We start from the raw sequence: 144,179 nt of genomic DNA on the forward strand, positions 1-144,179 counted from the left end.
AATTTTTGGTAATTTAATTGAGATCCTGAATAAATAGATTAGTTTAGGTAACACTGTCATTTTTATTATATTGGCTCTGCCCACCCATGAACAATTAATATTTCTCCAATTATTTTAATCTGACTTTATTTGTATAAAAAGTGTTTTATAATTGTGCTCATGTAGTTCCTGGGTTTGTCTGGGCAGGTGTACTCCCAGGTATTTTATGTTGTCTGTGTTTATTTTATTTTTTTTTTGTTTGTTTCTTTGTTTGTTTTTTGGTGAGGCAATTGGGGTTAAGTGACTTGCCCAGGGTCACACAGCTAGTAAGTGTTAAATGTCTGAGGCCAGATTTGAACTCAGGTACTCCCGAATCCAGGACAAGTGCTTTATCTACTGCACCACCTAACTGCCCCATAACTTTAAATAACTGTATTATTCTTTTTCTTTAATTGCTTTACTTTATAATGAGACTTCTCACAAACTGAGAGTAATCTTTAAATATATCTAATGTAAAAACAAATCATCACTTAATGTCTCTGAACCTCAGGTCTTCATCTATAAAACAAAGGAGCTAGATTAAAAGATCTCTAAGGTTCCTTTTCATCTCAAATTCATTGCAGCTTTGAGGAAATATCTCAATGAGAAAATTCTCACATTTCAAACTGTCCCAAATCATTTTAAGTTGCCTCTTTAAATTTATAAAAATCAGAATATTAAAACCAGAATGATCCTTACAATTCAACTAATCCAAATCTTTTATTTTACAGCAGGAAACAGGCAAAGACAAAGGGAAGTCACTTGCAAAGTCACACAGTAAAAGACAAACTGTAATCCAAGTCTGCTAGCTCTAAATTTAACGTTCTTTCCCCTACGCTACACAGCCTTAGCACTATAAAGTGCACATATGTGTAGAAAGTTCAGAGGGAGACACAGGGCTGTGATGTACTGCTGTGAAAAGTCAATCTATAAATTGAGTATTGATTTCGTGCAGACTATGTACTGGGCACTGATCTAGTTGCTGTAGACAAAAAGATCTCCACCCCACCAAAGAAAGAAAAAAAGGAAGGAAGGAAGGAAGGAAGGAAGGAAGGAAGGAAGGAAGGAAGGAAGGAAGGAAGGAAGGAAGGAAGGAAGGAAGGAAGGAAGGAAGGAAGGAAGGAAGGAAGGAAGGAAGAGAGAGAGAGAAAGAGAGAAAGAGAGAAAGAAAGAGAGAAAGAAAGAGAGAAAGAAAGAAAGAAAGAAAGAAAGAAAGAAAGAAAGAAAGAAAGAAAGAAAGAAAGAAAGGAGTCCCTGACCTCTTTCTATTGGGAGAAAGAACATCTGCATATAAATTATATACAAAATATATACACACTGTCAATCAGAATTTAAAAGAAGACCTCCAATATAGCAAAAATTATGAAGGACAAGGTTTTACAAGGTAAGTTCTTTTGCATAACAACCAAAAGTCCTAAGAGAAAACTGGTGAATATAAGGAGAAAGGAGCTGAGTATTTACAAAATAGCCAGAAGCTGGGGGGAGGAGGGGGGGACTCGCCTCAGGCAATTCATGGGTCTGGGAATGGAAACAATGTCAACTTCAGTCAGCTCATAGTCCATAAGGTCTAGAGCCACTAGCTCATGATCAGCTGCCTTCAATAACACACAGCCATAAATACAAGATATTTTGGGTAAGGGGAGATACTAGAAGCTTGAGGGATTTGGAAAGGCCTCGAATAGAAGCTCACACAATGAGGTGAGTATTCAAGAAAATTTCCAAGTCCGACTGTGGAACAGAAACAACAAAGTCTCTAAATCATAGAAAATAGGTTTATTGAGAGTGGGCCTATCTCACAATAAAGCTGGTCATTCAGGGGTTGGACCTGAAAGACACTGAGTTATAGAATCAATGAGTTTTTATACCCCTCCAGAGCTTGAATGCTTCTGTACCATACTAATTAGAAGTATCTAAAATTAAAGCATCTTCTTAGGAAATATCAAAACTGCCTACGTGACAAATGTCAGCATTTTCCAATTCCCTTATCAGTCTTCTTGTGGCAACAGGGTCATAATTCTGCTGCATGATCCCTTCTAATCAAGCATATCACTAGTGAGCTGCATGACCTCCTTAAGTCAAGCATAATACTCATGGTTTCTAAAATATATTATTGGGGGCAGGTAGGTGGCACTGTGGATAAAGCACTGGCCCTGAATTCAGGAGGACCTGAGTTCAAATCCAGCCTCAGACACTTGACACTTACTAGCTGTGTGACCCTGGGCAAGTCACTTAACCCTCAATGCTCTGCCAAAAATTTTTTTTTAATTAAAATATATTATTGCTGACTACTGTATCTTCTGATACTACTTAATGCTTGACATTGGGAAGTATCATCTGACATTATTAAGTAGTAAGAAAGGAGACTTAATCTACTAATACAATTAAAATAAGATATCTAAATATAATAAATCACAAATTTTTGTTAATATGCTGACTATTATCATAATTAAATCACTTATAACTATATTAAATCTCTTATAACTAAGGGGTAGGGAAAATCTCACTCACATTATCCCTCCTTTGATCCAAAGACAAATACTAAAATTTGTCTCTTGGATCATTAACAATCTAGAGATAGATACAATTCAATGCATAGAGGGAAGTCTTCTATGGCCTGCGCAAAATTCCAGAGGGAGCACTCCCCTATTGAGATGCAAACTTTACAAACAAAATAATATGAATAGATACAACTTATAGAAATACAGTTAATAAGATGCAACAAAATTCAAACTTAATAACTATTACTCATCAAAATAATCTAGATTATTACACAAGTATAGAATTAGAAACATAGCAAAGATAAGTAATATTTCCATAAAATGATGGTTAATAACATTTTATACATGGTGGGCCATAATCAACATAAGCTTGATAATACTTTACTATAGAAAGTCTCAACTATAGGTTAACCTGGACACCTTCCTTAAACCTGCAAGAGCAAAAATTAAATAGCCATGGGGCAGCTAGGTGGCGCAGTGGATAAAGCACTGGCCCTGGATTCAGGAGGACCTCAGTTCAAATCCGGCCTCAGACATTTTACACTTACTAGCTGTGTGAACCTGGGCAAGTCACTTAACCCTCATGGCCCCACCAAAAAAAAAAAAAAATTAAATAGCCTAGAGGTTCCCATAATATTTAACAAATGTGGTACAATCATTGCTAGTAACTCACAAGCTCTTGTCACAAATCAAACACAACGAAAAAATACAGCAGTAGTAATGATGTAGCAATAATGTTCAAATATTCAGTTCAGTTCAGTCTTTCATTGAAGGATGTAGTAAGCTCTAATGATGACTCAGAAGCAGAGGTGTCAGATACTGGGGTTCTTGCTAATCCAAGCATAAGTATCAGCTACTGGTCCTAGATTGATGGGTGTGTTGTCATCACCAGAAGAAAGAATAAAGTCCATACAGTATAGATGAGATGAAATTCACCAGGAGTAAAATATTTGTAGATGTCAAAAAAAAATCTTCCTGTTGTACCATCTTGGAATAATTCATTTCTGTGGAAATACACTCAGAAATCAAGGTAACATTTATAAAATCAGAGATAGAACAATTCGCCAGTACTTTAACAAGACTAAAAACTCCTAAAATAATTAAGAACCATTTAAAAAATGAATTGCAATAAGCCTCCACTGATGAATCATGAGACTATTCATGATAACTACAAAGAGGGGTCCAACCAAGAAATAGTACCCTCTTGTAAATGAGTATGTTCTGTGCTATGTGCTATTCAATAATTTTTTTATAACATTAATAAAATCACCTAAACAATTTACATAAGAATGGCAGGATTGATGACAGCACAAGCTCCAGTATAAAGAAAACAAAATCATATAAAAGTTGTTATTTTAACTCCAGTTATATAATGGATTCAATTGACTTATTGAGATGATTTAAAGTTTATCCTATGCAAATAATAACATTAACAAGAATAGATGTTTCTTTTAAGGCATAATAGATCCAAAGTTACATTAACAGATCTTTCTTTAACAAGTGTATTCTTTAACTAACAACAAATTCATATCCTGATTTCATCACTCTTTGAATCATTTTCCTAATTATCTTCATACCATTATGAAAAAGGAAAACACTAACATAGCTAATAATAGATGTCAATCTTCATATAGCATCTGACAAGACCATTGGAAGTTACCACAAAAGATTAGGGAGATAAACTATACAGTAGGGAAGGTATTCTTTCCCAATATCCAGGACAATTCCTGACAAGAGTTATACAGTTAGCCAAGTGCATTGAGTCAGGCTCAGAGTTAGCTAGGTGGGATCTGTTCCATGTGTCACATTTGGGGAAATCAAGTCAGAAGAATCCTACCTCAGCTCTTGCTAAGAGTCATTCCTCCAACCTTTCCCTTGACAGTTCCACCTCCTGCAATCCATAGATGTACAACCCATTAGGGTTGCTGGCACCATGACTCATTGGCTCAACAGGATTCCTTGATGATCATACCTGGATTCAGACTCAGAGTAATAAAATCAACAATCCCAAAAGTTCTTAAATAATAACTTCCAATAATCCAAGTCTCATATGGATTGAAATATTGAGGATAATAATGATAATCAAAGAACGTAAATTTGTTTTGTTGACTCGGGATATAATATAGAATAATTCAATATGATTACAATTGCAAACAAATTACATAATATATTCATTATTATATAATTTTCATCCATCAATAATTGATCAATTAAAACAGTAGCTTGAAGTGCAAAAATCTAAAATCAATTACTAACCATATAAACCTTTCAATATATCTCTAAAATCACTAAGTTGTAACATTTAAAAGTCTTCTAGAATCACAATAAATTTCTTGTTTCTGTTTAATATAACAAAATTCTCTTTTTACATAAGGGATGAGTTCAACAAAATCAATGAATACCATATGAAAAATTTTCTTTTTCTTTTTTTTTTTTTGTGAGGCAATTGGGGTTAAGCGACTTGCCCAGGGTCACACAGCTAGTAAGTGTTCAGTGTCTGAGGCTGCATTTGAACTCAGGTCCTCCTGAATCCAAGGCCAGTGCTTTATCCACTGTGCCACCTAGCTGCCCCAAGATATTTTCTAATTAATTTTTGGAATTGAGACAATTCTTCTCCAGGAAGTGTAGCAATGAAAAATTTCCAAACAGCACAAAATTAAAATGAACTAAGACCAATCCATAAATAACACATAGATAAAATTATAACCTTCTATATTTAAAAATCTCAGGATTCAAAGTTAAATTCTCAAAATTATGTCTTACAAAAAATTAAGAACCAAACAATTTTTACAGAATATTCCCCTTAAATTTAAACCTAAATTTCTGAAATTTTACAATTTTCATACAAAATTGAAATCTTGAAGTATACCAATCATTCTTATTTCAAAAAAAATTTTTTTTTAATTTTCAAAAATTCAGTTTATACCAATACCAATTATAAATTTATACCAATACAAATCTATTATGCCTCCTTATAGGGCAGTGATTCCTGGAGGGAAACCCTTTTACTAAACCAATACAACAAAAACTAACACCATACTCTCTAAGACATAAGCAGAATAGGGCACTGCCTCAGAAGGACAAGTAAATCTCAAATGATAAATTCATGAAAATTGCTAAAAGCACAACTAAGAAAATTTGCAAAAAGTACAACTGGAAATATCTTCCAGGAGATAGAGGAATAGTCTACATTGATAAACTCTCTCAAAAGTATTTACTTTTCTGACTGACTCTTCTAATAAAAGAAAAGAGGAAGTTCTCTATATTTGAAACTCAGCTATTACTGTGGGAGCATTGCATCATCAAATTTTCAAACTTAAGAACTGTAGTCTTGAGACATCATGAGGATGACAAGGAAAATAACTTTCAAAGAATGAAATACATAATCTCATTTTGCTAGTAACACACACACACACACACAAAACCAGGTCACATTACACCCAATATTAGGAGGAGAAGCAGGTATAGCAGCTACTATAGATGGCATTCCATAACACAGAATTCTAAATATTTGTGCCATAAATTTAGACTAAAATATAAGAAACTCCATAACTCATCACAGAATCAATAGTAGTTAGAATATCTAGCCTTTGGTAAAATTATAAAACCAATTTACAATTACTCAAATAAAAAAATATGTTAGAGAGTAAACACCATATATCACCTTCCTTTTATTGAAAACTAAATCTTCAAAACCACTTATTGTAATATATGAAGTCAATTATTGCCAAGTATTGTATCTGTGATTGCCTATGCACCATAATGATCTCTTTTTTTTTTTTTTTTTGAGAGGCAATTAGGGGTTAAGTGACTTGCCCAGGGTCACACAGCTAGTAAGTGTTAAGTGTCTGAGGCTGGCTTTGAACTCGGGTCCTCCCGACTCCAGGGCCGGTGCTTTATCCACTGCGCCACCTAGCTGCCCCCCATAATGATCTCTTAAATGAACCACCAGGGAGACCTGGTTTCCTCCACTTACCCAAACTCATGATATCTGTTTAGCATTATACCTAGTATCCAGGTTTCCATTTCCTTCTCTATATAACTAAGGTCTGGCCATTAATATTTAGAAAACAGGACCTTTACTGACTGCTGTTTTTGAAGCTACATCAGTTTATGAGCTGAACGAACAATGGATTATAGCTCAAGTCCTAGGTAGTTGGATAACTTCAAGCAAGTCTCTGATCAAGTCAGAATGGGCTATCTCTTTCACTGATGAAGTCAAAAATCCTAGCTAAGGGACAGGCTTTTCGTTCAGCTGCCTGTGTACTCAAAGTTAGTGGAAGTGAAGCTGACCATAACACATTATAGTCAGTAGGCACAGAAGTAAATCTTAAGAAGGCAAGCAGGGCAGCTAGGTGGCACAGTGGATAGAGCACCAGCCCTGGATTCAGGAGGACCTGAGTTCAAATCCAGCCTCAGACACTTAATACTTACTAGCTGTGTGACCCTGGACAAGTCACTTAACCCCAATTGCCTCAGCAAAAAAAAAAAAAAAAAAAAAAAGAAGGCAAGCAGCAAGGAGTTTCACAATACCTTAGATCTTATGTCCTCACTGAAATAGTTCTTGGACTAAATGACAGCTATTCTGGTTTCAAGTTTCTAGGTTAGGAGTCAAGTGGAAGCTTTTAAAATGATAACCAAGTAAATGCAAACAGATACTGTGATTCAGGGCTTATAAATCTAATCCTGAAAAAACAGGTGGCATCACAAAAAATAAGTCACAATAGTGGCTGTGTTAGGTATCACAAAAATAAAGAACAATTACATAAACATTCTAAAATTCTCAATGAAACAATAGATGGACTTACTGTCAGAATAAGACTTTTGCTTAGAAGAATTGGAATGTTAGCCTCTGATCTGCATAGAATAATAATCAAGGTACAGATGGTGGTGTTCCCTCCTTTGATAATGACATATAAATGCACGATGCAATTTTTAAAATCTTGATCAAACTTTTTAACAATTACCAGATAAATACCAGTTTTCAAATTTGAATACAATTTCCAATTCACTCAACAATTTTCTACCCCAAAATTGGAAATTTAAGGTCTCTGTTAAAAGAAATAAATGCAGTAAACAATCAAGTTAACAAATCATCAAACATATTAACATTAACAGACTTGTTCAGACCTGTTCAGGCATGTCTGGACTTGTCTTGCTCTAATCCTTGCTCTTTCATTTGTTTCTTTCTTTCTTGATCTCTTTTCTTCTTAAAACAGTCTTTAGCTAAATGTCCTACTTTTCTACAATAAAAGCAGTAAATTTTCTCCTGTTCTTTTTCCCTGTAGGCACCTGTTGGATGGTGGTAAGAACAGCTTTAGGTTGCTGACTAGAAAATAGGTTTATTGAGAAGGCCTCAAAATAAAGCCAGTCATTCAGGGGTTGGACCTGAAAGACACTGAGTTTAGAATCAATGAGTTTTTATACCCCTCCAGAGCTTGAATGCTTCTGTACCATACTAATTAGAAGTATCTAAAATTAAAGCATCTTCTTAGGAAATATCAAAACTGCCTACATGACAAATGTCAGCATTTTCCAATACTCATACCATCCTTCTTGTGGCAACAGGGTCATAATTCTGCTGCAAGACCCCTTCTAATCAAGCATATCACTAGTGAGCTGCATGACACCCTTGAGTCAAGCATAACACTTGTGGTTTCTAAAATATATTATTGTTGACTATTGTACCTTCTGATATTACTTAATGCTTGACATTGGGAAGTGTCATCTGACATTATTAAGTAGTAAGAAGAGAGACTTAATCTACTAATACAATTAAAATAAGATATCTAAATATAATAAATCACAAATTTTTAGTTAATATGCTGGTTATTACAACTATATTATTATAAGTATATTAAATCTCTTATAACTAAGGGGTGAGGAAAATCTCACTCACACTAGGGATTCTGAGGCATTGGTGAGTAGGGCATAGTGTCCAGACATTTCAAAAGCACAGAGATGGGAGATAAACTGTCTTTTGAGAGAAAAAGTTAGAAGGGCAATTTGGTTGGAACACAGAGTGCATAAAGGGGAATAATATATAATAAGTCCAGGAAGGTAGGTTGAATCAATGTTGTGAAGGGTCTTCATGTGCAAAACAGAGTTTTTATTCAACACTATGTGAGATTTAAAATTGGATATTAGATCATAAATCTCCCCTCTTTAACCTTTCCCTTAATTTATCTCCCAGACTAGTAAATGGAAGAAGCTTCTGGTTTTCTAGTTAGAGCTTTTACTGTGTGGTAGTTACCAGGTGATGTTGATTAGAGGGATAGGAAAGTAGAAATACAAAACAAATAGTCTTAAGTCTAAGCTTAGTCTATATTCCATATAAAACTCACCAAAAGCCCAAGGCCACCTTTGGGGAGAGAGAGAGACCAAGTCAAGTGCGTGCTGCTAACGGCGAGCCAGGTGGCGTCCAACTCCAGTCCGTGTCTGAGCATGGATTGAAGAGTATAGAGATAATACAGAGAAACAAAGTAATAACCAGGGGAGTGACCATATGAGTAGAGGGAAGGGTATAGATTTAAGAGATGGAAGTATTTAGACTCTGGTGTTCAAAAGGTACACCTGAGGGAATCTGAGATTTTTGCTGATGCCATTAGGTCACATTCACATTATTGCTGTGTGTTCTCCCCAATAAGTCAGAGTTAAACTTAATGTTTCCTTTATATCACTGATACTCTCCAGTGACTAGTGCCCCATTGTCATTTAACCAATTAAACAAATATTCCAGTTTATAGAGGTATATTTAGAAGTACAAACATTTCCTTCCAACACTTGGAAACAAACTCTTTCCAATACCTACTTGGACCCTGGGGAAAATGAGCTCAACCTTAAAGCTGTGGGAATTAAATTGTCCAACCTACAATAAAAGAGACTGAGGCAGACCTCTGAGCTAATGGCACTTTATTAAAGTGTTCATAGTCCCCTCCAATGAAGTGGACCTCAGATTTTCCTCATGATCTAAGATGTTCCCTTCTTCCAGGACCTTATCTTTTTAAAGTTTGATACCAGATCTCTTACCTGGACATTCTAAAGCAGTTTTACAAAGTACAGAACTCCATAAGTGTTATGCGAAGCAGGAAATAGTTCTGCTGACTAGATGGTCATGAGATAGTCGATGGTCATGCGACAGTCACTTACTCATGCTGGACAAGAGAGTGGTCTGGAGGTACAAAAATAAGAGGACTTTCCATGAAATTAAGTCACCTCTGCTATACTGGGCTTGGTCACCATGACAAGAAAAAATAAGGGTGGAAGGCAGTTAGCTTCCTATGATTAAGCAAGTAAACTTACAACCTGCAGCTCACAGCTCTGGGGCCCAAATATCCAGAACTAATAATCACTACCCCTATGGAACCATATCAAATTAATACTGATTGGAATGGAGTAGGGATCCAAATGTATTATTTCTCACAAAACAGTTTGTACAAAGCATTTGCCTAATCAAAATCCCTTCTGAAACAGTATAGCTGTCACTCCTCATTGGCTGCCTTTGAAGCACTGCTGAGCTCAGCCAAAAAGGGATTGTGCTTCTTCTCACTGGGTTTGGCTGTCTATAACATCTGGCATGGGACTCTAGCCTTCAGACTTCTGGTGGTTTACTTCCCCAACTTGTCAAAACTCACAAGTTTTTAAACTAGGTCAATACTTCTACAGTTAAAAAAGGGAAAAAACCAAATGAATAGTGTCCAACAACAAAGGCCCATATTCAAGGGCCCAGGTAGTCAGGGTCTGAGGGCTCTCTAAACCCAAAGTATCAGAGCATCCTCCTCCTCAAACCAGCCACACAGTTGTTCCAGTGAGTCTTTTGTCTGCTTTTCAGACTTGCATGAAATAATGAAGAACAAAATGAGCAGAACCAAGAGAATGAAAATGTTGTATATAGTAACAGTAATATTGTTTTAATAACAACTTTTATAGTACAAGTCATTTTAACTATTATAAATACCCAACTTTACTCAAAGGACCTAAGAAGAAAGATGCTATCTGCATCCAGAGAAAGAACTGGTAAATATAAGTATGTATAAAATGATTTTACACGTATGTGTAGATATGTGTGTGTATATATATATATATGTGTGCATATACACACACACACACACACACACATAAATATAGTCAGAGAGAGACAGAGAGAGATTGAGAGAGAGAGACAGCATGAATTTTACTGCAAACAGTCAATACAACAAAATGGTGTTTAATCTGGGCAAGTGAATTACAGCTTGGGGTGCCACACAAAAAGTGCTAGGGTATCCAAGGATGGGGCTGGGAACAGGATTTATATATAGCACTGAGGCCTAGAGAAAGACTAGGCTGTAGGTGGGAGGGGTTAGGTATCTCACAGTTTCACCTGGTAAGTTGTTTAACAAGCAAAAGTCCCAAAAGAAAGGTTGGGATCTCTACAGGAGAGAGTTTGGGAGATCTACAAAATAATAAGAGGCTGGAACTGAAAAAGTCTGGTCAGCCCCAAGCAATTCATTGGTCTGGGAATGAAGTCTGTCTGTCTGTCTCTCTTTTTTTTTCTTTCCCTCTCCCTACACACACACACACACACACACACACACACACACACACACACGTCTAATAGTAGCCATGGCAGGGGAAAGGAACAAAAGAAAAAAACACATCTTTTCTATACTTCCCTTTCTCTTTAATTACATGTGTGGGGCACCCAGGTGGTGTAGTGGATACAGCACTGGCCCTGGAATGAGGAAGACCTGAGTTCAAATATGTGAGAGAAAATCAATCCTTTTCTCAATAATTCTTGGGAACTCAGCAGCGATGTGACAAAGGCTCTTTTATTTCCTTCTCGTGAAGAGGCACCCTAGTGTTCAGCTAATGGGTGCAAAGAAAGGTGACTCACAGGCCCTGTTTTCTACCTTAGTCCCTAATGCAAATGGCCCCTCCCTTTTTCACCATTGGTCTGATTACTCAAGGGTTACAATCTACATGCAAAAACTAGCTAATCAGAACGCAGTATTCCCATCCCTCTTCCTTATATGGGCATAACTCAGGAGTGGACCTTATTCTTCCTTATATGGATACAACTCCAGAGCAGATCTTATTGAGACCTGGGCTCCTTGAACCATGTGATCTTGCTAACCTGAAGGGGAGGAGAGGATCTGAGACCTTTGTCCTCCAAACAAGTCAGGAGAAGTATGATTGACTGTTATATCCTCATTGAGAGGAGACAACTACCCATTTTCTCACAATCCCTCCTCTTTATTTTTGACTATTGGGCTCCTCTCATTCCATTTATTGAATATCTCCTCTGCCTCTTAGTCTAAATCTGTAAATATTAACATTTGAGTGTTTGCCTTTACTTTCCCAAATGGAGTAACCTGTGTGAGAGAAGTCTCTATTAGCCTCTGTTTTAACCCTTTGAGGAAGGGAAGATACAGTATAAAACTCCTGCCACTATAATGAGAGTGGTGAGTATTGAGGCAGTGAAATCTTTCCATTTCCCAAACCAGGATTCCATCCATCCCATCCAGGTGGTGTCAACCCCTAAATTTTCTGCTAATTCTTTAGCCAGCATACTTAAGCCTTTCAAGGCTCTAGTTATTGAACCATTAGGGGCAGTATTATTTGGGATAAAGGTGCAGCATGGCACACACTCCCCCTTTTTCTGCTAACATCATATCAAGGGCTATTCTGTTTTCCCAAGCCATTTTGCTAGTTGTAGCCAGTTGTTCAGAAATACCCTGTACCGCATCCCTAATGTAATTGATGAACCTCTGCTGGTTCCAATCTACATTTTTAGTTATGGTTACCCACCGTAGGAGAGATTCTGGCACACCCTGTGGGATTCCTATGCTATCTAGGCAGATTGGAACATCAGATGACCCTTTTTGCCCCTCTAGGGTGCATTTCTTTCTTGATTTAGACTTGGATTCAGAGAAATGCTCAGATGCCATGGTAAAGGGGGTAGCCAGCCACACCAACCTACAAGTTCCAGCCCAGTTAGGGGGTAAGGTTGGTCTTTGTGAGAAATGGGTAATTGTCTCCTCTCAATGTGGATATAACAGTCAGTCATACTCCCCTGACCTGCTTGTAGGACAAAGGTCTCAGATCCCCTCCTCCCCCTCAGGTTAGCAAGGTCACATGGTTCAAGGAGCCCTGGTCTCAATTAGGTCCTCTCCAGAGTTGTATCCATATAAGGAAGAGGGGTGGGAATACTGCGTTCTGTGTAGATTGTAACCCCGACCAGTGATGAAAAAGGGGAAGGTCCATTCTCGTTAGGGACTAGGGTATAAAACAGGGCCTGCAAGCCCCCTTTCTGGGCACCCACTAGCTGCACACTAGGGTGCCTCCTTCTCACGAGAAGAAAATAAAGCCTTGTCACCTCACTGCTGAGTTCCTGAGAATTATTGAGAATAGGATGGATTTTTCCCTCACAGTCTTCCACCAAAACACCACCATAGGTCAGCCTGGGGGAGGATCAGGGATGAAAAATCTACCAAGTTGTTCTCGGTTACTTCCCATATTTGGACACAACTCATATTACCCAAGACCAGAAAACCTTCTCTCACCCATCTGGAGAGACAGGCGGGATGGTTTCCTGGGACTCCAACAAAGGTGGGTATGATCTTTTCTGCTGTCCTTTTTATTACAAGGAAGAGTAGCTCCAAATCACTGCAACTTTCATCCTTTGCCAACCTGTTCTGGTATAATTGAAGGAGACACAGGAACCCCTCCGATCTAAAATCTGGACTTAGAGTATGGGCAGCTGGTTTTCCCAAAACACTGACCCATTCCACCCGAGCATTTGAATCTCCGAACCCAGTCTCTGTCTCCACTGTCTGTCTCACATCCTTAACTCAGGAGTTTCAGGGTTTCCTAATTCCCCTTCTACCCAGAGAGGTTATTTCCAGAGTCTTAAAAGGATAGGGGGATGTAGGATCCATGGGGTTTTCAAAGGATATTCCTATTCTTCCTACAGGGTCAGTTCCTCCTTCTGATGCCCATATATCAAATCCATATGTTACAAAGGTCATTCTATTTGGGTTGCATTGTTCTTTTTTATACTCATCTCCCTGGATACTTCCCTTTGTTAAGGGTTAAAATTCTAGCTAAACTGTCTAAAATATCTAATGAGTGGTCGCCAATAAATTATAAGCTTTAGCAAGAGTTAGACTTTTAAGCATTTATTAAGGAGAATAAGAATTTGGTAAAGAGAGAGAAAAAGGCCTAGATTCCTATCTATTAAAGGGAGAGCACATTTCTAGCTCCCTTCTCCGCCAGAGTCCAGAGGAAAGAGTGCGAGACTGAGCGCCAGTCTCTTCCTTCCTCCTCCCACTAGCCCGCGTCACTTCCTGACTCCTGGTCTTGCCCTCAAAGACCTTCCCTTCATGGGCAGAACTCTTCTACAGTAAGTATCCAGCAGGTGGCGTCATTCCAATCGTTACAGTCCCCCCTGTTGTTCCTCAAGAAACAAAATGTTTCCTTGACGGAACAGTAAAAAGAATATAATAACTATTGCTAACTAATAATATGTGAACAACAATATAGAAAAGGAAGAGAGGAAAGTTTTGTCCAGAGGGGCGATTTTTTTTTGTCCTCATGAACCGACGCTTTGACATTAGTCCTGCAAAGGGAGGGCCTCTGCAGAGAATACATGTTACAGATGGTGTATATTATAACAGAAAGAGAAAAAAAAACAACAAATCAAAACTGTTCATTTAAAGTCTCTGAAAGTCTTTTCTCAGATGTCCTCTAGGTGTAGTCATGGAATGGAAGTCTTTTCAGGGGTTGATGTGTGGATGCTGGTAATCAGCCAGGAAAATTTCCTACAAAATTGAGCTTAACACAACTTTAAAATAGCTTTGTCAATAATCAAATCAAACAATGAAAGTTCTCAAAAACATGTCTAAGGGAATTCAGAATCTTAGTTGTTACACATGAAACATATAATAAAACAAAAATTAAAACATTCTTTAAAATTATAATCTTACTATAGTCCCCCCTTATGGAGGGTAATTGAGAAGACAATTGCTGCGATATTAATTTTTAAAAATAATTTTTATCTTTGTTTCATCACTTTTTGCATCATCTGCCTAATTATCCTCATGCCATTATGAGAAATTAAAAAATCTAATATAATTGGTAACAGGTGTCAAGGCCAAATTCAACACTGTATTTATCATGACACCTGAGATAATTATGGGGGTTACCATAAAAGAACAGAGAAATGATGGGATATGAGCATTCCCACACTTGAGCAATATGTACTGCCCATACAGTATGCCAGGCTTAAAATAGGTGGATGGAATATATGTCCATGCCACCGAACATATTGGAAGAAACTGAGTCAGACTTAATCAGATGCATGGGACTGAGATGTCCATGGCATCAGGCATATAGGAGGGAGCATGGAAGCCAGGTGTAGAAGTGAGATGGGTGGGATGAATACTTCCAGCCATCTGTACAATATTGTGGGGAAAAATAAAATAAAATATTAAACCAAGAGAATCCAACCTCAACATTTGTCAAAAGCCGTTCCCTCGGCCATACCTTGACTTCATGCATGTCTCCCCTCATGTGACAGTTCAGTGTCTGCTCTTGCATGTATTCCTCTTGTGATTGGATGGCACCTTGGCCAACTGGCATCTGATAACTCAGAATAAAGGTAATTAGTGTCTTAAATGATAAGTTCCCATAATCCAAGTCTCATATGGATTTAAAAATTGAGGATAATAAATGATTGCAAAAAATGTGAATACATCTTGACTCAGAACACAATATATAATTATGCAACAATTTCAAATAATACCCCTTTTTTGTACTTAGTATACAATTACCTTTGTGAAAAATCAGAACATATTTAAATACAAGTTAAAGCACAACAGAATCTCAAAGAAAACTTTTTTTTTGAAAAAAGAAAACTTTTACAAATGTTCCCCTCTTTTTTTTTTTTTTTGGGAATATGCTTATCAAAAATAATACTTCTAGAATCAATTTACACTTGCCATGGCAACCAATTTGCCAGGGAAATGCTTTAAAGAGTTTGATCAAATAATCAGTTGAGAAAAAATAACAAAAACAAACAACTCAGAACATGGGAGCACAATACTCCTAGAATTAACATTGTATTATGAAATCAAAACCATGTTTCAAAATTAGATAGATGAATGAATAGAAGAAAATACACGTGGAATAATAAAAGACAATGAAATTCAAACTAGGGAAATCTAAATGAATATGAACTTAATATTAATAAGAGTATTACAAAATATAAACTTGATCGCATGACTATAAAAAGCTTTTACAAATATTCTCCTTGTTTTAGAAACTAAGTATAAGACACAATCTCAAAAGCATTAAAATCTCTATGAAAATAAACCTATACCATTAATTCCAAAATGTATATGTAATAGCATAGAAATCCTATGTAACCTCTGAACTGACATTAATAATCTGAGTGAATTCAGAACACTCTTGATTCCGATATCTAAAATCCCCAATACTCATATCAATACCTTGCTGCTTACTTCTACATTTCTGTAAAATATATACCCTTCCATGGCAAAAGCAGAGTCTTGAACTATGTTGATGATTGTCATTCTTATTCAGCTTAAGTTTTTCTTCTTTAACCCCTCTATATTGTCTGTTGGGCTTTTCACCATACAAATGCTTTATAAGATTACTAATTAAAGACAAAAGCAGGTTAGCAAAATTATGAACAAAAGGAGTATATCTGGAATTTAAAGGGCTTTCTAAGGTTGTCTCAGAAGCACAGCCAGGCTGGGGAAGGGCTGAGCCTGAAGCTGCAAATGTAGTTAGAGAAAGTTGAGCATGCGCATCAGATCTCTGGACTTCCCAGGCAGGGGAAGCTATGGGCTTGGCCATAGGAGGAGTAGAGGGTGGGGTCTGGAGAGGAGGGGAGGGACCAGAGCAATTTGAATCAGACTTGATTTTGAACTCAGGCCTGGATTCCTCTTCCCCCACTTTGCCTCCAGGTGCTAGGGGATTAAAAGCTTCTAGAGGGTGGGTCATTGCCTCCAGGCATGCAAAATTAGAGCAACAATTAGTGTTGGAACTGGGAAAAGCAGCAGGAATCTCTTCAGGTTTCTCTGAAAAAGCATGGTTGGGAGAGGGAGAGATATTTCCTTGTGTGAGTAAGTTGCTGGCTCTTTTAACAAAAATAAAAAGAAAAATAGAAAATCCACAAAAACAAAGCATTAACATGATCTTATCTCCCATTTGTCTGGTTAAACAGACCAAAATCAAAAATAGGATAATTAGGGAGTTTAAAAGGTCCATTCGAAAAAATTCAAAGGAAAAACACAGCCAGTACACCAGTACTTAGCAGTTAAAGGGAGAGGGAGGGGAAATTTCTTACCCAACCAGCAGATCAGAAGAAGACTGAGGGTTAGCTTTCCTCTTCGTGGTCAGCCATCTGTTAAGGGTTAAAATTCTAGCTAAACTGTCTAAAATATCTAATGAGTGGTCGCCAATAAATTATAAGCTTTAGCAAGAGTTAGACTTTTAAGCATTTATTAAGGAGAATAAGAATTTGGTAAAGAGAGAGAAAAAGGCCTAGATTCCTATCTATTAAAGGGAGAGCACATTTCTAGCTCCCTTCTCCGCCAGAGTCCAGAGGAAAGAGTGCGAGACTGAGCGCCAGTCTCTTCCTTCCTCCTCCCACTAGCCCGCGTCACTTCCTGACTCCTGGTCTTGCCCTCAAAGACCTTCCCTTCATGGGCAGAACTCTTCTACAGTAAGTATCCAGCAGGTGGCGTCATTCCAATCGTTACACCTTAGTATTATAATTTGGTTCTGGGCACATATATCTCTCATAATCCTTAATCCTCTGCTGTACCCCAAGATCATGGTTACACCGGGTAACCTTACAAGTGATATGGGGAAACCGATAGGAGAAAGCATGTGGGTCCTTAGGATTCCTCTGTAAAGAATTACACTCTCGCACAAGACCTAATCAGGAATAAGAGAACAGGTTTATTGGGGTACAAGAGAAACCAGCCGGGAGGAAGGTTTTGCCAGAACAAAATGCTTTCCCCCCCAACTGACTTGTGGGGTGCCATTTTATAGGGTTTAGATGGGGGTGGGTAAGAGTCTCTTATTGGGTGAGGGGCTGGTGGTCTTCCCGCGTTGCACTGTGGTAGGAAGAATCCCTCGTGAGAGATCTGGTGGTGGGTGTCAACTTTGTCCTGATGGGTCTAAGCAGTCTGCTGATGGGCGGTTCCAGGTGGTCTTCTCCTGGATTACCTCATCCAGATGCTTAGGAGGACTGGAATGTGGGGTGATGGTCCTGGAGCATGCTCAGTTCAATCTGTGCCACTTATCTCCATTAGGTGGGTGTGTGTGTCCTTGATTGTGTTCAAGGAGAGGCCTACTTGATTTCAAGGGAAAACCCCTGAGGTTTCAAGGAAAAGGTTCCTTGAACCCCCCAGAGAATTGTTGGGGTGACCAGGGCCCATAATCCTCCCATGACATTCCCCCCTTCTTATATCTAGGGAAAAAGGGCGGTGGTCTCATCTTCTGTAACTGCTTCCTGCTGGTTATGGATGTAGAGATGTCCCTGAATCATTGGGGGTACAGCAGAAGTCATTATGGGCCTGGTCCAGGGAGCGAAGAGGCATGTAGGCCGGGGTAGTGGCTGCCATAAGGTTGAAAGCCTTGAGTCTTCTTGAGACAAATTTAACAAAAAGGTTAAAGAGACAAGGGCCAAAGATTAGAAGAACGACAACTAATATCACTATCGGAATGAAGGGAGTGAACCAAGAAAGGAACCAAGAACTCCAGGAACCTGCGTGAAGAGAGAAAAGCTGCTCACGTGTGTCCCTCATCCAGTGAGAGACATCATGGAGATGTTGTACTCAGGTCTCGACTTTCCTTGAATTGTTAATATACACACAACAAGATGTATTCTGAACCATACACACACCACCTTCAGCCGCTAGGAGATAGTCTAGGGCTATTCTGTTATCTAACACTACATTGGCTAGAGTATCAAGGGACTCTTGTAAATCCTCTAGCCCAGCTGCTGTTTCATTCAAGAGTCTTTCTATGGCCAGAGTAAGATTGGTTAGTATGGCATCCTGCTCAATATAACCTATGAAAGGGATAGTGAGAGCGGCTGCCTTCTTAACCCATCAGAGAAAATTATCCCAGGAACGCCGCTTGACCCTTGAGGGGTTGTGGAAAACCTTTACCTGGGGATCCAAAAATCCCATTGTGCATTGTCCATATTGTTTATAGGGACTGAGACATGAGGTTGTCAAGACTTTCTGGGGGTGCTCTTCAGGAGTTAAGCCTGTAACAAAAATTGGCAGATTCTGGTGTCCACAGACAAAGACATACCCCTGAGGGGCACATAAGGACCCCTGGGTGTTCCTGAGCATTGTCTCAATCTCCTTGCCCCATTTTGAGGTTGGATTGCATGAGGGTATAATGCCAGGCCAAGTCTGGCTGTTCTTAAGGGTCTTTAACATACCCCAAGAAGCTGGAGGCCGTAAGGGCTGCTGGAGGGTGGAGTAATCTTTAAAACTGTCACCTGGAGTCAGGACAGTGTAATCAGGTTGCCAGTATGTATACCTGGACAAGTAAAATAAACCCTTTTTATCATTCAAGGGGATTGGTGATCCTGTACAGTTTACACACAGGGCATGTGTGAGGTTGAATGGAAAGGAGGTACCTTTCCAATTCTCAAGGCAAGTAAGCTTGTGAGGTCCATTGATCACTTTCCCTTCCTTAATCATCATTGTCCCTGTGTACTGTTTCTTGGGATAAGTGATATTGAAAAAAGGCTTACCAGCAGTAAAGCATTGAATGCCCCTAAAGGTCTCCCACAATGGTATTGCAAATATAGGGAGAGTTGTATAGCGAGGGGACATAAAGGGAAGAGGCATAGGAGTAGAAAAATTTACACCATGTACTATAGGTAGGGATCCATCACTATCCTGGGGATGTCTCTTACACACCCAGCAATCTGATGGTCCAGCCCTGGCGACTGCATCACCTAGTTGGACGATTGCATTATCCTGCCAGGTGCCAGGGCTTATGACTGAGGAGGGGAAGGAGGGCAAGGAAGCAAAGAGCACAAGTAAGAGGAGTAACATAATAAAGTGATAGTGAGGGGAAGGTACACCGATGATGGTACCAGACCAGTCGCAGGCTGTCTCAGGATCAGCTCTTTCTTTTAAATAGATACTGGCAGATTGACTTCACTGCCCACATGCCGGAGATATAGAGTTCTCCTGGTCTTTGTTGATACATTCACTGGTTGGGTGGAGGCTTTCCCTAGCAGATCAGAGAAAGCCTCTGAGGTAGCCAAAGCCCTCTTAAATGAGATTATTCCCCGATTTGGTCTACCCAAATCTCTCCAGAGTGATAATGGCACTGCCTTTACCTCTCGAGTTACTCAACTCATAACAAAGGCATTAGGCATTACCTACCACTTTCACTCTGCCTGGCATCCCCAATCCTCAGGGAAGGTAGAACGCATGAACCAAACTCTAAAAACAACCCTTACTAAGATCTGTACAGAGGCAAAAATAGATTGGGTCCAGGCACTCCCCATTGCTCTGACTAGAGTACGGATGGCCCCTAGGGCTAAGCTGGGTCTGAGCCCTTTTGAACTCATGTATGGTAGACCATTCCTTGTAATGGATCCCCTCCTCGACCCAGACACTCATGCTATTACCAGTTTTTCCAGACAGCTAGGGTCTGTGCATCAGGCCATACGGGAATACGCAGACCAAATACTGCCTAAACCTTCACCTCAGGATGACTCGGGCATCCAATACCCTGCCCAGCCAGGAGACTTAGTCTTCCTTAAAGTCTGGGACACAGGCAGGGCCTCAGACCAGCTAAACCCTCGTTGGGAGGGGCCTCATCGGGTAATCTTGTCTACCCCTACAGCAGTAAAACTGGAGGGGCAGCACTCCTGGACTCATCTTTCTCGGATTAAACCTTTCGTCCCTATAGCACCTGATACAGAAGACACAGCTGTCCCGGTCGTAGAACCAAGATGGAACTATGATAACAGGGAAGACAGAGCTGGTAGAAATCACATGGTTACCTGCCTAGTTGAGGGAATGAGAAGGGGGGTTAAGAAACAGGTCAATTATGGAAAGGTGAGGGAGATAACACAGGGGTCTGATAAAAATCCTGCTGTCTTCATGAGCCACTTAGCAGACTCTCTGAAGAAATATACCAACCTAAACCCCCAGAGATGTAGGAATAACTGTCCTCAATATTCATTTTATCAGCCAGTCTGCTCCTGACATTAGGAGAGAACTCCAGAAGTTAGACTGGGGTCCCCAGATCCCATCCTCACAACTCCTTGATATTGCTTTTAAGATTTTTAATAACAGGGACCTTGCCGTAGCCAAAGAGAGAGAAAAGATGGCTCGTGCCCGCTCCATAAACCAAGATTCTATAATAGCAGCAGCCATCACCACATCTGCTACCAGCAGAACTCCGGCTGGCTGAGATTCTGACAGCTGCAGTAAACCGGGACACAGAAGTGGGGGACCCCGCACGAAGGTGAGGCCTGCCCTCCTACCTCTTTGTCCCCAGGGCAGCACCTGAGAGATCAGCTTAGCAAAAATCCAGGGCTCTGCAGCTTGCTCTCCTGACCAGCATCGTGTCAGGCCTATGGCCAAGCTGGACATAGGAGGCAAGCCTAGGAATGGTTTTGGGGCGACCTCTGTCTTACTCTCTGGTTCAGGTCCTAGCATGCAATCAAGGCACAAAGTGGGGATGGGATAAAAGGACCCTTAATGTAGACAGACACTGCCTATCACAGAATTAGGCTTGAACTCCCTCTGGTAAAGCAGGCCGCACCCTGTCCTGCAAAAAGGTCCCACCAGACTCCTGATCTGATAAAGTCCCTTTTCGGTTTTTTTTGCTCTGGTCAGTTTTAATTTTTTTTGTTTAAGTCTGTTCCATCTAGGCTCAAGGATTCATGACACTGTGCCTACGTGTTGCCTCTGGACTCTCTGGGCCCCTCACAACTCCGAGCATTCCAGGCCTTCTCCACTTCTCTCCCCTCCCCCTCCCCCTCCCTTGCGCCGTGATTTCTTCGACCCCCGGTCAGCATGAAGCAGTTTCAGAAGAATCTTCGTCCCCTTTCCTTATATATAGAGAAGTGGGGAATGTCATGGGGCGCAGAGCACCCCAGAATTTCTCTGGGGCACACCGAGGAATCTTCTCCTTGAGAAACCAAACTAGAGGACAGATAACGCCTAGAGAGATAAACTGAACCAAATCAGACTGAGCTAGCTTGGGATTCCTACCCTTCATTCTGGTCTCCCTTACCCTGGGGAGATAAGTTTGGGTGTGGCTTCGGCCTTTATGTTCTGAAGAGGGATCCGTAGCCACCCCTCACTCAATTCCTTTAGTCACTACCAGTGGGGGATGGTCCTCCACTGCTCACCCAATTACCCCAACTACCACCAATGGGGGATGGTCCTCCCTCACTAAAGGAACTTTCCACAGGAAGATGGTCCACCCCCATCAGTCCTCTATAAAAGTACCTTCTGGTCTCCTGTTCGAGGAGATTTGGTACCTCTGAGCCATGTGCTTTATGCCAAATCTCCCCATGAAAAGTCCAAGGATTTCTTTCATGGTTTCCCTCCCCCCACCCTTCCCTTCCCTTGCTCCTAAATAAACTATCACCTTATTCCAACTAAGTTTTGTGTGCAAGAGGGTGTAATTCTTTAAAGAGGAATTCCCCAACCCCAACCGGTACCCCATTTTCCCACCATATCACAAGGATCAGATTCTACTGTTTGGACTGACACACTCCTTTTTGTAGTGATGCGGTGTACTGGAATGGATTCAAGAGCATAACAGTACCCATTTACCACTCTGGTCCCAATGGTTAGTATAAAAAGGAGTGCATGTGCCTTCCAGCAGGCCAGGGATGAGTCCTCATTCCTATTTTCCCCCATAATACCCATCTTCTTTGCTCCTCCACTACTCATTTGCCTGGGCAGCTCTCACTACCCCAAAATGTTATACCTTACAAAATATGAACTCTGACACTTACTAGTGTTGGGACCCTCGCAAGTCACTAACTAGCTTTGTGACATTGGGCAAGTCATTTAACCCCAATTGCCTGAAAAATCCAAGACCATCTCCAGTTATCCTGATGTATATCTTGCCACTGCATCTAGATAACTCTGGAGGACCGAATGAGGCTGGTGACTTGCACAGCTCTCCCTCACTTAAATCCAGTTCAGTGCAAGTCATGACATCACCCCCATGTCATGCTCCTCTTCAAGAATGAAGGAAAGCAACAACAATTTACACACGTGATATAGATGCAAATCACTATCATGACTATTGCAGTAGCCTTCTAGTTTGCCTCCCTGTCTCAAATCTATCACCATTCCTGTCAATCCCATACTCAGTTACTAGTTATTTTCCCAAAGCACAGGTTTGACCACATTACCTCCATCCTTCTTACCCCCTCCATTCAATAAATTACAGTGGCTCCCTGTTACCTCCGGAATCAAATATTAACCCTTCTATTGGGCTTCACAACCTAGTGCATTCCTACCTTTCCAGTCTTATTACACCTTTTTTCCCTTCCACATACTTAATAAACCAATTGCACTGACCTACTTGCTATTTCTCACACATAACCTTCCATTTCCTTTCTATGCCTTTTCACTGGCTGCCTCTCGGTCCTTGGAAGGCTCTCCCTCCTCACTACTTATTATTTTTTTTTAAGTGAGGCAATTGGGGTTAAGTGACTTGTCCAGGGTCACACAGCTAGTAAGTGTTAAGTGTCTGAGGCCGGATTTGAACTCAGGTACTCCTGACTCCAGGGCCGGTGCTCTATCCACTGTGCCACCTAGCTGTCCCCTCCTCACTACTTCTTAGCTTCCTTCACAACTCAGCTTAAATTCCATCTTCAAGAACTGATAAATAGAAATATGCATAGAGTAGTTTTACATATACATACCCCTTGGTGTCTAATGGCAGCCATCTCCAGGGCAGGGGAGGGGGGAGGGAAGAAAAAAAAGGAAAAAGAAAAAAGAAATTTATATAATAACATATACACACATCTATTTTTGTCTGATGATAGCCATCTCCAGGGCAGGAGGAGGAAGGGAGGGAAGGAAGAAAAAAAGGGAAAAAGAAAAAAAGAAATTTCATGATAACTCTTATGTATTTAAAAAGAACAGCAAGCTATACATAATAGATTTGCAGTTTTACCTGCAATAGACAGATGTTAATAACCACAAATTTACTGAGAACTGACTGAACCCCACCTACTCCCTATTCCCAGACCAATGAAATGACTGGGACCAACCAATCTTTGTCAATTCCATTCTTATGGATCTCTCCCAAACAAACATCCCCTCCCAGATTCCCCACCTTTCTCCTGGGACTTTAGGTTATTATGTAAAAGGGTCCATTCACATTAAGTAGTTTCTATTTAGAGTTAAGTAGCTTCTATACTTAACTCAAGGGCAGTCTCATAGTTCCCTTTGTTCAGTTACCCCATATAAACCCTGTCCTCAGTTCCCATCTTTGAGGAATACCTAGCATTCTTGCTTTACGGTACTCAGAGCTATAACTCCTCTGCCCAGATTAAAGACCTTATTTCTTCTATATTGATTGTTTCATTAATTTCCAGGTTAACAATGTGCAATAATCTTTTTTATTACACTATGTTACAGAAATGCTTGTTAAAATTAAAAATAAATTAATTCTAAAAAATCCATCTTCTATGGTGTCTTTCTTGGTCACCCCCTACCAATTCCAAGTGATTTTCTTCCGAGATTATTTTTTATTTTGTTTTTTTTTTGGTGAGGCAATTGGGGTTAAGCGACTTGCCCAGAGTCACACAGCTAGTAAGTGTTTAAGTGTGTCTGAGGCCGGATTTGAACTCAGGTCCTCCTGAATCCAGGGCCAGTGCCATCTAGCTGCCCCAAGATTATTTTCCATATATATGTATATACATACATATTATTATATACTTACCTATATGTTCTCTTTCCCATTAGAATGTGAGCTCCTTAAGGTCAAGAAAGGTGTTTTTGCTTTTCTTTGACACAGTGCTTAGCAAAGTGCCTTGCAAATAGTCAAAACTTAATAAATATTTGTTGTGACTGACTAGCTGAGAAAGGATTAGTCATCACAGCATTTCCACCTGATGTAGTACAGAGTTTCAGGTTGTCTGAAGATTTTATCTCAAAACAGGAAGCAGGAGGAAGCAGAAAAATCAGGTTGTCAGAGGAAGCTGGAAGAGCTAGCTGTTGAAGACAGCCTCATTAATCATAGCTCTCTCAGTGAATGACTTTTTAGATGGTGAAAACCTGGAGCCAGTTTCCATAGTGGACCTTGTTTCAGATGACCCTGAAAAATAGATCTGATGACCAGCTGGAATGTAAAAAATGTGTTTCAGAGAGCAAAGCCTTGTGGGGAGCTGGCCTGGGCAATGGCAGTGTGATGTCTTTTTTAGAAGATACTCACTGGAAGATCTGAAGAGTCAGAGGTGTGAGTTGCCCCTCCAATACATGTCATCCCATCTTATGTGCTCTCTATGTGCATATCCTGGTAAATGCAGGTAACTTAGACACGTTTGCAAGTGTGGATGCATCATCCCCACATCTAATTCCTATGGATGTCCCCTCGTCACACTGTGTATGTATTCGTGGAAGCTCAATTTTTATAGGAAGAATGTTGTATTATTACTTTATTTAATTAAAATGCCTCTCCTACAAACTATGTGTTGTAATGGGCCTGCCAAAAGTAAAATAAATGGGTTTGTTTGTTTGTTTGTTTTGGGGGGGAGGGGATTGTCAGCTATGCTTTGTAAAAAATTCTCACCTTAGCCAACCTCAAATATCTAGAACTTGGGATGGCTAACTGGGGACTTGGAGTAAGAAAGACCCTGTGGGCTACATATGGATCATAAACTTAGAGCTGGAAGGGACCTTAGTACATATATTTCATATAATCTCTACATTAAAAGCACAGTAGGAAACTATTTCAGAGAAATTGGGACTTGGTAAGGTTATGGCAGTAAATTGCTGAGCCAACATTTGAACCCATGTCTTCTGTACTCCAAGTCCTTTCAGTGGCACTCTACACCCTGCTCCTAAGGAGTTTACTACTTACTATTTTAACTTCATTATAACAGAAAACAGGTAGCCTTCTGGTGAGCTAGACTTAAGGGAAACCGTGGAAGAGGCCCATCCCAAATTAATCAGGGGCAAATCCAGCAGTTTGGGAAATTAAAAATAACCAGTTATCCAACACTTTTTAACCATTCTTGTTTTGTCTTTTGTTTTGTGGGGCAATGAGGGTTAAGTGACTTGCCCAGGGTCACACAGCTAGTAAGTGTCAAGTGTCTGAGGCCGGATTTGAACTCAGGTTCGCCTGAATCCAAGGCCAGTGCTTTATCCACTGTGCCACCTAGCTGCCTCCTTTAACCATTCTTAAAGTGCTTATACAGTACTTATTACATAAGAAGAATTCTGTAGTTATTTTAAGAGAAAACCGCCTAACCTAGCCTCCCCTCCCCCAACTGCGTCCTCTTTTAATATTCAAATTTTATATATACACACACACACACACACACAACCTGTTTTGTTTAACATACTTAGATCAGGTCTTGGTTGTCAACTCTGTTTGAGCTTAAGAATATTTTTTCTCTTTCCATTCCCTACTCTGGCTGAAATTTAAGGCGATTTCTTTCTTCTTCCCAGGGGAAACAAGGAGAGTGGTGCTCTCCTTTTAATTACACTTTGTCCACTATTTTAGGCCAGGGGCGTCATGTAAAATGAAATGTCAATTGGTTTATGGGCAATTGCAGTCAGAAAAATGCATCCTCTCTCCAGGGGGTGGCTTCCAGACTTTACTTTGGGACTGTAGCTCTCCCAGCCAAAGGGGTGGGGTGGTCTTGAGCGTGCCATACCTTTTTCTAAAAATTGTAATTGTTGTTTGGCCTATTTAAAAAAATAAGACTACTAAGTATGGGCGGTGGCTAGAGCGGATGAGATTCCAATTTTCCGGCAAACCACCCTGTGGCTATTGATGCCTTTTCTCCCTCGCCCCGGGCGTGCACGTGTAGCTTTCCTCGCTCCACCCTAGCCTCCAAACCCCAAGAGGGCGGTTTCGGGGCGTAGCCTTGGGGTCTTAGCAGAAGCGTGAGAAAGGTCTCCGAGCCCCGTCGGACCTTGAACCTCGGGAATAGGAGCGGAGTTGAAACCTACCCTGGCAGCCGGAGCGGAAGTGACGCCAGCTTCACCTGCTCGCCCTGGTGCGGGCTGGGAGAGGGAGAGGGCAGAAGCTCGGAGGTGTTTGCGAGCCGGGCTGGGAGGGAGACCCGCCGGGAGAGCCGCGGAGAAGAGCAGAAGCTATCTGTGTCGGGAGCTGGAGCGCAGACCCAGGGGAATCCCCTCGCCATGAAGCTTCTGTTGTGCGTCGCGCTCCTGTGCTGGACCGCGGGTGAGTAGAGGATGGAACCCCACGGAATTCCTGCGGGTCCGGGAATTACCCCGCCTGTGCTCACCCTGGGTACAATGGGGCGGAGAGACAAAGGAGCAGGACTCTGTACCCGGGGGAGGGGGAGCAGTGAAATGAAGCGGGTCGGAAAGGGTTTTCCGATTTGGGGTTAGGGATAGGTGCAGTGGATAGTTTACGTCCTGATTGGAAAGATCAGAGGGAGGTGACCCTGCTGGACCTCGAGGCTTGTTGGCTTGGGGGAGGGTATCCTGGTGGGAGAGATAAGAGGCCCCGAGGGAGCCATGAAACAAAGAAATTTTCGAAATCCAACTCTTGGTCCCTTAGGAGTGAGTTGAGGACTGAACTCCTACAGCAGTAGAGCTGAAATTGTGTTGTCCTTTTGAAAGCCTTTGGTGTGATCACCCTCACTTTCAGGGCTGGTTCCCAAAATGGGTGGTGTGCGTGATTGATGTGTTTGGCGGGGGTCGGGAAACTGAGAGGAGGGGAGAACAACCTAGCTGGGAAGCCCCTTGTTCGGAAGGGACCTTTCAGACACTGGCCAACTATTATTTGCTTTCTCTTCCGTGAATCCTTGGCTACTTTGCTCGTACCTTTTTTTTTTTTTCTTTAGTGGTATCGATGCGTTTCCACTGGTTTTCTGTTTCTCTGGCCCACTTTTGTTGGTCATTTTATCGTTTCCGTTCTGGGTCACCTGTATTTTAAGCCCTAGAAGGTAAAAAAAAAAAATTGCAAATATCACTCTTGCTATTTTAAAAAGGGCTCTGTGACTTGGTGGCACCTGTGATCCACCAGTTCTTTAGAGAAAGCTACTGAGTATTAACAGGAGTTATATAGCTTATGAATCATCTAAGCAGGAACTATGTCTTCTAAAATACTGAGAAGTATTAATAATGGCTCAATTCTGAAGAAATCAAACGGAGGTTTCTGCAAATAATTGATTTCTATAGGGTAAAAATGGTATCAATGTATTAGAGAAGATTGAATTGTTTTATTTCTTAATTTAATTTAGTAGAGTTCTTTTGGATAAAATGCTGTGTGGGGTTTTAGAATTCTCCTTAAAGCACTTTATGCGGAATTTTCTTTGCCTAGGGAAGCATAATATCTACATGTATAGAGTGTATATACATGCATCTACATATATATGTAGAGAGAGAGAGAATAGAAGTAGTCCTAGCATTTGTTTTTCATTCCTGTGGAAGCAATGTTGTTTTGGTGCCAACTCTTTTGAAAGTAAAATGGTTCGTTTATTTTGTCGGACTTCCATAATTCAGAACTTTGGTTTGTGTTTTGCACACCACCTGGAAGGATAAATCTGTAGAATTGGGATGGCACTTTTCCGTTTCCTGTTTAAATGTGAAATCCATTGTTGGTGTCATGGCTGTGAATATTACTCATGGCATGAAAATTCTATTTTGAAAGTAATCACTGTCTTGAAACTTTACCACTATCTCTATTTTTTTGTTACCTAAAGTTGACTTAAATTGTTCGGTAAAAACTAGGGCTTACTTACCATGGACAGTTAGGCTAGTCATTTTTAAATAAATATATTATTCATTTTCAATATCTTTTTGGAGAGTCTTTGTTTAGGTGAAAGCACTTATATTTGAAGTATTGAAATGGAGAAATGGACAGATCATCTATATGATCTATATGATCTGTCCTATGAAATGATTTAATTAGGCTTAGCCAGTTTTCTTGTAGATATATTTTTTCTAGCATTCAGCATTTTGCTAGTCCTATTTTGTATTTGTACATTAAAATTCACGTTCTTTTCCTTGGAATTGGAAACCTCAAAGTCTTTACACAGCAATGTAAAATTATCATTGTTTCAGGAAGGGCCGGACCTTGAAGATCACCTAACTTAACCCCCTCATTTTACAGATGAGGAAACCTGTTCTCACTTGTCCAATGGTTACAAAGGCAGTAAGTGTAAGAGGGGGTAATTTAAACCCAGGTCTTCTTCTCTCTCTTTTTTTTTTTTGGCAGGGCAATTGGGGTTAAGTGACTTGCCCAGGGTCACACAGTTAGTAAGTGTCAAGGGTCTGAGACCAGATTTGAACTCAGGTCCTCCTGAATCCAGGGCCAGTGCTTTATCCACTGTACCACCTAGCTGCCCCAAACCCAGGTCTTCTAACATTAAAATCTGAAGTCTTATCTATTGTACCAACCCTGCCCTTTTTCAGATTTCCTGGTGCCAATTTTAGAAATCCTCTGGTAAGATCATGTATATTCAGTGTTCACACTATTTTGTTTGCCAAGGTAAAACTATTACCACTAGAAAGTAGTTGAAAGATTAAACTTATGAATAAAAGGCTTGTTGCCACATCTCCTTCATGCAGCATTTCTAAGTACTCTTTTCTTTTCTTTTCCCGTGGATTCTATGACATGGTATCCTTTTAGTTCTCTTACCTTTCTAATCATAGAAAAGACATTTTGGTACTGTTGAAAGAGCACTGGCTTTGTTGTCAGCTTTGTTGGCAACTAGGTGGCACAGTAGATAGAATACAGAGCCTGAAGTCAGGAAGACATTCAAATTTAGCCTCAGACACTTAACTAGCTATGTGACCCATGTGACTCTGGAGAAGTCACTTAACCTGTTTGCCTCATTTTCCTCCACTGTAAAATGGGAGGATAAACAATAGCACCTACCTTCTAGCACTGAGAATAAAATAGCACCTGGCACATAGTAGGTGCTATGTAAATGCTCATTCTCTTCCCCACCACCTTCAGAAGACCTGGGTTCATAGTTCATATTCTACCTGTTACTTATCTGTCTGAGATTGCAGTTTTCTCATCTAAAAAATAAAAGAGTTGGACCAAATTACATTTGTCTGAGTTCCCTTTCTGCTCTAAATTTTATTTCTAAGTTGTTCTTCCTCTATAGGTCTACCAAGACCATCTTAATTACACATATTCTCTTCAAATGTCCGCTTTTATGGATTTACTCCACTTTTTAAAATCCAATTTTGTGGATTTTTAAAATCCACTTTTATGGCTTTAATGATCATCTCTGAATGATTTTCATATCCATCTAGCCAATAGCTTTCCCTGAGATTTAGTCCTACATTTCCACTTGCCTGCTGGATAGCTCAAGGGAATCGCACAAACATTTATTAAGGATCTAATGTGTACACATCACTATACTTAGTCTCTGGAAGAGATGTAAGATTACATAAGTCTCCCTTTCATGGACTTCAGCATCTTTTGATAGGATTTGACATAACACAAATAATTAATACAAAATAGTCATTTTAAGGAATGGATGAATGCTTTTGCCAAGTACTGTGCTAAGTGCTAGAGATGCAACTAGAAAAGCAATGGCCATTTCTATAGTCCAGGAGCTTAAATTTTAATGAAGGAGATAACACACTGAGAAGTGGTAACCAGATAGTAAATATTTTAGGCTTTGTGAACAAAAAGACAAAAGCAAGGATGTTATATAGGTACTTACATCACAAAAGGAAACTTTTATTGATGAAATTCAAAATATTACAATAATAATTGAGTACAGTTTATTTTTATGGTATGGGTCTACTAATGAGAAGAATGGAATTCTTTTAGGGAGGGTTTTATTTGATTGGGTTCAGAGTTACTGTTACCTATCATCAAAATCAATTAAAAATAATCAATCTTTTATTAAGCACCCACTGTGTATCTGTCACTGTGCTAAATACTAGAGTTACCAAAAAAGGCAAAAGACAGTCTGGTCTTAAAGAGGTTACAGTCTAATGGGGGAGACAACATGCAAGTACATGTAAAGCAAGTTAAATCCAGGATAAATAGGAGTAATATACAGGAAAGGTACTAGAATTAAAAGGGGTTGGAAATGGCTTCCTGTAAAAAATGGGATTTCGGAAGTCAGAAAAGCTAGTAGTAGGTGGGGATGAAGTAGAGAATTCCAGATTTGGGAGACAGCCAGAGAAAATGCTAGGAGCCAAGAGATAGAGAATCTTGTTTATAGACCAGCAAGGATGCCAGTATCATTGGAGTAAAGAGTATGTGGTGTGGGAGAAAGCTGTAAGAAGACTGGAAAAAAGGTAGGAGGAGGCTAGGTTATAAAGGCTTTCAATGCCAAGCAGCATTTTGTATTTGATTCTAGAGGCAATAGGGAGCCACTGGAGTTTATTGAGTAGGAAGGTGACATGCACTTTAGGAAAATCCCTTTGATCTCTGAATGGAGGATGACTTTGGAGGCAAAAAAGACTTAAAACAAATTGATGAGGGCCTACAGTAGAGAGGTGGTAGTGTCAGAAGAGAGAAGAAGCAGGGGGAGGGGGGAGGCAGTTTGAAGAGATGTTACAAAATGAAATCTGCAGGTCTTGACAAAAGATTGGACCATGGCGTGAGACATAGTGAGTAATCAAAGATGACACCTAGGTTGCAAGTTGAGGGACTGGGAGGATGGTGTTGCCCTCTAGAGTAATAGGAGGGGTGGGGGGTGGGGGGTGGGGTAATGAATTCGGTTTTGGACATACTGAGTTTAAGATGTCTTCTGGACATCCAGTTCCAGATGCCTGAAGGGCAGTTGGAAATGAGAGGTTAGGGAAGGATAGGTAGATTTGAAAATTATCGGCATACACAAAGATGGTAACTAAATCCCATGGGATCTGATGAGATGCCCAGGTGAAGTGGTATAGACAAAACAGAAGAGGGTCCACATACAAACTACAGCATGATTGTAATGGAAACAGCACTTTCCAAACCTTTAAAGTACTATAGAATGTGAGTCAGTTGTTACCACTGAATTATGGAGGATCAGAGGAAAGTTTCATGGAATAATATTTGAATAGCATTTTAAAATCTGAAGAGGAAGTCAGCAGAATAGGGGACATTCCAGGTGTAGGAAATGACATATAAAAAAGCATGTTTGCTTGGAGCTTAGACTAAAAAAAAGAGCAATAATAAGGTAGCACTAAGAGTAGAATGGTAGCAAATCATCGAGGGCAGAGATGCCTGCTGCAGACCAACTTTAAATTTCAATTTAAAATTTAAAATTTAAGTGGAAAATATTTAACAAAAGTAAAAAGAAAATCGAACATAATGTGAGTGAGATTTTCCCCACCCCTTAGTTATGAGATTTAATATAGTTATAAGTGATTTAATTATGATAATAATCAGCATATTAACTGAAAAAAATAGTGATTTATTATATTTAGATATCTTATTCTAATTGTATTTGTAGATTAAGTCTCTCTTCTTACTTAATAATGTCAGATGATACTTTCCAGTGTCAAGCATTAAGTAATATCAGAAGATACAGTAGTCAGCAATACTATATTTTAGAAACCACAAATGTTGTGCTTGACTCAAGGGAGTCAAGCAGCTCACTAGTGATATACTTGACTACTAGAAGGGGTCATGCAGCAAAATTATGACCCTGTTGCCACAAGAAGAATGATAAAGGAATTGGAAAATGCTGACATTTGTCACGTAGGCAGTTTCTCTATTTCCTAAGAAGATGCTTTAATTTTGGATACTTTTAATTAGTATTGTACAGAAGCATTCAAGCTCTGGAGGGGTATAAAAACGCGTTGATTTTGTAACTCAGGGTCTTTTAGGTTGTGAGATTTAAAATTGGATATTAGATCATAAATCTCCCCTACTTAACCTTTCCCTTAATTTATCTCCCAAACTAGTAAATGGAAGCAGCTTTTGGTTTTCTAGATAGACCTTTTTATTTATAGTTATGATAGTCACAAGGTGATGTTGATTAGAAGGATAGGAAAGTAGAAACACAATACAAATAGTCTTAAGTCTAAGCTTAGTCTATATTCCTTATAAAAACTCACCAAACCGAAAAAGGCCACCTTTGGAGAGAGAGTCTGTGCCGAGCCGTCAGGAGTCCCGCCAAGCAGGCAAAAAGCCTCCTCTCGTTCTCTCCACCCCGGAAGTCAAAAAACCCGGCAGGCAGTCTGACATGCGCAGCAGGCAGCCTGTACCCGGCAGGCAGTCTGACATGCGCAGCAGGCGGACTGTTCATCTCCTCCCCAAAAGGGTGGTCCTTGAAAAACTGGCGTCTTTCAGTTATCCTAACCGACTGTTAAAAACTTTCATATTTTACCACAAGGTCCAACCCGTGAATGACCGACTTTATTGTGAGAATAGGCCCTTTCTCAATAAACCTAATTTCTATGGCTTGGAGACTTTGTTGTATCTGTTCCTCAGTCAGACTTAGAAATTTTCCTGACAGTGTGATGTTAATATGTGGTTTTCTAAGTCAAGGTGCAGCTGGTAGGGATCCTTTATAAAAAAAAGTCCAGGACTAGGATAAGAAATTTGAATTATGATTGTGTAGGGTTTAGTTTAATTCAACAAATATTAACCTACTATATTTTTGGCATTGTGCTAGGATATATTAAAATGGCATGGCCTATTCCAGCTAGGAGTTTACATTCTATTAGAGAATACATCATGTACACAAATAAGTAAATAAAAGATAATAAGTCTTTTGTTTTGTTTTGTTTTGTTTTAAGTGAGGCAATTGGGGTTAAGTGACTTGCCCAGGGTCACACGGCTAGTAAATGTCAAGTGTCTGAGGCCGGATTTGAACTCAGGTACTCCTGACTTCAGGGCCGGTGCTCTTACCACTGCGCCACCTAGCTGCCCCGATAATAAGTCTTTTGTGCAGAAAGAGGTGGGGTGTGGAGAGAAAGAAAAAAAAACAAAAAACCAAGAGAGAACATTAACAACTAAAAAGAATTAATGGAAGTATAGCTTCTTATCTCAGCCTTGAAGCAGTAAGGTAACGATTCAGAGTATAGTCTTTTAACTCAGTAGAGTTAAAAGACTATACTCCATGGACAACTTCAATCAGTACAAGACTAGCTTTGTGTATAAATCTAGAAGAAATGACAAGAAAGAAAGGAGGTAAAAATCATAAGATTTGGCAAGCCTAGGAAGGTAATGATGGTGAGTAGGTCACTAAAGTCATGGAGAAAGGTAGGAAAGGGTGTTGTAGGAAGATGTTAGCTTGTTAAGATCCCAGATCCTCTGCAGACATTCCACTGGGGCTTAGCAACATACTATTCTGTTAGTTGATAGAATCACCTCTAGTCAGAGCAGCCAACCCAAGAATCCACACAAGGACCCCAGAAATCCTGAAGAGATCCTGGGAAAGAAAAGCTATTGGATACAGCGCAAAGGATTAGAGTTCAGTCAGCATTGCCTGGTGCCTTTGAGACACTTCTAGCACCCGTTGCCTCAGCTCTGCAATGTGCAAGACCAGGCAAGCCTGACCCTTATGGAATACTTGTTGGACTTTTGAGGTTTTCACCATAATCCTTGGTGGCACTCCTTGTCCAACCTGAGCCTTTCCCAACCCCATAGCTGGCTGCCTGAGAACTTTCCCATCTAATCTAACGCTGGGATTAATTAAAAGGCATTGGAGTTTACTAGATAGTTTACGATTTATGACACTGGGTGAGGAAATTATTTTCTGAGACAAAATAAGTATCCATTATTCATTGATTCAATAACAATCCCAAAGCAGTAATCCATAGGCAATAATAGGTACTTAAGCCAATGACAATACTTAAGAACCAATAATAAATAATAAAAGTTAGTGTACTCATTCCCATGAGCAAGTAAGTGATTAGTTGTGATCTTAGGTTACTAGAAATGTATATTTTTAAAAAATATCAGAGTGACTAAGGGAGACATAATATTTTATTTCCAACCACTACATACTTCTTGTCTCATTTTCATTTTATCAGATTATTTGACTTTGTAAGGGGCTAAAATTCTAGCTAGTCTATCTAAAATATCTAATGGGTGGTCACCAATAAATTGTAAGCTTTAGTAAGAGTTAGTCTTTTAAGCATTTATTAAGGAGAATAAGAATTTGGGAAAGAGAAAGGCCTAGATTCATCTATCTATTAAAGGGAGAGTGTATTTCTAGCTCCCTTCTCCACCTGAGTCCTGAGGAAAGAGAGCGAGAGAGCCAGCCTCATCCCCTCTTCTTCCCAAAAGCAATCGTCACTTCCTGACGCCAAAGAAAAGCTGCATGGCCTTGCCCTCAGAGGCCTTCTCCTCATGGTGGAGCTTTCCTACAGTAAGTCTCCAGCAGGTGGCGTCATTCCAATCGTTACAACTTTGATATGTATATAATATAAATGACAGTGAATGATAATATAACATATAATAAATAGTAATTTACTGTCAGATTATAAGGCATGTGGCAAGTAGTATAGCTATTTCATTTATCATAGAAATATTGTGTTCCAAAAAGAATCAAATTAGAATAATATTGAAGTAATATAAAATCTGTAATAATATGCTTGATTTTAAATTCATATCAAAGTCAAAGTTTTATCATGTCAGGGTTTTAAATTATATTGTCTCATTGTTTAACAAAAAGAACGGAATTTTCAAATATTAGACCACTCTAAGATTGACGTACTCTGACTAAATGCTTTCTAATTTCAAAATTATACTTACTGTTATTCACAGGATTTAAAATCTTTCTTTTTTGCAGGGCAATGAGGGTTAAGTGACTTGCCCAGGGTCACACAGCTACTTAAGTGTCAAGTGTCTGAGGCTGGATTTGAACTCAAGTCCTCCTGAATCCAAGGCCAGTGCTTTATCCACTGCGCCACCTAGCTGCTTCCCTCTTTAAAATCTTTCTATGGCACAATGTAGTTTTACATTCTTACAAGAAAACTTCCAAACATTTGAAACACTGTATCTACATTGCTAAGACACAAAATGTAATGATTGCCACCCCACCAACGATAAATATTCCTTAGTCAAACTAGAAGAAGGTTAAAGACAAGAAGACAAGCAAAAAATAATTGCGTCAGCCAAATGAGGGGAAGAAGACATAGAGAGCTATAATTTGATTATAGTAAACACTTACACAAAGTAAACTAATAAAATGGTATTATACTTTCTATCTTAAGAAGTCTTTTAACAGTGAAACTGACTCCTTAGTTCTACTCTAAACAAAAATACTTACCATATCCTGGGGCAACGTAGGGAATAAATAAATGTTTATCACTTAGAAAGTAATTAGAGAAACTACTGATAAAATGTAACTGTAATAGTAAATGTCAGAAAAGAGTATCAAAATATTGAATGCTTATATTTAACCTTCCTTCTCATCCATCCTGCCCATCCATTCCTTCTCACCCATCCTGTTAAAAATCAAAATTAATTTCTCTCTATGATAAACTATGAAATATTTTGCACATTTGTAAACCTTGGTCCAATTGTTTAATCTGCTTGGACTGTTTCCTCCTCGTGGAATAGGTCTAATTGTTCTTTGCTGAATTCAGTAATATTTCAGAAAAGTAGGAGAACGTAGATTTTTCCTACCCTTCTTGAATTTGACTAGTTTCTTAATCTTCTGTATAGCCAGATTCAAAATGAAAAGAAATTAACAGCTCCTTGGAATTGGGTTTAAAAACCTAAATATTTGGGAAATGAAGAGTATCATCTTGCAGAAAAAAAATTTACTCTAAAATTGATTTGTTGTTGATCACTCATTCAGTCTTGTCAACTCTTTGGGACTTCATGGATCATACTGTTCATGGGGTTTTCTTGGCAAGGATACTGGAATGGTTTGCCATTTCCTTCTCCAGGGAATGAAGACAAGAGAGGTTAAGGGACTTGTGCAGGGTCACATATTAGTAAGTGTATGAACCAGATTTTTAGCTCAGATCTTTCTGACTCTAGGCCCAACAGTCCATCCACTGAGACACCTAGCTGCCTCCTCTAAAATTTTTTATTGTTAAGTTAATTAGTGTGTATAAGTCATAGAATAAAGAGTGGGCACATAAAGCACACTTTTAAGTCATTTTCGATTCCAGTACAAATGCTCCAAGATTGATGAAGGAAACTTTTTTCATTCAGATTGATCAGGCCCAGATGATAAAGGTTTTCTTCCCAGGTGGGACTTCAATTAAGGGCTAATTTCAAACTGAAAAAAACAAAAATACTTTTTTTTTTGTTTTTTTAAATTTTTGCAGGGCAATGAGGGTTAAGTGACTTGCCCAGGGTCACACAGCTAGTTAAGTATCATGTGTCTGAGGCTGGATTTGAACTCTGGTACTCCTGAATCCAAGGCCAGTGCTTTATCCACTACGCCACCTAGCTGCCCCCAAAAATACTTTTTTAAAAAATTGTTTTGCTTTGGTTCTTTATTGTGCAGTCTCTAACAACAAATCCAGCCTGCTAATTAGTATTTTCTTTATTTTTTTCCTGATATAGGTTATATATGTACAATAGCATTTCTGCATTAGTCTTGTTGGGATACATGTGAAATCAGAACAAAAGGGAAAAACATCAAAAACCAAAAAAAGTAGAAAAAGTATGGTTCAATCTGCATCCAGATTCCACAGTTCTTTTTTGTGGATGTAGAGAGCATTTTCCATCATGAGTCCTAACAAAAATACTTTTACTAGGTTCACCCATAAGTACTCACATTGATCATAAACATCCAGATTCAAATCTACATAGCTTTTTTCTTAGTTCTTATAGTGAAATCTTAATAATGACTGGAGTTCCCTTACTTAACCTGTGTAATCTAATTCACTGATGCAGGAAATGCTAGGAAAAGCTATCAGTTTATCGACATATCTCTTTGGGTGAGGGTGGAGGGACTGACAAATACACATTCCTCTCTCCACCCCTTCTGAGCTCCTATCTAGTGAGCTGGAGTCAAAGAAAAATCCTGACACATCCGAAAGCCAGAGATACACAAAGGACAGAATGGAGTATGGATAAACAATGAACCAAATCTCACTTGAAAGTCTGCAACCACTTTATTATAGATCTGATTCTTGCTGGCTCAGAATGAACAGAACATGATTCCAACCAGACTCAGAACAGATATAGAATAATGTACATAAAGGTCTTTTTTGTTGTCCCTTTTGGAGATTCCTTTAAGGCCCAATTAAAATCTAATCTTCTACTGGAAGCTTTACCTAATCCCTCTTAATTCCTATTTATCCTGTATGTAGCTTGTTTGAACATATTTGTTGCTGCCTCCATTAGATCGTGATCTCAAGAGGAGGGGCTATCTTTTTCTATTATTTGTAGCCTCAGCCCATAACACAATGGCATATGTTGTTCAGTCATTTTTTCAATTATGTCCAATCCTTTGTGACCCCATTTGGGGTTTTCTTGGCAAAGACTGAAGTGGTTTGCTGTTTCCTTCTCCAGGTCACCTTCCTGATGAGGAAACTGAGGCAAATGGGGTTAAATGACTTACCTAGGGTCACACAGCTAGTAAGTGTCTGGAGCCATATTTGAACTCAGGAAGATGAGTCTTCTTGACTCTATTCCTGGCACTCTGTATGCCACTTCATTCCCCCTTCGTTACAATATGTTCCACAGTTTAGCCATTCTTTAGTAGGTGGATAACTACTTTTTTCTAGTGCTTTACTACATTTTTATATATATGGAAAGAGAGAGAGAGAGAGAGAATGAGAATGAATATTGCTATCTGGAATCTCCTGGTTATTGGGCTGATTATTTTGATTTGCATAATTCCAAATTGCTTTCCTGAATGGCTGTGCCATTTCACCTGCCCAACAACAATGCTTTAGTTTTCCTCTCTACAGCCTCTCCAACATTAACCATTCCCATCTTTTGTCACTTTTGGCCATATTTCTGGTTTGATTTGTAGTGCTCTTATTAGTGATATGTGCTATTCTTTCATATGGGTTTTGATAGTTTATAATTCTTTCAGGAACTGCTTGCTCATCCTTTGTTTTTGTTTTTGTTTTTTTAGTGAGGCAATTGGGGTTAAGTGACTTGCCCAGGGTCACACAGCTAGTAAGTGTTAAGTGTCTGAGGCTGGATTTGAACTCAGGTACTCCTGACTCCAGGGCCGGTGCTCTATCCACTGCGCCATCTAGCTGCCCCCCTTACTCATCCTTTGACCACTTTATGTAGGAAAATGGATTTGAGTCTTTCATATTTCTATTAGCTGTCTGTAAATATTTGATACAAAGATGTTCTCTGTTAATTTCTATCCTATACCTAGATGCATTAAGTTTTTTGCAAAAGCTTTCATTTTCATGTATTCAAAATTGACTACTATTTGTTTGGTTAAGAATTCCTCTTCTACTCATAGCTATAAATGTATAAGCGTCAATATTCAGCTGGATTCAAAGAATTTTTAATTTATTATGGAATATGATTTTCCTAAGCCTTATTTCTGCCACATTGTTTTCCTTTTCCCCCCAGCAGTTTTAATAAATATGGAGTTCTTTCCTAAATTATTTATTTCAGGTTTATCATTTACTGAGTTATTGAGTTTCAATATTTCATTATTTTTCCTAGTCCAATCTGTTTTACTGTGCTATTTTTCTGTGGTTTTTTTAACCAATACAGTACTTGTGATGATTGCTACTCTGTAATATGATTTGAGTCCTTGAAGTATTCTATTCCTCCTTCATTCATAACTTTTTTTTCTTTATTTCCCTTGGTATTCTAGATCTTTTGTTTCCCTAAATGAATTTTTATATTTATTTGGCTCTAGAAAGTATTCCTTTTAGGACTTTGATTAGTATGCCATTAAATCTATAAAATAATTTTAACAGTATTTTCATTTTTATTATATTAGTAGATAGCTATGAGTACCAAATAGTTCTTCATCTATTTAAATTCTTTATTTTTTAAGGAACATTTGTAATTGAATTTCCACAAATATTGCTTGTATTAGATTGATCCTAAATATCTTAAGTATTTTGATGTTATTTTTAATGGGATTCCCCTTTCTGTTGTCTCTTGGATTTTATTATAAAGAAATGTTCCAGAGATTCCTGATTAGAGCTAGGGTTCTTACTGGATAGAAGTTATTACTAAAAAGAAGCATTCTTGAAGACTCAAAGGCTTATGACTACAAAAGAGATACCTGCATCATTTGTCTGGACTGTCTCACAGGACTAGTGACTATTGATTGTAGACACTGTAGTGGTTTGTTTGGGGTTTTTTTTTTTGCCAGTCTTGTCTCAGCTTCAAATAGGTTTCCAGGCTTTTCTCCTGCCTTTAGTGCAGGTTCATCTCCCAGTCAAGAGCTTTTAAACCCATTTCAAGGGAAAGGGGGAAAAAAAAACTTCAAAGAAAAAAGAGACTGGCTATTACTGTCAAGCAACATCAGCACAACCGTTTGCAGAGTCCTGAGGAACTCAGCAAATATGACAAACACCAGCAGGCTCAAAAAGCTGTTCTGAATATCCTCCTTGGTATATCATGAGCATGAGGCTCTCCCATAGATGCGGCTTCTGAGGACTATAGGAAAAAGATTCAGGAGAATCTGAAATTTAAAAGCTGTTCAGAAACTAATGCTTGAAGAAACATGGGCTGTGTTGTGGGAAGAACAAGTGAAGAGATGTTTGAGGAAAATTTTCAGGAAATGAATTCTGGAGTGATCGAGAAAGGAACCAACAACACAGTCTTGGATAATGAAAAAAATCCAAAACATTCAGAAAAAGAAGAGCAGACTCGGACTGTCACCTCACTGGAAAGACCTAAAGGAAATGATCCCAATGTTGGAAGAAAAGTCTCAGATGCCAGATGTTTAACTATTTACTGCAGGACTTAGGAGGCACACTAAACAAGAATGAGTCTCTGCTACTGCAAACACCAGAACCTTTCATCTCAAACTCAAGCGATGCTTGTTGTATTAATTTAAGCAAATTGATAAGGAAATCTCAAGATCTTGACAGCTAGAGCAACACTATGTATATGAATTATTTTTGTGCATCTCTTCTCAGGTCAGACAAAGATGTTTACACTTCCAGTGGTATCTACTACATGAGTGGGAGAAAATTATCTCATATCTGTGGACATGGATGACATTTCTGAGTTTCCTTATTTTTTTTTTTGTGGGGCATTGAGGGTTAAGTGACTTGACCAGGGTCATGCAGTTAGTACATGTCAAGTGTCTGAGGCCAGATTTGAACTCAGGTCCTTCTGAATCCAAGGTCGATGCTTTATCCACTGCACCACCTAGCTGCCCCCATGGATGACATTTCTGAAGAGGAACAAGTATAATCCATCTTTGCCTGTTAATCTCATCTCCCTCCTCACTAACAGTAGGAAGGCGTGAGGTACTGATGCCTGGGAAACCCAATTCAATCCATTGATCCTGTCCAATCAACATTTATTAATCATTGACTATGTGCCAGGCACTGTAATAAGCACTGAGGATACAACTGATAAAAAGGAAAACAGTCCCTGTCCTCAAGGAGTTTACAGTATAATGAGAGACAGTAAAAGGAGGCAGGAAAGCTTGGGGGAGAGGCACCATGGACTACCTGTGGTGGAGGTATCTTGATCCAGGCAGAGCAGCAGACACAAAGTCGAGTGGGCAGACCAAGTGGTAATGTTTCAGGATAATTCTGGAACTGTATCCTATTTTATGATCTTCAGAGGAGTCCAGTTGGAGAGGATTTGAAATTGTTTTGACCCATGTTAATTTTAACATAGGCAAATGTTAATTTTATTTTTTGTAATTAAAAATGGGGAGGGGGCAGCTAGGTGGCACAGTGGATAAAGCACCGACCCTGGATTCAGGAGGACCTGAGTTCAAATCCAACCTCAGACACTTGACACTTAATAGCTGTGTGACCTTGGGCAAGTCACTTAACCCTCATTGCCCTGCAAAAAAAATAATAATAATAATTATTATTATTATTATTATTGCAGTGGGATCTTGCCTTTTACTACTTACCTTGGTCAGCAGTGTCTATAACAATGTAATCCACTGTAGAAAATAACCTATAAAAAACTTGCCTTTTCCACCTTTTATATTTCTATCAAGAATTCTATCAATAGAAAAAGTATTAGAGTCAAGAAAGATTTGTTGGAAAATCTAGCCTCTCAGGTACCCACTATTGCCATAGACAATGGCAACTCTTTTTTTGTTTGTTTGTTTTGTTTGTTTTGTTTTTGAGGGGGCAACGGGGTTAAGTGACTTGTCCAGGGTCACACAAGTGACTCTCAAAGTGTCAAGTGTCTGATGTTGGATTTGAACTCAGGTCCTCCTGAATCCAGGGCCAGTGCTTTATCCACTGCCACCTAGCTGCCCCCATAGACAATAAGTATTTGGACTGGAGTGAATTTTAAAAAAAGATACGCTCTTGATTTTTATGGGTTTATTTTGTAACCTGCAACTTTGCCAGACCTATTATCTCAATTACTGTCTTTGGAGATTTTCTAAGAAAGCTATCATCAGATGTCATCATCAAATAAGGACAGTTTTGTCTCCTTTGCTTATCTTTTATTCCTTCAATTTCTTTCTCTTTGCTATTTCAAGATATTTCAAATCTAACAGGGAGGGTGGACATCTTGTTTTATGCTTCTACTTATTTTGCAAAGATTCTAGGGTATTCCCATTGAATTGGATTCTTTTTTTAAATACTTTTTAGGATAAAAAAAATCTCTGCCTATATGTTGTAAGGATTTGGGGCATAAACAAGTGATGTACTTTATCAGACTCTACATCTGTTGAGAAAATCATGTGGGTTGAGATTTTTTTTCCTTTTAATATTATTACTTGCTATTTTTCTAATTTTGATCTATCCTTTCAACCCTGTACTGATATTGAATTGTAAAGTTTTGAAATACTACATTCCAACAAAGAGAAAGTTAGCAACCTCCCTTAGATGATGATTTATGTTGCCAAGGGATAACATCCTAGGTACATGAGGTCCAGGGTAAGGCTCCTAGTTATTGCCCTGCTATTGGGTGAAGGGGGGGAGATCCTCCATTAAGGCATGAAGTTTCTGGTCTATCCCTTTCATTTTACATTCCCTAAATCAGAAAATTGAGATGTAGGTGAGGATGCTGGATTCTGTAGTCTGACTTGTAGGTGGAACACTGGTATAGGGTGGCAGTGAATGATGGAAGTAGTAAAATTAAAGATATGCTCACAAAATAAAGGAAACAGTGTCCTGGGGTCCTGGAAGGAGTTAGGTTCCCAACACAAAGTGGGGTGAGTTTTAATGGTATTATTATCTGGGTCAAATAGGCATTGGGAGCAGGGAGCTGTGAGTTTGGACTTCGGGTGTGGGTCAGGGTTTGGTATTGGTTCTGGTTTGCGCTAGGGGGAACACCTGGGTTATTGGCAGCTGGTTTATATTTAGACTCCCTGCTCGTGGGTGTGTCTTGCTTTTTTTTTTTTTTTTGACAAGGTAACTCCAGTATCTACTTTGCTATTAGTAATTATATATATATATTTGTCTTAAGGAGTTTGATAAAATGCTTTCTCAATTTTTGAAAATAATTTGTGTAGCACATGGTTGTTATTCTTTAAATGTTTATCAATTTTGTTATTCGGTTTTGCTTTTCAGTTCTGTATGGTTTTTGGTTTCTAATTTGTATCTATTTCTTGATTCTCAAGATTTCCTTTTATACTTATTTTGATTTGCTTATTTGCTTCGTTTCTAACTTTGTAAAATGTGTATTTAGTTCACTCATTCTCTTTTTGATTTTGCTAATGTGTGTTTTTAGTGATGTAATTTTTTTTTAAAGATTGCTTTAGCTATATCCCCTCTTTGGGTGCTGATTGCCAGAGGAAGTCTTATTTTCCTGAGTGAGGATGTTGAGTCAGGATCAAGGATATGATCAATCAGTCAATCTGTAAAAATTTATTTAGCAGAAACTCTGTGCCAGTGCTTAGTATTGGGGAAACAATTACAAATGAAAACAGACAGTCCTTGGCCTCGCTTTAATGGAGGAAGGATAATGCACAAAAAGAAGCTGAAAAAAACAGTATAGAGGAGGAAGATACCTCATGGGGGAGAATGTTGGTGAATTCTGGAGAAGGCCAAAAGCAGCTTGTGGGAAATGAGGAGAAAAACCATGCTGAGCCCCCTCTATAAATAAAGATCCAGGGGGCTGTGGCCCTCTATGTCATAGAGTCTGTAAGGGGCTAAAATTCTAGCTGGTCTGTCTAAAATATCTAATGAGTGGTCGCCAATAAATTATAAGCTTTAGCGGGGCAGCTAGGTGGCGCAGTGGATAGAGCACTGGCCCTGGAGTCAGGAGTACCTGAGTTCGAATCCGGCCTCAGACACTTAATATTTAACTAGTTGTGTGACCCTGGGCAAGTCACTTAACCCCAATTGCCTCACTAAAAAAAAAAAAATATATATATATATATATATATATATATATATATATATATATATATAAGCTTTAGCAAGAGTTAGACTTTTAAGCATTTATTAAGGAGAATAAGAATTTAGTGGAGAGAGAAAGGCCTAGATTCATCTATCTGTCAAAGGGAGAGTGCATTTTAGCTCCACTCTCCACCAGAGTCCTCATGAAAGAGAGTGAGAGCGCCAGCCTCGCCCCTTCTTCCTCCTACACACAAACATCACTTCCTGCCGCCAAAGAAAAGGCACATGTCTTGCCCTCAGGCGCCTTCTCCTCATGGCGGAGCTTTCCTACAGTAAGTGTCCAGCAGGTGGCGTCATTCCAATTGTTACAAGTCCAATCAGAAGGGCAGAGGGTACTGATTAGCAGGAAGATTCAATCTTGCAGCATGATTAGATTTACCCATGAGGATTACCTGGGGAAGGAAAGCATGATGGAGAGTTTCAGAGAAATCCAAAATCAGTGTAGCTGGGAAATGGGAGTAAGTGGGCCTTACTCTTCCAAATGGGTTGAGACTTGCTCTTTTCTTTTCCTTTGTTTCAACATTTATTAAGTGCTTCCTATATACTAGGATGTGTTCTAAGGACCAGGGATACAAAAAGAAACAAAAGACACTTGGCCTCCAGGAACTCCCAATCTAATTAGGGAGACAACAAACAAATAATGTTCAAACAAGCTATATTAAGGATTTCTTGACATCTGCTCCCCCCAGCTGCAAGTGCCTTTCCCCTAAAAATTACCTTGTGTTTATTGTGTGTGTACATACATACGTACATATATTCACATACATGTTGTTTTGCCCAATAAAATGGGAAGCCCTCAGGGGCAGGGACTCTCACATAGTAATAAATGGTTGACCAGTTGGATCATTCATTGAAGGTACTGAAGATAGATGTTTAGTCTGGTGGAGGTCCATGAGGGATAGGATACGGCTATCATGTGAAAGAGAGCTTAGCCTTACTCTGTTTGGATCAATACAGCAGAATGAGGGAGCAATAAGTGAAAGTTACAAAGTAGCAAATTTAGGCTTGTTGTCAGGAAACAATTTTCTAGTGGATTCCCCTTCCAACAAAAGGTAGATGTCTACTTTTCAGGTATGTTATAGTCAGGCTTCCTTTTTGTGCATGGATTGGATTAAATAGCTGCTTAGGTCCTTTTCAATTAAAAAATTCTGTGATTACCATTGGGCCAAATCTAATAAGAATAAGTTAAATAGGGATAATTGTAGCCTTATACTTGGGATTGAAAAAGCACCACAAATACTAAATGGGGAATGAGGGAAGAGAGAGGTAGATAGGATTTATTTTGAAAAAGATCTCTTGGGAGTGTTGGACTTCAAGCTTGGTATGAGTCAACAATTTGATATGAGATGACTGGGGAGATGGTAGTCAAACTTTGTTCCTTCTACCCTGGTACATTCTACATCTGGAGTATTATGTTTAGTTTTGGGTGTCATATTAAGGAGCAACATTGAAAACTCCCACATCATCCAGAGGAGGGCTGCCAGAATGATGAAAAACCTTGAGATTGTGCTATATATGAGTCATCCGAAAGAATTGGTTATGTTTAGTCTGGTGAAGGGAAGATAAAATTGGGGGCTAGAGGTTGAAGAATTGAGCTAACGTGACTTTGGTTTTTGAATGGTTATCATGTGGAAAAGTGACTATTCTCACTTCTTAATGGGTACAGTTTACAAAGAGGCATATTTTTAAGTCTTATGTAAGGTAAAGCTTACTAATTAGAGCCATCTCCTCTCCCCCCCCCTCCCCAAATGAAAACATGACCAGAAAATCACTTGGTATGTTGTTGAAGAGATTTTCAGTCAGGTATCAGCTAGACAAGATAGCCCCTTGGGTCCGTTCCAGTACTGAAATTGTGTGATTCTGGCATCTCACCCCCAGAGTTTTACATCACATTCAGATGCAGTCCCTATCTAGCTATAATTCTACCTAAGAACATAATGCAAAGATCTTTCAACAATTTATCAATATCCCAACACATTTTCATTCAAGACCTAGCCAAAATATACTTTTATCCTAGGCCTCCTCTGTGACAATAAGACAAACACCAGCAGTTTGATAATTGTCTGTTTTTTTAAAAAGAAAAGTGAGTGTGTTGTGTTGTGTTGTACATGATGTTTTTACATCATAGCTATTTCTGGTTCTTTCTGTTTCTGTCTACATGTTTCTCTCGCTCTGCGTATGTCTCTGTCTCTCCCTTTTGTCTGTTTTTCCCCTTCTTCTTCTTGGAGTATTCCATTTATAGGTTCATTTTTTCCTTTATATTTAAGAGAAATTGATGTGTAAGGTATCTCAAAGACAGATAGATACCAAAGGTGTTGAAAAAAATGTGACTGAGGTAAAAAATCAACAACTATACATTGGGAAATAGGCAGTCACCTTTTTTGCATCGACTTTGAGATATGTATATATGTAAGAGCCTGTTGTGTTTATTGTTTCTTGGCTGTGAAAGAGCATTTGATTCACATCTTTTCTAAGAACATGTGCATCAAAATCATTCAAAATCTCTTGAAAAATATAACAATAACCCCATTCAGTGACCCCCTTGTCACAAAAAAGTAGAACATATCTACATGCATTTGGATTGAAAATTTACAGGGGCAGCTAGATGGCGCAGTGGATAGAGAACCGGCCCTGGAGTCAGGAGTACCTGAGTTCAAATCCGGCCTCAGACACTTAACACTTACTAGCTGTGTGACCCTGGGCAAGTCACTTAACCCCAGTTGCCTCACTAAAAAAAAAAAAAAATCTACAGTATTTGTTAATATCAGCATTTTGCTAGTGTTGTTATATGGCAGCAGTCTCCAAAAACTTAAAAGTGACTCACATAGATGGTAATGGAGAGGTACATAATTGATACAAACAGGTTGCAAAATATAACCAATGGAGAACTTCAAAGAGCAGGAATAAAAGTGGTCATCAAGGAAATACATGATAAGAAAAGAAAGCAATTTGTTCAAGTGGCAAATGTGAAAGAGGAGAAAATACTGAATTTTTAAATGTGGAAACAACAAGCATTTTATGGACAAAGTATGAAGACATCAACGTAAATAAATAGCAGGACTTACTCCAAGCTTCTGACTTTATTTACATAATTTCTTTTTTAATTTTATATTCTTTAAATTCAGAATTAATGCTCCCTGTAAAAATGAACATTTTCATATTCAATGTATATAATTCCTGTTCTTTTCCTTTTAAAAAATTTAATTTTTTTCACTTAATAGTATTTTTTTCCAATTACATTTAAAGATAGTTTTCAACATTGATTTTTGTAAGAATTTTGAGTTCCAAATTTTTCTCCATTTTTCCCTTTGCTCTCCAAGGCAGCAAACAACCTGATATGGGTTATACAATACAGTCACAACATATTCCTTTCAAAGCTGTCTTGCTTTTCTGTTTTCTTCCTGAACTTCCCTTTGTTTTCTTTCATACATGTCATAAAATACTTCAGTTATCTTTTTTGGGGGGGAAGGGGGGCAAGACTATCACCATCATCTCTCCTTTTCCAAAAGAAAAAAAAGAAAAATCATATTTGTAACAAATGAAGATAATCAAGAAAAACATTCCTAGATTTTTCATGCTTTCAAATCTTGTCTTTTACATCATAGCCCTCTGAAATCAGAGTTCTTAAAATATTTCAAAGTTATTTTTCTTCACAGTATTGTTACTTTACAAATGGTTCTCCTTGTTCTGCTTTTTCACTCTACATCAGTTCATATAAGTCCAGGTTTCTTGAAACTGCCCCTTTATTTTTTAAGGTATAACAATATATCTATATGTCGTAATTTGTTCAGGCCCTGAACAACAAAATAGCTGTTAAAAATATTTTTGTACCTATAGGATATTTCTCCTTTTTTCTTTAATCTTGAGGCTAATAATGCTAATTCATTATTTTTGAACTGAAGCTGAAGTGACTGATTAAAATGCTGAACACTTCCAAGCTAATGTCATATTGTTTATTCTTTTTTTTTTTTGCTTGTTTTGAAAGATGGCAAATATACCTTGAAGGTATTATTTTATTCATTGTAAGACATGCAAAATTAAAGTGGTAATAATGACTAAAATTACTTATAATAAAAATAGCTCCTAGACTAAAATGTTAAAAAAAATTTATATAATTGTCTATTTTGTCTCTTGAGCAGAATATTAGCTCCAGGAATATACAGAACAAGTCAGTATCCTAGCAACATGTTATTCTGTATCCTGGCAACACATGGTGACCTTGTTCTACAAGGACATTGTCAAATACAGATGTATACAAAATCACATATAAACTCTATTGGAAGATAAATAAGAGATTATCCTCACCCTCTAATACTTCCAAGTCTCTAGGTTCTTAAATAAGAGGACCTATTTTTTATTTGTTTTCAATAAATGGAGGAAGAAGCTAGATTACACAGTATTTGTATAACATGAATTAGAAAAAAATCTTTTACTAAGGTGTGAGGAAATAATGGGCACTTAATATGTGCCCAGCACTGAACAGGTTTGCTAAACAGATTTAATCACACCCTAAATGTCCTCACTTCAACACTCAATTATCTTGACAGACTTTTCTCTTCCCAGACTGATCTCTATCTAAGCATTCATATTACCACATTGTTTACCACAAAGTGAGCAATGCTTTTGGTTTTCACTTAGCATTAATCAATCCTTAATGCTGCTACCTCTAGTTGGTATCATAGTGCCCACAGTAGGAAACAGTCTCAAAAATAAGAAAGAAATGATTATTACCAGTTAAGGCTATGCCATGTGTATGGAAAATAAATTTACTTTGGAGATGGCATTTATTTGTGTGATGAGAAATTATTTCAGGGTTTCATCAGTTTCCTTTTCTCCCAAGTCCATATCTGTATACCATCTCCCCACCCCATGCCCTCCACACCCTTTCTTCAGAAAACTATTTCAAATACTTGTGAGCCACAACCCTATACACCCCATAGCTCAGACTCCTGTCTTGTTTAGTCATCCAAAAGGACCCTTAGTTCAAAGAAAAAACATGTAATGAAATACCACAGTAATAAAAATAATAACAGACCAGCCACCATAAGCCTGGAGTTCATTTTCCCATAAATACCCCTTTAGAGGGAAGAATGAATATGGAGAGAAATCACATGGGGAGGGGAGGATAATTCTATACTGCTGTGTGTCACTTCTTCACTTCAGTTGTTCTTTTTCTAAATAGTATTTTGTTTTTTTCCAATTACATGTGAAGATAGTTTTCAACATTTTTTTGTTTGTTTTTTGTTTGTTTGTTGGCGGGGGGGGGGGGGGGGGGGGGGAGTGAGGCAATTGGGGTTAAGTGACTTGCCCAGGGTCACGCAGCTAGTATGTGTCAAGTGTCTGAGGCCGGATTTGAACTCAGTTCCAAATTTTTCTCCCTCCTGAAGCCAGGAAGCAATCTGATATAGGTTATACATTTTAATCATGTTAAACATATTTCCACATAAGTCATGTTGTGAGACAAGAATCAGAACAAAAGGGAAAAAACACATGAAAGAAAAGTGAATCAAGTATGCTTTGATCTGCATTCAAACACCATAATTCTTTTTCTGGCTGTAGAGAGCATATTCTATCTTGAGTCTTTTGGAATTCTCGGATCATTATATTACTGAGAAGAGCTAAGTCTGTCACAGTTGATCATCACACAGTGTTGCTATTAATGTATACAATGTTCTCCTGGTTCTGCTCACTTCGTTCAGCATCAGTTCATGCCAGTCTTTCCAGGTTTTTCTGAAATCTGCCTGCTCATCATTTCTTTTTTGTTTTGTTTTGTTTGGATTTTTTTTGGTGAGGCAATTGGGGTTAAGTGACTTGCCCAGGGTCACACAGCTAGTATGTGTCAAGTGTCTGAGGCCGGATTTGAACTCAGGTGCTCCTGAATTCAGGGCTGGTGCTCTATTCACTGCGCCACCTAGCTGCCCCTGCTCATCATTTCTTATAGCACAATATTATATTCATCTACTACAACTTGTTCAACCATTCCTCAATTAATGGGCGTCCCCTCAATTTCCAATTCTTTGCCACCACAAAAAGAGCAGCTACAAATATTTTTGAACATGTGGGGCCTTTTCCCTTTTTTATAGTCTCTTTGGGATACATACCTACTGCTGGATCAAAGGGTGTGCAGTTTTCTAGCCTTTTGGTCATAGTTCTAGATTGCTCTCCAGAATGGTTGGATCAGTTTACAACTCCACCAACAATGTATCAGTGTTCCAATTTTCCCACATCTTCTCCAACATTTATCATTTTCCTTTTTTGTCATGTTAGCCAATCTGATAGGTGTGAGGTAGTACCTCAGAGTTGTTTTATTATGTATTTTTTTTTATCAATAGTGATTGAGAACATTTTTTCATATGGCTGTAGATAGCTTTAATTTCTTCATCTGAAAACTGTCTATTCATATCCTTTGACCATTTCTCAATTGGGGAAATTACTTTTCTTATAAATTTAATTCTGTTCTCTATATAATTTAGAACTTAGGCCTTTCTCAGAAACACTATCTATAAAAATTGTTTCCCAGCTTTCTACTCCAGATGTTCTTCAGCTATCCTGCTCTCTTCAGTACCGCTTTTTACTCTCTCTGGGGATGCTATGGTTTAGTTTTTCCCTTGAATGGTGGCAACACAGTTACCGATCAGTTGTTCTTTAAATTCCTCCACTATTCACTGGAGGGGGGGTTGGCATATAACTAGACCTGAGATCAGGCAGCCAGGTGGCACAGTGGATAAAGCACTGGCTCTGGAGTCCGGAGGACCTGAGCTCAAATGTCACCTCAGACACTTACTAGCTGTGTGATCCTGGGCAAGTCATTTAACCCCAATTGCTTTAAACATCCAGGACCATCTCCAGTCTTCCTGATATATATCTTGCCACTGGACCCAAATGGCTCTGGTGGAGAGAGTGAGGTTGGTGACCTTGCACAGTCCTCCTTCACTTAAATCCAATTCAGTGCAAATCATGACATCACCCCAGTGTCATGGTCTTCTTCAAGAACTAAGGCCAAACAACAAGACTTAGAAGTGTCTTTTATTTTCATTGGATTTGTGGGTGAGAGGGTGTAATTCTCCCAGCTTTTACATTACAACAACCTTCAGGATGGAATGAGTTTGAGTACTTATCAGTCTTTTGATATCTTTTTTTTTTTTTTGCGGGGCAGTGAGGGTTAAGTGACTTGCCCAAGGTCACACAGCTAGTAAGTGCCAGGTATCTGAGGCTGGATTTGAACTCACGTCCTTCTGAATCCAGGTCCAGTGCTTTATTCACTGCACCACCTAGTGCCCCAGACTTAGAAGTATCAAGAAAGAAAAAAGCTTCAGAAAATATCTTGGAACCATGGAACTTGGAACATAATGATTACTAGTTCCTGATGCTGAATGGCAAGATAATAGAAGGGAAAAAGTATTCCTCAGTGAAGGCACAAGACTTATTAGATATTTTACATTCACTTAAAAGCCTAAACTTGTCTATTTTCACCTTACAAAATAAGCATTGAACAGTCTTTAGACCTGAGAAAGACAGAGTGTCATAGAATTAATATTTACAGTATAGCACTTTGCCTGTTTTTCTTAACTTGCTATATATATATCTTATTAAAGATGCCTGAATTCTAGAAAATAAGCATTTGGAAAAACCACTTCCTGGCTCCTGTACTTGCTAAGTTTCTCACCTGGGCAATGAGGTTAGGCTTGCCCCTAATTAACAACAGCAGGACAGGTGAGGCAATTAAGGGATGTGCTGACACATCGTCAGCCTTGAACCTTATAATCACCTGTAGCAAACCTCACTGTTACTAAACCTGAACTCATTCCTAGTGGCTAGTATATTACCATCCTCTTCTACACTCCTCATCTCCATGATACTGAACCCCTGACTGCTCCAAATCATCCCCTTCCCCAGCCTCAGCTGTACATTCCCTCGGTCTCATTCTCATCCCCATCCCCTCAACCCTGCTTCTTTGTATCGCACTCCAGATCTGCTTCCCCTTTCCACTGTGCATTCTGGAGTACCTGCTCCACAATTAACAAACTTTTAAAATGAGACAAATATCACCTGTGAATTTTCAAAGGGAAAACAATGATGGAAAATTGGGGAACATATCTTTTTCATCAGTATCTGTATTTATACACAGATAATATTCTTATGAATACTTTAAAAATATTTGGGCACATTTTTCCTTTATGAATTATAAAGTCAGAAAAATATTGCTTAGTAATATTTTCTTTTCTTTCTTTTTTTTTTTGGTTGGGCAATGAAGGTTAAGTGACTTGCCCAGGGTCACACAGGTCAAGTGTCTGAGGCCACATTTGAACTCAGGTCCTCCTGAATCCAGGGCCAGTGCTTTATCCACTGTACCACCTAGCTGCCCCAATATTTTCTTCAAATATAACATATACTTAAAAATTACAAAGCCTTTGTGAAGAAGATTCTCTGTCAAGCTTAAGGTTGATATAGAGGTTGTGATGAACAGAATGCTATGGGGAAAACCTGGAGAGACCTACATGAGCTGAAGCAGACTGAAATGTACTGTATACAAAATAACAGCAATAGTGGGGGATGATCTGCTGGGAAGCATGTGGTTATTTTCAGCAAGGCAATGATTCAGTGTAACCCTGAGGGACTTATGAAGATCGCAGCCCATCTGCAGAGAAAGAACTTATAGTATCTGAAAACAGATGGAAACACATGTTAAAATTTTTTTTCATTTCCTCTTTGACAATTCCTTAATCTGAAGTTCTGGGTTTTTTGACTGTTTTCTCTCACAACTAGCTAATATGGGAATGTTTCCATGACTACTCATGTATAACTTATTTTGAATTGATTGAGTTCTTGTGGGTGGGGGGGAGTGGAAATGGAGGGGAGAAGAGAAGTTGGAACACAAAGTTTTTAAAAAATTGATGTTAAAATTTTGTTTTTATATATAATTTGGAAAATAAAATTCTATTCAGATTTTTTAAAAAAAATTACAAAGCCTTGGGCTGAAAAGGATGTCAAAATTAGTTTAAAATCAGTCCATTAATAAACATTGTGTCCACTGTGTGCATGACATTTATAGACTCTATGAAACTGTTCTTAGGACCAAATTGCTGTAACATTATGTGATTTAATGTGATATGACTTTTTTCATAGAATTATTGTCATCCCCCTTGGGGGATAGCAGTCCCAGAAACTTTAAAGTTGATTATATAGAATAGACATGTGTGGGCCATAAAGATTATCTTTCAGTACTATTTTAGCAAAATTCCATCCTGACAGTTTAAGATGTTTTTTAGTTCCTATTAAAGATTGAATACTTCTCCATAAGGTACTAAGTAAGTTAACAAAGTATACAATTAATAGATGCTTAATCTGTACTCAAAATTATTTTTTTAGACAAGGCCAGAAGTGTGACTATAACCACTACTGAAGAGAAGTTTGAAAAAGCCAAGGGGGAAACAGTTCATTTGCCTTGCAAATTTACAATTGCCAAAGAAGATGAAGAACCACTACACATTGAATGGATTAAATCACCAGCTGATAACCAGAAGGTTGACCAAGAGGTAAGTATTCATAAATATGCATTCAACAGAAATCTTTCTGAACATCTACTGTGTATATGTAGCATGCCATCATTTGGGAGGGTTGGGGAGTGGTCTGGACCTGTCCATGATTTAATCATAGTAATAAACTCTTAGCATGGAAAATCCTTCCATTGATAAAGTTTGTCAGCTCATCTATAATTTAGATTTAGACAGTTGCCTGAGGCACTGAGAGATGAAGTGATTCCAAGACTAACCCTCTATCCACTGGGCCACTGTTGCTGTCAATAAAAACTTAGAAATGGCTTACATGTCCAGTGGCTTATTAAATTGTGGTGTGTTCATATAATCACAAATTTTGAGTTGGAAGAGACCAACCACCTCATTTTACAAATGAGGAAATTGAAGCCCAGTGAGATGTGCCCAAAGTCATACACACAGGAATATCATTATCAGGATAATCCCACATCTACCAACTCCTGCTGTTCTTTATGATATCCCATAATTATTCCTCATAATACTACTACAACACTTCATTGCAGGGTGAAGGTGACTCTTGAAGGCTATGTTAAAAGGAGTGTGAATTTTAGCAGCTTCTATCATCTTAGAAGTGTTTCTAAGGATAGTGCCAATGATTGAGTCTGCTATCTAAGGAGCAACCTAGCTAACTACAGAGGGGCTTATCAAGAATAGATGATTGGGGGCAGCTAGGTGGCGCAGTGGATAGAGCACCGGCCCTGGAGTCAGGAGGACCTGAGTTCAAATCTGACCTCAGACACTTAACACTTACTAGCTGTGTGACCCTGGGCAAGTCACTTAACCCCAATTGCCTCACTAAAAAAAAAAAAAAAGAATAGATGATAATATCATTAGCCAGGGCAGCCTAGGACACAGAAAAAATAGAAAATTTATTTTAATCCTTCACCAATGATGATGGCAGAAGGTCAGAAAGAGATCAGTTTTATAAATCTTAGCAACTAAATATGAGATCTTTATCCAAAGATCTTAGACTTAAGATAGCACTGGAAGATTTGACCCACATGAGTAAGTCAGTCAGTAAGCATTTATTAAGCTTACTATTTTCCCAGGACATGCTGTTGATATTCCAAAAGACAATAGGATATATGTAGCAAATTTAAAAATAGGAAGGTAACGTGGGAACCTGTTTTGGAGGAGGGAGACAACAACAATAAAATAAGTAACATGCCAGGTAGTGTATACTAAGTGCTTCACAATTACGATCTCATTTAATCCTCACAACAACCCTGGGAAGTAGGTACTATTAATATCTCCTTTACAAATCAAGAAACTGAGACAAATAGAAATGAAGCCACTTGCCTGGGGTCACCTATTTGAACTCAGATCTTCTTGCCTCCTGGTCCAATGCCATATCCATATCCATATATCCAATGCTATATATATAGCCTCTAGAGATATTCTTGTTAACCCTCTAGTGACATTCCTGTAAAACAAAATATGGGGAGAATACAGGTAGTGAAATGATTTACTAAATTACACAGCCAACTCCCAGTTTGGTGTTTTTCAAGTTGCTTTGCTTTCTATATTTTAGAGCCCTTGAAAAAACCATGTTTGCTTAGTATAGTACTCACAAGGAACAAAGGAAGATGGCTACTAGCAGGGACAGTCTGACAATGTGGCCTACATGTCGTCTGAGTAGCCCTTTGGGAGAGGTATTAGCCACATTCCAACTGAAAGCCCAGAGATTCTCAGGGCTTGACCTTATATATCATTTGAGACAAAGCTAGTATGATTGTAATGGGAAACTACCCTATTATCCATGCAACAAGTAAACTAACAACATGTTCTAAATAACCCAGTAAAGAGGGGAGGGATGAGGTGCAGAGAAAAAAAGAATGAATTAGGGAAGTAGAAAATTTAAGCCTAGCAGTACCATTCCAGCAAAAGGATGAAATATGGGGATCTGGGGCCATACTAGTCAAACCAATTTTTACCAGCTAATGCTTAGAATTTGTCTAACATGAAGTTATGGTCCTTATGTTTGTATGTCACCTATCATATCAAAAGTCTAAATAAGAATAAAGAAAGTAGTGGGACCATACCATTCCACTCAGGAACAAAGAGCACCATGATTCCAGTCTATTTACTGACTCTTCCCTGAGGTTTGTCTATGTTGGATATTGTGGTGTTTAAATCGCTGAATGTACAGAAGAGAGAATTCAAACAAAATACTGATGTTCAGTTTTGGTTGTGCAATTTGAAATTACTCAAATTTAAAATAAATTATTGGACTGGGGGGGAAAAAAAGAATGAAGAAATTAGAAAAAACTTGATCGTTGATTTACTTTTGTACCCTTCCTGTGTGGCCATGAAACTGGAATGACTTTTTTTCATTATTACATTTTTTGGGAGGTGGCCTGAATTATTTTAATTTAGGTATTGATGAAGTGGTTACAATTAAATTGAATTCACTTGAATAGCCTAAAATTGCACTAAGACTTTTGAACATTCTGTGCTTCTTTGAGGTAATACAAATTGAAACTGCTCTCTACTAAATGGTCTTAGTTGCCAGATCCAATTACCTTTTCTCAATCTTCATTCTTCTTGGCCTCTCTGCAGCCTTTGACACTGTTGATCACTCTCTTCTCCTTACTAGTCTCTTTTCTCTAGGTTTTCAGGACACTACTCTCTCTTGGTTTCTCTCCTGCCTATCTGGCCACTCCTCCTTTGCTGATTCTTCCTCCAGATCATGCCCTCTAACTGTAGGTGTCCCTCAGGGTTCTATCCTGTGTCTTCTCTATACTAATAACTTTACTTGCTAATCTGATCAACTTTTATTGATTTAATTACCATCTAATTGCTAATGATTCTCTATCTGTCTTTCTTGCCCCCAATCTCTCTGCTCACCTCCAATCTCCAACTGCCTTTTATATATCTTAAACTGGATGACCAGTAGACCTGTAAAACTCAATATGTCCATCTCATTATCTTTCCCCCAAACCCTTCCACCATCCTACTTTCCCTGTTACTTTAGAGGGCATCACCACCTTCCTATCCCTCAGATTGCAAACTAGGAGTCATCTTTGACTATGCTATATCTCATACCTTGTGCCCAATCTGTTTTCAAGGCCTGTAGATTTCACCTTTGTAACATCTCTTTATTATGCCTCCCTCTTTCCTTGGACACCACCACTACTCTAGTGCAGGCCCTCACCATCTTGAGTCTGGATTACTACAAATAGTCTGCTGGTTGTGCTTTACTACCTCAAATCTCTTCCCAATCCATTCTCCATTTAGCCACTAAAATGATTTTCCTAAAACACAAGTCTGATCATGTTACCAATTATTCAATAAGTTGCAGTTGGCTTCCTATTGCTTCCATAAAGTCCTTCGTTACCCAGCCACCTCCTAGCTTTCCAGTTTTCTTATACCTTACTCCCCATTACTCTTCAATCCAGTGACAACTGGCTTCCTTGCTTTTCTAAGAACAAGGCATTCAACCTCTTGGCTCTGAGCATTATCTCTGCCCTGTCTTTGAGCCTTCTCCTTCCTCCATTCCAACTGCTAACATCCCAGGCTTCCTTTTAAGTCCCAAGTAAAATCCCACCTGCTATAGGAAGCCTTCCTCAACTCCTCTTAATTCCAGTACCTTACCGCTATTAATTATTTCCTATTTATCCTGTATATAGCTTGCTTTGTAGATATTTATTTGCATGCTTTCTCTCTCACTAGATTTTAAGCTCCTTGAGAGCAAGAACTGTCTTGCCTCTTTTTGTATCCCCAGTGTTTAAGCACAGTGCCTAGCACTGTTTATTGAATTAAATTGACTACAAACCCTGAAAGGGATGGTGGGGCTCTTGCTTATTTGTTGAAGAAAAAGTTGCTTTCCCCCCAAGTCCCATTTGAATTATCATGGAAAGAGCGCATTGGATTTGTAAATTCATTTGAATCTTTGCCCTCTTCCTTCCTAGTTGAGTGACTTTAGGTAAGTCACTTTACCAGCCTAGCCCTCAGTTCCCTGATTTTTAAAATAAAATTTAAATAGTTGAACTCTAATGTTTCTTCTAACTAAATCTACCTTCCTATGTATTTATAAATTTTTAATCCTATACTTTTTATTGATCTTAATTCATTTTTAAAATTTGATATCTCCATTTTAGCATATTCCAGAAAAGGTAAGAGTAGTTTTTCCATGTTACTGCAGTTTTTGGCTGTTGGTTTTTTTTAATTGGGATATGTACTTCTTTACTGTAAAACTGGTATATTGGCCAACTTAGTAAAACAGTTATTTTCCCCTTTCATTTTAGATAATTTTATATTTTGGAGGCAATATTTATGATAGATACGCTGAAGATCTGAAAGGACGAGTTTATTTTACAAGCAGTGATCCCACATTAGGTGATGCATCAATAAATATGACAAATTTACAATTATCAGATATGGGCACATATCAGTGCAAAGTGAAGAAACTTCCAGGTATTGCAAACAAAAAGATTCAGCTTTCCGTGCTTGGTAAGTTTTTTTGGGTGGTTTTTGTGTTTTTTGTTTTTGTTTTTGTGAGGCAGTTGGGGTTAAGTGACTTGCCCAGGGTCACACATCTAGTAAGTGTTGTGTCTGAGGCTGGATTTGAACTCAGGTCCTCCCAAATACAGGGCCGGTGCTCTACCCACCGTGCCACCTAGCTGCTCTGATAAGTTTTTTTTAGATCTGCTGAAGTAGTGATAGATATTGTCATAGGATCTTAGACAAAATCTTTCTAGTTTTATTAATTAACTATTTTAAAGCTTCTGTGCTTTTTGTGTAAGTGTCCTACTTCCGTAATGCTTAAAGTAAAATGATTTAAAACATAAGCCCCCCCCTTTTTTTTTTTAAAGGGTGGGGGGGTAGAGTAAAGACATCCAATTTATGGAGTGTATGAGTTATCTTAAAAGTCAGTGACTTTTGCTTTGTATAAAGCACCTCCATGATTTCTACCTGTTTTGACAAGGAATAAGATGGTGCTCATTTCACATGCCAGCAAGCTAGACTTAAGTAATATGAGAATTACCAGAAGAGCAGGCTGGGTTTTTTGAAGAGACAGGAACGAAAAACCAAATTGCCAATTATAGCTGCACTGTGGAGAAAACCAAGATGTTCTGGGAAAAAAATCTACTTCTACTTCATTGGCTATACCACAGCCTTTGACTGTGTGGAACACAACAAAATGTAGTAAGTTCTCAAAGAGATGGAGTACCAGATCATCTTATTTGTCTCCTGAGGAACCTGTTTGCAGGTCAAGAAGGAACAGAACTACACATGGAATAGCTGATTGATTTAAGATTGGGAAATGTGCGAATACATCATGTGAAATTGTCAAATTAGACAAATCAGAAGCCAGAATTAAGGTGGCCAGGGAAAAATACCAAGAATCTCTGATATGCAGACAATACCATTCTGACAGAAAGTGAAGAATGAAGAAACCTCTTGATGAGGGTAAAACAGGAGAGCCATTTGAAGCTGGCTTGAAGCTTAATATCAAAAAACTTAAGATCTTGGCAACTGGTTCTATCAGTCATGGCAAAAAGGAGAGGAAATGGAAGCAGTGTCAGAATTTATATTCTCAAAGATGACTGCAGCCATGAAATTAAAAAATCCTTGCTCCGTAGAAGGAAAGCTATGGCAAATCTGGATGACATAAAAGAAAACAGATATCACCTTGCTAACAAAAGTCCCTATAGTCAAAGCTATGATTTTTCCATTAGCAATGTATGGCTGTAAGACTTGGGCAAGAAAACTAAGCACTGCAGAATTGCTGCTTTCAAGTTTTACTGCTGGAGAAGTCCCTTGGACAGCAAGGATATCAAATCAATCAATATTTAAAGAAATCAATTCAGGCTAGTCACTAAAAGGTCTAATACCAAAGTGGAAGCTTAAATACAATGGCTGTATAATGAGAAGACAAGACAAGAGTCACTGGAAAAGAGCCTTGATAGGTTGGGAAAGAGTGAATGCAAAAGGAAAAGGGTATGGCAGAGGATGAGATGGATAGAGAGTGTCATGGAAACAATGAACATGAACCTGGACAGACTTCAGAGATAGTGTAGGAAAGAGTCTGGGGTCATGGGAAAGTTGACTACAACTGAACCACAACAAAGATGAGCTTCCACAGTGAAGACTGGAAAGACTCCTCAGAGGCAATATGGCAAAGGGCAGTGACCAATAGGAAAGCTAGGAAACTGGTTCTAGTCCAATCTCTCCCACTAACTAACTTTGAGACCTTAGGGAAAACTCTCTATTTTGTATGGGCCTCAATTTCCTAGAAGATACAGGGCTATTATTGTAGATAATCTCTTAATTGTGAAGCACTTAGTAAAGTGCCTGGCATGCATTAATTTAAGATACAAAATTAGAAATGAACTACTATTTTATCACTCCGTGGTTGATGTGTCCTAACCTGAAAATGTAGAAGCTCTCTGCTTTTTCTACTAAGCTTTCAGGTATAAGATTTTACATTAATTTACCCTTATTCTTTTATGTATCTAGAAACTGATTTATCATTTAGTTAGAAAGATTAGCTCCCAGAAAAGCCTACAATAGGATTTGAGGTATCTTGGATATTCTCTTCTAAAAAGAAGTCAACATAAGTACTTTTTAAGCACTATGTTGTGGGCACTAGGAATACAAATACAAGCAAATACACAACTCCTGTGCTTGAGGACCTTATATTCTACTTGAGCAAGATCATACATAAAAGAAATGAAGAGCTAAAGAGATGGAAGGCACCTGGGGAGCATGGCCGTGAAGTCCAAAAAGTCAGAAACAAAGCCAGAAGGGTGAAGAATGGCTGACCTGGACATTCCTCAAAATGGGTTTCCAGGAAGAGCTCACAAATTAGAGAAGAGGACTGCAGCAGTGAGGGATGTTCCCAGGTTAAGAAGCTGATAGAGGTATTATGGCATTATTATGGTGAGAAAGAAGCAGAACTGGGGGAGGTGTGTTCACACCATGTCACCCACAGTGCTATTTTTCTTGATTACCATTTTAAGATAACTGTGAAGAAGTAAGAGGGACAAAAAATAAGTAAGAGACAGGGCAAGTCAACTTTATGGACTGTTTTTTTTTTTAGCATTATGATGGATATGCCAGGACACCTAAATTTCTCCTCTAATCAGTGAAATGGATATTGAATTTTAGAGTAATAAAATATGAAAGAAAATACCGTATGCTTTGTGGGGCATGGTGGGGGGTAAGAACAGTTCTCAAGTCAATTTGGGGAGCTAAAAGGGTTATTGTGTTTGTCTTCTGTTTGCCTACGACACCATCATGGAGCTTTGGGATAAAATTTATAGGACACCGAAGTCTTAAATGACACTGGTCCAAAATATTTCCTACTCTGTCCTTTCACTGAATAGCAGAAATGGAATTAAGCTAAGAAAAACATTTTAGATTAAGTAATAAACAGCTGTGTAGATGTAGATAATGTCTTGAAAATTTTAATTTATTTCTTACTTTTAAAATATGTTATAAAATATATATGGCATACTGAAAATACTCTTTTGGGTGAGAGTATTAAATAAAACAAATTAATTAAATAATTCAATCTTTTTCAGTTAAGCCTTCAGGGACAAGATGTTACATTGATGGATCATCAGAGATTGGCAGTGACTTTAAACTAAAATGTGAATCGGAAGAAGGTTCACTTCCTCTATACTATGAATGGCAAAGATTGCCCAGCACAGAAAAGTTTCCTTTCATGCCATTATCAGGTATTGCTAATGTTATAATTTATGCATCTATATTTTAGGGTATAGACTGTGTCTATTTTAACATTTGCTTGGCTAAAAAAAATTTTGCCTTTCTAGGATGCTGATATATGACCGCATTTATGAAATGAGAAATTGGTTCAGAAAAATTAATGATTAACAGTTAAATAACATATCATTTATTAACATAAGTGGTTTTTAAAAAAATTTTGAGTTCCAAATTCTATTCCTCTCCCCTCCCTGATATGGTAAGCAATTTCATATACATTGTACATGTGCAATCATGTAAAACATTTCCACATAAGTCATTTTGTACAAGAAGACCAGTAGAAAGAAAATGAAAAATAGTATGCTTCAGTCTGTATTCAGACAACAGTTCTTTCTCTGGAGACAGATTGCTTTTTTCATCATGAGTCCTTTGGGATTGTCTTAAAACAGATGTGTATTTATAATGAATTGAACTTGAATTTCCTGATTTTTTAAGTGGGAACAAGGACAAAATAAGAATATACCATCAACATTACAAATTTGTTTTAAGGGAAACATTATAAAAATCCCACTGTAAATACATTATGCTTACATACTATTATTAAAATAGTATGAAAATTGATAGAATACAAGGTTTAAGCCTTCAAAAGAGATGATAATCTTGGATTTATTATTTTTACAAATTACTCACATTTGGTCATAAAAAAAGAGAGAGTCCCTGAATTCCAATCTTTAAACGTGATAACCTCAAAAAAAAAAAAAGCCACTCCACCCATATTCAACCAAATTGACATTCTCTCTCTACTGTGGTTATTCTTAAGGACTTTTCTTCCATTCCCTTCTTTTTTACTTCTGTCACTGCTTGAGATATGCTATCCCACTTACCCCCAACCTCAGTACACTCTACTCCTTATTTTTTACCCTGTTATTTATTGATTTTCAAGGCTGAGGTCTGTAGTAGCAGGAACTACATGAGAGTAAGAGGATGGCTTCCACTTTCTTTGGTTTCCACAGTAATATCTATAGTCCCTGTCCTATCTCACCCTGTGCCCATTCCCCCAATCTTTAAGGGACTGGTTGTTTAAATATTTATTGATGAGTAGAAGGGAGAGAAATGGGAGGAAAATGTGTACCTCATAACCCATTAATAATAATAATAATTAGAAACTTTCAAAAGGATTGGCTTCATTCACAGGCAAGATCTTGGGAAAGAAAAGCTGTTCTTTTTTTTAAAATGTTACCGAGGAGGCAGCTAGGTGGCACAATGGATAAAGCACCAGCCCTTAATTTAGGAGGACCTGAGTTCAAACCCAGCCTCAGACACTTGACTGTGTGACCCTGGGCAAGTCACTTAACCCTCATTGCCCTGAAAAAAATAATGTTATCGATATCTTTTCTTTTTATATCACCTTTTATTTTCTTTATATCCTTCAATAATCTCTTACTCAGAGAGCCATTACTTATAACAAAGTGAAAAAGAAAGACACTGAGAGGGAAGGAATCAACCAAGTCTATGAGTATAACCTGTGCAAAGTAGACCCATAATCCCTCATCAGTGCAAAGAAAAAAAGATACATTCCCTCAACATCAAGTCAAGCCTGGCTTTTACTACAGTGTTAAATTTCTTTGCTTCCTTCCTTCCTTCCCATTTGCTTGACTTAAAGCCATTGTGTATATTATTTTTCTGGTCCTGCTGACTTCACTTTGCATCTTCCTTTAAATCCCCCATGTTTCTCTTAATTCCATAGTCATCATTTCTTTTCTTCTTTTTCTTTTTTCTTTTTTTTGCTGGGCAAAAAGGGTTAAGTGACTTGCCCAGTGTCACACAGCTAGTAAGTGTCAAGTGTCTGAGGCCAGATTTGAACTCAGGTCTTCCTGAATCCAGGGCCGGTGCTTTATCCACTGCACCACCCAGCTGCTCATATAGTCATCATTTCTTATGGCTTAGTAATACTGATTCAAATTCATGAACCACAATGAACTGTTATGGGTACAGTTTGGTGGTACAGTAGATAGAGTCAGGAATACTCATCTTCCTGAATTCAAATCTGGCCTCAGACACTTACTAGCTGTGTGACCCTGGGCATGTCTCTTAGCCTTGTTTACCTCAGTTTTCTTATCCACAAAATGAGCTGGAGAAGATATAGCAAACCAGTCCAGTATCTCTGCCAAGAAAACCCCAATGGGGTCAAGAAGAATTGGACAAAACTGAAAACAACAACCACAATTTGTTTAGTCATTCCCAATCAGTGAACATCTATTTTGTTTCTAATTCTTTGCTACCATAAAAGGTTTTACTATGAATATTTTGATACATACAGGATCTTTGTGTCGATAACAACAGCAGCAACATACAGCAGGCACTTTAAGGTTTGCAAAGTTCTTTATTATCTTTTTTTTTAAGTCCTTTATTATCTCACTTTATCCTTACAACAACCCTGGGGAGTGGGTGCTATAAGTATCTCATTTTATAGATGAGGAAACTGAGGCAGAACAGAGGTCAAGTGATTTGCCCAGAGTTACACAGATAGTAAATGTCAGAGGCTAGATTTGAACTCAGATGATCCTGGCTCCAGGTCCAGCACTCTTCTTACTTTTGCACCTCTTTGACCTCTTTGTGATATATGTATAGAAGTCACATCTCTCAGATGATAGGTATATGGCCATTTTCCTCTTTTAAAAAAATATAATCCAAATTGTTTTCAAAATGGTTGAACCAATCTACAACTTCACCAAGCAGTGTATTATTAATGTGCCTATCCTCTTTCCAACATTAAGTATGATCATCTTTGACATCTTTGTTTTGTTTTTCAAGAATAAATCTCCCTATCTTACTCATGATGGAAGGGCAATGACCAGCCATGGGTTCAATCACCATTACTTTTCTGTATCATCACATCAAAGACAATTTATATTTATTCCCTCTGTGTAAAGTCCTTCTCTCTGCCCAGATACATTTACAGTTCTTAAGAGTTATGAGTATTATCATCCTGTGTAGGGATATAAACAGTTTAACCTAATTGAGTAACCTTTTTTTTCCCCCTCTGTTTACCTTTTTAAACTTCTCTTGAGTCTTGTATGTTAAGATCGAATTTTCTATTCAGTTCTGGTCTTTTCAGCAGGAAAGATTGAAAGTCCCCAATGTCATTAAATGTCCATCTTTTCCCCTGAAAGAGAATGCACATTTTTGCTGGGTAATAGATTCTTGGCTGCAATCCAAGCTCTTTTGCCTTCCGGAATATCGTATTCCAAGCCTTCTGGTCCTTTAATGTTGAAGCTGCCAGGTCCTGAGCATTCCTGACTGTGGCTCCATGATATTTAAATTGCTTCTTTCTGGCTGCTTGGAGTATTTTCTCCTTCACCTGATAATTCTGGAAATTGGCTACAATATTCCTTGGAGTTTTCCTTTTGGGGTCTCTTTCAGGAGGTGATCAATGGATTCTTTCAATGATGATTTTATCCTCTGATTCTATGATATCATGGCAGTTCTCCTTAATAATTTCCTGGAGTATGGTGTCTAGATTCTTTTTTCTGGTCATGGCTTTCAGGCAGTCCAATGATTCTCAAATTGTCTCTCCTGGATCTGTTTTCCAGATCAGTTGTCTTTCCAATGAGGTATTTCACATTTTCTTCTATTTTTTCATTCTTTTGATTCTGCTTGACTGATTCCTGGTGTCTCATGGATTCCTTATCTTCCAACTGTCTAATTTTAATTTTTAAGGCATTGTTTTCTTCAGTGAGGTTATGCACCTTTTTTTCCATTTGGCCAAGTGAATTTTTTAAGGCATTGTTTTCTTCAGTGAAATTATTGCAATGATTTTTTCCATTTGGCCAGTCAATTTTTGTGCTTCCTTTTCCAAGTTGCTGATTCTTTTTTCATAGTTTTCTTGTTTTGCTTTCATTTCTCTCCCCATTTTTTCTTCTACATCTCTCAGTTGATTTTTAAAATCCTTTTTGAGCTCTTCTAGGAAGGCTTTTTGTTCTTGAGACAAATTCACCTTCCCTCTTGAGGCTTCACATGTAGGCAATTTGAGGGTATTGTCCTCATCTGAGTTTGTGGTGGCTTCTTCCCTATTGATAAAGAAGCTCTCAATGGAGAGGGCTCTTTTTTGCTTCTTACTCATTGCAGCTTATTTATTTATTTTTTTAAGTTGAGGTCTGCTCTGGGGGCACCAGGGTCCCTGTTTTGGGCTTCTTGTGCAGGGGTATAGGTGCTGTGTGACCAGATTTTTACTCTGAGGCCTTTACAGTGTGTGCATTTCGCCCCCCTGCACTTCCTATTTGAGTGTGCTCGGCCAGGTGCCCGATCCCGACTGTCCCGTTCGTGGCCCTATAGCTGGCTACCTGCCCTCCCCGCCGGTGCAGGTATGTTTTTCCACTGTCCTTCTTGGCCACCAGATTTTTGAGCCAGGTTCCAGGGGCCTCAGTTGTTTGGCTGTGGCCCGCAGCTCCTGCTGACTTTCCCTGACCCACTCTGCGCTGGGCTGCTGCCCTGCGCTGGGCCTCCCTTTTGCCTGAGTCAGACCGACCTTTTCCTGAAGTCTTCTAAATTATCTCTGGTTGGAAGACTGTCTCTCTGTCTCTTTGCAGGTTCTGTTGTTTCAGAATCTGTCCAGAGGCTTGATTTAATGTTCTTTTTGAGGGAACAGAAAGAGAGCTCAGGCTGCTTGCTGCTTCCTCTCCACCATCTTGGCTCTGCCCCAAGTCCCACCATTACTTTTCAGCATGAAATCTTCAACATGTTCTGTTTCCAACTATTTGTCTCTTCCCTAGTCTAGTGTGCTTCTTCCCCCTCCACCCACTTCCCCCACCCCCATGCTCCATTCATGGTGGTTTACCATATAAGTTGCTGGACTTAGTGTGGACCCCCAATTGGCTAAGCTTATCATAGCTCAGAACTCCTGAGATCAAGATCCCCATGCCTTGATGCACTCGCCTCAGCCTCTCTGATGGTAGGGATTATAGGCATGGACCACCATTTCCATCCCTTTTAATAGTTGGTCATTCTTCTTCTGAAAACTCTTTGTTCATGCTTCTTTGAATATTTAATGGTCTGTTACTCAACAAGCATTCATTAGAGATGGGTGAGACTTGAGACAGGCAGAGCTGTTAGCAGACTATTGAATTCAGGCATGAGGACTTACATCAAGGAGATGGCGGCATCAGAGAAGTGCGCATATGTGAGAGAGAGAGTGTGAGGGTAAAAATCAACATGCCTTGCACCTGAATTGTAAGCCTGATGGATTGGGAGAATGTTTCTGACCTCAACAGCAAGAGTAAGGTTAGGAGGGGAGAGGGCTTAGGAGGAAAGTCCTTTTTGTGTTTTTCTCTTTTGAGTCACTGTTTGAAGTTGTTATGTTACTCCCTCCTTTGGGGAGATAGATAAATAAGGAGAGAGACAGGCAGGCTGACTGACTAACTGACTGACTGACTGGACATTTTAGGTTTGGGATGGGATGGTGTATTGCACTGGTTTCTTGGGTTCCTCTGTTGACACTTCCTGAGTTACCTCCCTAAATCTTTGAGGTTCAGACCACTGAACCTTGAGATCCCTCACTGGTGCCTCAAGACAGAGTGCTTCTTATCTCCCAGCCCTTAGCCTCAGAGGTCCTGTTTTGAGAACTGCAACACTCCACTTTTAAGTGGTTGCTGCCACTGCAAGGTCCATGCTTTCTGACCACCTTGGGACTTTCTCAAGAAGACCTCCTGCTTGTACAAGACCTTGCAATCTACACCTGTCCTTCATCTCTATTTGGACTTGAAGGCTACCCTGAGCCAGTACTTTTTTTGCTAGTGGGCCCCCTTTCTTTCTTACTATAAATGAACTTCTGGGTGGAATGGAACTGCTCTAGTTTCTTGATCATTATTCAGTCTGGTGCACACTTCAAGATGTTGCTGAACTAGTTATGTGGGAGGTTGGGCAATAAGCCTCAATGGGATTGTTGATAGCTTGCATTTCTTACTGGAAAAGTGCCATTTCATATCCTTTGACCATTTATTTCTCTCTCGGGGTAATTGTTTCCTATTCTTAAATATTTGTATCAATTCCTTCTATATACAGTTATCCCTTCCACGTCGCAGGAGTTAGGGATGTGGCACCCCCCCATGACCTGGAAAATATGCATAATACTTTTTAACTATCCTTTCATACCAGAGAAGTAGTCTGACTTATTATATTAGATGATAAAAGGTTGATATTATACAATACTACACATATATTTTATGCATTTCTCAGTTTCTAAACTTTTTCTGTCTTGTCTGCTGGACTTCACATGTTGTCTGTGGCTTCTCCAAAACTCCCCCAAAATTCCCTTTTTTTGTTTGTTTTTGCTGTTGAATCACAATATATTGAAATCATGATGGGGAAAGTCATGATGTGGAAGGGATAACTATTTTGAATATCAAATAAGAAGGAGGAGTGGTCCAGCAGAAAGTGTCCCCCTCACCACCTCTCTGGGTTTTGGCGAGCAATTCTATGTTTTTGGACTTTAATTTTCTCATCTGTAAGAAGAGGCTTCTAGGATTGCTTCCAGCTTCACATCTATGATAGTGTTACTTTTTATTTAAAAATCTGTTGAAAATACTTTTCCCCACTTAATGATTTCCTTTCTACATTGATTTTGCTTGTTCACAAAATTTTCAACTTTATGTAATCAAACTTGTCTTTTTTATTTTGATTATCATTATTGCCCTTCTAGATCAAGAATTCTCTCCTATTCATGGATGTGGAACTTTTCTTCTTCTTTTCTCTACTATATATTTTTTAAATTACATGGCCTTTTGTATTTAGGTCATGGATATTTGAAGCTTATTGTCTTGGATACTGTCTTAGTTGGTGGTTGCTAGTGTTAATGTAGTGCATCCTAATTTCTGCTACTTTACAGTTTTCCCAGCAGTTTTTGTCAAATAGTGTGCTTCTGTATTTTGTTTACCTTAAAAATCTTTATAAGACCTCATCTTTTCAAAAAAACCAAAAAAAACCTTTTTTTGCAGTATTTGACAATAAACGGCCTCCTTTCCCAAGTAATAAAAATATATTTCAAAAATAGGTAAGAAAATAATCTACTTTTTCTACCCATAGATCTCAACCCATCAGTTATTTCTGTACGAAATGCCACTCCAGAGTACTCGGGCACATACAGCTGTACAGTTAAAAACAGAGTTGGTGTTGATGAGTGCCTTTTGAGGGTGAATGTTGTTCCTCGTAAGTATGTTCTTTATATTTATGGGGGAGGTGGGATGAGTGTGTTGCCTCCACCTATGAGTTTACTACCTTTGGAGCTGGTCTATGAAGTATAATTTCATAATCTTAGAGTGTAGCCTAGGGCACTAAAAAGTGTTCATGTTCATATAACCAGTCAGAGGCAAGATTTGAAGTTAGATCTTCTAATGACAATGCCAGCTATCTCCATATACTTGCTATTTCTCATCTTTTTTGGCAGTTAATAACCAAGGCTTTGCATTTCTTCATTTTGGATTCCATTTTAAAAGTATTTCTTAGCATACCCCTTAAATCGCTTTGTTAGTGGGACAAATTTTGGAGTGGTATGGAAAGCATAAAAAAAGAGATTTTTTTTGTTTTGGGTGGTTAGAAACCAGAGTTTTATCAGATGGTTTTGGGTTTTTTTACCCTCCCAGCTTAAAGAGAATATTTTATTAATACCTTGTTCTTATCATTGTGGTGATGTTTTACTGGTGGGGAGGGCATCAAATTAACTTGTGCTCCACTATCAGAATTAGGCAAATATTTATTTTAAAAGGAAATATGTATGTATGTATGTATGTATGTGTGTATGTGTGTATGTGTGTATGTATATATATGCATAGAAAAATTATGCCATTTAATCTGATGTATAGGAAGGCAAGTTAAATTGCTATTTTGCAGTCATTTCAGTCCAGAGTCCTTGTAAAAGGTGTTCTTAATTATTGTAGCTTCCAACACTGCTGGTACAATTGCTGGAGCTGTCATAGGAACTTTGTGTGCCCTGTTGCTTCTGGGTCTTCTAATATTCTGCTGCTGTAAAAAACACAAGGAGGAAAAATATGAAAAAGAAGTTCATCATGATATCAGGTAACCTTTGGAATCAAGCTATCCCCAAATAAACAATTGCATAAGAAAGCTTCCAGAAGAGGTGCAGTTACTACAGTGTGAAAATCTTAGATATTGAATGCCCATATTTTAATAAATAATTCTCTTATTTATTATGTTAGTAAAAATTTGATCCCTGAGGTCTTTGCTTCAACTTAGCATCAGAGAATTTAGAATCAGAAAGAACTTAAAGGATTATCTAACTCAATACCCTCATTTTCTTTTCTTTTCTTTTCTTTTCCTTTTTTTTTTTTTTTTGGGTGAGGCAATTGGGGTTAAGTGACTTGCCCAGGGTCACACAGCTAGTAAGTGTTAAGTGTCTGAGGTCGGATTTGAACTCAGGTCCTCCTGAATCCAGGGCCAGTGCGCCACCTAGCTGCCCCCTCATTTTCTAGAAGACAGAACTATGGGTTGGAGTGGGTCACACAGTCATTTGGTTGCAGAAAATATTTGAACACTGGTCTCCTGATTTCTTCCCTGAGCATTATATACTGTTTTCTCGTAATAGCAAGGAATGATTTTGACCCATCCCATGTACATTCCTAAATGGTAGCAAAATATAATGTAAGTAGTATTTATTATTTCAGTCTATCATTTCAAAAACAATTCTTATGTATGATCACTGCACCTTAAAGTAAAAGATTTTTTATTGGTCATTAGGTCTAGTTATCCCCCAGGTGAGAATTTGTCTTTTGTTTTGTTGTTTCTTCCTTTCTTAAATTGAGGCCTACCTCAAATTGAGCAAGTGGCAGTCGGAATTTAAACTCATGTCACCTGGCTCCAAATCCAGTGTTTTTTTCACTATACCACATTACCAGTAAGTTTTCAAGAACATGCCTTGTACCATTAATTTTTGTAATTGTGTCTAGAGAAAGGGGTTAGTGAATTAAATATAGGTTTATTATTCCTTCTCAGAAGGACTGAAGGTATAGTGATATCATTTTTGTGTGACCTGAAAAGGTTTTCCTCCTGGTCTAGGGATCAGTAAAGTTAGGTATTACACATGTACTATATTCACGAAAAATTGTTTAACTAAAACCTTTTAATTTTATCAAATTAAAAGCTTTTTTTGAGCATGGTTTACAGGTTTGAACATATGACTTCTGAAGTTCAAACATAATTAGTCACAGGATCTTAGAGTTGTGCATTTACTCTTTGCTTGCTCAACTAATTAAAGGCAGAAATTAATTTCTTAAGTAGATTGGGGGGGCAGCTAGGTGGCACAGTGGATAGAGCACCACACTGGAGTCAGGAGGACCTGAGTTCAAATCTGGCCTCAGACACTTGACACTTACTAGCTGTGTGACCCTGGGCAAGTCACTTAACCTCAATTGCCTCACCAAAAAAAAGAAAAAAGAAAGTAGATTAGGGCATAGGTTTTGTAAATAGAAATATAATTCATGAATTTTCTACTTTCTCCCCCAGTGTGGTATACATTATTATTCTATGTCTTAAAACATATTGTAGTTTACATAATTATAAGTTCTTATGAAAAGACATTTAAAAATGTTGATATCTGGGCTTTTCTTTCTAGAGAGGATGTTCCTCCTCCAAAGAGTCGTACATCTACAGCCAGAAGCTACATTGGTAGCAATCATTCATCTCTGGGATCAATGTCTCCTTCCAACCTAGAAGGCTATTCCAAAGCTCAGTATAACCAAGTACCCAGTGAAGACTTTGATCGTACTCCACAGAGCCCAAGTTTTCCACCAGCTAAGGTAGCTGCATCTAACCTAAGTAGAATGGGAGCTATTCCTGTGATGATACCAGCACAAAGCAAAGATGGGTCAATAGTGTAGAACATCTCAAACTTTGTTTCTTCAGAAAACAAAACTCTTTTCTGGAAATAGGAAACAGCTGCCAACCTAAAAATTGCTTTTGAAGAAATAGAATAATTTAACTTGAATTAATAAAAAGATGATCTTCAAGAAATTTTGTTTGACAAGGGTTTAAATCCTACATCGGACACTTAAGTACTGTGTGCAAGTCATTTAAGCTTTCTTAGTTTGTTTCCTTGTGTTTTACAGGGTTGTGGTGAAGAACAAATGCTACAAAGTGCTTTGTGAATTTTAAAGTATTACATAAGTACTAGTCATTGTGATTATAAAGAGGAGATCAGATAGACTCCTGAGGAGGAGGGGTCAGAATTAAAATTCCAGATGAAAGAGTTTTTTTCTTAGGTTCCTTTAGAAACAACTGATTTCACTGATATTAATGTCTACTGTTCTATATGTATACCAAGAAAAGCAAGATTTACTGTTACCATTTTTTTCTCAGCCATTTTTTTGTAGCAAATTATATAAAGCCCTACCAAAATTTGAAGAGAATGGCAAAAATAGCTAATTTTAAATTGTAAAATGACTCTATCACACAGAAATGCTACGAGAGTAGCTTTTTTTTTTTCTTTCTTTCTGGCTGTATTCAGCAATAAAGAAAGGAGCAGCTGGCTGATTTCTACTAGTGCACTGTTCTTTTTAAACAAGTCACATATATGGCAATTGTTTTTATTGGAAAGTTTATCCACATTATTACCTAGTCTACCTCGTGTGGCCCGTAACAAACATTTTACCCATAATTTTCAGGACTGAACATTAGAGACTGAAGTGTATTAAGGAATATGGTTTGTTGCCATATGTGCTTTTAACATCTGAAGTAGCTAGCCCAGACTGATCGAATGGAGTTGTACCTGTACTTTTTTCATTTGGCTGCCTGCTTCAGGCTGTGTGTTTATGTGAATAAAATAATTACTAATATGATTTGTTTTTTAATACAATTATAGAATAAGTCTACCAAACCTACGTAAGGCTTTATTTGTTTTTGTTTTTGTTTTTTTCCTGGTCCATTCCGCCCCCCCAGAAATGTGTATGCCTGTATTTACCTTCTTGAATCAAATTCCTAGGAGAGACATTTTTTTAAAACCTCTGGAAAGTTTACTTTTAAAAGGATTAATCTTTTCCTCTGTGAATATTATAAATTGATACTTTAGAGCCTGTATGTTATTATCTTGCAGAAGTAGCTTTGTATGAAACTTAGAGAAGTTGAGATTTGGGGAGGTTTCCTACTTAGTTTTGTGAAAGTTAATCATTTTTAGCAAACTTAAGTAAAATATTTTTAACACCAGTATGTTAGGAACAAAAGGACTAATTTTATTAGAAAAGAATGTTTTTATTGCTTTTTTTTTAAAGAAAGACTTCAGTTCTTTAGCAAATAAGATCTGATTTTTATTAAATCCAGTGCTTTTTTTCCCTTAGATTTTCATAAGTACTTAGTTCTTGATAAACTGAGTGCTTTGGTTGTATATAAATAAATGTTGTTGTGAACCTGGACTTATGTACTGTATCCTGTGTACAACTAAATGGCTATACTGTTTAAATTTAATTTTTTGTATGTGTATGGTTTTTACTCTATACCTTAATATTAGAGCTAAGATAAATTTTCATCTGTGCCTTTTTTCTGTACCCATGAACTATTACATGAAAGGTGCTTAAGGGTGAAGGTACTGTTTTTTAAAAAGTACATCACTGTGATACCTTTCTACTTGCTTTTAATATACTGCCTTTTTCTACATGTCCTTTTAAAATATTGTTTAAATATATTTAAGGAATTCGGTTTTTGTGTTTCTAATTTCCAATGCTATTTTCTTATGTTCCTATGTTCTTATTTCTTTTGACTGCTAGAAGTTGAGCTTATTGTTTTATATTAATACAATTAGTGTAAGAAATTTATTATGAAACACTAACTTTAAAATTTGATCCTCTTTTCTACCAAGGAACTGTCTAAATACTAGGAATCACCATAGGGGATTTTGTGGATCATATATAAGGCTGATCATCCCCTCCTGGAGAGTGTTTTTTCATTTTCAGCTTAGATAAACTACTAGATCTTACCCTGGGGAATTATCCAGAAATCAGCATTCAAAATTTGCAAAACATTTTTCATTTGTATGTTCTAAGATTTTTTTTAAAAACAAGAGCAGACAATTTGTTCATGCCTATTGAACATTGTCATCCTATTGCCTGACTTTTGCTACAACTCTACTCCATAATTCAAATCATTTTTGTAATTTAAAATTGAAGCTTATAAACTTAGAATTTAAAAGTGTACAAATTCATTCATTTTTTAAAAAATTATCATATTTGAGACCCAGTAGATGGGTCTCAAATTACATAATGTGTGTGGCATCTCCTTTCACAAGTAACTAATAAATAATAACCAATAACATTTCTAGATTCCTTTTGTGTTTGCATGGGTACAAATTTAAAGTATCCTTTGTGAGCTGACTGTTTTTCTTTTCTTTTTGAACTGTGCAGACCACGTTTTTAAAAGCTGTATTACAGTGTAAATAAAAGGCAGAAATTGTATGTAGTTGATTTTTTAGTGTTAGATAAGGAATAACTTGTAGCATGTATGAGTTGGCACAATTTTAACTTTTCTATGGTTTTTAGAAATGTATATATACCTTCACTGTGTTCATATAGTCCTTCTATTTAGTACCATAATAAAATGTTTTGGGCAAGTTTTAAATCTAAAAGGAAACAAAGTTCCAATAAAGCCAATATTTCACAATAGAATTTATTACAGCAATAATAACAACATAACTGTTGGTTTGTACTATAAGCTTGGAAGAATTAGCAATAAATTTATGCTTCTGTTTATACTTAAACTGTCATTTCTAATAATTTGTTAGAGTATCTTTATAATTATGAATACCAGTAAGTATTGGTTGAGCCTGGACCATTTCTCTCAAATCACTTTTTGTTTTGTTTTATTTTGGCTTAAGTATAATCAAACAATCTTGTGAATCCTAAATTCTTTGTATTTATTTATGTTCATATTGTTCTAGTCAGATATGTTTCAACTTTAAGTTAGTCTTGACAGTATAAGAGTTAAAAGAACTATAATTGATTAGTAAATCATTCTCCCTTACTATAAACAAAATTTTCATAAGACAATTACCCATTTGCACTGGGAAAAGATATTTTGGTACACATCACATTGAACAAAACACAGGATATGACGATGTCAGATTTTGCATTAAAATTTCTGGTTTAAGTATTTTAAATGAAGCTTTTGACATTTTAAAATAGTTCCTCTAGTTTTATGTTCAACTTATGTACTTTTGAAATAAAATAATTCAAGAAAGCAGTTTTCTGTCTCAAATTTCAAAGAGTGTTGTGTAGTTTCATTTTGCAATTTTGTGCTTCTGCAGTCTCATTTTCTGTCATTCTTGTACTAAATGATAGGATTATAAATTGTAGGGTTTGATGGGATCTTGAAGTATATTATTTACACTTTTTAGATGAAGAAACTAGCCCTTGAGAGGTGGTGACTTGCCAAAGGATATACATAAAATATTACTTGATTAATATGGGTATTTAGAGAAAGTTAAACAGACAACTCTGGTTTACCCATTCTAATTTTTACTTTTCCCATTAGCCACCCTCCATAATCATTCTCATAAATTGGAACCCTGTTTTAAATTCTCTTGACTAGGAAGAATCTTCCCATGTTGATAAAATCATACAACTAGAACCAAAACAAAATGGAATGAAAGGATATTTTAATAGTCTTTTTCTAATTATGTTCTAGTAATAACTATAGTAACTAAAATATATTAAGAATAAATTACACCAGTTCTATACTCAGTTCAGTTTAACAAATTTTGACATCTACCCTGTGCAGGATCGTGCTATACCTGAGAGAAAATAAAAAGCAGAAAACACAAGATTCATAGGTTGGTTGGGTTGTTTCTGTTTTTGTTTTTGTTTTGTTTTGTGGGGAAATGAGGGTTAACTTGTCCAGAGTCACACAGCTAGTAAGTGTCAAGTGTCTGAGGATGGATTTGAATTCAGGTCCTTCCGAATCCAGGGCTGGTGCTTTAGCCACTGTGCCACCTAACTGCTCCTCAGAAAGCACAAGATTCAACCTCTAGCCTTTTCCACAACTCTCCTGTGCCTCTTGCCTAGATTATACCAGGACCATCCCTTATCCCCAACCTTCTTGCCAATATGTCCTTTCCATTTTTCTTTCCCAGAAAGACACTGATTCAGTATCATATCCAACCCCCATAGGGAATCCAGAGTCTAGGCTCCACTATAAGACTTGGACTCACTCTGCCTTCCTAACAGTTTTGGGACCAGGTCACTTTAATGAGGTAGTGGTCACTGACTACAATTCTTCTGGAAAGATGGTGCCCTGCCTACCACATTCTCCTAAGCATTGCCATTCACCCTGCTTATCCATACTGAGAAATGTTGGGTCTTGCCATTTGTCTTACAGTTGAACCTTCATGTGTGTTCTCTCCCAACTGGAATATGAGCCATCTGACTTGTTTTTTGATTGTATACTGTAAGGAATTAATTGTAATTTGGAGTTTTTATAACCCTGCCTTTGCTTCATCATGGCCAGACTGAAAAGATGCAAGCTTTAAAAGCCTAAGAGAAGATGGGTGTGTACTTTAAGAGATTATAGAACAAACAACACAAAGAACATTTATTGAGTCAAAGTATCAAACTAAAGTACCTAACACCCCACCTAGGAGTTCCCCCACACCCACACGGGCCTGGCCAAATTATAATGGGGACAGCCCAGAGGATATGTTAGACCAATTGGAGACTCAGCCTGGCTATAGAACCACCCTTCCTGTGAGAGAGGCAGGAATGGGGAGAGAGGACTCTCAGAGAGGGATGGGGAAGGAAGGTGGAGAGAGAGAGAGAGAGGAGCTGGTGGTGTTTGATCTTCGGATCAAATCAGGAGAGACTGCAAAGCTGATTTTCCTTAGAACTACAGATTCCAGATGGTAGTGAGTTTGTGTTGTGGAAGCAAGGCTGGCTTGTTAAGCCAGCTGAGCTAGAAACAAGTTTAGGGTTTGAGTTAGTTTTTGCTAGACCCAAGATGTTCTGAGTAGCTGAGGAAGTAGAGCTTATTTGAGGTACCTGGGGGCCTTTCCCCTTTCTCATTGTACTTGGCTTTATTAACTCCACTTGTGTTGTAAATTTTGTTACCATTAATAAAACCTGGTTTGTGAAAAAGAGGCTGTTAATCTTTCTTATTAGTCTGGGAGACATAACTGGAAAAGAAGCTGTTTGGACAAGGGGAAACTCTGGACCTAGAGGACCCCCATTATTTTCTGAACCCCAATATTATGGTGAGCTGCCCAATTGACTCTCCCCATATTGAATTTGGCTCTAACAATACCCAACCTTTGGCACTTATTCATTCATTCATTTATAGACATGTTACAAATACAAATAGCTGTAATAATAAAAAAAATAAAAACAAGGGTAAAGCAAAAAACCTATGTGAAGAAAAAGGGGAGGCTTACTGAATGGAGGTGACACTTGCTTTGATGAGAGGGAACCCATTTATCCCCCACCCCCATCCCTGAGAGATGATTCCAATTTTGGATGGTTCTAATAGTTATGAAATGTCCTCTCCCTCTTTAATATGGGTTCCGCCTTTAGGGTCAAACAAAAACAATTCAGTCCCTCTTCCAGATGACAATGCATTAAATACTTAAAGACAATTGTCATATATTCCCTATGGTTGTCCAGAATCTTCTCTTCCAGAGAGAAATCCTCATTTCTGGTTTCTTCATCTGATTGTCATGGCATGATCTTGAGGTCCTTCACCAACCCAGTCACCTTCCTCTGGAAATTCCTTGATTCCTTACACAATTCCACACATCAAATGTATGATCAGATCTTGTATTTACTTTCACAATGTCTCAAAAGCCCTGTTTTCTTTCCCTTTATACTGCCTTCATGATGTAAAATTTCATAATTTCTTAATTGGATCATTGCAGTAAACTAGTTTTCTCTTGCTTGAATCCCTCCTCTAGTTAAAATTCTATTCAACTTCTGAAATGATCTTCTTAAAGCATAGATCTCATCATGTAATCCTCCCCCCTCCTCAATAAGCCCCAGTAGCTCCTTTTGGGCAGCTGGGTGGATAGAGTAGATACAGTGCCAGGCCTGGAATCAGGAAGACTCATCTTTCTAGTTCAAATCTGGTCTAAGACACTGGCTGTATGACCCTGAGCAAGTCACAACCCTCTTTGCTCAGTTTCCTCATCTGTAAAATGAGCTGGAAAAGGAAATAGCAAGCCACCTTGGTACCTTTGCCAAGGAAACCCTAAGTGAGGTTGAGGTCATGGCGTTGGATATGAATAAAAAATGATTGAACAACAGCTCTCTATTACCACCAAGCTCTATATAAAACTTGCTTTTAAAGCCCTCCAGAACCTGGCCCTGTTCTACACTTACTGTCTTTCACACATAACATACCATCTCCCCCTCCTATGCCTTTTCCCAGGCTCATTCTCATGTCTGGGAGGCTCTCCCCCCTCACCCCTGCCTCCTAGCTTCCTTCCAGGCTCAACTAAACTTTTAGCTTCTGCAGCAGACCTTTCTGAGTTATTTCCTTATGAGATTAACCATTTTCAATGCATGATGGGAATAATGCATTTCCTTGATGCAGTTTCTTCACACCACCACAACAGGGAAATGTCTATTTTTCCTAATCCTTCCCTCCTTCAAGAGGGATTATTAGCTTTCCTTAAAAGGAGGCAAAGGGGCAGCTAGGTGGCGCAGTGGTTAGAGCACCAGCCCTGGAGTCAGGAGGATCTGAGTTCAAATCCGGCCTCAGACACTTAACACTTACTAGCTGTGTGACCCTGGGCAAGTCACTTAACCCCAATTGCCTCATCAAAAAAAAAAAAAAAGGAGGCAAAGCTATCCCTAGAACCTGATTACATGTGTGTATCTTCCTTGATGCAGCTTCCTGGTCACCTAAAATCAGAGTTGGTGAACTATCAATATCTCACTCTCCAAACCCACCCTGCCAGTTGCCAGAGCCTATCAATTTCACCTTTGCAACGTCTCTCAAATATGTCCCCCTTTCTTCTCTGACACTGCCACCTTCCTGGTGTAGGCCCTCATCAGGGAAACTATTAAATTTATTTATTTATTTGTTTATTTATTTTTGTGAGGCAATTGGGGTTAAGTGACTTGCCCAGGGTTACACAGCTGGTAAGTGTCAAGTGTCAAAACTGAATCCAGGGCCAGTGCTCTATCCACTGTGCCACCTAGCTACCCTGAAACTATTAAATTTAAAGGAAACCCAGACAATTAAGATCAGTACTTAATATATGCACCAAATTACATAGCATCTAAATATTTAAAGGAAACCTTAAGATTCACAGGAGGAAATAGACAACAGAACTACAATGGTTGGGAATGTCAATATATACCCCTCTCAGATCTAGACAAACCTAATCAAAAGATTTTTAAAAAGAAAGAAGATAAGGACAAGAACAACATTTTAGAAAAGTTAGAGATTGTACATCTCTAGTGATTACTGAATGGAAAAAGGAAAAAAAAAATTCCTATTTTCTCACCTGTGCATGGCACTTTTACAAAAATGACTTTGTATTAGGGACCAAAACACCTGATATACAAATTCAAAAAAGCAAAAATTTGAAAGCAACCTTTATGGATCACAATAAAATAAATGTATTCAACAAAGAGCCTTTGAAGAAAGCATTTTAAAAAGTAATTGGGCAGGGGGCGGCTAGGTGGCGCAGTGGATAAAGCACCGGCCCTGGATTCAGGAGTACCTGAGGTCAAATCCAGTCTCAGACACTTGACACTTACCAGCTGTGTGACCCTGGGCAAGTCACTTAACCCCATTGCCCTGCAAAAAAAAAAAAAAGTAATTGGGGGCGGCTAGGTGGCGCAGTGGATAGAGCACCGGCCCTGGAGTCAGGAGTACCTGAGTTCAAATCCAGCTTCAGACACTTAATACTTACTAGCTGTGTGACCCTGGGCAAGTCACTTAACCCCAATTGCCTACTCCCCCCCCTCCTTCGCCAAAAAAAGTAATTGGAAACATCTAGCAAAGAACTAGAAACAAATCAGATGGCTGATAGAGGAAATGGCTAAACTATTTTATCAATGTAATGGAGTATTGTGCTATAGGAATGATGAATATGATGAATACAGAAGCAGAAGACTTAGATGAAGTAATACAAAATGAAATAAAGTAGAGTTGAAATTATACACAATGATGAAAAATATTTAAGAACAACAATAAAAAATGATTGCTACAAAATTACCCCTGTAGGTCCAAACCCTGCTACATATCCCTCACAACCTAGATCTTTATTACTATCCTCCAGAACTCTCCCAAACCAAGTTCCAATCAAACAGCTGCACCCTCCCCTTCCTATGTGCCCTCTAGAATGCCTGTTCCAGTGAGAACAAACTTCCCTTCATCCCTAATATTTTCCTCTCCCATTTCTATCTTCTAATTGTTTTTGAAACATGGCTCCCCCCTTGTATGAAAATTAGGCTCCCCCTTCTGTACAAAGGCCTTTGAAAATACAGAATGGGATGTTTGTATTTTACTTTCCAGTTGCATATTCCTTTGTAGGATTTTCAGTATTTCTACTATGGGTCGAAATCTGAAAAGAAGATTCCAGTAATTACTGGATGAATGCTTTTCGTTTTTTCGTTTTTGTTTTTTGCAGACAATGGGGGTTAATTGACTTGCCCAGGGTCACACAGCTAGTAAGTGTCAAGTGTCTGAGGCCGGATTTGAACTCAGGTACCCCTGAATCCAGGGCCGGTGCTTTAACCACTGCACCACCTAGCTGCCCCTCTCATTCACCATTCTTATGCATAGTAATATAGACAGATTTCTAGTTTTTTTTTTTTTTTAGCTAGGTCCATAGAGATAGTAATGTGTGTTTATCTGCTGAGATAATCAAGACTCTTACAGGTATCATTGTCACCAAAGGTAAGATTTCATTTTTATATTCTGAAAGAAATCTATCCTATCAAATTATAGAAATAACAAACAAATTGGAATAACTTATGTTGAATAATTTTTTAAAAACCATTTAGTTCAAGGAATGTACCAAGCATTCACCAACATTAATTCATAGCGATTATATCATATTTATCCTGCAGAGTTCACACTCATGGATCCTGTTGGTTTATGTTGTGTTGTTCATCTAGTCTTTCTAGGATTCCCCTTTTAGGTTGCAATCTGATATGAGGTAGAACTCTCATTTGGCTATTAGATGAAAGTCCTAAAAGAAATAAATGAAATTTAAGTGTCTTGTGGAAGAATCACAATATTCCTTGGTTTTAGATTGAAATAACCTATCTCAATATAAAGACCAATATAAAGGCAATGGGACTGAAGCAGGAGGGTTTCAGACCAGTAATGACTCTAGGAAGGAATGAGACTTTTAGTTCTTTATGTATTTCCCTGGAGATGGCACTGTATCTTATTTGCTGAAATAACAGGAAATATCTGGTAGGCAACTTAATCATGGAAAGCAAAATTTTATTCTTCTAAATTGAAATATTTTGATCCAATTAATTGAAGGCAAAAAAACCCCAAATTGGAATAAATTCTATGGAATGTATATATTATATTTGACTCAAGAAATGTACCAGATTAGTGCATACATATTTTAATTTGTACAGATTATATTGTGCCTACAGTATTTTCAGAATTATTCCTATAGGAAAGTAATCAGACATGACCTAAAAGTCTCATCTGGAGATTAGATGAATTTTATTTGCTGAATTCTCAGGACTCTTATAGATATCAGTTCAACAGAAAACAAGATTTCAATCATATTTTGAAAGAGATTTATCCTATCAAGCTATAGCAATAACAAGCCAACTGGAACAAACAATGCAGAATATTTTTTAAAAAACATTTTATTCAAAGAATGTACCAGATTATCAGTCATATACAGATTATATTGCGCATTTCCTACAGTGTTTTCAGTAATTACTACTATAGGCATTGATCATTCCATTGAAGTTTAAATTGGTAATCAAATAAAGGACCATTTATTGGATTCCAATAAAATAACAATTTCTATTACTTTATCTTTTCTTCTAGAGAGAATTTTGTTTAATTTGTCAAAATTTCACAAATCTTCTAATAGCAGTCTCAGAAAATCAGGAGTTTATTTTCACATATTGAAATAGATATGTTCCATCAAATAATTGCAATAAAAATAACTATAATTTTTTGTCATCATTGCCAATTTGCAGTGTGTGAGGGGAAACCTCTCTTTACTAACCCCAATATACTTTCTTTCTTTTTCTTTTTCTTTCTTTCTTTTTTTAAGCAACAAACATTTATTTTATTTTTTCCATTTACATGTAAGGGTAGTTTTCTTTTTCTTTTCTTTTTTTAACTGGGAAGGGGAGTTTTCAACATTCATTTTCATAAGATTTACAGTTCCAAATTTTTCTTCCTCCCTCCCTTTTCTCTCCCCTCCACAAGATCACAACCAGGTTATATATGTACAATCCACAAGTGTTCTTCCCTAATATATTTTAATAAATACTTAATGCCCAAAGACTGGTGCTATGAGCTTCTAATTTAAGACAACCACTCACTAGATTTTTAGACATCACAGATTTTTTTTAATACATGAGTGAGTTTGAAATAGGCATTAGTTAATGAAGCTTTAAAGTTTTTCCAATTGTATAGAAAGATGATTTTCAATATCTATTAAAAAAAATTTTTGTTTCAAATTTTTCTCCTTCCCTCCTTCCCCTACCCCTCCCTAAAATGGTGAGCAATAGGTTATATATGTTCAATCATGTAAAACATTTCCACATTAGTCATTTTGTGAAAGAAGGAACAAACAATAAACAAAAAATAATGAAAATAGTATGCTTTGATCTGCATTCAGACCCCATCAGTTCTTTCTCTGGATGTGGATAGCATTTTCCATTTTGAGTCCTTTAGACTTGTCTTGGATCATTGTACTGCTGAGAAGAGCTAAGTCATTCATATTTGTTCATTGCACAATGTTGGTGTTACTATATACAATGTTCTCCTGGTTCTGCTCATTTCACTTTGCATCAGTTTATTTAAGCCTTTACAGGGGGTTTTTTTAAATCTGCCTGCTTATCATTTCTTATAGCACAATAATATTCCATTACATTCATATACTACAACTTGTTCAACCATTCCTCAATTGATGGGCATCCCCTCAATTTCCAATTCTGTGGTACCACAAAGAGATGTTATAAATATTTTTCTACATGTAGGTCTTTTCCCTTGTTATGATCTCTTTGAAATATAGACCTAGTAGTGGTATTGTAGAATCAAAGGGTATGTACAGTTTGATTACTCTTTGGGCATAGTTCCACATTGCTTTTTGGAGTTGTTGGATCAGTTTACAACTCTACTAACACTGCATGTGTTCCAGTTTTCCCACGTGTATGTGTTCTAGTTTTCCCACATCCTCTCCAACATTTATCATTTTCCTTTTTTTTTTTTTCGTCATATTAGCCAATCTGATAGTTGTGAGGTGGCACCTCAAAGTTGTTCTAATTTGCATTTCTCTAATCAATACTGATTTTGGAGTATTTTTTCATGTGACTATAGATAGCTTTGATTTTTTCATCTGAAAACTGCCTGTTCATATCTTTTGACCATTTATAAATTGAGGAATGACTTGTATTCTTGTAAATTTGACTCAGATCTCTACATATTTGAGAAATATGACCTTTATCAGAGACACTTGCTATAAAAATTGTTTCTCAGCTTTCTGCTTTCCTTCTAATCTTGGATGCATTGGTTTTGTTTCTACAAAGCCTTTTAAATTTAATTTATTCAAAGTTATGCATTTTACATCTGGTATTGCTCTTTATCTCTTATTTGGTCAAAAGTTCTTCCCTTCTTCATAGATCTGACAGATAAACTATTCTTTGCTTTCCTAATTTGTTTATGGTATCACCCTTTATGTCTAAATCATATACCCATTTTGACCTTATCATGTTTTGTGGTGTAAAATGATGGTCTAAGTTTCTGCCACACTGTTTTCCAGTTTTTGTCAAATAGTGAGTTCTTTATCCCAGAAGTGTAGTCTTTGGGTTTATCAAACCCTAGATTACTATGGTCATTTGCAATTGTTTCTTGTGTGCCTAATCTACTCCACTGATCCATCACTCTATTTCTAAGCCAGTATCAGATAGTTTTGATGATGGCTGCTTTATAATACAATTTGAGATCTGGTAAGGGTAGAGCACCTTCCTTTGCAGTTTTCCCCATTAATTCCCCTGATATTTTTGACCTTTTGTTCTTCCAGATTAATTTTGTTATTATTTTTATAGCTCTATAAAATAGGGGGTTTTGATTGTTTGATATGGCATTGAAAAATTAAATTAATTTAGATAGAATTGTCATTTTTATTTTATTAGCTTGGCTAACTTGTGAGCAATAGATATTTTTCCACTTGATTAGATCTTACTTGATTTGTATGAAAAGTATTCTGCATTTGTGTTCATATATTTCCTAGGTTTGTCTTGACAGGTAGATTCCCAGGTATTTTATATTGTCTGCAGTTATTATAAATGGAATTTCACTTTCTCTTCCTTGCTGCTGGACTTTGTTTATAATATGTAGAAATGCTGATGATTTATGTGGGTTTGTTATATTCTGTGACTTTGCTAAAGTTGTTAATTATTTCAAGTAGTTTTTTAGTTGATTCTCTAGGATTCTCTTAATATGCCATCATTTCATCTGCAAAGAGTGATAGTTTTGATTCCTCATTGACAATTCTAATTTCTTCAATTTCTTTTTTCTTAGCGCCATAACACTTATAGTACAATATTGAATGATACTGATGATGACAGGCATTCTTGCTTCACCCTGATTTTATTGTGAAGGCATCTAGCATATCCCCATTTAGATAATGCTTGCTGATGGTTTTAGATAGATACTACTTATCATTTTAAGGAAATCACCATTTATTTCTTTGTTCCCCAGTGTTTTAATACAAATGTCTGTTGTATTTTGTCAAAAGCTTTATCTACATCTATTGAGATAATCAAATGATTTCTGTTGGTTTTGTAGGTCAATTATGCTGTTAGTTTTCCTAATATTGAACAAGCCATGTATTCCTGGTATAAATCTTCCTGGTCATGGTGTATGCCCCTGGTGATATATTGCTGTAATCTCCTTGTTAGTATTTTATTTAAATTTTTTGCATCAATATTCATTAGGGAATTTGGTCTATAGTTTTCTTTCTCTGTTTTGTTTCCTCCAAGTTTAGCTATCAATACCATATTTGTGTCATAAAAGAAATTTGGTTGGACTTCTTTGCCTATTTTTCCCTAATAGTTTAATTTAGTATTGGAGTTAGTTCTTTTTAAAATGTTTGGTAGAATTCACATGTGAATTCATCTGGCCCTGGGGATTTTTTTCTTAGGGAGTTCATTGGTGGCTTGTTCAATTTCTTTTTCTAAAATGGGGTTATTTAGGTGTTCTATTTCCATTCCTGTTAATCTGAGCAATTTACTTTTTTTTTTACATTTTCTATAATATTCATTTCATTTAGATTGTCAGATGTGTTGTCATAGAGTTGTACAAAATAGCTCCTAATTATTGCTTTAATTTTCCCTTCTTCGGTAGTGAATTTTCCTTTCTCATTTTTGATACTGGTAATTTAGTTTTTTATCTTCCTTTTTAAAATCAAATTAATAAATGATTTATGTATTTTATTGTTTTTTCATAAAACCAGATCTTAGTTTTATTAGTTCAATGTTGTCCTTACTTTGAATTTTATTACTCTCTTCTTTGATTGTCAGGATTTCCCATTTGTGTTTAATTGGGGATTTGTAATGTATTCTTTTTCTAGCTTTTTTAGATGCATGACCAATTCATTGATTTGCTCTTTCTCTAGTTTATTAATGTAAGCAATTAGAGATATAAATTTCCCCCTATATATTGCTTTGGCTGCATACCATAAATGTTATGTTGTCTCATTCTTGTCATTCTCTTTGATCAAATTATTGATCGTTTCTATGATTTGTTCTTTGACCCATTCATTCTTTAGGATTTGATTATTTTGTTTCTAATCAATTTATTCATCTTTCATTCCATGATTCTTTATTAAATGTACTTTTCATTGCATCCTTATCTGAAAAGGATGCACTTAATCTCTCTGCCTTTCTGTATTTGAATGTGAGGTTTTTCTGCCCTGACAAATGGTAAATTTCTGTGAAAGTTCAATGGTGCCATGTACAGTGAAGAAAAAAGCATATTCTTTTCTATTGCTACTCAATTTTTTCCAGAGATCTATCATATCTATCTTTTTTTTTCCTCGGGGCAATGAGGGTTAAGTGACTTGCCCAGGGTCACAAAGCTAGTAAGTGTCAAGTGTCTGAGGTTGGATTTGAACCCTATTCCTACTAAGTTCCAAGTGCTATGCTCAGCAATGGGGAAAAGACAGTCTATGGGGATAAGACTGGAGAAAGACAGTCTATGCCAAGTTCACACTTTGCAGGGGAAGACAACATATTAGAGTAGCTCTGGGCTTTTCATCAGGAATGTTTAAAAATCCCCTATTTCATTGAATATCCATTTTCCCCCCGGAAAGATTATGGCCAATTTTGCTGGGTAGGTAATTCTTGATTATAATCCTAGCTCTTTTGCCCTGCAGAATATTATATTCTAAGCCCCCCAATCCTTTAGTGTAGAGACTGCTAAATCTTGTGTTATGCTGACTGTGACTCCTTGATTTTTTAATTGTTTCTGTCTGCTTGTATTTTCTCTTTGATCTGAGAGTTCTGGAATTTGGTTATAATATTCCTGGAAGCTTTCATTTTGGGATTTCTTCTAAGAGGTGAGAGGTAAATTCTTTAAATTACTATTTTACTCTATGCTTCTAGGATATCAAGGCAGTTTTCCTTGATAATTTCTTCTTCTTCTTCTTCTTCTTCTTCTTCTTCTTCTTCTTCTTCTTCTTCTTTTTTAAGGCAATTGGGGTTAAGTGATTTGCCCAAGGTCACACAGTTAGTAAGTGTCAAGTGTCTGAGGCCAGATTTGAATTCAGGTTCTCCTGAATCCAGGGCTGGTGCTTTATCCACTGTGCCACCTAGCTGCCCTTAAAACACTTAACTATTTTTGTTGGTTTTTTTGTTTTTTGGAGGGGCAATGAGTGTTGTGACTTTCCCAAGATCACACAGCTAGTAAGTATCAAGTGTCTGAGGCCGGATTTGAACTCAGGTCCTCCTGAATCCAGGGTCGGTGCTTTATCCACTGTGCCTTCTAGCTGCCCCTGATAATTTCTTGATAGATGCTGTCCAGGCCTTTATTTATTTTTTTTCATTTATTTATTTTTTCATTTATTTATTTATTCATTCATTCATTCATTCATTTATTCATCCATTTATTTATTTATTTTTTGTTTGTTTGTTTATTTATTTATACCATGGCTTTCAGGTAGTCTAACAATTCTTAAACTATCTCTCCTGGATCTGGTTTATTTTGGTCAATTGTTTTTCCAATGAAGCATTTTATATTTTCTTCTATTTTTTCATTCTTTTGATTTTGTTTGAATTTTGATATTTTATAGGGAGTCAATAGCTTCTATTTACCCTATTCTTATTTTTTTGGAGGGGTAAGGGTGGGCAATGAGGGTTAAGTGGCTTGCCAAAGGTCACACAGCTAGTAAGTGTCAAGTGTCTGACCTATTCTTATTTTTAAGGAATTATTTTCTTCAGTGAGGTTTTGTACCTCTTTTTCCATTTGGCCAATTTTGGTTCTTAAAGAGTTGTTTTCTTCTGTGGTTTTTTTGTACCTCCTTTCCCATTTGGCTTTCTTTTCCAAGCTGTTGATTTTTTTTTCGTGATTTTCTTATATATTTTTTCTCAATTTTTCTTCTACCTCTCTGATTGGGGGGGGGGGGGGTAGGCGGCGGGGTGAGGCGATTGGGATTAAGTGACTTGCCCAGGGTCACACAGCTAGTAAATGTCAATTCAGGTCCTCCTGAGTCCAGGGCCAGTGCTCTATCCACTTTGCCACCTAGCTGCCCCACCTCTCTGATTTTTTTAAGCTTTTTTTAGCTCTTTCAGAAGGACTTTTTAGGCTTGAGATCATATGTAGGCATTTTAACACTGTTATCCTCTTCTGAGTTTGTATTTTCATCTTCCCTGTCACTATAGTAACTTTCTATGTTTAGGGCTTTTTTAGTTTGTTTTTTGCCCATTTTCCAGCCTTTTTTGTGACTTTTAAACTTGAGCTCTGCTACTGGGGCACCTTGTCTCAACCTTCTTTTCCTAGGGACAGGGTGCTGGTCCCTGTTTGTTTGTTTGTTTGTTTGTTTTTTAGTGAGGCAATTGGGGTTAAGTGACTTGCCCAGGGTCACACAGCTAGTAAGTGTTAAGTGTCTAAGGCTGGATTTGAACTCAGGTACTCCTGACTCCAGGGCCGGTGCTTTATCCACTGCACCACCTAGCTGCCCCTGGTCACTGGTTTTATAAGCCAGGGCCTCCAGGGCCTCCAGGGCTAACAGCTTGCCTACAACACTGGGGTTGCCTGGCTTAGTCTAGCTGTCTATGTTGTAGCCTCTAGGCCTGCCAAGCCTGACCTGTAGCCTGCTACATCAGGGTTGGAGTCCTCACAGCTGGCCTGTTGTACCACTGACCTATTAGGTAGGATCTCTGTGGGTCTCAGTTGCTTATCTGTGCTGGGGCTAGAGGCCTCTGGATGATTTGCCTGCACACTGCCTACACTGGGCTGTGCCCCTCTTTTACCCAAATGAGACAGACTTTTCCTTCAGTCCCTCTAAGTTATCTGGGGCTAGAGAATTGTTTCACCTTGTCCTTTTGTGGGTTCTCTTGTTCCCAAATTCATTTTGAAGCATTATTTAAAGTTGTTTTGAGGGAAATTGGGGGGGAGTTAAGGCACTTTCTTGTCTTTTCTCTGCCATCTTGGCTCAGTCTCTCATGAAGCACTTTTTAAAAAAAACATTCTTTTGGGATCCTGTTGTCCTAGATGATGGAGCCAGCTGAAATTGTTTGATCCTTGGCATATAATTTCTGTTTTGTTGAATTCTGAAAGGTCATAAAGATCAGAGAAACTGTCTAGTCCTCCATCTTGTTGGTCATGTGACCAATTCATGTTGCTTTTCCTTCATTTAAAAAAAATATTTTATTCTGAACTTAAGAAATAAAACAAGCATTTACATAAAATAGTAAAATAGAAACAAAGATTGTACATGAAACTTCAAATCTATTGTGTACAACTTGCTATTCCTTTTAAATATATAATAAAGTTAACATGTAACTTTCTTTTTCCCCTTTTTTCTTTCTCCCTACTCTCTACATGTTTACTATTAGCCACAAATATGCACATATATTTATATATATACATATATACACATATATGTACATATATATATGTAAAACCATTCTGTACATATTTCTGTTATCAGTTCTTTCTCTGGATGCAGATAGCATCTTTCTTCATATGTCCTTTGTAGTTAATTTGGGTATTTATATTGAGCAAAATTACTTAGTCACTCAAAGTTATACTTAAAACAATATTGCTGTTACTGTATACAATGTTCTCTTAGTTCTCCTCATTTTGCTCTTCATTATTTTGTGCAAATCTACCCATGTTTTTCTAATATCATCAAGCTCATCCCTTTTTATAGCATAGTAGTATTCCATCATGATCATATACCACAACTTTTTCAGCCATTTCCTAATTGATGGGCATCTTCTCAATTTCCAGTTCTTTGCCACCACAAAGAGAGCTGCTATAAATATTTAAACTATAGGTTCTTTTTCTTTTTCCATAATCATCTTTAGAAATAGATCAAGTAGTGGTATCACTGGGTCAAAGGGTATTGGCAGTTTAATTAACTCTTTGGGCATAATTCCAGATTGCTCTTCAAAATGATTACAATACCATCACTATGTTTATATGCCAAAGACATCCCCCAAAAGAGAAAAAGACCTATTTGTACAAAAATATTTATAGCAGCTCTTTTTGTGATGGCTAAGAATTGGAAATCAAAGAAACGCCCATCAGTTGGGGAATGGCTAAACAAACTGTGGTATACGATGGTAGTGGAATATTATTGTGCAATAAGAAATAACAAGCAGGATGACTTTAGAAAAGCTTGGAAAGACATTATGAAATGTATTTGGAAGTGAGCAGAACCAAGAGAACATTGTACACAGAGACAGCAATATTGTTTGATGAAGAATTGTGAATGCCTTGACTATTCTCAACAAAACAATGATCCAAGACAATCTCAAAGGACTATTGATGAAACGTACTATCCACCTCCAAATAAAGAACTGATATTGATGAAACAGACTGAAGCATTCTATTTTTCACATTCTTACATTTAAAAAAAATGATTTTAGTTTGCTTGTACAGAGTGACAAGTATGGTGATGTTTTACATGATCATACATGTATGGCCCATATCAGATTGTTTGCTGCCTCAGGGAGGGGGGAGGGGAGGGATCATTCTCGAATACTCTTTTACTGTATTATTGAAATGTTTGTTTCATTTAAGTACAGCATAAAATAAATACTTAAAAAAATGATTGGATCAGTTCACAATTCCACCAACAATGAATTAGTGTTCCAATTTTTCCACATCCTCTTCAACATTTGTCACTTTCCCTTTCAATCATTTTATTCAATCTGATAGGATAAAATGACATCTCAAGGTTGTTTTAATTTGCATTTCTCTAAACGAGTTACAGTATTTTTTCATATGACTATAAATTGTTTTGATTTCTTCATTGGAAAACTAGATGAAGATCTTTCAAAGAAATTAATGTGATCTGTATTTCTAGAGAGCATGCCCCACTACTGGGGCATATCAAATTTAAATCCTTTCCTGGTCCTGGTCCTGGTCAGTAACATATATCTAAGGGCTTGGAAATAGGAGAAAGTTCCCTAACAATAAAGACCTGCCATGCCATCTGCAATGGACCTGCTGTCCACTCTTGGTTCTGATCAGTAGCTTATGGATATAAGAGGTAGGACAAAAGGAGAATTCCCTGTTGCCAAAGCATATGGCTCAGGCTCTTGCCCTTGCTCTTTTTAGTGAGGACAGGAAATCCTGTCCACAGAAGTGTGGCTGCCAGGGGCACTAGTCTTAGGCTTGGTCAACATTCATAGCTCTAGGGGGATAGAAGAAAATTTCCCATTGAAATATGAGATTCCTCAGCTAAGCCCTTGTGTTCAAGTTCTGAAGTATGGCTCCATTTTCATCAGGATATGAGGGCAGCCAGCCACTTGGCTATGGAATCCCAAGTTTAAGCAATGGCTAGTTAATTAAGAGAAGTTATGGCAAGGAAGTCCCCATGACTGAAGCATAAAATTCAGAGATTTGGCCTTTGTTCTCCCCAGAAGAAGGGTTGCCAGTTCTACTCCATCTGCAGAGGTGCCAGGAACTTTAGTCATTGCTTTGGTCAGTGTCTCATGACCTTACGGTACTTGTGGTCTAAACTTGGCTTGTTATCCATTCAGCTAGTTTGATTGGATCATGTCAGGAATAATTCCAAGGGTCATTCATTACAGAGATCTTTATTAGTAGTACATTGACAGTCATCAGAACTCACTTTATCAGAGAAATTTGATAAAATATTTTTTATCATTTCCCTTCTTATCCTAGGTGTATTAATTTTGTCTTTGCAGAAGCTTTTCAGTTTCATGTAATCAGTTATATTTTGTAATTGTCTCTATTCTGTCTTTGGTGGTTGAGTGTATCTCCTATCCATACCTATAGGAGATATATAATCTGCTTATCTTCTACATGTTTAATAATGTGATCTTTAGTAGTAAGGTTATCTATCCACTTACAATACTGAATATGGTGTTGGTCTAAGACAAATTTCTTCTAGGCTGCTTTCCTCCATTTTTCTAAGTTTTCCCCCCCAAAACAGGATTCTGCCCCCCCCCCCACTCTCCACCTCTTCTATAAAAAGAGTAATATGGGGCAGCTAGATGGCGCAGTGGATAGAGCACTGGCCCTGGAGTCAGGAGTACCTGAGTTCAAATCCAGCCTCAGATACTTAACACTTACTAGCTATGTGACCCTGGGAAAGTCACTTAACCCCAATTGCCTCACTAAAAAAAAAAAGAGTAATATGTGGGGGTAGCCAGGTGGCACAGTGGATAAAGCACCAGCCCTGGATTCAGGAAGACCTGAGTTCAAAGCTGGCCTCAGACACTTGACACTTACTAGCTATGTGACCCTGGGCAGTCACTTAACCCTCATTGCCCCGCCAAAAAAAAAAAGAGTAATATGTGTCATTAGTCATTTTAGCTTAATCTATTTTAAGGTAACTCAATTCTTATTGGCACTATTTTCCCTCAACCTGAAACCCTTTTCTTTCTTGATTTTATGCAGTTAAATCTTCCCCACTTTTTTTCTCCTCATAGAACTTCATTTCATCTCCTTCCCTTCAAATTTTTTTGTTCATTATATTTTCAGCACTTTTTTTCTAAAAAGGATTTATTTTTCTCATTCTTTTAATTATCTTCCCTTTCTGTCTGTCCTGGACTTTTATTCTTTTATTCATAACCTTTATATTTAGTCAATCTTTTAGGGGCAATAAGCTGGCCCAGTGGATAGAGTGCTGGGGTCTGAAGTCAGGAAGACTCATCCCCCTGTGTTCAAATTTGGTCTCACTTACTAGCTATGTGACTATGTGTAAGTCACTTCACCCTGTTTGCCTCAGTTTCCTCATCTGTAAAATGAGCTGGAGAAAGAAATGGCAAACCACTTCAGTACTTTGCCAAGAAACCCCCAAATGAGGTCGAGTAACAACTGAAAAACAAGTCCATCTTTTATTGTCATAGAATTAAACTTTGTACCTATTTTGAGTTCCCTTTTCTACAATATTGTTGTCTTAAAGATCTTAAATTCTGACCCACTTCTTCTCTGTTGTTTTCTGCTCAGAAATAACAATTCCTATAAGTGATGGAGAGTATCTTATCCCATGGTAGGATTGTTCCTGTGTCCCTTATTATGTTATCAAGCTTTGCCCTCCTGTTGGTCATTTTTCCCTATTGCCTTAAAATCTTCTCCCTGGGTCTATGCCCCATCACTCTTTTTTTTTTTTTTTTTTTTTGCGGGGCAATGGGGGTTAAGTGACTTGCCCAGGGTCACACAGCTAGCAAGTGTCAAGTGTCTGAGGTGGGATTTGAACTCAGGTACTCCTGAATCCAGGGCCGGTACTTTATCCACCCCACCACTCTTATAGATGTCAATTGCTCTCAGGGACTCTGATTCCTTTTCTCCGGAGGCTGAATGAATGGTCTCTCTAGGCCCTGCAGATAATAATCATTGTATGGTCCTTATCTACTTCCCCAAAGAAGGATTCATCAGTAGTACCTCTCCCACCACTGAAATAAGACATCACTTTCATTTTCATTCCTTCCCTTGACTCCTCACTCATTCTCCTGTACATACTGTTCTTCTTGAGAGACTACAGTAATTATTTTCCCTTCATTGTTAGCCATTAACTTGATTAAGGTACATTATTCTCTTCTTCCTCCCTGCTGACTTTTGTATGCTCTCCCACTCTGTAATTTTGTTGTTGTTCAGTCATTTTTTCAGTCACGTCTGACTCTTTATGACCCCATTGGGGTTTTCTTGGCAACGATATTGGAGTGGTTTGCCATTTCCTTCTCCAGCTCATTTTACAGATGAGGAACTGAAGCAAACAGGGTTAAGTGATTTGCCCAGGGTCACATAACTAGTAAGTGTCTGAGGCCAGATTTGAACTCATGAAAATAAAGCTTCCTGATTCAAAGCCTAGTGTTCTATCCACTATGCCTCCTAGCTGCCTTATTTAGCCCCACAAAAACAAAACAAACAAAAAATTACTGATTTACATGTTGGTGTGGTGTCATGAGGTTTCAGACCTGTTTCTCCACCATCACTTTATTTGACTTCTGCTTTCATTCTTGTCACCTTGTGTACATTTCAAAAGAAATCTCTATTTGTTACTTCATATTTCTATTGTCTGGGGTGTCTGTGAAAAAAATCACTTCAGATTTCTTCACGTCTGGTTTTCTTTTTAGGAATGTTTTGCACGCCTCTTTTTTTTTTTTTAATTGAATCTCCATATTCTTTTATTTATGGTAAGGTTCAGACTTTCAGGGTATGTCACCTTGGGCTGCATTTTTACCTTTGCTCTTCAGAACACACTATTCCATTTCTTTATATTTGAAGGTATTTCTCCTGGTCACTTGGAGAATTTGTGGTTTTCAGTGAAACTGTTAAATTTAACCCCCTTGTGTCTTGAAGTTTGTAGTATAGTGTTTTGTTTTGTTTTTTTCCGGAAGGTGATCTGTAGTTTCTTTCAATCTTTATTTTCCGTGTTCAAAACTTCTGGGCAATTTTCTTGTATTGTTGCTGTATTATAATGTTTAGGTTTTTTTTTTAACTTGTCATGATCTTCTGGGGGAACTTAATGTCTTAAATCGTCTCTGTGTCCTATATTTGACAACAGTATGTTTTGCTTGTATGGATATGATGCTTTCTTTTACTGTTAGAGATTTTTGTTTCTCTTCTTCCAGATTTACTTCTGTGTATTTACACTCCCAATCACTTATATTCTCTTTTGTTTCTTTGATGAGACTTGCCATCATGAATTCAAATTTTTCTATTCTCCAATTATTGTTGTTGTGCAGGCCATAAATTCTCTTTGAACAGTATGTTAAACATGGTTCTTTGTTCTCAAATTCCAAGGGGGTCCATAAATTTTCCTTTCAGAATTCTTATTAATCACAACTAATATGGAAATGTTTTACATGACTGTACATATATATCCTATATTTGGCTGCTTATCATCTGGGGGGGGAAAGATAAGGGGAGAGGGATAGAATTTAAATAAAAATATTTTTAAAAGAAAAAAGGAATTCTTATTTATCTTTGTCTTTGTCCAAAAGGGCACAATGACATTCCCAACTATTTTACTGTTTCTCCCTGTAATCCAATTAATATTTCCTATAAATATTTTGATGCTATCCCATGAAGTGCATATATTTCAAGTACATAGATGGCAGACAAAAACTAACCCATCAGAGCTGAAGAACCCAGTAAATGAAGTTTAGTTTCTGAGTGAATAGATGAGGATCCAAGTAGAGGAAGAAAGGGTGAATGAAGCTTGAAGTGACTGGCCTGGCAAGATAAAGCAAAAGCTGACCTATCAGAGGTGAGGGGTAGGATTGGATTTCAGGTTACCAATCAGGGGGTTATCATCCTCCCAGAGGCAGCATAGCCAAAGCAGCCAAGAAATAGAACAAAGGCCTAGGTATTGGCAAGATAAGGCAAAAACTGACTCTTAAGAGCAAAGAGACACATTAGTTGAGTTCAAGTTACCAGCTGACTGGTAAGTTGCTTGTCCTTCCTTCTCAAAGAGGACCATGACATTGGGAGGTGATATCATGACTTGCAGTAAATTGAATTTAAGTGAGGGAAGGCTGTGTAAGAGCTATCTGGGTACAATAGCAAGATATACATCAGGACAACTGGGGATGGCCCCAGATTTTTTTAAGGCAATTGGGGTTAAGTGACTTGAGTGACTTGCCCAGGGTCACACAGTTAGTGTCTGAGGTGAGATTTGAACTCAGGTCCCCTTCAATCCAGGGCAGGGGCTCTAACCACTGCACCACCTAGCTGCCCTTGACTGATAATAGTACAGACTGAAGTAGCATGGCTGTTGCAGCTTGAAACCAATGCCAGAGTCCAGGTGACTGAGAGTTGACAGTACAAATATATTTGGCACCAGGGTTATTGTAAACTGTATATGACATGAAGACCTGGGCTATAACATATGGAGCTAAAAAATAACCTATCATAGCTAAAAGTCTGAGGGATGATTTCCAGGTAACCAGTGAGGTATCCAAGTACAAATGTACTGTAGGCCTAAGCTCCAGCAAGATAAAGTAAAAGCTGACCTATCAGAACTAAGGGTCCCAGGAGTAGAATCCAGTTTACCAGTCAAGAGGTGATGAGCTGAATAGAGGATGGCTGATAAGATAATGCTGGAAGTGGCTTAAAGGACTTGACTCTTACAAGATAAAACAAAATCTGACTAATTAGAAGTAAGGAACTGAGGAGCAGAGTTCAAGTTAACAGTGGGGGGAAAATGGTCCAAGTAGAGGCAGCATGATTGGATGTGTTGGTAAAAGAAATGGAGACCTGGGTCCCAATAAGATAAGAAGATGGTAATTTAATTTGAGATGGAATGAGTAAAGAAAGCCAGGAAGTGGCATGTAGGCCTGAATGAATGGAAGACTATTGTGCTAAAAGAAATAAGGAAGGGGATAGGTTAAGAGAAACCTGGCAAAACCTATATTAACTGATGCAGAGTGAAGTAGGCAGAATCAGGAAAATAGTTCATATAATAACTCTAATCAGTGCAGTGACCAATGAGGATTCCAAAAGACCTATGATGAAACCTGCTACCTACTGTCTGACAGAAAGGTGATGGGCTTAGGGTACACACTTCAATATATTCTGAATATGGCTAAGGGGAATTAGTTTTATTATAAGTATTTGTTTCAAGGGCTTTTTTTCTCTTTTTTTCCAATGGGACGGGGAGAGAAAATGTGAGTGGGAAAGAAAATAGATCTTTCTTAATTGAAAAATAAATGAGGGGGGCAGCTAGATGGCACAGTGGTTAAAGCACCGGCCCTGGATTCAGGAGTACCTGAGTTCAAATCTGGCCTCACACTTAACACTTACTAGCTGTGTGACCGTGGGCAAGTCACTTAACCCCCATTGCCTAAAAAAAAAAAAATAGAAAGAAAAAAACATCAACTCAGTGTTTAAAAGTTATAACTAATTGCATTGCCTAGGTAGAAAGGAGCCAGTCTAGAATGTTAGCAAAATGACTTTGTATCATATCTTTAATTTTTTAGCCATTTTTACATTCAGCAAGTAGGATAGAGCTATGAATATAATATTTCTGTGATATAATAACAAATGTCTGCCTTCATTTACTAATTTTCAAGAAGAGTATGCATATCATTAAAATTCTACTATTTTCATGTTGAGGAATAATTGTAGTAAGGTAGTCATTTTTTAAAGGGAAATGGCTAAAGTGGAATCCATACTACTTGGTTCCAGTGTACACACATTCAGTCATTAAACCTTTCTCATGATACACTCACTTGTGGAGGATAATCAAACAGCCCACAGATGTTAAACTTCCTTGTCTTCTGTCGATCTTTTTTTTTTTTTAGTGAGGCAATTGGGGTTAAGTGACTTGCCCAGGGTCACACAGCTAGTAAGTGTTAAGTGTCTGAACTCAGTATGCATGTCAAGTGCTTAATAAATACTTTGAGGTTAACTATCGATTCAAGTTAGTCTCATTCTAGTGCATAAACAAAATCGAAAATATTCCTATAAAGTTTTGAATGTTTGTGTGTAGGAGGTAACTTAGAAAGTTGTCAACCAGTGCAATCCAACAAGAACTGGAAATCTTTCTCCCACCCCAATCCACCTTTCATGGCGGTGGAGGTGGGAGGCAACGGGACACAGTAGCTGTCTGCGGTTCAGGGAATGCATCGCATGTTATACGGCCTCAAAACTATTTCCAAAGCCTCTTATTTCTGTTTTCCTTTTGAAATCGCCTGAGAAGCTTTATCTGTTTTTGGTGCGGGGTAAGGGAGAGGACCTCTAGGAGCAGCTTTTCCACTCCAGTCGGATCATAGAATTACAGCTGTAAGGGGTTTCTAAGGCCACCTAGTACTATTTCACCCCCCACTCCCTTTTAACAGATTAGGAAACTGAGCCTGAGTGATGATTCGCCCCTCGACCTTGTTTAAAGTGGCAGGGGTAGGATTCGACCCAAGTATCCCTGACTCCAAGTCTGACACAAAATCCACCACATCATTCCGTGGGCCCAGCTGCTCAACGGGGAAAAAAAAAATTTGCACAAGTAACTCCAATCCTCGAAAAGGATTGCGGGGCCTTTTTCCTCTGAAATCCACGAGTTCAGGGGCGTAAACTGCAGGGGCTTGGGCAAGAGGGCAGGATACAGTGGCCAAGACCTTGCAACAAGCAGCAGGAGTCGTCTCAGGTCCAGGGCTACTAGTCGCTAGCAGCAGATTTCAGCTATTGATTTCAGCACAAACTGCCTCCTCTAGTCTCTTTCCCTAAGTTTAGCAAACTCGAGCAAGTACCCACTTTCCGTGCCCTGTTCACATCGTCTACCCTCGCCCCCCGCCCCCTAGTCCCTTAAACCCTAAGGCAGCAAGCCAAGTTGGCCTTAGCCACAGCTCCCTCCCCTCCCCCCGGGCGTGAGGCGGCCAATGGGAACGCTGCGCACGTGACGAGCTCTGCCTGCGATGACCTCATCCCTGGTGTGGGATGACGTCAAATTCAAGATGGATGGAATCACAGCGGCGGCGGCGCCCGCGAGCTAAGCGTCAGCGGACCTAGGCCTGTGGTCCGACTCCGAGCTAAGGGTCGGTGAGTAACCGCCAAATCTCTAGCTCTCTGAGAACTTCTGGGGTCCGTAGTCGGCATTAGCTTCCCAGTAAAACACGGCCTTTCCTGACGTAACTCTGAGGTGATCTCTCTTCTCTTTTTTTCCCCCCTCTCCACCAGCGGGTTGCGGTCCATCAGTGCGCGTGCGCCTTGTTCTGGGTCGCGCTGCGCATGCCCGTTGTCCTCACGCAGTCAATTGTGTCTCAATGCTGCGCACGCTCTCTGCTATTAACCTCGTTCTCCTTACTGCGCACGCTCTGTTCCCTGACTTAGTTTATACTTTTTTTTTTTAATGAAGACCCTTAACTAACATTCTTCACCGCCTCTACCTTGTTTAAATGAATGCGACAGCGTTCAGATGTCAGCGCACGTTCTTTGCGTAGAGCAGTTGAAACGCCGTCATGTAAAGAGCGCGTGTTCGCATTCTAGGCTAGAGTTAATGTATAATTGTGTCACCGCCTCCCACCTATAACCCGGTCCTCTTCGTGGTCAGGCTATGGGGGCGTGGGAGAGAACCTCGGAAACAACAAGCATGCGGCAAATCCCGAAGGTGATTACAGAGGTTGTTAAACAGTACCTTCCCCCTCTCCGAGCCGTGGCTCCTTCCCCCACCCTAAGCCGTGGCTCTTTCCCCCATCCCCCTTATTTCATCTTCCTCCTCAGCTGCTGCTTAGCCCGCCCTAGTACCGAGGCTGCTGGGTAAGGCTGCATCTTTCCTCCAGGGCCATCCATGCACCCCTGCCCCGATTAGACAGAGAACCCCCTTCCAGTTATAGAGATCTCTCACCACACAAATCCCATTGTATCCCCTTTGCCCAGAGCTGTAGTTAGCCCGAGTAAAAGACTTCCCTTTGACTAGGCAGTACAAAATACTCGAAAAAAAATTCTTCAAACTCTGCTAAAATGGATTCATATTTCTTATTTAAATTCCTTGAGCCTAGAATTTTATTACCTGAAGAATCAAATGAGAATATCTGTAAAGCGTTTAGTGCTGTCCCATATGGCAGGCTCTTAATAACTGCTTTTCCTTTTTCATTGCTCCCTCTGGAAATGTGATGCTCTCAGTGAGATCTGAGACACAGACTGGATGATTTCACCCTTGAGCTTGAAGGGCCAAAGTAAAAGCTTAAATCGAAGATATGAGATGTATCAAACATACTTATTCCTAAACGATAAGGGTGTGTTTTGTTGGGTTGTTATGAATGTTACACTAAAGGCCTACTCTGAAGTCTTAGTAGGAAGTGGTCTGCCCTGCATTCTCAAAGGAGCTACAGATCCTGCAAGTCCCACCCAGGTGAAAAATATTCCAGTATAATTTTTGGTAGATTATATATTTGGAGTATCAAGATCAGCCAGGAAAAGTTTGGAGAGGCTGTTAAAGAAGTTGGTCAGAGGGCAGTGAAATCTTTAGCTCCTGCAGCTACTGATGATTTGTGTTCTCTAACAGTAGTGAAATCACAAGAAATCAAGGATTCTTGAAACAAGTAGGTATTATATCTGGGATAGTTAGAGGCTACCCATAGTTTCAAAATAGAATGTCTAAGATGGAGATAATGTAGGAATCTGTTTTTAAGGGGAATTTTTTTTAAAGGTCTAAAGGCCCTAAAAGCAACGAAATAAATCACCTATATGATCTAAGGATTATGAAAGAAAATTTCTTATGTATTTTTATTAAGTTCATGATTCAATTTTTGGGATATCTCCTATCCACAATCCTAGTACTTTTTCATCGATGAATAGAAAATAATAGGGCAGGAAAGATGGAAGTGAGGATTTGGTTTTGAGTAAGAGAAATTTGTCCCCTCTAAATATCAAGGGCTTCAGGTTGCCCTAGACAATTATGAAGAATTCATTGTTGTTTTTTGTTTGTTTGTTTGGTTTTTTTTTAGTGAGGCAATTGGGGTTAAGTGACTTGCCCAGGGTCACACAGCTAGTAAGTGTTAAGTGTCTGAGGCCGGATTTGAACTCAGGTACTCCTGACTCCAGGGCCGGTGTTCTATCCACTGCACCATCTAGCTGCCCCCATTGTTTTTTAATGTAATGTAATGTCTTGGCCTTGGCCACCAAATCATTACCCAAGTCCTCAGAAGAAGTTAGAGTAATATTTAAATTAATTGGTTCAGTTCTTTGTGGGTTTTGGGGTGATTTTTTTGTAGGGGAGGAGAGGAAGAGGTGGATGAGGATGAAGAGGTATGTTATTTTATCTTTTTGAGGCAGTTTTTCACTAAAACTTGATTTTACTTCTATTACTTCTTAAATAGTTATGAGTATAGTAGCAATCAGGTTAAGCATATATATATATATATATATATATATATATATATATTTTTTTTTTTTTTTTGTGAGGCAGTTAGTTAAGTGACTTGCCTAGGGTCACACAGCCAGTAAGTGTTAAGTGTCTGATGCTGGATTTGAACTCAGATCCTCCTGAATCCAGGGCTAGTACTCTATCCACTATGTCACCTAGCTGCCCCTTAAATACTTTTGTTTGTTTGTTTGTTTTTGCAGGGCAATGAGGGTTAAGTGACTTACCCAGGGTAACACAGCTAGTTGTGTCAAGTGTCTGAGGCTGGATTTAAACTCAGGGAGTCCTGAATCCAGGGCTGGTGCTCCCTTAAATACTTTTATGTACTACTTTTCAAGAAATGAATATGTTTGTGTTTTTTCTGCCTTTTCAGTAACGATTTTAGGCAAGATTAGGGAATGCAGTGACTAGCACTATTGGCTATTAATAAAAGCCTTATATGGGGCAGCTAGGTGGCGCAGTAGATAAAGCACTGGCCCTGGATTCAGGAGTACCTAAGTTCAAATCTGGCCTCAGACACTTGACACTTACTAGCTGTGTGACCCTGGGCAAGCCACTTAACCCCCATTGCCCCGCAAAAAAAAAAAATTTTTTTTAAATTTCACTCCACTAATCATTGCTGAGGGAAGGGAACTTATCATTCCCTCCTGGATTTTGTGATAGAGGAGAGGAAAGTTGGGGAAAAATCTGATGTATACCCTAGAATTGGATAGAGCAGATGTCATAAGATTCAGAGGAACCATAGAGGACCTCTTGGTCCAAAATTCCAAAGGGTCAGGTACCCCAGGATGGATAAAGAATTTCTCAAGGATGAAAATCAGGTTGGAAAAAGGGGAATTGTCTAAAGCAGGAATTCTTAACTTTTATTGTCTTACCAATCCTTTTGACTGGTTAAGCTTAGCGCCTACATTCATGATTGAAGGAAATTTTAAATTTCAGGTAGAAGTTATTAAAAATAAAAATTAATTATTATTGCCATTGAAGTTTATCAACCCCAGATTAAGAAACTTGTGCAAAAGGACCAATGTGGATGAAGAGGGAACTCACCGATAGAAGTTGAAAGTGGCATAGTGGAAAGAACAGTGTGGTTCAGCTGCAACCTATGGCCTTGGGCAGTTCATTTAACTTCCCTGGGCCTTGGTTTCTTCCTCTGTAAAACAAAAAGGTTAGACTAGATGTCTCCTCCAGCTCTAGATTTATGATCCTCTGTATAAATTCAGTCTCCAGTTCAAACATTTATTAAGTGCCTACAATGTACCAGACATTCTGCTAGGTTTTGAGAATAAAAAGACAAACAAAACAATCCCTGCCTTACAGGAGTTTGCATTCTGTTGGGGGAAAAAATGTAGACCAATAAGTAAAAATAAAATATATGGAAACTATACATAAAGTAATATTCATTGGAAGGTCACTAGCATCTGTGGAGATAGGGGTATGCTTCCCATATGAAGAGTTACTAAGTTGAATTTGAAGGAAGCTGGAGATTGTATGAAGTAGGGTGGGAATGCATTTCAGATATGAGCATAGAGACAGGAGGTAGAATGTTGTGTGTGATGAACAGCAAGCAGGTCAGTTTTGACCAACCAGATTAGTATTTTAAAAAGATATGGGGGCAGCTAGATGGCGCAGTGGTTAAAGTGTTGGCCCTGGATTCAGGAGTACCTGAGTTCAAATCCAGCCTCAGACACTTAACACTTACTAGCTGTGTGACCCTGGACAAGTCACTTAACCCCCATTGCCCCGCAAAAAAAAAAAAAAAAAGATATATAGTGTGGAAAACAAGGTCAAGTAACAGAGGATGAATACCTAAATGCTTAGTAAAATTTTATGAAAATAGTGTTAGAAGTACTAAAGCTTTAATGAACTGTGGCTGGTATGGAAAGCTAAGGACAACAACAACAAATTTTATTGTTATTTTGGGGAAAATAGGATCAAAGAAAGCAATGGACTGTTACTTAGCTTGGATGAAACAATGATAACTGACAAGGGAGAAGAAGAGGTAGAGATACTCATTTCTATTTTCTCTGCCAAAGAGAATGTTCTTTGATTTAGAAAAGACAAATATGTCTAGGCTAATAAAGAATTAAAACCCTGTAAAAGTAAAGTGATTAGTAAGAAAGTACTTCTTAATGAGTTCAGATCAAATGACCCTGATGAACTACATTCTTTTTCTTTTTTTCTTTTTTTTTTTGGGCAGGACAATGAGGGTTAAGTGACTTGCCCAGGGTCACACAGCTAGTAAGTATCAAGTGTCTGAGGCCAGATTTGAACTAAGGTCCTCCTGAATCCAGGGCCAGTGCTTGATCTGCTGCACCACCTAGCTGCCCTGAACTACATTCTTAGGTACTGAAAGAACTGACAGATATGATTGTTGAAACCATCCTGCTCATCATTTTTTATAGCACAGTAATACTCCATTATAATCATGTACCAGAGTTTGTTTAGACATTCCTTAATTGATGTACATCCGCTCAATTTCCATTTCTTTCATACTACAAAGAGAGCTGCTATAAATATTTTTGTACAAATGAGTCCTCCCCAACTCCTTTCTTTAAAAATCTCTTTGACATACAGACTTAGTAATGGTATTGCTGGATCAGAAGGCATGCAGTTTGATTGCCCTTTTGGTATAGTTCCAAATTGCTTTCCAGAATGATTGGATCAGTTCACAACTTCACCAACAGTGCATTGGTGTCCCAATTTTCTAACATCTTCAACATTATTTTCCTTTTGTCATATTAACTGATCTGATAGGTATGAGGTGCTACTTCAGAATTGTTTTAATTTGCATTTCTCTAATCCAGGGCTTCTTAAACTTTTCCCACTCTCAATCCCTTGATGCCAGAACAATTTTTACATGATCCAAGGTATATAGGTATATAAAATATACAAACAAAACCAAGAAGGAAAGTAAAAAGCTGGGAAACAATTTTTTACAGCAAGTGTCTCTGATAAAGGCTTCATTACTTAAATACATAGAGAACTGAGTCAAATTTGTAAGAATACAAGTCATTACCCAGTTGATAAATGGTCAAAAGATATGAACAGGCAGTTTTCAGATGAAGAAATCAGCTATCAATAGTCATATAAAAAATGCTCCAAATCAAAGATTCTTTTTTTTTTTTTTAAGTGAGGCAGTTGGGGTTAAGTGACTTGCCCAGGGTCACAGAGCTAGTAAGTGTCAAGTGTCTGAGGCCGGATTTGAACTCAGGTCCTCCTGACTCCAGGGCCGGTGCTCTATCCACTGCGCCACCTAGCTGCCCCCAAATCAAAGCTTCTTAAACTGTGGGTTGTGTCCCGATATAGGGTCATGTAACTGAATGTGGAGGTTGTGAAAAATTTGGCAATAGTAAAAGGTTATGTATACCTATTTTATATACATCTATACACACACACATAAAGTCAAAATGGTCCATTTTCCATCTCATAATGTTCTCTATCTCTTGTTTGAATCATAAATTCTTTCCTTCTCCATAGTTATGACAGGTAAACTATTCCTTGCTCTCTTAATATGCTTATGGTATTACACTTTATGTTTAAATCATGTACCCATTTTGATCTTATCTTGGTATAAGATGAGATGTTGGTTTATACTGAGTTTCAGCCATACTGTTTTCCAGTCTTCCCAGCAGTTTTTGTCAAATACTGAATTCTTGTCCCAAAAGCTGTGGTCTTTGAGTTTATCAAAAAAAGGATAGAGGCAATTACAAAAGATAAAAGGAAACTGAAAAGCTTCCATACAGATAGAATTAAGGCACCTAGGATAAGAAGGGAAAGCAGTTGAATGGGAAAAAATCTTTGTCATAAAATTTCCCTGTTAGGGTTTGGTATCTAATATAATATAAACAATGTGTGTATACATACAGATGTAGATATATGACCAAAAACCATTCACCAGTAGATAAGTGCAAAAGGGATATGAAGTTCTCAAAAGAATATCAAACTATTAACAATGATATGTAATGCTCCCAATCACAAATAATAAGAGAAATGCTAATCAAAACAACTTTGAGGTTTTACTTCATGTCCTGCAAATTGGCAGATGACAAAATGTGGGAGTAATCCATGCTTAGCATTGTGGGTATACTACCTCCATAGATTCTGATCATAACTCATTTAATAGAAACTTTTGAGTTTTGATAAGTAGAATTTTTTTTGGTTGTTTTTAATAGGATTTTTGGAAAAATTAGCTGTAATAACTGCTTACTCATTGTGTACTCTGTACAAGGCCAAGTGATATGGGAGAGATGATTTCTACTTGAAGAGCTTGAAGAGTTTAGAGCTTAGGGAGATATAACTAGAACGTCTAGGCACTGTGTTAGCTGCTATGGGAATGACAAGTTTTGGAGACAGAACCTACTATGTTTAAAGAATATATATATAGGGGCAGCTAGGTGGCGCAGTGGATAGAGCACCGGCCCTGAACTCAGGTACTCCTGAATCCAGGGCTGGTGCTCTATCCACTGCGCCACCTAGCTGCCCCAAGAATATGTAATTTTACTAGAAAGATGCCATGATTTTATTTAAAAACAGTATTAGAAGGCATAAGTGAGAAGCACCAAATAAGTGATCTCCAGAAATGCTAGGCGATTTCAGGAAAAAAGAGCTCACTCTGGAGTGGAGCTAGAATGAGATTTAGTTTTGGTTTCTATATCACCTTAATTTATATAGATGCAGAGGTATCTATTTTATATATACATATTTTTAGATATAACCTTATCTGTAGCTGTGTATTAGATATACAAATATATATGCAATCATGGCTAAGGTTTTGCATGTCTTCACATGTGTAATCAATATTGCTTGCCTTCTCAAATGGTAAGAATGGGGCAGGAGGGAGGAAGAAAATTTGGTACTTAAAATTTTTTAAATTAAAAAAAATTTTACATGTAGCTGAGAAATATTTAATCAAATAAGTGAAAAATATTTATTAAAAGCTATCTCCTATAACAAAGAATAAGAAAAATTTTAATACATTATCTCATTTTGACAGCAAAAAGGGAGGGAGATATGTTTTTTCATCTATTCAGTGCTAAGCTTGGTAAAACAGTATTCAGTTCTTTGTTGTAGGAAACTATGGGTGTGAATAACATGTCAAAATGAGATAACATTAGTTTTGTTAAATTTTTTTCTTATTCTTTGTTACAGGGGATAGCTTTTTAAAAAAAATTAATAAAGTATTTTTTTTACCGTTACATGTAAAGATAGTTCTCAGCTTTTGTTTATACAAGCTTTCCAATTTCAGATTTTTCTCCCCCCCCCTTAGACAGCAGGTAATCTGATATAGGTTTTACATATATATATATATATATATATATATATATATATATATATATATATATATATATATATATATATATATACACACACACACACACATAATAACACTAATCCTATTTCTGCATTAGTCCTGTTACAAGAGAAAAAATCAGAGCAATGATGAAAAACCTCAAAATAGAAAAAAATACAACAGCACCAAAAACAAAAGAAATAGTATGGTTCATTCAGCATTTATACTCCACAGTTCTTTTTTTTTTTTTCCTTGGATTTGGAGATCCTCTTCTATCATGAGTTCCCTGGAACTCTTCTGTACCATTGCATTGGTGAGAAGAATATAGTCCATCACAGTAGATCAGCACTCAATGTTGATGATACTGTGTACAATGTTCTTCTGGTTCTGCTCATCTCACTCATCATCAGCCCATGCAAGATCCTCCAGGTTTCTCTGAACTCCACCTGCTCATCATTTCTTACAGCACAATAGTATTCCATTGTATTCATATACCACAACTTGTCCAGCCATTCCCCAATTGATGGGCACCCCCTCAACTTCCAATTCCTTGCCACCACATAAAGAACAGCTATAAATATTTTTGTACATGTGGGTCCCTTTCCCCTTTCCATGATCTCTTTGGGAAAAAGACCCAAAAGTGGTATTTCTGGGTCAAAGGGTATGCACAGCAGGGGATAGCTTTTTGCAAATATTTGGTTTTTAAAATATATTTTTATTAATTTGATTAAATATTTCCCAATTATATGTAAATTTTAAAAAATGTAACTCAATTCCCTTTCTCATTCTTTCTTCTGTACCTCTCAAATCTTTTTGAAATTTTCCTCAAGCATTTTTATTTCATTTATAATAACATTTTTGGGGGGCAGTAGATAGAGCACCGGCCCTGGAGTCAGAAGTACCTGAGTTCAAATCCGACCTCAGACACTTAACACTTACTAGCTGTGCCTCACTGAAAATAAATAAATGAATGAATGAATGAATGAATGAATGAATAAATTAATTAAAAAAACCGAGTTCTTCAAGTTCCTGATCTGGCTTTCAGTCTTAGCAACAGATAAAGCTTTCTTGGTCTGATGCTGTACCTAGTGTCCAAGTACCTCTCAGTCAGTCTCTGTTTTCAAATCTGGGCTTGGAATAATGCCTCATTGTGACTTTTCTGGATTTCCCCTTCGGGATTCATCTGGTGCATTTTTTAAGGCTGTTTGGAAGAATTTGGGGTTGAGGGGAAGGATTGCTGAACTGTTGCCTGCTGCTGCTGCCATTTTGGCTTCACCTCTATATTGATTATCATGGTCTAGAATTCCCTACTTTGTGGACTTCTTTGTTCCAGATCTTTGCTAGTATCAATATTTTGTAAATAAAAAGAGCATTTGTAAATATTTTAGTGCCTGTGGGGCCTTTCTATCTTTTACCCCTTTACCTCCTTTAGGTATATTCCTAGTAGTAGGATATCTAGATCAAAAGGTATTGACATTTTAGTCACATTCCTAGCATAATTTTAGATTGCTTTCCAGGAAGGTTAGACCAATTTACAGGTCTACCAACAGTACAATAGTGTGCTTGATTTTTCATAGTCCTGTTCAACATTGATGGCCTATTCTTTGTTCTTTGAACATTTTAAAATGTTTTCATTAATATCTTTTTATATTAGCAGTTTTCCCCCAATATAAAGGTATTATTATTTTATTATTTTCAGGGAAATGAAGGTTAAGTGACTTGTCTAGGATCACACAACTAGTAAATGTCAAGTGTCTGAGCGCAGATTTGAATTCAGGTCCTCCTGAATCCAGGGCCAGTGCTCTATCCACTGCGCCACCTAGCTGCCTAGGGTAGTATTTTTTAAACCAAAAGAAAGGGGGAAAAAATCAGCACAACTGATCATTATATTGAAAAAATTTCCTCAAAGAAGTAGGTTAGAATTAGCATCTCATCTCTTCTTTCAAGCCATATTTATTCTTTATAATTTTACAACATTCATGTTTTGTGTGTAGGTTGATTGTAGTTATTATGTCATATTGTTTTAGTCATACTATTTTCTTGATTCTTATTCAATTCTTCATGAGTTCATGGAGATCTTTGCACATTTCTCTATATTCATCACATTCATCATTTTTTATAGCCCTAAAATATCACATTAAACTCATGTGCCATAATTTGAGCCATTTTTAAATCTATGAGCATCTGTTTTGTTTCTAGTAATTTGATATCACGAAAAATGCTATTATAAATATTTTGGTATAGATGGGGACTTTTCTTTCTTTCTTTCTTTCTTTCTTTCTTTCTTTCTTTCTTTCTTTCTTTCTTTCTTTCTTTCTTTCTTTCTTTCTTTCTTTCTTTCTTCCTTCCTTCCTTCCTTCCTTCCTTCCTTCCTTCCTTCCTTTCTTTCTTCTTTCTTTCTTTCTTCCTTTCTTTCTTTCGAGGCAGTTAGGGTTAAGTGACTTGCTCAGGGCCACACAGCTAGTAAGTGTTAAGTGTCTGAGGCCAGATTTGAACTCAGGTCCTCCTGAATCCAGGGCTGGTGCTTTATCCACTGCCCCACCTAGCTGCCCCACTTTTTTTTTTTTTAATCATTGGTTTCCTTGGGGTATAAAACTAGTAATAGAATCTCTGGGTCAAAGGGACATTTACATAATTCCAAATTGTTTTCCAAAATAATTGTATTGTTTTACACTTCCACCAGCAGTGTATTAGTGTGCTTATCTTCCCACTACCCCTTCAACATTGACTATTGCCATTTTTGTCATCTTTGCCAGTTTTTAGGGCATGGGGTGTAATTTCAGTATTATTTTGATTTGCATTTCTTTATTAGTGATTTGGAGAATTATTTCATGTGATTGAGAATACTTCACAATTCTTTTGAGAACTGTTCGTTCATATCCTTTGATCATTTATCTGTTGGAGAATGGCTTTTTGTCTTAAATATACTTGTTAATTATTCATATATCTTAGATACCAAACCATTATCAGAGAAATTTCATATAATGATTTTTTTCCCATTAGACTACTTTCCTCCTTATCTTAAAAGGAGCTGGTGGCTCACTGGATGCAGTGTTGCACCTGGATTCAGTTCAAATCAAGCCTTAGACACATAGGCAGTGTGGCAAGTTATATATATCTTCTGTTAGCCTCAGTTTCCTCATCTGTAAAATTGGGTTAATAATAGCTTATACCTCCAAGGGTTGTAGTGAGAATCAAATGAGACGATATTGATAAAGTGCTTAGCACAGTGCCTAACCCTTAGGTGTTATATTAATGTTTATTCCCTTCCTCCTTATCCGTGGTGCATTAATTTTGTCTATGCAGAAACTTTTCAATTTCATGTAATCAAGTTTGCTTCTCTTTCATGTTAGGTTAAGAATAACCCTTCTACCCATTGCTATAACTGGTAAATTATCTGTTACTATTATAATTTTTAAAAATAGTATTAACTTTAATATTAGTTCACATATCCATTTATAGCATTTTGTGGAATACCATGGAAGGTGTTTCTTGGGCTAAGCCTGATTTTTTTCAGGCAACTTTATTGTTTGCCCAGAAGGTTTTGTTTAATTAAATAGTGAGTACTTTTCTAAATAATCTATGTTTTCTGCTTTATGAGACACTGGGTTATTATTTTTTATATTCCCTTGTCTAGTCTGTTCTATTGATCTATCTCTCTATTTTTTAACTAGTACCAGGTAGTTTGGATTACATGCTGCTTTATAGAATGGATTGAAGTCTAGAAGTGCTAATAAACTCTTGTCTTTACCTCTTTTCCTCATATATCTTGACATTATTGATCTTTTTTAAAAATAAATTTTATTATTATTTCATTAAGTTCTATAAAGTATCCTTTTGATAATTTGACTGGTATATTTTTATTTTTATTTTTTCAGGGCAATGAGGGTTAAGTGACTTGCCCAGGGTCATACAGCTAGTATGTGTCAAGTGTCTGAGGCTGGATTTGAGCTCAGGTCCTCCTGAATCCAGGGCCAGTGCTTTGTCCACTGCGCCACCTAGCTGCCCCTGTTATATTTTTAGAAGTATAAACTTTGGTACTGTTGTAATTTTTTTTTTTTTGTTATGTTGGCACTGGCTTAGCCACAAGCATTGGCTTATTTCTCCAATTATTTTAGTTCTTTTCTTTTCTTTTCTTTTCTTTTTTGCAGGGCAATGGGGGTTAAGTGACTTGCCCAGGGTTACACAGCTAGTGTCAAGTGTCTGAGGCCGGATTGGAACTCAGGTACTCCTGAATCCAGGGCCGGTGCTTTATCCACTGCGCCACCTAGCCGTCCCCAGTTCTTTATTTTTTTAAGGATCATTTTGTAAGTAAATCTATATGTCTTTTGTGTGTTTTGGTAGATTGACCCCTCCCTCCCAGACACTTTATGCGTTTTGTAGTTATTTGTAATGGAATTTTTTTTCTTTTATTGCCCCTTGAATTTTACTTTTATTATATAGAAATGCAGTTAATTTTTGAAGGTTGATTTTTCTTTTTAAACTGGCAATTTGGCTGTAACTATCAATTGTTTCAGTTAGTATCTTTGCTGATTCCCTGGGATTTTTCAAATATACCATTATATCATCAGCCAATAAGGATACTTTTGCCTCTTCTTTGCCTCTTTTTATGGGTTAAATTTCTTTCTCATGGTTTACTGCTATTGATAGCATTTCCAGAAGTATATCAAATAATCGTGGGGAAAGTAGGCATCCTTGCTTTACTCCTGTATTTATTGGAAAAGACTCTAGTATATCCCGTGTGGAAATTTATTTATTGGGGACCCTGCCTTTGGGCTAAGATTAAAAAACCTTAGGACCTATGGGTTTTTTTTTTTCTGTGCAAGAGGGGCTGGTGCCCCTCCGCTTCAGCTGAGCCAAAAAGCCCCATGGGCTTTACAGGACGCCAGGTCAGACTGCTGGGGGAAAAAGCCCTAGCTCCCTCCACCCTGAGGGGATCTATCCCAGAGATCCCAGGCTTGTAGCCCGTGCAGAGGTCCCAGGTGCACAGCAGGGGGCACGGAGCCCTGGGTATGGTGCGCACAGGACACTCGAGCCCCCACCTGGCTGCAGCGCCAGCGGATTAACTCGGCATGTGCGGGGGGCGCAGGGAGCCTGAGGTTTGAGGGGAGAGAAGGAAGATATATACTGGAGGGACGGTACAAAGCGGTTGGAGAAAACGAGAGAGGTGGCAGTGGACAGCATACCCATAGGCAAGAGGTGGCAACAGCCCTTATATTAAAAGCAGACAGGTTGTATAATTTGCCTTTCTTAACCCTTACATTGATTTTTATAAATAAATTCTTCTTTGATTATTTAATTAAGAGGCTTCTTAATCTTTTGCTTATCAATTTGGGAACGGAGCAGTGTGGAGAAAATTTTTAAAAGGCCCTAACAGATTGTCTTAGGAAATTAATAGCAGTCAGATAGCCAGCCAGTCAAAAGTCCCCAGATTAGTCCTCCAGGTAGATTAGGCCCCCATATAAATTAGCCCCAAGTAAGTTAAAATATCTTCACATTTGGATGGTGACCGCGGCAGGACTTATGGCCCAAATTATAATTTTTCTAAACTTAAAATTTTTCATATAGTTATACTTTTTAATATAAGTCCAATTATATAATTTTTCAGATTAGTAGATATAGTTAAATTTTTGTTTTACACCCCATTTCCTGTAATGCTTGATTTTTGTTCTTAAAGTCCCTCTATTTCTATACTTTGTAGGGCTGCTTTATTTTTATTTTTTATTTTTGCAGGGCAATGATGGTTAAGTGACTTGCCCAGGGTCACACAGCTAGTAAGTGTCAAGTGTCTGAGGCTGGATTTGAACTCAGGTCCTCCTGAATCCAGGGCTGGTGCTTTATCCATTGCGCCACCTAGCTTCCCCCGTTTTATTTTAAAACATAAATGAGTGGGGGCAGCTAGATGGTGCAGTGTTAAAGCAGCAGCCCTGGATTCAGGAGTAACTGAGTTCAAATCCGACCCCAGACGCTTGACACTTACTAGCTGTGTGACCCTGGGCAAGTCACTTGACCCTCATTGCCCTGCAAAAAAACAAAACAAAACAACAAAAAAACATAAATGAGTGTTGTACTTTGTCAAAGGCTTTTTCTGTTATTGAGATAAACACATCAATAGTTAATAGTAAACATTAAATGCCCACCATGTGCCAGGCACTGTGTTATTTGTTAGAGATAAAAATAGGAAAAATAAAGATGGTCCCTGACCTCAAGGAACTGTATTGGAGGCTTGGTGAAGTCAGAAATCTAAAATGACTATAACTGAGTTGGGAAATAAGATGTCTTGAGTAGGTTAATTATAAGTTCTGGATGTTTTTGTTTTTAATTTGATTTATTATGTTGATTGTTTTCCTAATGTGGAACCATTCTTTCATTGCCAATATAACTCCAACTTGGCTTTAATGAATTATTTCTTGGATACATTTCTGTAGTCTGTTTGACAGAATTTTTTAAACATTTAAAATTTGTATTCGTTAATGATATTGGTCTGTAGTTTTCCTTCTGTGTTTTATCCTTCCTTGATTTTTAGGTATTAGGATTGTGTTTGTCACAAAAAAGGATTCTGGTAGGATACTTTCTCAATTAAAAAAAAAATTGTATAGTATGGATACTAATTGTCCTTTAAAAGTTTGATAGAATTCTCTTTTGAATCTTTCAGGAACAGCAGGGTTTTTTGTTGTTTTGTTTTAGTTTTTTATTAGTTCCCTTGCAGCTATTTCAATTTCGTTTCCTGAGATAGGGTTACTTAAGATCTTTGTTTCATCTTCTGTCAGTTTAGGAATTTTTCATTTTTTCTTTTCTTTTCTTTTTTTTTTTTTTTTTGTGGGGCAATAGGGGTTAAGTGACTTGCCCAGGGTCACCCAGCTGGGAAGTATCAAGTGTCTGAGGTCATATTTGAACTCAGGTCCTCCTGAATCCCAGGGCCGGTGCTGCACCACCTAGCTGCCCTCAGGAATTTTTCATTTTTGAAGGTGTTTCTCAATTTCTTTTGTTGTTTTTTTTTCAAATTTTTTATCTTAGGGTGTATCTGTGCATAATCTGTTATGATTTATTTTTTCCAATTCTTCTTATAATTTCAGCTTACTCATTTGCTATTTTATCGATTAGATTTTCTGCCCTTAAATTTTTAGTCATAGTGGCTTAATATAACATCATTTTATCAGTGTTTTTAAAGACTTGGCTTCTCCCTCCCGTTATGTTTCTCTTCTAATTTTCAATCACCCTCCTTTGTCCTTATTTTAAGTTTATTTGTTATCTCTATAATTTTAAAAAAATGCAAATTCAGTGAAATAATCCTCTTTTTTTATCTTGTTAATGTATATTTATAGGGATATGATTTTTCCCCTGAGGACTCTTTTTGCTGCATCACAGAAATTTTGGTATGTTTCATCATTATTAATTTCTTTCATATAATTATTATTTCTATGATTTGTTCTTTGACCCATTTATTATTTAGGATTTTATTGTTGAGTCTGAGTCTCATTTTGGGTCTTTGCCTTTTATTTTATTAGTCTCTGAATCAATTACCATATTGTATTATGAACTCTAAAGGATGTCTTTATTATTTCCACCTTTTTATATTAGTTTGCAGTATCTCTGTGACTGAATACATGATGAGTTTTTGTAAAAGATCCAGGTGGTGCTGAGAAATGCGTATAATCTTTTGTAATCCAATTTAAAAGATGTATAAGCTATTATCTGTAGTTTTTCCAACAATTTATTTAATTCTATATTTTCTCTTTAGTTTACCTTTCTGTTAGTCTTATCCAAAAATGAGAAAGGGACATTAAAATCTTCTGGCATGGGGCGGCTAGGTGGCGCAGTGGATAAAGCACCGGCCCTGGAGTCAGGAGTACCTGAGTTCAAATCTGGCCTCAGACACTTGACACTTACTAGCTGTGTGACCCTGGGCAAGTCACTTAACCCCCATTGCCCCGCAAAAAAAAAAAACAAAACAAAACAAAAAAATCTTCTGGCATTATTATGTTACTATCTTTGTATTCTTGTAGCTCCATTACTGTTTCCTTTATGAATTTAGATGCAAAGACATTTGGAACATATAAATTTAATACTGATACCAATTTGTTATCTTTGGTTCCTTTCAGTATAATGTAGGTTGTTCTTTTATCTCCCATTCCCCACCACCCTTTTTCAGAATATTTATTTTTGCTTTGATTGTATGATTGCAACTCCTGGTTTTTGGATTCACTTTATGTATAGCAAATTTTTTTCCAGTCTCTCATTTTTATTCTATGTATATTTTTGTTTTTAAAATGTATTTCTTATAAGCAACAGATTGTAGGATTTCATTTTCTTATCCAAACTGTCATTTTTTAAAAAATTGCATTGTTTAATCCATCTACATTTTAAATTGTGAGAATTAGGTTTATGTTTTCATCCATTTGTCTCTCTCTCTCCATTTTTTTTTTTAAGCAACAAACATTTATTTTATTTTTTCCAGTTACATGTAAGGGTAGTTTTCAACATTCATTTTCATAAAATTTAGAGTTCTAAATTTTTCTCCCTCCTCCACAAGATTGCACGCAGGTTATATATGTACAATCCACAAGTGTTCTTTTTATCAGTTCTTTCTATGGGGGTGCATAGTAAGCTTCCTCATTAGTTCCTTGGGATTGTGTTGGATCATTGCATTGCTGAGAGTAGTTACATCATTGACAATTGCTCACTGAACAATACTGCTGTCACTATGCACAATGTCCTCCCAGCTCTGCTTACTTCACTATACACTGATGTTCATTAGTCTTTCCAGGTTTTTCTGGGGTCATTCTCTTTGTCATTTTCTGTAGCACAAGTCCATTCCACTACAATCATATAACACAGCTTTTTCCATCATTCCTCAATTGATGGACATTCCCTTGATTCTCAATTCTTAGCCTCCACCAAGAGTTGCTACAAATATTTTTTGTACAATTTCCCCCCCTTTTCTCTTTTTCATGATTACTATTGTTGTTTCCCTTCCATCATATTCCCTTCCCCATAATATTTATTCTATTATTCCTCTTCTTTCATCCTGTTACTCTTCAAAAGGGATTTGCTTCTGTCTGTCCCCTCCCCCATTGTCTCTTTTTTTTTTAAGTAAAGATTTTTTTCCCTTCTGTTATAAAAATAGTACTGTGCCTCTTCGGTTATTTTAGCTTAATCTTTCTTCATATGACCCTCTTGACACTGGCTCTTTCCCTCAACTTTGAGCTCTACCCCCTTCCCATTTGTTACCCTTTACCCTTTGAAGTTTTGCTAATTTTTTTCTTTCCTGTCTTCTTATCTATTTAAATCTTGTTTTCTTTTTTGCCTCTTAATTATATAGTATTAATGTAGAATTCCCCTTCCTCTGCTTCTCTTGAGTTTGTTTTTGTTGGTTATTTTTTTTTTAATGAGATATTTTATTTTTTCCGTTACATGTAAAGATAGTTCTCAACTTTTGTTTATATGTTGGTTATTTTTTAAAATTTTTATTGTCTGCTCCTTTTTCTTTCCCCTACTCTCTTTGTTATTTATCTTCCCTTTCTGTCTATTCTAGAATTATCTTCTTTGATTTGTGGCCCTTATACTTATTTAGTTCTTTATTGTTTGTGTTCTTGATGGAATTAAAACTTTTAACATACCTTTTTGGGATTCTCTCTTAAAATCATTTTGTTTTTGCCATCTTGAGCTGTCCCCATTTTTTTCTCTTGTGCCTCACTCTTACAAAAATACCAATTCCTTCAGGTAATAGAGAGGATATTACTTTTTGGTAGGATTCTTCCATTGTCCTTGATTATTCAGTTCATTACTGTCCTTTACCCTCTTCTTAGCCATTCTCCCCTCCTATTTGACTCAATCTTCCCTGGGTCCATACCCTTCCACTCTTATGTGTGTCAAGTTGCTCTCAGGAGCTTTAATTCCCTTTTTCCTAAGACAAGATGAATGGTCTCTATAGGCAGCAAATCCCTGTAGATAATAATCATTTTAAGGTCTTCATCTCTTCTGATAGAATATCTCTCTTCACCCATAAGAACATTCATCAGTGGTATCCCCCTCCCACCATTTAAACAACATTTCTTCTTTCTTTTCCCTGTTTTAATCCCTTCTTTTCTTTGACCTCTTCTCCTTTAGTCTTTTTTTCCCAAGAGACACAGGAGTTACTTCCCCTTCATTATTAACCTTTGACTTGATAAAGGCACATCGTATTATCCTGTATCTTTCCTTCCTTGTTTATATTTAGCCTCCCATTTTGTAATTTAGTCACACAAAAAAGATTGATGCACATATAGATAGGATGTTGTAGAGGCTAGTCCATGATGCCTGTGGCCTGTTTCTCTACCCTTACTTCTATTTGATTTCTACTTTCACCCTTGTTTCTTTATGTACATTTCAAAAGGAATCTCTTTTTTTTTTTTTTGGGTGAGGAAATTGGGGTTAAGTGACTTGCCCAGGGTCACACAGCTAGTAAGTGTTAAGTGTCTGAGGCCGGAGTTGAACTCAGGTACGGCTGACTCCAGGACCGGTGCTCTATCCACTGCGCCACCTAGCTGCCCCTAAAAGGAATCTCTTAATGACCTTTGTAATTATTTTGTTGTTTTTGTCCCTGGTTGTTCTACTAGTTTGCTCTTATATTTCTGTTACTTAGGGTATTTGTGAAGCAAATAATCTTTTCTGGTCTGGTTTTATTTCTATTAATGTTTCAAATGCCTCTTTGTTTTTGAAGCCCATCTTTTTTAACATATAGTTGGGTTCAGATTTGCAGGATAAGTCACCCTTGGACTGCATATTGATCTCCATTGCTCTTCAGAATACATTATTCCATCATTTCCTATGTTTTCTAGATGCTGTAGAAGAATCTTTTGTTACTTAAATTTCCTTTCCTTTCTATTTGAAAGTCTTTCTCCTGGTCTCTTAAAGAATCTGTCATTTCTCAAAGTAATTTTAAAATTTAACCACGATATATCTTGGAGTTTGTAGCCTTGGATTTTTTTTTTCCTGGAGACAGTGTTTAGATTCTTTTGACACTTTGCTTTCCTGTATAGAAGTTCTGGACAGTATTTCTTGTATTTCCTGAATTGTGCTATTTAGGACTTCTCATGTCTTTTAGGAGACCTATAATTTTTAAGTTGTCTTTATGCTTCCTGTCTTTGAGATCAGTATGTTTTGCTTGTATGGAAAGCATGCTTTTAAAAAATGTTACTGCTTTTATCTTCTCTTCCTCCTTATTGTTCTTCACTCCTGTGTATTTGCATTCCTAATGAGTTGTTTTCTCTTATGTTTCTTTTTTTTGTTTGTTTTGTTTTTTGGTGAGGCAATTGGGGTTAAGTGACTTGCCCAGGGTCACACAGCTAGTAAGTGTCAAGTGTCTGAGGTCAGATTTGAACTCAAGTCCTCCTGAATCCAGGGCTGGTGCTCTATCCACTGTGCCACCTAGCTACCCCTCTCTTATGTTTCTTTTGTGAGACTTAGCATTAGAGACTAAAGTTTTTCCATTCTACCAATTATGTCCACTATGTAGCCCATAAATTCTGCTCTAATGATTCTCTAATTTCTTTTTTTAAACTACTTAGGAACAGCATTCCGTGGTTCCGTACTCTTCTCGAAATCTTCTGTGTCCCCTGCCTCATCAGGTATTCAGTCATTTTTGTTTATTTTGTACTATAGATAGATAGATAGATAGATAGATAGATAGATAGATAGATAGATAGATAGATAGATGACTAAACTCATGTACTAGAACTAGAGGCCATTATTTTCTTCTGTTAATGCCTTTTCTTTCAGGTTATCTTTTTATATTCAAGGTCATTTTCTTCCTCCTGAGATTTTTTTTTGTTTTTTTCTTCATTTTCTCCTGTTCTCTTTTTGATTTTCTCCCCTCTGATGACAGTTTCCCTGATGCTAGATCCCAAAGCATCTCAACCTCTTCCTATGCTGGGCAATTTGTGGATCAACAGCCCTGGTCTCTGCCCCAAGTGACTGCTGGGAGGACAAAACTGGAACCAGGTGGATGCTGGGCTCTTTCCCTCAAATTTAGTGAATTTCCAGTTTCCTCTACACACATATGTCCTGTCCTCATGCTCTCTGTGCCTCACTTCTTTGACTCAGTGGCATGGAGCACTACTATGCTGCTACTACTGCAGTCTAAGCAGATTTGTCATTTAGAGTTTGTATCTCCTCAGCACTGGAAATTGGGTGGGTTCAGGTGTAGAGATGAGCTCTATTTTTATCACAGATTCTGGACCTATACTTCTTTCTTCCACTGGCCAAATACAGAATGTTTCCGTGGTGTTGGCTATTGTGGCTTGAACAAATTTCTTCCATTTAGAGTTGGCATCTCTGAGGCACTAGGAGGAGAGAGGAGGCTTGAGTGGCAGTCTATTGCAAGCCTATGAGTTTGGTTAGCTTGTATAGCCTTGCTAGTGGGAGTGTGGTAGGATGTGTGTGGGGGGGTGGGGGGGGCAGTGTTGAGTGAGTTTGAGTTAGGCATTTTTCATAAAGTTTTTGTCTTTTGGAGGCTCTTGGTATCCTAGATTGTGGAGACTGTTAAAATTGTTTTTTCTCAAGCACAGATTTTTCTATTTTAAAGAGGCTTGAGACTTAATGTGCTTTAGAGAAACTGATTCTATGTAATTGGAGCTATACATTTAAGAATAGGCAATATTTGAGTGCGCGAATGGATTTCCAGAATGGGAGAATGACATGAACAGAAGACAAAATTTTAAAGGTGTGTTGGGGGAATACTTGGAGTATAGGTTTTGAGTTCAAAAATAATGAGAAGGAAAGAAAAAATAAGTTAGGAACAGATTGTAGAGTGCCTTTAATTTCTTTACTGTACTTTAATTTGGAGGTAGTGAATATCTATTTTCGACCTAGGGAGTGAGTTGATAATATATATTGATTTAAAAAATAATTTTATTCATTCATTTTTACAAGTATTTATTATTTCTCCCCAACATCCACCCTTACTGAACAATTTTTAAAAATAATGAAAATTCTTATAACAAATATATATATATATATATTTTTTTTCTCAAAACAAATTCCTACATTGGCTGTGTTCAAAAATATGTGTCAGTCTGCATTTTAGTTATTCACCTCTGGTAGGATGTAGGTAACATGTTTCATTTGAGTTCCTCTAGAATCATGGTTTATCACTATATTTATTGTAGTTCTAAAATCTTTCAAAATTGTTTTTCTTTATTACGTTATATAAATTGTTCTTGTTCTGTTCATTTCATTCTGCTTTTCTGTTCATAAAGATCTTTCCAGTTTCTTCTGAAACTGTACATTTGGTATGATTAAAAATGTGAGAGACATAGTTTTTGGGTAACCTAATAATTTTATTAATAGGCCAGCAGGTTATCAATAAAAGAATGATCATTGGTTGTCTCTCTCAGACCAAAGACCCCTAATGGTGGTGGTGGGATAACAGTTTATATACCCTTCTAACTATAGGAGGTTCATCATACAGCAATCAAATCTAATTGGTTGACGTGATTTGGAGATGTGTTAAATTAAAATGAAGTCTTGGGATATGTGACTTAGGTCACTCAAACCTTGGTAAGAATGATATCAGAGAAAGAATGTAGAATGTAGACCTCCACTCAACTTGATCTGAGCATAATAGTTTTCACATAGGTGTGGTTTGGTACAGTACAGTCCTTCAGCCATCTAGATAAATAGACCTGTTTCTACCCAAGATTCTTTGTAAGGTTGGGTTGGACTTGGCTCAGATGAGGAGATTCAATGTAATCTTTCTTTCAAGGAAAACTAGACTGTGGAGTGGAGGGGAAGGAGAGAAAGGACTAAAAAAGAAGGGGTGAACATTGGGTCTCCCCCAAGATATTGATTATTAATAATTATTTCTCACATGGATCAATTTTTAATGGCTCAATATTTCATTATATTCATTTCCATAATTTGTTTAGTCAGTTCCCACTAGGTAGGCACCTTCTTAATTTCCAATTTTTTTGCCATATTAGGCATTCATTTTGGAACATGGTGATTCTTGCTCCAACAGTTAAGAACTTTGGGTTTATTTTTTTTAAAAAAAGGAAAAAAAAGAACTTTGCGTTTATCAAACACTAGGTTACTGTGCTCATTTTTTCCCTGTATATTGTGTACCTACTCTGTTCCACTGATAAACCTCTCTCTTTTTTTTTTCTTTTCTTTTTCTTTTTTTTTTTTAGTGAGGCAATTGGGGTTAAGTGACTTGCCCAGGGTCAAACAGCTAGTAAGTGTTAAGTGTCTGAACTCAGGTCTTCCTGACTCCAGGGCCAGTGCTCTATCCACTACGCCATCTAGCTGCCCCAACCTCTCTATTTCTTACCCACTACCAAATTGTTTTAATAATTACAGCGTTGTAATATACAGTTGTCCCTTGACATTCATGGGGACAAGGAGTTCAGGACCCCAAGAATGTGAAAACCCCTGAATAACTCTAGGTTCCACCCCAAACCTTTATTTATTAATTTGGATCATATTTAACAACACACTTCACCCATAAAAAAGTTGCAGTTTCCACATGAGAGATTATTACATCATATACTGTGAAGAATCTTTTCAACCCCTGGTGTAGCTTTAGCAGCTGCTTCACAGAGTTCACACAAGATTCAAAGATAGCTGCTGAAGAAAATCATATGACTGAGTCTGGATGGTAGACTAAAAGAGGAGCTGTTCCCAAAAAGTGTGTAGCTGATAGTTTTTTAGCGCATTGAAACATTAACTATTTATAATAAATTTATATATATATATATACTTATGGTAGTAAATGATAACATAGATTAGTGGTATACACTATTTATGCCTTTGAGATGATATTTTTTTAAAATTTTCTTTACATAGGTGCATTGTCTATTATTTTCCACAGTACACTCTGAATCTCCAAAAATTCCTTTTTAATTATTGACAGCCAATCCACTAATAACCAAAACCACAAATGTGAAAACTTGCAAATGTAAAGAAATGACTTTAGTTTGAAATCTAGTACTGCTAGACCCCTATTTCTTACATTTATTCTATCAATATTCTTGACCTTTTGTTCTTTTAGATAAATTTGGGTATTCTTTCTACCTCCATAAAGTAATTTTTTGGTAGTTTGATTGGTAGATTGATTGGTTTTGATGCTACTGAATAAGTTAATTAATTTAGGAAGTGTTGTCATTTTTATTATATCGGCTTCGATGAGAAATTAAGACTAGGCTTTTTATGTTGTTTTTCACTGGCGCAGCAGCTGAAATTCTAAAGCCACTAATACAATTACAGTTATCATTAGTCCTTTCAGTATATTCTTTTTTTTTCTTTCAACAGACGTTTATTTTATTTTCCATTTACATGTAAGGGTAGTTTTCAACATTCATTTTCTTTTTTTTTTTTTTTTTTTTTTTTTTTTTTTTTTTGCAGGCAACGGGGGTAAAGTGACTTGCCCACGGTCACACAGCTAGTAAGTGTCAAGTGTCTGAGGCCGGATTTGAACTCAGGTACTCCTGAATCCAGGGCCGGTGCTTAACCACTGCGCCATCTAGCTGCCCCCAACATTCATTTTCATAAGATTTAGAGTTCTAAATTTTTCTCCCTCCCTCCCTCCCTTTCTTCCCCCCTTCCACAAGATCACAATCAGGTTATATATGTACAATCCACAAGTGTTCTTTTTATCAGTTCTTTCTATAGGGGTGAATAGTAAGCTTCCTCATTAGTTCCTTGGGATTGTCCTGGATCATTGTACTGCTGAGAGTAGCTAAGTCATTCACAATTACTCATTGAACAATACTGCTGTCACTTAGCACAATGTCCTCTCAGCTCTGCTCACTTCACCATACATCGATGTTCATTAGTCTTTCAAGGTTTTTCAGGGATCATCCTGTTTGTCATTTCCTGTAGCACAAGTCCATTCCACTACAATCATATAACACAGCTTTTTCCATCATTCCTCAATTGATGGACATTCCCTTGATTCTCAATTCTTAGCCTCCACCAAGAGTTGCTATAAATATTTTTGTACAATTTTTCCCCCTTTTCCCTTTTTCATGATTACTATTGTTAACTGTTTCCCTTCCATCCTATTCCCTTCCCCATGATATTTATTCTATTATCCATCTTCTTTCATCCTATCACTCTTCAAAAGGGATTTGCTTCTGTCTGTCCCCTCCCCCACTCTGCCCTTCCTTCTTTGCCCCTCTCTCTTTATCCCCTCACCCTCCTATTTTCCTGCAGGGTTATAGAGATTACTCTACCCAATTGAGTGTGTACATTAGTCCCTCCTTGAGCCAATTCTAATGAGATTGAGGTCTTTGAGCCAATTTTAATGAGTGTTAGGCTCATTTACTGCCCAGATTAAATAGATGACTCCACCCAGTGGAGGCAGCTCCTTGAGGCAGCTCTGATGAGTTTAAGATCTTTGAGCCTTTTCTGATGAGTGTAAAATTCATTTACTGCCCTGCTCCTCTCCCATCTCTTCCCCCACTCCATAAGCCTTTTCCTGTTACTTTCATGTGGGATTTCACTTCAGCCCTTCCCCCCTCCCCCAATGAATTCCCTTCACCCCTCAATTTAACCCTAAAGATTTATCATCTAGTTAAGTGACACAGTGGACAAATCATCACCCCTGGACCCAGGGGGATCCCAGCCAAAACCCAGCCTCAGGCACAAGACAGTCGCCCACTGTACGATCCCAGGTATGTCCCCCAGCTCCAATTTTTTTTTTTATGGTTCTCTAGGGTCTTGTATTTGAAAGTCAAATTTGCCATTCAGTTCAGGTCTTTTCATCACAAATATATTAAAGTCTTCTTTTTCATTAAAGTCCCATTTTTCTGCTGAAAGATAATGCTGCGTTTTGCTGGGTAGGTGATTCTTGGTTGTAATCCCATTTCCTTTGTCCTTTGAATATCATATTCCATGCCCTCCAGTCCTTTAATGTAGAAGCTGCTACATCTTGTGCTATCCTGACTGAGGCTCCACAGTGCTTGCATTCCTTCTTTTTGGCAGCTTGCAATATTTTCTCCTTGACCTGAGAGCTCTGGAATTTGGCTATAATATTGCTAGGAGTTTTCTTTTTGGGATCTCTTTCTGGGGGTGATTGGTGGATTCTTTCAATTTCTATTTTAGCTTCTTCTTCTAGAATTTCAGGGCAATTTCCCCTGAGAATATCTTGGAAGATGGTGTCTAAGTTCTTTCCTTGATCATGGTTGTCAGGTAGACCAATAATTTTCAAATGATCTCTCCTGGACCTATTTTCCAGGTCAGCAGTTTTTCCCAGAAGATATTTCACATTGCCCTCTATTTTTTTATTCATTTGGATTTACTTCATTGTGTCTTGGTTTCTCATAAAGTCACTGACTTCCATTTGTTCAATCCTAATTCTTAGGCAATTATTTTCATCAGAGAGCTTTTGTACCTCCTTTTCCATTTGACTTTTCAAGCTGTTGACTTTTTTCTCATGTCTTTCCTGCATCACCCTCATTTCTCTTTCCATTTTTTCCTTTACCTCTCTAATTTTATCTTCAAAGTCCTTTTTGAGCACCTCTATGGCCTGAGACCAATTCATATTTTTCTTGGAAGCTTTAGATATAGGGGCCCTGATGTTGACATCTTCCTCTGAGGGTGTCCCTTGGTCTTCCTTGTTACTGAAGAAACTTTCTATGGTCCTCACCTTTCTCTGTCGGCTCATCTTGCCTTTTTTTTACTAGACTTTTAGCTCCTTAAAGTGGGGTACTGTTTCCAGGCTGCAGTATCCCAAGCTTAAGAAGTCCCAGGTGGTATGATTTAAGGAGAATCAGGTTCTTCTCTCGCCGGGCCTGTTTCCTGGTCCTAGATGACCCCAGACCAACTTGCCAATCAACCAGCTTTGTGTGTTGTGGTTGTTAGCTCCAAGGAGCCTGTGCCCCTCCCCCACCTGGGCCACTTCTACTGGAGCCTACCACCTGGTTCTCAGTAGGGGTGTAAAATCCAAGTTCTGCCTTAGCACCAGCATAAACCCCTGTAGTCTCTCCCCTGCCCAGGGCTCAGCCCACTCACCAGACTGTGAGCTTAGTTCCAGATGACACTGGTGCTTCAGCTGATTCAGAGGCTCTGGGGGTCTCTTTCTCTGGTGAGGACTTCCTGAGACTGGATCTGTTGTCAGGGTGACTGTGGGGTTGTGCCTGACTCCTGTATCAGCACAGCAGCTCCCTCCTTCTGACTTTCCAAGCCGTTCTTGGTTAGAAGATGATTTCAGCACATTCTTCTGTGAGTTTTGCTGCTCTGGGCATTTTCCTGTGACCTTATTTGGATGTTTTTTGGAGCGATCTTGTCATGAGTTTGGGAACTCACTGCCTTTCCTCCGCCATCATCCTTTCAGTATATTCTTTTTTTTTTTTATTTTTTTATTTTTTATTTTTTTTTGAGATATTTTATTTTTTCCGTTACATGTAAAGATAGTTCTCAACTTTTGTTTATACATGCTTTACAATTTCAGATTTTTCTCCCTCCCTCCCTCCCCTCCCTCCCCCCCTCCCCTAGACAGCAGGTAATCTGATATAGGTTATATCTATATATATCTATACATATACATATAGATATATATATACACACACATATATATACACATAATAACATTAATCCTATTTCTGCATTAATCCTGTTACAAGAGAAAGAATCAGAGCAGTGATGCAAAACCTCAAAATAGAAAAAAAAAACAACAGCACCCAAAACAAAAGAAATAATATGGTTCAATCAGCATCTATACTCCACAGTTCTTTCTTTCTTTTTTTTTCTTGGATTTGGAGATCCTCTTCTATCATGAGTTCCCTGGAACTCTTCTGTACCATTGCATTGGTGACAGTATATTCTTAATAGCAGATAGAAAACACTTGAAAGCCAATTATATACATCCTAATTCTCAAGGAAAAATAGTCTCATCTTGTTGCTTTTCCCCAAAATGAAGTTTCTTGTCATTGTTGTTCAATTGTGTCCTACTCTTTGTGACCACATTTGGGCCTTTCTTGGCAAGTTTACTGGAGTGGTTTGCCATTTCCTTCTCCAGCTCATTTTACAGTTGAGGAATTGAGGCAAACCAGGTTAAGTGATTTGCCCAGTGTCACATAGCCAGTAACTTTTTGAGTCTAGATTTAAATTATGAAGATGAATGAGTCTTCCTAGTTCCTATGCCAGAGCTCTATCCACTATGCCACCTAGCTGCCTTCAAGTGAAGTTTACTAATCCATTAAAAAATGAAAACTTTTTTAAACATCACATTACATCTTTATTCTTTCTTCTCTTTGAGTATATATATGTTTTACATGAATATATAACTGTTAAACCAATGAGTAATGAGGTAGTAAGTTTAAGAACTAATTTCCCTAGTTACTTGCATAAGGAAGTTTAGACAAGTAATAATCACAAATTCAGAAGAGTAAAATAAAAGCAATAGAATTCTTTATACTTGGCATCCCATCATAATATTTCAGAGCTCTCCTCAGTCATGTACAATCTTTTTTTTTTTTGAGAATACCAGAGGCAAACACTTTTATTGACAAAAATAATCCAACAAACGATATTCACAGACGGCGACCATGGAGACCACCCTTTCTGCAAGTGCTGTCAGAGGGGATTGGAGTGACATCCTCAATCTGCCCGATCTTCATTCCAGAAGCAGCCAGGGCTCTCAGGGCTGACTGTGCACCAGGGCCAAGTGTCTTAGTCCTATTTCCCGCTGTGGCCCAAAGTTTGATGTGAAGGGCAGTGATGCCTAGTTCTTTACATCTCTGGGCAACATCCTGAGCGGCCAACATAGCAGCATAGGGAGAAGATTCATCTCTGTCAGACTTGACCTTCATCCCACCAGTCACTCGGCAGATGGTTTCTTTGCCAGAGAAATCAGTCACATGGACAGAGGTGTCATTGAAGGAAGCAAAACTATGACAGACACCAAACACATTCTCTTCCTCTGCAACCCGAGGTCCAAGGCTGATGACCTGCTCTTCCTTCTTTTCCTTCCCCTAGCGAGGTGCCATTTCTGCTCCTTCATTTGGGCCACCAACACCAGAAAAAGAAGTCCTGTACATTCTTGTAGCTTCTTCTTTTGTAGACCTAATAAGATTTTTTTGACCTTACTGAGGCTAAAGATCCAGAGGACATGGGAAGTCCCCCCAAAACTTTCTCCAGCACTAATTGTGTTATTATTCATCTTAAGGCAAAGTATACAGTTTATAGCATTCAGTCTGAAAGTGGAGTTAACCTTCTAATGATACAGTTTAATTATACTAATAACAGTTTCTTATGCCATTGCTTCTCATGTCATAATACAATAAATTAGAAGCATAATGCCTACATAAAACACTATTAATTTTTAGACATATACTCAAGAGTTACTTCCTGTGAAATAACATTAATCCAGTTGTGGGATATAGGAGCAACCTGTTAAAATAGTGGACTCTTCTCATTTAGGGAAAAAACAACATTGTTAATTTTTTTTTTCCCAGGGCAATGAGGGTTAAGTGACTTGCCCAGGGCCACACAGCTAGTGTCAAGTGTCTGAGTCTGGATTTGAACTAAGGTCCTCCTGAATCCAAGGCCACTGCTTTATCCACTGCACCACCTGGCTGCCCCCAACAACATTGTTAATAATTGGAGAAGGAGGGATTGGGAGAAATGAGGTAGTGTCATACCAGAATAATGCTGGTATCTCAGAAAATGAAATAGGGAGGGAATCTGGGTAGAAAGGAGGATTGCAGAAAGAGGGCCTCAAGGCTAAAAGACAGTCTTGCAGGTGCCTAAAAGTAGATATAGAAGAGAACTTCAAGGCTAGTAGTCTAGCAAGTGTGCCAAAGGTTAAAGCCAGTTTTTACTGCTTTTGCTTAATTAGCTTATGCATATTAACTGCCAATAACACCCCAAAGGTAGAGACTGCCACGGTTTTCAAGCATGTGATGTATGTAACGGGAGGGGGGACATGTTAAGGGGAAATACCTAAGAGGCGTTCTGGGAAGATTGTACACCTCTTAGCACTCAACCAATGAGGCAAAGAGGGGAGGGACCTTTGTGGTAGGATTAGGGATTAAAAAGAGTGGTTTGCTGTGGCAAAGCACATACCACTCTTCTATAATGTGTGCCCATTCTCTCAAGGATGTAATAAAAAACCTTTATCATACCAACATTGCTTCTGAAAGAACTTCTTTTGAGAAGGTGGTTGGCACCTATTCCTCATTTGAATATATTTCCGAATTATCATTTTTTTAATAAGATACTCTTGTTTTGTTTTGTTGTTGTTTTAATTAAAAAAAAAATTTTTTTTGCTGGGCAATTGGGGTTAAGTGACTTGCCCATGGTCACACAGCTAATAAAGTGTCAAGTGTCTGAGGCCGGATTTGAACTCAGGTACTCCTGAATCCAGGGCCGGTGCTTTATCCACTGCGCCACCTAGTTGCCCCCCCCCATTATCATTTTTAAAAAGCCATTTCATTGTTTCAGTTTATGCATTCTATACTTCAGAGACCAGTACAGATTAATTTTGATACAGTTGTGGAAATTCAGTTATAAAGGTGACCAAAAGTATTACCATTTAGGGCATTGATTAACTGCTATGAATAATAATTTTTCCTGATTAATTTTTCAAAACCCAACAACAATTTTGAAAATTTTTTAAGGAATTTAGTATCAGTTATCTCACTATAATTTAACTTTGATTGCACTTAAAATTTTCATACCCTTAAAGGGTCAGAGGAAGTCTTTGTTTATTGGAATGATGAATTTAGCATTAGAATTGTAGTGATTATATACATCAGGGAGAGACAATTTGGGTTTGAAGCCTCGATAATTAACCTAAACATATGCAGTTTTTTTAAAAAATCAAAAGATGGGGCAGCTAGATGGTGCAATGGATAAAGCACCAGTCTTGGATTCAGGAGGACCTGAGTTCAAATGTGGCCTCCGACACTTGACACTTACTAGCTGTGTGACCCTGGGCAAGTCACTTAACCCTCATTGCCCCCCAACCCCCAATCAAAAGATCCTCCCGGATGTTATATTCTGTCTCTCAAAGTCTGCGTGTGTGTGTGTGTGTGTGTGTGTGTATTTATTTGTGTACACACATATCTGCTTAAACTGTTTAAAATAAATATATTTTTTAAAATGGAGTTTAAACAGACGAGTTTCATATCAGCAGTAAATTAAACAGTTCATACTTTTTTTAAAATACAGAGTTTAATCAGACTTGAGTTCTTATATGAGGAGTAGATTTAATTAGGAATAATTTAGTTTCTGAATTACTGGCAATTATTACAAACCAAAATTATGAGAACCAGACCAGAATTACCAGAAACTAAGAGAATTCCATAAAGATCTGTGACTATTCAAGGTGGATATGAGCCGTCAAATTTATATTATTTGTGATGGGGTTGTGGTAACCTCTAGAGATTTACATCAGACCAGACCAAGACTACTCAAGATTTTAATAGTGAGGGTAGCCAAGGTAATATAGTAATTACAAATGACAAACATTCAGATGACTACACCAAACACCAACTGCAATTTTTCTAGATAGTGTTGCAACTTTACTAGTTTATCTATTTTTCCTGCCCATAAATCTGAAGGAAAATCTACCTTGTGTGTTCTTAAGGGTTTCTGGGCTGGAAAACTTGATCTTAATTGAACTTAGTCTGTGTCATTTGGGGTCACCAGCAATTGAGATAAAAGTTATCTGAGTGTCCATTTTTTAAGTACTTCTGTCAGTCACTGAATCAACAATGCAGGGATAGTTAACTGTAGTTTTATTTAATGCTAAATTCAGGCTCAACTGGCTATATGCAAAAGTCAGTAAGCCCAGAGCATCAGCTTCAGGAATCTTACATAAAATACAGAGCATAGAAAAATGGAATTTTAAAGAAAGCAAAAGACACTAAGGATACCTGCCAGATGGTCAAATTGGAACTGTGGCTTGTTTCCCATCCTTGATTTTACAGTGACCTTCTAACTTGCAGCAACAATGTGGAAGCTCTGAATAGAGATTGGGGACAGTGTCCTATTCTTATCATAATGGAGGCAAGAAATTTGAGCCAGGATTTCTTTCCCATCACAGTTATTCTTTTATCACAGTGGTGGCATGAAGCCTGAGCCAGAGTTTTGCTTGTCACAGTTGTCTCTCAGGGAAAACTAATCTTTGTTGCAGGGAAAGGGGAAGAGGGCTATCTTGGTATTATCTCAAATAGTTTGCAACCTGCAGATTGGAGGGAATGCAGATCACAGATACAGTAGCATATTGGAGAATACAGGCATATAACATATTTACGTTTCCAAAGTAAAAGAATTTCTCATTTGAAGATTTGAAGTTTTTCATATTGTCTTTTTCACCGAATATTTAGCTAAGCATGTTCATTTAAAATTTTAATTAATAATTTTCTTATGGAGCCAAAGTATTCAGGATTAAATCTCAAGATTTTCAGTGATGTAGGGGAGAAAATATTGGACTGTCATGAGACTTCTCATCTCATGTTAGATGTGCCATCTACCATTTTGTTTTGGGATCTTAGAAAATCATTGGGTCTCAGTTTTCCTATATGTAAAAAGAAAGTAGATAGATGATAGAAGAGTTCCCTTTCAGCTTCTAAATCCTTTTAATATGATTTTGTTTTTGTTTTTGTTTTTAGTGAGGCAATTGGGGTTAAGTGACTTGCCCCCAGGGTCACACAGCTAGTAAGTATTAAGTATCTGAGGCCGGATTTGAACTCAGGTACTCCTGACTCCAGGGCTGGTGATCTATCCACCACGCCACCTCGCTGGCTCTAATATGATTTTAAAGAAGTAAACTAGAGATTTAAGTAAAAGGTTGCCTTTGAAAATGCTATTGCATATGGAAAACTACAGTCAGGTTTTTGTTTGATTTTTTTCAAATTGAAAAGTAAAGATCATATGTAGGATATGGGGAGTGTAGTCTTCTCTCAAACATCTTAGTTTTTTGTTGTGGTTGTTTACTTTATTGTCACAGATGGAGCATGAGTACATAGAAAATGTTTATAAACTTTTATCATGTTTAAAATTCTCAGAATTAGTTTTCCTTTTTTTAAAACAGAAGAAAACCAAGCACATTGCACGCATTACTTTATTCTATTTGTAGGTGAAAAGATTAAATTTTAAATAAACATTAAGAACATTTTTTGTTACTTTTAAACTAATTTATTATCTAATTCTTATTTCTTTCACAGTGAGACTGAAAATATGATCTGATGGAAAATGTTTATGTTGTTATCCCTTTAAATCAGTGGTTCTTAACTTTTTTTTGTGTGTATGTCATTGAAGTCTATGAACCACTTCTCAGAATAATATTTTTAAATGTTTGAAATATAGTTAACATAAATTTTTTTAAGTTCATGGACCCTCTGAAATTTGTCCATGGATTCCTTGGGGGTTATTAGACCCTAAGTTAAGAACTTAAATGGCTTAAATGATCTGATAAGCTGTACCTCTAAAATCTGAAATTTAATTTAATTTATTATCTGCTTAGTAGATTATCCATGGTGATTCAGGGTTTGGGTTTTTTTGTTTGTTTCTTTATTTGTTTTTAATATCTCTATCCAGCAGTAGGCCTAAGTTGAAAATGGTTAACATTGTAATTTTGTGAGTAAACTTTTTAAAAAAATCTTTATTTGCATTCTAAAAATTAGTGACTTGGGGATTATTTTTCTTTATTTATATTCCTTTCCTGTATGTCATAAAAGTAATAAATACTATATAGACAGGCCCCAATTTTTGAATGGTTGTGTTCCAGAAGTTTACCCTTAAATTTGTTTCTTAGTTCTTGTAATTCTTTTTGCTTTAAAAACAATGCTATTAATGGTAGGGTCTCAACCTTGGACATAAAAGTTTATTTAACACATAATGGAAGTGAATTGCAGTACTAATAAGACTAATTTAAGTGTTAGATGCTGGGGAGCAAATGACAAGAGGAGGGAAGAGAGCCCATTCTTGGTTGTAGGGTTTGTCCAAGACAAACTTGAAATAAAGTGTATGTACTCTGTGTGTGTGTGCGCGCATGCGTGCACCCCCATTACTTCCAAGAGACCTTTTCTTTAGCTTTCAGTATCATTGTTGCATCCCTATTTCCTTCCCCACCATTGCTGCACCCTACCCAGGCCTGCCCATTTGCAAAGTGTTTTCTGTACTCCAAAATTGTTTCTTCTACATCTCTTTCCCCAATCAACCCTTTTTCCAAAATGCAGTTGATCTCAGTTTAGTATTTTTTGTTTGTTTGTTGTTTTTGCGGGGCAATGAGGGTTACCTGACTTGCCCAGGGTCACACAGCTAGTAAGTGTCAAGTGTCTGAGGCAGGATTTGAACTCAGGTCCTCCTGAATCCAGGGCCGGTGCTTTATCCACTGTGCCTGCCACCTAGCTGCCCCAGCAAATGCTCTCTTAATGGATTTAGATCTCTCTTTCCCCAAAGGGAAAATGAATTCTAAGAATGCTAAGGCCAGTTCTCCAGAGAACTCAAAGGCTAGTTCTTGAGATTTAAATTCCCTTCTTCCTAAAAAGGAAGGAAAACCAAAACCAAAAAAACAAAAAAAAGACAATGCCTGTAAAAATTAAAAGAAGAGTTTTATTAAGCAGGTAAGAAAATCTAGCGTGATCATAGGTGCTATTTAACCTATTGCCAAATAGAACACCATGCAAAAGATTGCAAAGGTTTATTTGTTGTTTAAACAAAGTCAGGTGAGGAATTTGGAGGAAAGGTGGGCTTAGCCAATGAAGCCAATTCTTATAGAGTTGTTCTGGTTACCTGGATAATTGGGGGGCTCAAGCAAATCAAGGTTACCCATGTTCACAACTTTATACTAAGAGGTAAATGACTAATTGTCCTTCAGTCCTTTCAGAAGTGTTTACAGTTTTCAGGTTGTGAAAGAATGTGAAAAAATTTTAGGATATTGATTTATTGACGAGTGGGTCCTGGGTAAGGTTGGGCCTATGGGCATGTATTCTTCTAAAGCACTTTCTTTTTTATAGCTTTTTTCCTCATTTCTGAATTTTCTAAAAGCTCCAAGTTCATTTCCAATGGTTAGATGATAAAATGTAGGGGAATCGTCTAGGGTAAAGTAAGGGTAATTGTTTGCATATATGAGTCATTTGCAAATTATGGACTTGCTGTATTCCTAATTAAATTTTAAAAAGCTGAAGTTTCAAGTACCTACCATTGGTTTTATTGTGTCTGGAACAGAAGAATTCATTTAAGGGAGTGTTTCCAGAACAGTTGTACTTTGCACTAAAATCAGCTAACAGCTCCAATAGTGTTGCACAGCTCAAGTGTTGCTGGCAGCTCGAAGCTCAAAGAATCCAAGAATGCAGAAGAGGGTGGGTGAAGGCTTCTTTATTCATCTTTGAAGGTGGGCACTCTTTTGAAGGTGCCAGAGAGTGCACTGAAGTGAGGTCGGGAACCTTGATTTATACCCACCAAGGGTCCCCCTCGACCAATGACATTAAAGTATTACAATCCATACAGCATTTACAGAAACAACCAGTAACAACATATTTTACCAACCTCCCATATATGGTCATTGTAACGATCAATCAGATTGCCCCATTAATCAACCAATCAGATTGTACCAGTCGACCAGTCAGATTGTAACACTAGGTCTTAACTTTATTCTGGCCAAGAATGTCCATTCCTCACTAGAACAATGCTGTGTTAACATACATACATAACTTTTCAAGAAACAAAACTTAAGTTGGGATTTGAACACCAGAGTCACATGGGAATCACTTCGGGTGCCTCAAGATGAACTCCCAGCTTAGCTTGGTTCCCATAAAACACAGGCCCCGTTCCAGGCCCTGCTCAGGCCTAAGTCCCAGGGACCTTGTGTTCCAGGCAGCCCCCTGCTGGGAAGCTCAGGCAACAAGGTTGTGGAGCTTGAAACTAGACTCACTCTCTGTCTTTAGGGCTCCGAGAAGAGTCCAGATATGGTCTTTTCTCTCATGGACTCGCTGTATTCCTAATTACATTTTAAAAAGCTGAATTTCAAGTACCTACCATTGGTTTTATTGTGTCTGGAAAAGAAGGATTTGTTGAAGAGAATATTTCCAGAACAGTTGTACTTTGCACTAAATGAGGATTGAGGAATTGAAGAAGCATCAGAATTTGAGAATTTGATCTGTTCATTCATTGTCAGCTGTGAATAATCTATACTCAGGCGTTTTGATTCTCCTTTCTATTTAAATACTTATTACAATTATTTTTTTCACTTGGGTTAATTTGAATTTAGATAGTACAACTAATTACTGAGTAATTCTGAGTAGTTAAAATGTAGATTGGAGGTGGGCCACTGTGAAAGAACTGCTTTTCTTAGGTTAAATTTAAGTTTAAGGTAAGAGCAAGGGTCATGCCAAGAATGTAATGACTTAAACAGTTCTGTAAATGTATATGGGATAGCTTGGAAGGCGGATATGGGGGAGACAGGTAGAGGATAGCAAGGAGAAGATACCCAGTTTGTATCTGACTGGACAATTCTATTTTTACAGAATGTTTTCATTAGTCAAACCCTGTAGAGTAGATATTACAAATATTATCCTTATTGACATACTTCACAATCATACTGGTAGTGTTAAAGTCTTGACTTTAGTCTTGATCTATGGATTCAAATATAGACAACATGCTACTGCCACTGGCCATTTCCTAAGCATGTCTAGTACCATCTGACTTTCAGAGGCAATGCGTATTTCTATTAAATCCCAGTCCTAAATAGTTTTTCTTCAATACTAGCCATTCCTCTCCAAAGATTTAAAACAAGAATTATGTGGCATTTGATGTAAAGGAGGTAATTTGGAACAATAGCACGAATACTATTATCTGGAGAAGATTAGATGAAAGAGAAGATTTTGAACAAAGAGGAGAGAATGGTTAACTAACTTGGGTGGTGAGTAGGGAGAGTGTTAAATGGCATATGGGAGGATGTTATTTTCTTCCTTTCCTGTTCCCTTTCCTATTTTACTCAGGCTGGAATACAGCTGTCCTCATAGACCTCATTCTAGTACTGATTGGTATGGAAATTTTAACCTGCTCTGGTTTCGTTTTTTATTTTTGACTTGAGCTGGTTCAGTCCACTTTAGGCAACTAGTGGCCCCTCCTTTCCAGAGGTTCACTATATTTCTTCCAAACATAGTGTAGACACCCAGTCACCTGGCTAAAGGTGCAATGCAAAACTCCTGAACTCAGCCTCCCTAAGTAGTGTGTTATTTTCTTGAGGGATGCAAAATGCACTTTCCCCACCTCAGGTTATCAATGTTTCTTTAAAAGTAGGCTTTTAAAATCTGACAGAAAAATTTACTGTGTGATAAACTATAAATATATTTTATTGAAAGACAATTTTGTCATTTTGTCACCAGAAAGGTGGTACCTATAGCTAATAATATCTCATGTTTATATTTTGATTTAAAGCTTTTATTCAGTTTTATCAACTTGTATTCAATATACCAGGATTATATATTTATATACATCATATACTTATAAAGATTACTAATTTAAAACTTAGTGAAATGCACTTAACACTAAAGTACCATTTAACATGATTTAATTTTTCCTTAATTCAAAAACTACTTCATACTTGGAGGGTTTATAGGCCATCTTTTTTTTTCTTTTTCTTTGTGAGGCAACTGGGGTTAAGTGACGTTGCCCGGGGTCACACAGCTAGTAAGTGTTAAGTGTCTGAGGCCGGATTTGAACTCAGGTACTCCTGACTCCAGGGCCGGTACTCTATCTACTGCGCCACCTAGCTGCCCCTATAGGCCATCTTTATGAACATAAATTAGTTTTGTGAATAGTAGTAGTAGAGATTTGTTAATTTATTTGTAAGGCACAGGAAAAATCAAGTGGATGAAGAATATGTATTGCTTAGGTAACATTGCGTTAATCCATCAGTAGATATATCTTGCACAGGTAATTCACTACAGGTATACAATGAACTGGGCTTATAAATTTTCTTTAACTTAAGTTTTATTCCTTATTATGAACTTAGTCATCAATAGACATTAAAATTTAAACACACAGTGAACAAAAAAAGATTGTAAATAAGACTATGGACATCTGTTCTTGTTTTTAGAGTATGATAAATTTAACGCAGTAACAAAATTGCCCTGTTTGAACTTTGTTTTCCTCTGTACTTTTAAAATGTTTAATTATTGTTTTTTTTCTTATTTCTTTTTAAAACATCTGTACTGTATAAAAGTATAGTCAAGAAAAACAATTTAATACGTTGGTCATATCTTACAGTGTGTTTCTCATAATGTACCTCTAGTCCATTACCCTTCTGCTAAGAGATAAATGATGTTTCATTATTAGTTATCTTCTTTAGTCCTTTCAGAATTATTTACATGGTTGCCTAGTAACTTGTCTTCTGGTTCAGCTCATTTCATTCTGCATCCATTCATGCAAGACTTCTCAGGTTTCTTTGAATTTATCATTCATCATTTCTAAGGCATAGTAAAATTCCATTACATTCGTGTTGGATCCATAGTTGAATAGGAGAACTTGTTGTCTTGATATTATGAAACTGAGCCGCATTTTCAGTGATTCTAAGATGCTCTTGCTTCAAAAGTCCATCTTTTAAATAATAGTATTTTTCTCGTGATCCTGTATGATTATGAGTGGTGGAATACTGTAATCTATACATAATTATAATTAAAGATGGCCCAAAGGGCAACATTCTAAATAGACTGAAACATATGACCAACAATGATACATACCAGATAAATGGTATATAAAAAATTGTATGGTCAGGAGTTTGTATGACTTGGATGGGAAGTACTGTAGCAAGACTAAGGGATAGCAGCAGCCTGACCACTATACCACTCTCCATGAATTAGTCATTTGAGGAAGGCCACCAGCATATTGGATGAATCCTCTAGGATCTCTGAGAAAAAAAAAAGAGTTAAGAATTGTGCTAAATGAGAAAATATATATTGGTTGCAATCATTATTAATGATTTCACATTAGTAAAAACACAAAGCTATTGAAGTATTTTTTTTAGGAAGGTTGTGTGTTAAAAAAATCCAACACTATAATTAAGAAATCATTACAGTTGCAAAAAAGAAAAAGATCTGTGGGCTTACATTTAAAGTAAAATCATTAAAGTTTAGCATTTAAAAATATATATTTAAACCTAAATTTTTTTTCAAATTTATTATTTATTTTTTGGTATGAATTCCAAATTCTTTTCCTTCCTCCCTCCACTCCCCCACCCACAGAGAAAGCAAGGAATGTGATATCAGTCATAGAGGGGAAATCATGCAAACCATATTTCCATATTAGCCATATCAAAAATAAAAGACAATAGGGGAAGCGGTGGGGGGGGGCAGGGTTCAGTAGATAAAGCACTGGCCCTGGATTCAGGAAGACTAGAGTTCAATTCTGGCCTCAGATACTTGACAATTACTAGCTGTGTGACCCTAGGCAAGTCACTTAACCCCCATTGCCCTGCAAAAAAATAAAAAATAAAACAAAATAAAATAATAGACAAGAATAATAAAGAAAATGAGAAAATGATATTTCAATTTACACTCATATCCCTCTGGAAGTGGATAGCATTTTTCATCATAAGTCCTTTAGAACTGTCTTGGATCCTTGTATTTATCAGAGTAGTCAAGGCTTTCACAGTTGATCATCATTACTGTCATGGGGGAAATAGCTTGGTTAGTGGGGGTCCTTCAGTATTCCTCTTTAAAGAGTTACACCCTCTCATACACAAATCCAATTAGAATAAAATAATCTTTTATTAAGGCACTAGAGAAAGTTGACCCAGAGAGAAGCCCTTGGTCAACTTTCATGGGGAGATGGTTCAGAGACCTCTGAGATACCTATCTCCTCGAACAGGGAGCTGGGTTTTTGCTCAGCCAACCTCTTGGGGGCCAAACTGGGGACAAGGAGTTAAGGGAGGTGGCCTCACCTTTGAGGAGCATCTCCTATTCCAGTGTCTCAGTTTACTGCAGCTGCCAGGATCTCAGCCACCCGGTGATCTGCTGATAGCAGACTTTATGACTGCTGCTATTAGCGAGGCTTGCTCTATGGAGTGGGCATGATCTTTCTTTTCTTTTTCTTCAGCTACCGCAAGGTCCCTGTTATTAAAAACCTTAAAAGCAGCATCAAGGAGTTGTGAGGGTGGGGTTTGGGGACCCAAGTCTAATTTCTGGACATTTCTCCTAATGTCAGGAGCAGATTGGCTAATGAAATGTATATTAAAGGACTATGATTCCTACATCCCTTTCTGGGTCTAGATTAATATATTTTTTTCAGAGAGTCCACGAGGTGACTCATGAATAGGGCTGGGTTTTCATCAGACCCCTGGGTGATCCCTCTTACTTTCTCATAATTGACCTGTTTCTTAATTCCCTGCCTCACTCTCTCAATGTGGAAAATAATCATGTGGTCTTTGCTAGCCTGGTCTGCCCTATCATGATAGTCCCATTTTGGATCCAGAGTTGGAACGGCTGTTCCAGGGACCCTGGCCCAATGTCCAACCTGTGAGTGCTCATCAACTACTTGTACAGCTAGGTCCCAAATCCATTTTTTCTCATTGGGGGGGTATAACAGCTGACGAGAATAATTTGCAAGTTTGCCCAGGATAGGTCAAACTGCATTGTCACAGACTTAAAGCCATTTACAAACTTTGTGGGGTTCTCTGAATAATATAATTTATGAAAAAATGAGCATATATTTGTGTCACCCTGCCCCCATCGGGAACTTCCTGTAGTGGAGGCAAGGGATTGGTAGAAGATGCCTGTAGAGGGGGCAGCTAGGTGACACAGTGGATAGAGCGCCGGCCCTGGAGTCAGGAGGACCTGAATTCAAATCTACTTCAGATACTTAACACTTAGTAGCTGTGTGACCCTGGGAAAGTCACTTAACCCCAATTGCCTTACCAAGAAAAAGAGAGAGAGAGAGAGAGAGAGAGAGAAAAGAAAAGAAGATGCCTGTAGGGGCATGCGTGAAGTGGGTGGGGGAGGGGTAAAGGGGACTGGGGGAATGGGCATAGGCAACTGTAGGGAATCAGGTAAAGCAGATGGGAGCAGCTGCTGAATGGAAAAAATAGAATAGGGAACATATTGGAGCCCCTCTGGATTGTGACGGGGAAAATTGTGGGGACAGCTGTTGGGTAGGAAAAATAGAAGACTGGTTCTGAGATCAGCCAGTGGGCAAAGAAGAGAAGAGATCAGAGTTTCAGACACAGAGTGGTATGATAGGGGTTGACCCATAGGGAGGGAAAGATATAGTAGAGCAGGCAGGGAAGAAGGGGTGAAGGGAGGAGAGGGAGGCTGAGGAGCAGAAGGGAATGAAGTCTCAGAGGAGGAGAGGTTGAACCTTGAAAAAGAAATGCATGATCTTTTATTGTAACACTTTCTGGCCAAAATATCAGTTGGAATCCCAAGAAAATTGACCAGTGCACAGGACTCAACTATAATACCATTTTGCAATTGGACCTGTTTTGCAGGCGTGAAGGGAAAGGGACAGAAATCCCATATGTACTAGCCTTTATGACCTTAAGCCAGAACTCAAAGGGGAAGGAACAAAGCAGGATATACCCTGGAAAAACAAACCAAACCTAAGGAGGATATTGATAACCCTAAAAAGCCCCCTTCCTCACAGGACCTCAATGATCTCTTAGATGACTTCCTCTGGTTGTTGGAAGCCTCAAGTCCATGTGACTAGCGAATCTTTCTCTGAGATACCTATCTCCTCCAACAGAAGAAAGGCAAAAGCTTTTATAGAGGACAGATGGTGGAGGGACAGATGGGGTGATCATCCGACTGGAAAGTTCCATTTGGGGGTGGGGGAAGCTGGAATGAGGGGAGGTGGTCCTGACTTCTGGAGTTATCTGTCCCCTTGGTGCCACTCAGGCAGCAGCCACGCCTAATGGCCTTATCTGTGTTGCTTCTCAAGGTGTGTCAGATATAAAATAAACCCATGTAAATCATCATTTCTATATAGCACCAACAGAAGCCTGCAGGAAGAGATAGTAAGAAATATCCCATTTAAAATAACTCTAGATAGTTTAAAATACCTGGGACTATACCAGCCACAACAAAACCAGGAACTACATAATTATAAAAAAACCTTTTTATACAAATAAAATCATATTTAAGTAATGGGAGAAATATTAATTATTCATGGGTGGGCAGAACCAATATAATAAAAATGACAATCCTACCTAATCTACTTATTCAGTACCATCCCAATTAAATTACCAAAAAATTATTTTGAATTAGAAAAAACAGAATAAAATTTATTGGGAAGAACAAAAGGTCAAGAATATCAAAAGAATTCATGAAAAAAAATATAAAGGAAGAAGGTTTAGCAGTACCAGATTTGAAACTAAAGTATAAGGCAATAATTATCAAAACTATGTGATACTGGGGGCAGCTAGGTGGCACAGTGGATAAAACACCAGCCTTGGATTCAGGAAGATCTGACTTCAAATCCGGCCTCAGACAGTTGACACTATCTGTGTGACCCTGTGCAAGTCACTTAACCCTCAATGCCCCGCAAAAACTAAACAAAAAAACAACTATCTGATACTGGCTAAGAAATGGAAACATGGATTAGTGGAACAGAATAGACATATAATTCACAGTAGTAAATGATTATCATAACCTTGTGTTTGACAAATATAGAAATTTAGACTTTGAGGATAAGAATATGTTATTTGGTAAAAATTGTTGTGAAAACTAGAAAACAATCTGGCAGAAACAGGTATAGACCAATATCTTATACCATTTACCAACATAAGGTCAAGATGACATATATGTAAAGGGAGATATCATAAGAAAACTAGAGTAATTAACATATTACCTATCAGACTTGTGGATAGGAGAAGAATTTATGAATAATGGATGTAAAATGGATAATTTTGATTATATTAAGTTAAAAAAAAGTTTGGTACAAATAAAACCAATGTAGCCAAGATTAGAAGGAAAGCAGAAACTGGGGAGGGGAGGATTTTGTAGACAGTTCCTCAGATAAAGGGCTTATATTTCATAGATAGAGAACTTTGCCAAATGTTTTTGTTTGTTTGTTTGTTTGTTTGTTTTTAGTGAGGCAATTGGGGTTAAGTGACTTGCCCAGGGTCACACAGCTAGTAAGTGTTAAGTGTCTGAGGCCGGATTTGAACTCAGGTACTCCTGACTCCAGGGCTGGTGCTCTATCTACTGTGCCACCTAGCCACCCCCAAATGTTTAAGAATATGGTCATTCCCCAATTGATAAATAGGGAAAGAATATGAACAGGCAGTTTTTTAATAAAGAAATAAAAACTGTATGTCATATGAAAAAATGTTCTAAAAGATTATTGATTAGAAAAATGCTAATTAAAACAACTTTGAGATATCATCTCATACCTATCAGGTTGACTAAAATGATAGAAGTGGGGAATGACAAATGTTGAAGGAGAGTTGGAAAAATTAGGACGTGTTGTTGGAACTGTTAACTAATTCAACCATTTTGGAGAGCAATCTGGAATTATGCCCAAAGAATTATAAAACTCTATATTCTTTGGCCCAGTGATACCACTATTAGGTCTTTTCCCCAAGATGATGAGAGAAAAAGGAAAAGGACCTATATATTCTAAAATATTTATAGCAATTCTCTTTGTGGTGGCAAATAACTGAAAATTGAGAGGATTCCTGTCATCTGGGAAATGTATATGATTGTGATGGAGTACTACTATGCTGTAAGAAATGATGAGCCAGTTGATCTTAGAAAAACATGGAAAGACTTGAATGAAACAATGCAAAGTGAAACAAATGAACAGAATCAAGAGAATATTGTATACATTAACAGCAATATTGTTCAAAGAACAATTGTGAAAAACCAGGTTATTTTGAGTGCTATAAATAAATAAAGTACAAAGGACCTATAAAGGAAGATACTACACACCTCCAGAGGAAGAAACTGATAAATAGAAGTATGCATAATATGGTTTTACATATATCTATAAATCTATGTCTAATGGCAGCCTTCTCTACTGCGAGCTGGGGAGGAAGGGAAGGAGACAGTTTGAAACTTAAAATGTAACTAAAAAAATGAATTTCCTTTAATTAAAAAAAACAAATGCCTCTGAAGTTCTTCCTTTAACATTGGAACTGTAGTATTTCTCCTTACCTGTACCTTGTAGAATTGCCAATTTCCTTTAAAAAAAAAAGTTGCAATTCCTACACAAAACCTTTCCTCATTTTCTCCTCCTACTTCTCCTTCCCATAGCCCTTCAGTTAGTGCCTTTCTACCCCTTAAAATTACTCTGTGTGTATCTGTGTACATATTAAATTCTTCTAATAGAAGAATTAGAAATAATTCTAATAAATAATTCTATTCTAATAGAATGGAAGTTCCCTTAGGCCAGTAACTGTTTCATTTTCATCTTTGTATCCTCAGGGAACACACAGTAAATACTTAATTAAGTGTTTTTGAATTGAATTATACTTTGGGCCCAAGCTGAAAAAATTCATTGGGGATAATAATAATGGTGATGCAAAAAAAAAAATGTCAACTAAATACCTAAAAGTACACAGAAAATAGCAGAAGGAAGATAAAGAAGAGCGGTGTTGGTACTATCATGTTAAAGTTAATGTTATTTTAAAAATAATAAGCTGAATGTGGTAGATACAGTTTTAAATGTAACCTTTTTTTGGCCTTATATACTTAATTGCTCGTGTTTGATGACTGTTAAATTCCTAATTAAATATTTTAGAAAACAATTTTATGGACATAAATTTTAAATTCTGCTTTAGAGCTTAAAAAATCAACTGCACAAGTACAATAATATAGTGGAGGCATGTCTACACAGCAGTTCCTGTGAAAAATAAATTGTTATAGTGTAATAACTTAATATGAACCAGTGGAAGCCAAAAAGGTTCATTCTACCATCAGTTACTTTAAGAAATGATGCCTGGTATGCGACATAGGAGACTACATCTTGAGTGGTATTTATATTGTTGCATGACACATTATAGGAAGGACTTAGAAAAGCTGGAGAGAATAAGAGGGCTGAGAAAGTGTGACCCTGATGATGGGGAGAGTGGATGCTTTGCCTGTTGATGACAGATTGAAGGGACCAGGGCTGTTTGGTCTGAAGGAGAAGTCTGGGGTGAAAGGGGGTGTGTGTGGCACAGGGTATGATAACTGTTTCCAGGTATTTAAGAATCTTTATATAGATTACTTTTGTTGTACAGACTTTGGATCAATTGGTGGACGTTTTAGAGAGATGGATTTAGGAAGTTTCCCCTTAAATTAAAACATAAGGGCAGCTAGGTGGCACAGTGGATAAAGCACCAGCCCTGGATTCAGGAGGACCTGAGTTCAAATCTGACCTCAGACACTTGACACTTACTAGCTGTGTGACCCTGGGGCAAGTCACTTAACCCTCATTGCCCTGCAAAAAAAAAAAAAAAACATAAAATAATCCTCATAGGTGGTCTTCAGCTATTTGAAGAGAGCCCAGATGACTGCTTCGTGATGTATAGGAGATTCCTGTTCACCTGTAGGTTGAGCTATATGGCCTCTGAAGTCCCTTCAACTTATATTCTATGATTCAAGAATCTATGCTTTTTTTTCTTTTCTTTCTTTCTTTCTTTTTTTTTTGTGGGGCAATTGGGGTTAAGTGACTTGCCCAGGGTCACACAGCTAGTAACTGTCAAGTGTCTGAGGCCGAATTTGAACTCAGGTCCTCCTGACTCCAGGGCCAGTGCTCTATCCACTGCAACACCTAGCTGCCCCTGAATCTATGCTTTTTTAAACACACAACTGTCCCCTTAATAGATGCCAGAGTACATCAGTTATAGGCACAATAAAAGTTAGGCCCATTTCTCTTTCTTCCCATGTCACTTTTGCACATCCAAAATATTTTAGGTTCCATTAATTCATTATATTTAGGATGAGAACTAGACTGAAGTTTCACCTTGTATAAAACAGAAAAATAGATTTGCTTAGGAAATACTTCTTAAGCTCTCATCTGTGTAAGTTCAGTGGTATAGATAGCAACCCACCCGTGCACTCTATTCTTATTTGATTTTTGTCCTTGTCCTCACATAAACCCACTATAGAGAATCTATCCAATGCAGTAGAGTCCTTGCTGAAAGCTGTTTTTGGACATTCTGTATCTACTATTGAAGCACTTGAGCTATCCACCTGTTACTCCCCACACTCTGGCTGTATTACTGGGTCACCTGTTTTTCCTATCCTGGATTTCCTAGATAATATCTTGTACACAATTCATTATTGGTAATAGAATTCAACTTGCTTGAAATCAATTGTGCATCTCTCCATTGTCCTTTCAGTAACCTATAATTTTAATTTCTTAGAGATTGTGGTGTACCTTAACTACAGTCATATGAGATTACCAGAGGAATTTCATTAAACAAGATGGGCTTTTGTAATCAGGAAACAATTTGGGATCTTTTAAAGCATTGAAAGATTTTCCAAATGCAGTCTAGCCTGCTCTTTTCTTGCTATTAATTCATAGCTAATTTTCCATCTCTATTACCTGACCAAGGCATATATACTAATTATTAGCTTAATGGTCTACTCATTCAACCATGTGCCATTATCTAAACCTTGCTTTGGCCTTTATTTTGTAAATTGTTAGCCTGATCTCTGTTAACAAGTCATAATCTCATTAAGGAGGCCATGTAGTATTCTGGGGTTTTATGCATTCATCAAATGTCATAAGATTTCACTATGTATAGAGAATTCCGCTTCCATTTAGACTTTGCAGAGACATTTAGTTTTTGGAGAGCTCTTTTATACCACTTATAATAAAGCAGTGGCAAGGGGGTGTGTTTTTTTCGGGGGGGATTGCACTTTTCATATAATTTTGTGATGGAAGATGTGGTTTGCTACACTTAGAGGGCATGACATAGGCATCTATCAAAGAAGACTGAGAAGGAGAAATCTGATGAAAGGAGAACGAGGAGAGAGTAGTGCCAGAAATACCTGGAGAGAAGAGGGTATCAAAGAGAAGAGGGTGATTGACACCAGCTGCAGAGAGATCAAGTGAGAAGAAAGGAAGTGGAAGCACTTATTATATGTCTTTTTGAGGATTTTAGCCATGTATGTGAAGAGAGATATAGTATGATAGCTATTGAGGACAGATGAATCAAGTAAGGATTTTTGAGGATTGATTGACATGGATGGATGTGTTTGTAGGTAATTAAGAAGCGGTCATTAGACAGGGAGAGATTCAAGATAAATTACATGAGTTGGCCAGCTAGGTGGTACAATTGATAGAGCAATGGACCTGGAGTCAGGAAGATCTGAGTGAGTCCAAATCCAGTCTCAGACATTTACTAGCTCTATGACCCTGGTCAAGTCATTTACCCTGTTTGCCTCATTTTCCTCATTGGTCAAATGAGCTGGAGAAGAAAATGGCAAACCACTTTGGCATTTTTGTCAAGAAAACCCCAACTGGGGTCATGAAGAGTCATACATGACTGAAACAATTGAGAAACAACAACATACGAGTAGGAATACAGAGGGGACAGTCAGCTGGAGAAGACAGGATGGAATGGAATTACTTGTGTATAGAGGTATTAACTTGGCAAGGAGAATGGCTACTTATTATGATATAGGGTGGAGTCAATAGTAATGGAAGACATCAGAGTCATATGAGATGAGCAGTTGGAAAGAAGAGGGAACTCTCAGGGAATGGACTTTTTTTCAGTGAAATTTACATGAAGGTGCTCAACAGATAAAGTAGTAGGAAAGAAGAGCTATGTCAAGCTTTAGGAAGGATGAAAAGATTTAAAATAGGCTGTGGTGACAAGGATAATGGATTGATTAGAGTCCTTGCTTGACTTGCCACAGTGATAGCCCATTTTAGATTATATAACATAAATGTGTAGTGGACTCAGGCAGCACAATTTCATTATTTTCTCCAGCTTTG

The 144,179-nt window shown here is 37.7% G+C and overlaps 2 protein-coding genes and 1 pseudogene across 6 annotated transcripts in view; 2 read left to right on the forward strand and 1 right to left on the reverse strand.

Moving 5' to 3' along the window:
* Positions 1-26,835: 26,835 nt before the first annotated feature.
* CXADR (CXADR Ig-like cell adhesion molecule) lies at positions 26,836-74,565 on the forward strand. The gene is made up of 7 exons (XM_043997510.1): positions 26,836-26,960; positions 53,480-53,646; positions 57,912-58,116; positions 61,194-61,349; positions 68,416-68,538; positions 69,267-69,405; positions 70,958-74,565. The coding sequence occupies exons 1-7, from the start codon at positions 26,918-26,920 to the stop codon at positions 71,220-71,222; spliced, it is 1,098 nt and encodes a 365-aa protein (XP_043853445.1). The 5' UTR covers positions 26,836-26,917; the 3' UTR covers positions 71,223-74,565.
* Positions 74,566-97,612: 23,047 nt separating this feature from the next.
* ZBTB21 (zinc finger and BTB domain containing 21) overlaps positions 97,613-144,179 on the forward strand; it is a 58,004-nt gene continuing 11,437 nt past the window's right edge. Inside the window, exons 1-3 of one of the 5 annotated variants that reach the window (XM_043995683.1) lie at positions 98,195-98,278; positions 112,649-112,699; positions 116,873-116,932. The gene's annotated coding sequence lies outside the window, so the exon portion shown is untranslated. Of the gene's footprint in view, positions 97,711-98,194; positions 98,279-112,648; positions 112,700-116,872; positions 116,933-144,179 lie in introns of those variants that run through there. The other 4 variants (XM_043995686.1, XM_043995682.1, XM_043995685.1 and 1 more) reach the window with 4 other exon arrangements.
* LOC122749355 lies at positions 124,835-125,290 on the reverse strand (annotated as a pseudogene).

This window comes from Dromiciops gliroides, chromosome 3, assembly GCF_019393635.1.
Source record: "Dromiciops gliroides isolate mDroGli1 chromosome 3, mDroGli1.pri, whole genome shotgun sequence".
NCBI lineage: Eukaryota > Metazoa > Chordata > Mammalia > Microbiotheria > Microbiotheriidae > Dromiciops > Dromiciops gliroides.

Excerpts from the sequence above, each read along its gene's own strand:
- CXADR (XM_043997510.1), top strand. The coding sequence starts at position 26,918 with ATGAAGCTTCTGTTGTGCGTCGCGCTCCTGTGCTGGACCGCGG. Across the intron at positions 58,117-61,193 it reads GATTCAGCTTTCCGTGCTTG|TTAAGCCTTCAGGGACAAGA; the intron begins GTAAGTTTTTTT and ends AATCTTTTTCAG. Across the intron at positions 69,406-70,957 it reads GAAGTTCATCATGATATCAG|AGAGGATGTTCCTCCTCCAA; the intron begins GTAACCTTTGGA and ends TTTTCTTTCTAG.